A 144,179-nucleotide genomic window follows, 5' to 3' on the forward strand; every position below is an offset into this window, starting at 1 on the left:
TCTACAAAGTCAAGTCTCTCGAACTTGAGAGTTGCAGATTGTTGGGGGCTTTCTAACGATCTCTACCTAAACGATCTGTATCTCTGGGCGAAAGAGATCTCAAAGATTAAATCGTAATAAAAAAATAAAATTTATTTTAAATAGTTAAATTTGAGAGACCAATTGTTAGGGGCTCTCTAACGATTTCTACCAATACGATTGGTTCTTCTCAAATTAACAATTGATAATTGTTGAAGAGGAAAGTCTGTTGTCATGGGCCTTCGAAAGATTTCTACCAACACGACAAACTTTCCAAATCTTCAATTAAATAAATTATTATTTAACAACAACAAATATACCAACAAAAATCTTCAAAGTCACGCCACGGAAAATCAATGGTCAGGGGCTTTCTAACGATCTCTACCAACACTGTTGATTTTCCAAGAGTGGTATCAAAGACAAAATCGTAATTTTTGTTTAATATTCTTATATGCCATGTGCATTGCAATAGGCGATCCACCTGACAATTTGAAAGATTAAACTATAAGAGATGATCCTGACAACCCCAAAAATTAACTAGAATAGGATATAATTAATTAATTAAATTAATTATCTAGTAGGGTTTTCAGAGATAAATCTATTAAAGTTTAATGTATACATCATTGTTTAACAATATTTTGTTAAATTATGATTGGTGATTAAAGTTTAATCTTTTTAATACCAAAAATAGAAAATTTAAAAATAGAATTAGTAAATTTTATTCTATTCAGAACTGAGAGAATTAATGAGGAAAGACTCACAATCGTTTACATAAACAAAGAATAACTATATTGTCAGATAGTTTGTTTATTTATATTACTTAAACAAAAACAATTAATTCTTTTATTTATTATTTTCTTAGCATCAAATTCTTTGAAACGATAAACAGTCAATTGTTTAAACAAGTAAAAGAATTTTGAAAAGTTAATAACAAAAGCTAAAAAACTAAATAATTATTGGAAAGATTCCTCTAATTTAGTTTTAAAAGCGACAAATAACTTAAAAATAAAAGAAAAAGAATATTGATATAGATAAGCATAATATAGAATTTGGAAAAGCAAAAAAAGAAAGAAGGATAAATACTAACGCATTTTCATTCATAAATTTTACTACGTGTTTACATTCTTATCTGGTAATATAGTTAGCACGTGCTTCATTATATTGAATAATAGAAATTAAGAATATAATGTCCCTTTAAATTTTGACAATACCATTGTTCCTTTTATATAAGAGATAATGGAATGTGGGTGATACTTCCCTAAACATTTATGTTTATGACTTATCAACCACATGTTTGAACTCATTTGCTTCTCAGAATCGATGTATTACGCAAATTTAATTAAATAAGAAAAAGAAATAATATAACATATTAATAATCCCCGGACTGAGAGCTTATGAATGCTTCAGGATGAAAGTGCAATGAGTTTATTGTTAAGAGAATTTGAAGCGTATATAAGGGATAAGGATTTGTGTGTGAATGTGGAAAAGACGAAAGTGTTGAGATTTAGGAAAAAAAGGGAAAAAGATGAACGGGTATGGAAAATAAATGGTAAGGAGTTAGAAGAAGTAAGTGAATTTTGTTATTTGGGGTATTGGTTTAAGGATAATGGAAGTCAAAGTGTGAATGTAGCGAGGAGAGTAGAAAAAGCGGCGAAAGTGATGGGACAAGTGTGGGGGATAGGGGAAAGAAGATTTAAGGATGATTGGAAGAAGAGAGTATGGTTGTTTGATGTCTTAGTGTGGTCGGTATTGAGTTATGGTGTGGAAGTGTGGGGATGGAATGAGATTGAAAACAAGTAGGGTGTCCTTTATGTTCATTTCATGAACATTTTGCTTCCTCGTGGAGGAAGCATTAACACTGAAATTAATATACCTAAAAAAATTGTGTTTGTTTAAATTCAAGTTTAAACATAAAATTATTGTATTCCTTGCATTATAATAAATCGATTGGTATGTATGATATATATTTAAATTGAAAGAGTTAATAAAAGTTTAAAAAAGGAATACAATTATTTTTTATTTGAACATGAATTTAAATAAACACAAAATTTCTTTGTTAAAATGTAAATTTTTTATTTTTCAACTTTCATTAATTGTTTTAATTTAACGCAAATATATACTTTATACATACCAGTCGATTCGTTTCAATGCAAGGAATACAATTATTTTATGTTTAAACTTGAATTTAAATAAAAACACAATTTTTTAGCTAAAACGTAAATTTTTTATTTCTTAAATTTCATTAATTTTTTTAATTTTATTCAAATGTATACTTTCTATATACTAATTGATTTGTTTCAATGCAAGGAATAAAATTATTTCATATATAAACTTGAATTTAATTAAACACATCATTTTTTAGCTAAAATGAGAATTTTTGATTTTTTAACTTTCATTAATTCTTTAAATTTCAATCAAATCTATACTTTATGTATATCAATCGATTCATCTTGACATAAAGAAGACGATTATATTATATATTACCTTAAATTTTTCGATTTAAAAATATTTTCAATTAAAAAAAAAATTTTGGAAAAAAGATGATAAATTTATTTTTTGGGGTATTTTTAAAAATCCTCTCGTCATTTTTGAGAGATTAATGTGTTAAATAAGCCTACCAAATTTTACCCAAATCCATTAAAACCTGTTAAAGATATCGTGTTTACAAAAACTATCCACACACACATACACACACATACATACATCTGGACAATTGATCAGGATCTCATATAACATGTTTCTATATAGAGGAAAATTTGTTTTCACCATTTTTAAAAATTTTATTAACGAAAGGATTACATAGCTTCCTCCACGAGGAAGCAAAATGGAAGGAATGTTGGAAATGGATTAAAGAGGGAGAAAAAAGAGCAGCAAATGAGTAGAATATGTAAGTATAGAATGGGTGAAGGAATGAGAGAGTGTTTGTACTGGAAGAATGAGGAAGAGAGAACGTGTAGAGTGTGTGGGTATGAGAATGAAGATTGGGAGCATGTTTAGGACAGATGTATAGGAGGAGGGCAAGAGAGAGGGAAAGGTATTGAGGAACGAGTAAAATGGATTTTAGATGAAAGCGGATGTGGGGAAAGATGGATGAGTGGATTGGAAGATGAGAGGAAGGAAAGTGGAGGGGTAATAATTTAAATAATTTGTATTTAACTGTATGGTGGGAGGAAAAAATTTTCGGGGAGACGAAGCCAAAAAGGGCAATCTGGAACTGAAAGCGGAAACGAAAGCCGGATAGGTAGATTTTAAATATAGGTTAAGATTGCATTTAGTTATAAGGAGTTTTGTAATTTAGTATGTAAGATATTTATGTAATTGGGTCCTCGAACCCTGCGTAAGCGCGTTACTTTCTCATTATATAATGGCTACATAACAATATTGTCACAGAGTGACATAACATTGTGATCTGTTTGTTATGTAGCCATTACATAACGTGTTTGCTGGGTTGATGGCGCATTTCAAATGCATTGTAGGAGATCGCATACGTGAAGGCATAAAGAGAACTTCTTGCTAGCATGAATGCGACTGTAAGCGCATGCGTCGCATCAGCATACTGCTTTTGCATGCACCATAGGAGAATCAGTAAGTGCGATCTTAAATGCGCGCATTATTGTTATCTGGGTTTCCCTAACAAATTAAATTTTAGATATAAACTTAAAAGTGACCTTTAGAATTAGAATTGACAACAAGTAGATTAAATTTAGCTTCTGAAATTCGTTATATTGATAATAGAAAAATCAAGTTATTTATAAAAATGGCATAAGAATTAAAGTAAAACCAAAATTCAAAAAGTAAACGTGTTTAAAGGAAAGTAAATGTGTAAGTAATTTAAAAAAATGAAAATTACACAAATCTATTTCACAAAAATCATAGAAAAAAATTGCTTTCATTATACGTTTGGGAACGTTCACAACATATGTTGCTTCCCGCTTTGTGCAGAAGGGGGAGATTTTTTCAGATGACGGATTTTTAGTGAAAAGTCGAAAAATATGATGAAATCATAGAATAAAATCAATTACCTTATTATATTCTGACACGAAACAGATCTTTTTTACATAATATATCCAATATCACATAAGACTCGCGGAGAAGCACGCGAACTGAATGCCAACAGTCGACGCACATTAAGGTATGGTTAGGTTTTCGATTTCGAGATGAAAATGTCGCAAGTAAATAGGGTAAGTCCGGGGGAGTTGGCCATAGTTTTTTTTAATGGCCTGTAAAAGTAAGAAGAAAGTGATTTATGTATTAACTTTTATTGCTAATTAAACATTGAACATTTAACTTACAAATAATAATAGAAATGATAAATTTGTTAAATGTAAACAATCTTAAAATTAATATTTTTTAAAAAACACGTTTGGCCATCTCTCCCGGAATGTACGAGGGAGATGGCCATATGCGTACGGGAGAGATGGCCAATACTTTAAAATCATTCTTTGGCTTTTCGCTTTATCAGAATTCTTAATTTAAAGTGATTAATCTCTTCTTTTCTTCATGTGACCATATTTCGAACATTTATCATTAAATTCAGTTCAATTTTTATGAAGCCAAAGGTGACAATCATTGCACTGAATCCAGTCTTCAATAAGCGCTCTCTGTTTGTCTGTCTCACCTACACAACAAGTCTACAAGGTGTTTTTTTGAGTTATCAGAGTGGTTTCCAATTTATTTTTGTGTCCTGAACACGATCCCGGGTTACAAAATTGCGTATCACGTCAGGATTTTGAGAAAAGTGGGGGTAAAGTCTTCAAAACCCGTGTTTTTGAGGGTTTTCAGTATTTGTTTCTCCTTAACCTGACGTGATAGACTTCCATATAGGCTTAAGTTAAAGCTTATATCTTACACTTTAAGACTCATATGCGCAAGGGAAAAAAAATTAGGTTCCAGTCACCTAAAAACATTTTTGGGGTATTTACCACCATTTTTTCAATATTTCAAAATTTTTTTTAATCCTGCGTAAATGAGTCTTAAAAGTGTACGATCTAAGCTTTAAATTAAGCGTGTATAGAACTGTCTAGCACGTCTGGTTAAGAAATAAAAAAATAATGAAAACCCTCAAAAACACTGTTTTTGGGGACTTTACCTCCACTTTATTCAAAATCCTGATGTGATACGCAATTTTGGAACCCGGAATCGGGTTCAGCACACAAAAATACATTGGAAACCACTCCGCTATATATATAAAAAAGTCTTATTTTGCAGACCTGTGTTATGATTGTTTATAAACGTTTTTAAGATTTAATTACACAATAGTGATTATTTTATTTGATCATATATAAATTTGAAAATCTTTGTTGGAGTGTCTTGTTGTAATATATGTCATAAAACAGTATGCCCATCTCACCTCGAAAAAACATGGCCCTCTCTTCTAATGTCAGGAGACAAATTGACACAACTAAAATTTAAATAAATGAATAAAATTTTTGAATAAATATAAATTTATTACAAAGCTTGGGTCATGTACTTTACAAAAAAACATGAAATTCAAAATTAATCTATAAAATAACATAACACCAGTGAGAAACGTAAACTCATCACTTTTTTCCGAACTAGTCAAAATAACAAATCAGATTTTTACATACTTTTTCAATATTTTTCGTGAGGTTTTTTCTTTTAATTGTGTTTTGCCATAAAAAAAGCGAACTAATCTTTAATAAGCGATACCTAGCAGCAAATTCTATAAAATATTTGAATTGACCATCTCTCCCGCATGGCCAACTCCCCCGGACTTACCCCAATCGACAATAAGAGCAGTTCACAACGATCGGCCATTTTGTAAAGTTTGCGTGCTGGTTTTAAGGAAGTTAATAAGTGTTAAATGATACTGGTATTTAACAAACATGAATATTAAAGCAATAAAATTGCAAATTTAAATAACTTTCTTGAAAAATTAATTTTAAAAAATCTGATTTATTTAATTTATTTATTATTATTTAATTTTAAATTTCATAAGTTTTAGTTTCATCCAGATGTATATATAATTTGTTGAAAAACAGGATTATACTGGATCAAAAAATGATTTATTTTATTAATAATAAATAGAGTAGATTTTGTTTACACACGTGGTTTGAAACAAAAAATATAATCATGTAAATTTTAATTTAATAAACATGTTCTCTTTATGAGAACATGTTTGTTTTTCCTAAAAAATTTTTTTCCCTCTAATTTTCAATATGGTAAGTAATTTATAAAAATTATTTTAAATTTAAATTGGTCAATAAAAAGTGTTTTCAACATTATGGAGGTTAGAATCCACAAATTCATGACAATTGTATTTTTTTGTTTCAACAGATGTTTTATATACACTGAAGAGGACACCAACGTTTGGTGCCGAAACGTCTGTAAATTTTTTTGTGATTTATTATTAATAAAATAAATCATTTTTTGATCCAGTATAATCCTGTTTTTCAACTAATTTTAAATTATTTTTTAATTTTATAATTAATTTGTTATTGTTGAATAACAAAAATATTAACGTTTTACAATATTAATAAGTTTTTTTTAATTAATAATAATAATAATAATTTTTTTTTCAATTTTCATAATAAAGGCAACTTTATTTACGTGTTTAAAGTGTGCAAAGGTGCCCACTATTTCACTCGTGTCATTATTTCACGCATTTGCATGTAATAATCATTATTTCACCCTTATGCGTGTAAAAATGAAAGTGCATGTGGCGCCATCTCGCATTATTTCATCCTTACCAATGTAATCAGTTGATCTCAAACATTTTGTCGCAACACGTACTCGCGTGCCTACTTGAAAAAGTGTTAGTAATTGTTTATGGTATTATAAATTATAAATATGAGTGAAAACGAAGTATTTTCCGATGGAACCGACGAAATTCCAGCAGAAATCTTAGAAGATGCTGTAAAACTTCGACAAGGCTTGCTTCCGCCAAAATCAAAAGAAAAATACGAAGCTGAATTTAACACTTTTATGGCTTGGATGGAAACTAATAAAGTTAAAAAAGTGAATGAATCGGTTATGTTGTCTTATTTTGGCCAATTGAGTGAAAAATTCAAGCCTTCTACGCTTTGGTCGAAATACTCGATGTTGCGAACCACACTTAACCTAAGTGACAAGTGCATTAAGCTAGAGAGTTATTCCGAATTAGCTGCTTTCTTGAAACGGAAATCTGCAGGATTTAAAAGTAAAAAGGCGAAAGTATTTACTCCTGAGGATGTGAAAATATCTTCAAGAAGCTACAGATCAGGATCATTTAGAAAAAAAGGTAAATTATCAAAATTCAACCTAACCTATATTACTTGAAACATGATCAAATACGTGTTTTAACTCGACTTATAAAAAAATAAAACTAAGAAATACAAATTAATTCATTAACACAATTTTTTAAATTCATTTACATATCTATTTACAAATTTATTTACAAAAAATATACAAAATCGTACAAAAATTTTGCATAATGATTGTGATTGAAACTATTTACATTAAAAATAAATTTTTAGGTCATTTTAATTATTGGAATATCTGGAGCCTGTAGATCTGAGGAGCTTGCATGTTTAACTGTAAATAATATTAGAAATCGTGAAGACGTCATGATAATTACAATTCCTAAAACTAAAACTGGAATAAGTAGGACTTTTACGATCGTGGCTGATTCTGGAGCTGATATTACGCAGATTAAGGGACACGGTGGCTGGAAATCAACGTCAACTGCAGAGGGTTATATAGAAGAGTCGGTAGGGCAGAAAAGAAAAACTAGACAATTGATTTCATCAGCTATAGGTCTCTCCAATTTCGAAAAAATCGAATTGAAAAAATCCAAAACTGACAACCAAGTAGCAGCTGTTCCTTCTTCCTCAAAATCTCCTGCAAAACAGCTTCCTCTTTCCACCGCAGATTTGAACGCGTCTAAATCTCCTTTAAAAGAAATTTCTATTCCAAAAAATAGTACACTTAATTTAAGTTTTACTAACTGTTCGAACATGCATATTAATTTTAAATAATGTTTTGTTTTACTAAGCGTATTATATTTAAGTCAAATTATATTATGAATCAAAAGATGCCAAAGATAATAATATTGATAAATATAATATATGTGAAGAAAGAATTTATCATCGATGTGATCGACATATTCATATTTTACTTCAAATATAATATATAGTTTATATTTTATTCATTTTATAAGAATTCTAAAAGATTATTAAATGAAGTTTTTCTTATTAGCATAAAAATTTTTTTATGGATGAAAAAATTTGTTTACTATTGGAATACCACATTTGGTCAATTGGTAATTGAAAAACTATGCTCATTGATAAAAAACTTGGTTTATTGAAAAAAAACTGTTTTAGAATTCATTGATAAAAAACATCGTTCATTGATAAAAATCCACATTTGTTAAATAAAAAACTGTGTTCCTTGATAAAAATCTACATTTGTCAATTAAAAAACTGTATTCATTAATAAAACACTACGTTTATTGATAAAAATCTACATTTTTTAATTAAAAAACAGTGATCATTGATAAAAATCTACGTTTATTGATACAATATACGTTTATATATTTTAAAACTATGTTGATTGATAAAATAAACTACTTTTATTGATAAAGTAAACGTTTATTAAAATCATATTTGTCATTCACTACAATAAACTCTTTTAATAAATAGAATAAATATTTTTTTCTTTGAGATTCTTTTTTTTGTTACGGGGGGCTTCGCAGAACATCTGTGTCACTTGTGAAACAATGGTCACCTTTTTAAACTTTCAACACTAAACTAAAGCAGCAATTATTACAAAAATTGAAAAAAAATATCGTACGCCACACGTGTGGAAGCCATTATTTGATTCGTGCAGCAACTTTCACACTCATCAAATAATGGCCGCCTTTCCACACTAGTAGCGTAATGTACTATTATTTTTTTTAAACAATTTTTATAACTGTTTGTTTGCTTCATCATATTGATTCCTTTAACATTTAATTAAAAATATTTCTTCAAAATTTTCTGAGTCCTAAATATTGAATTTTTTCAGTTTTTATACTTTAATTATTTAAAGCAAATTTTAAGGTATGTGTGTGTCATATCCCTCGCAGTTGTGAATGTACTACAGGTGACTTCTATATGCATACATCGTGCGGCAAGAACCGTGATGGAAGAATGTACAGCATTTGCAAGGTTGAGCATCGCTCTGATGATGTACGTAAACGATTCATATCAATCGCACCAGTGAGTACATCACAAGTGACTGCTAAATTGCCTGCAAAACGCAATCAATAGTGCGAATCGCAAAAGGTGCGAGAAGCGTGCTACGCACGATTGTTATCTGGGAATGTGCCCCAAGAACATCATGTATAAGTGATTGTTCAAGTAGCTCGTCCAAGTAACAAAAAAGAGCTACAGAAGTTTCTTGGTGTTTGGGGTTGGATCCGAGAATACGTACCTGATTTTTCCATGTTGTCCGCTCCGCTGACAGACCTAGTAGGAAAGAAGGCCGGAAAATGGAAATGGACGGAAGGAGCTGAAAACGCGTTCATTAAAACCAGGGAAGCTTTCCAAAAAGACCTTAGCCTAGGACGCCCAAATCCCAACTTGCCCTTACATCTACAAACCACAGCAAATTCCGAAGGGATGGGGGCAGTACTTTTTCAAACCGATAATAAATCTCGAAATGTGATTAGTTATGCCAGCGCCAAATTTAGCTCTTCTGAGAATCGTTATCCTAAACCTGAACAAGAATGTCACGCGATTGAGTGGTCTTTCAAGCATTTTCGTCCGCAGTTGGAAACAGCTCCTTTTCACCTTCATACATGCGAAAAAGCTTTGAAGTGATTACAAAGTTCTAAGGTAAACACGTCCAAATTAGGTCGTTGGGCACGTTTTTCAAACGAATTTTCTTTTACTATTCATTCTAGAACAGACGCGAGACACGAATTAGCCACTGCTCTTGCGCAGAACCCAGACGATATACGGGGGGAATTCGAGGATGATAACCTCCTTCTTCCTCCTGAAATCACCCCTCAATTCGACGAACCTTTTCTCGCACAAATAACACCACTAAACTGCTTTAAAGAAAGGATCTTCTTTGCTTCCCAGCAAGAGGATGAAGACATCATCAACCAGGTACAACGCTGGAAGAACCTGCAAAATAAAGAAACTTGAAAAAAGGTTGACGAGTTGTTTTTCAAAGAACATATCCTATCGGACGAAGGATTTTTTCGACGCAAAAATCCCCATGATCCAAGGCTTTTCGTGGTAACAAAAGTTTGTCAGCAGAGACTTCTGCACGAGTATCACGACGTTAGCCTAGCTGGTCATCCAGGGGAAGAAGAGACATTGCGCGCGGTCCAAGAGCTCTTCACTTGGACAAAAATGGTTTAACCCTTTCGTGCCCATGGGACATATATGTCCCACCTACAAAAACCTCCAGAACTCTAAACAGATTAAATATTTTTTATTCAAACTTGGTGCATTTTTTCAGGAAGGATAGAGCTTTCAAAAAATGGAACTCACATTTTGTTTAAAAATTTATATTGTTCAGAAAAAAATATAAATAATTATGAAAAATGACGAATTTTTAAAACATTTTAGATTCGCTTAAAACTGGTTACTCGGGGGTTTTTGGGGTCGCTGAATACGAATCCGGTGTTAGTTTTTGAAAATTCAAAATGGCGGATCCAATATGGCGGACGAAAAAATTAAAATTGTTCGGATTTGCTTGAAAATTGTCACTCGGGGGTTTTCGGGGTCGCTGATTACGAATCCGATACTAGTTTCTCAAAATTAAAAATGGCGGATCCAATATGGCGGACGAAAAATCAAAATTGTTCGGATTCGTTTGAAAATGGTCACTGGGGGGTTTTCGGGGTCGCTGATTACGAATTTGGTATTAGTTTTCAAAAATTGAGACTTAAATCCAATGTTGCAGATCAATTTTTAATAATCGTTAACAATCGATTGAAACTAATTTAAATTAAACAAATTAAAATAAGGTAAAAGTATAACAGCAATAGAAGTTTATTTTTTTATGTCTGTAACGGCCTTCCACACCACCCTTGAAGTTCCGCAAGAAGTGCGTTGGATTTTTTTTGTTAATAACTTTTAAAAATACGTCCATCACATTGCATCCGTCATTTTGAAAAACTAATATCGGATTCGTAATCAGCGACCCCGAAAACCCCCGAGTAACCATTTTCATGCGAATCCAAACAATTTTGATTTTTCATCCGCCATAATGGATCCGCCATTTTGAATTTTGAGAAACTAATACCAAATTCGTAATCAGCGACCCCGAAAACCCCCAGTGACCATTTTCAAGCGAATCCGAACAATTTTAATTTTTCGTCCGCCATATTGGATCCGCCATTTTGAATTTTGAAAAACTAGTATCGGATTCGTAATCAGCGACCCCGAAAACCCCCGAGTGACAATATTCAAGCAAATCCGAACAATTTTAATTTTTTCGTCCGCCATATTGGATACGCCATTTTGAATTTTGAAAAACTAATATCGGATTCGTAATCAGCGACCCCGAAAACCCCCGAGTGGCCATTTTTAAGCGAATCCGAACAATTTTGATATTTCGTCCGCCATATTGAATCCGCCATTTTGAATTTTCAAAAACTAACACCAGATTCGTAATCAGCGACCCCAAAAACTATAGGAACCACTTTAGTTTCGTTTTTTTATATGCTCAGTTTTGCCTGGGCACGAAGGGGTTAAAAAATAAAAGACTATTTAAAAAGTTGCACCCTTAGCTCTTGTTGCAAGTCTTTTCGGTCGCAAAGCAACGGCGAGATACTCCCGCGCCAACCAAAGGCCCCGTGGGATACGGTTGCAGTCGACCTATTGGACCATACCCTTGTTCATCAAATGGAAAACAATTTTTGCTCGTTGTCACAGACCTTTATTCTCGGTGGGTGGAAGCATTCCCACTAGGATCCTCAAAAGCTCCACGTATCACCTTCTTGCTCAAAAAAGAAGTGTATAATCGGTTCGGTTATCCTAGAGTCATCATCACCGACAACGGCCCTCAATTTATTGGTCAGGTCTGGGAAAGTGCCTGTGCGAAGTGGAACTGCGAAAGTTGGCACTCCCCTCCTTATCATCCACAGGCAAATCCGACTGAGCGCAGGAACCAGGAGGTGAAAAAGGGTATGCGATTGCGACTCATTGATGTTCCTCATCGAAAATGGGACGTTGATATCACCCATATCTTATTTAACATAAGAAATCGGCGAAACGCGGCAACTGGACGGACGCATAGTCAAGTCCTATTTGGAACAAGTGCAAAAAGACCTGGAGAGTAGATTCTACAAACCGGAAGAAAAGAACCAAGTAAATGAGAAGAACGCCTCCAAGAAGTCGATCAACATCAAATTGCCTATCAAAAGAAATACGCCGTAACACTAAAAACAAACAACAAATTACTTGTTAGTGGACTCGTTTATGTAGGAACACAACGGTTATCAAATAAGGAGAAAGGGTTTCACGCAGGTTTAGCTCCCCGTGGAGAAGGTCCTTATGTAATAAAACGTCATTCTGGAGGAGAAGTCTACGAAATCGATTTGGAAAATCGAGTGGCAAAAATTCACAGCAAGGAGTTGAAACGCACATATCTTCGGGAGAGAGTGGAAGACCATAACACCTTGGAGCAATTAGACCTAGAAGTACAACAGGAGAAAATTCCCAAATCACCGGAAAAATTACCAAAAAATCAAGAAAGACATAGATATAATCTGCGCTCCCGAGACAGAAAAATACCAGAAGCAGAGAACGAAAATTTTCCTCATCTTGATAAAGCGATAAAAAAAGGCACAACGGAGCCTGCAAGTAGCATTACGACATACGTCCAAGCTAGTATGAAAACGAAATACTCTCCCCATCTCCTTACCACAACAACTTGACGCAATGGGCGGAGCTATTGGTCCCCGAAAGGACAAACACGATAAGCCACATTTCCTGCGTTCTACATTACCGCGAGCTAGGCCCTCAACGTATAGAACGCCGAAGCGACCGAAGTTAGGAATGGTAAACCCACCGAAATTAATTCATAATGCAAAACGAATTTTATTCAGTTAGATCCGTACAATGTTTTTATTTTATCTTTACTCTATTTATTTTAATACACTAGCGCCTCCGACGGCCTTTGGCCGTCTCTGTTGCTTCTATTCTTTGTCCATTCAATTTAATTTTCAATTTATGTTTCATAAATTATTACAATTACTTTTCAAATATTTCAAAATATTGTAAACAAAAAGCAAAAAGGCATGTAATTATAGAGAAAGTTTCAAACAGAAAAATAAAAAAAAAAATTTTTTTTTAAACTGAAAACACTTTTTTATTTAAAGTAACATTATTTGCAGAATAATTTAATTTATTACAATTATTTTATTATAATTTAGTAAATTTCATTATTTTAATAAAGCGCGCGTTATTTTGTCTTGCACGCTAAAAAATTTATGAACAGTGACAGTTACTATTTTCATTTTCTTAAGGAAATTGAATATCTCCTATGATAGTTAAAATAAATACTGTTTCAGAGATACTATATTTATATTTTATTCATAATATATATTTAGTATAGTTAAATCTCATAGAAAATTTTATTTTCTCTATTCTAGCGAAAATGGATTATCGCTAAGGCGATATTAACTATACTTATAACTATTCCAGATATTATTTTCGCTCCACGGAGAGAAAAATCTGCCTTTTATAGTATAGAAAGGTTTACATTTAATGCACAGAAATTTTATATGCTATATAGACATAAATTTGAGTAATTGTAGTACAATCGTATGTCTTTTTACCATGAAACTTGTCTATGCTAATAAAGTTTGTCATATAGCCTCTTATTACATACTTATTATACTTTTAATCCAACGGCGCCATGCGAAGATCGCACATAACATCATCCTACTATGTTTGCATAAGTTCTATGCTTTTTCGGGGATAGACTCTTGCAACTGGCGATTAGGCCAGTTCCAATTAAGTAAAGGTGGGCGTGGCCTAATCGCCAGTTGCAAGAGTCTATCCCCGAAAAAGCATAGAACTTATGCAAACATAGTAGGATGATGTTATGTGCGATCTTCGCATGGCGTTGTTGCTATTAAACTTTTCGTACTTTTAGTAAGGAACAAATACTATCCTAAAAATTCTCAAATCTTTGCTCTATTAGTATGAAAAGTTTAAAGAAAAATAGCAGCAATCTATTTCATACTATAAAAGGCAGATTTTTCTCTCTGTGTATAAAGCCTTGATTTTTCTCTCTGTGTAGTTTATACAAAGTTTTTTTTAGCGTGTGGGCCAATCAGGTGATTCTAACAAAATGTAGGTTATGTTCATTTCTGATTCATAACAGCTGCAATCATTGACAACAAATAAATTCTTTGCAAGTGTATATTTATTACAAATAAGTAAGTTATGCAAAATATATATGTGGAACAATAATTTAAGGTGATTTTCATAACATGAATATTGATTGATTTAGATGCTGTAGAAAGCAAAGTTCATTTTATCTCACATTCGATTTTTTCGACCATCGAGATATTTCGATACATTTTGATGTGCTTTGCATGCACTGTCTTTCTTAAGAAAGGATTACTATAAAAATTTCTTTTCCCTTATTTTTCACAGGATTTTTATTTTTTCTTTCGCATTTTCTTCTTCACATGAATACTTTGAACTTACTGTTCATTGTAAATGCTTTTTTTTATTTTTCTACAACATGACTACGAATTATTGTTGTTATTTTCTAATTGCGGTAGAATAGTTTGTTTTGTTTGTCTATAGTAGAAGTTTTGGCTGTCAGCGCATTACACTGTTACTTTACGTTTACATTTTCTTTGTGTATTATGACAATACGCTTTTCTCAATTTAGTTCTTAGTCTTCGACTATTTATATATATTTTTTTCTATTTTTATCCTTGAATGTTATTTACTATTTGTGGAAATTCCCAGGTAGTAAAATTCCAAATCATCGCCTTTTCTCAGGACGGACCCCGTGGAATTGATAACTGTAATTTAACAATAATTTTTATCACTACTTTATTTAAATTATTAGTAAAAAAATGCAATAAAGTTCTCTGTCCTGAGCGAAGGCGAAGATTCCGAATTGGGGGAAAACTACGTCAGGCTGGCCCGCGTGACCGCGTCAACCAATCAAAGCGTCGCTCACTCCCACCACGCGCTTCCCCACTCTGCCGCGCTGCAGACCTCAGAGACCGAGCAGTCTTAGTCACTTGCTTCTAGAGAGCCGCCGAGCGTAGTCGCACTGATCCCGTTCTTCGATTCTTCTTCTTTTTAATTATTACAAATAAGAAATTTTACCTCCTTAATCTTTCTTAAAATATCTTCTATTTTTTTTCTTTTTTCTTCCCATTATCAACTTCTTTCAGTTAACGATTCGTTTTTTTCTGTTCATCTTTTTTCTGATTTTTTGGAAAGTCTTGGTGGGTCCAAAAATCACAAATTTTTCGCTATCAAATTAATCAAGTTTTTTCCTTGTTATTTTTTTTCTTTATAATCGAGTTTTGGAAACTCACGGAGGGTCCAAACTCGCAATTTTTTTTTTGGTTTTATTAATTTATTTTTTGTTTATTATTTATTTTCCCAAATCCTTGGCGCAAAGCGTTTCGAAGGTAATAATCTTCGGAAACTCACGAAGGTTCCGAGATTACTTATATTCCTCTCTCATTTATAGTTTTCAGAAACTTGCCTTCGGCAAGGGTCCAGAACTTTGATTCACACCTTCAACGTCCAAAATTGTTGGTATCAATTATAACACAAAAATTTTAAAAGCTAACAATGTAAATTTTACACATTTCTAAAAATTGTAAAAATAAAATAAAGAACTATTTGTTCATATCATGACCATTTAGCTTTCTCATTATGATAAAAACGTATATGACCGGTCAGAGAAAACGGTGCTATCGACCAAAATCAATTTTTCGAGGAAAACGCATTTAAAGGAGGCCTTTCCTCTTGTATCCAATCATCAACATTTGAGTAGTTCGCTTCATCTGGATAATAACATTTTCGTTTTCCATATTGATTAACGAAAGTCCATGATGTTACTTGTCGATTTTGCATTTTTATTTTGTGTAGGAAATTCCGCAATCATGAATTTTGATTTTGTATCCGGCTGAAACATTTTATTGAATGTAAATTGCAAAATATAATTAATTACTACATTAATTACAGTTTGTTAAAGAAATGAAGTTATTTTCGTTATTTAAAACTATACAAAATCTTTATGAATATTAGTTTTCGCTGCAAAGAAGTTTTAAATCTTTTTTATGTCAGAAAAGGTTAGTTTCTCTAAATTTCACAGTAAAACACGTAGATTTAAAGTGTAATTTATTCTATTCGAAATTATTACCTAGAATAATAACATCGATAACTTGTTAAATGTTGCTTAAATATAATTATCAACTATTTTAAAGTAATATCTTAATGGTTTTTTAATATGCATCGCGAATATAATATTGAATAATATTGAATTTTAGTTACCTCTATATTTATGTTTAACTAAGTTGTTTAAAACAGATTATGATAATACAAGTTGTTTTTGTACAGATAAACGTTATAAATCGTTGAACTTGAGAGGATTAAACGTTAACGATGCGATCGTTTCGATATTGTAAACGTAAAGGTTAGAAACTTTCCAGAGGGGCCATTTCGTTATACACACTTCTTCACGTACGTCTTCTTATGAAAGATTATGAAAGGTGCACAGCACCTAACCTAACTGACTGAGTTAGACGTCAATTTTACTCGTCTGCAAATTTTCGCAATTATTAAGTTTATAAGTATCTTATTACTATGTGTGTTGGTCTGCTTTATGAAATTGCAGTAGTGAGTGACTTAAAAATTGATTTGGCACATTTTTTAACGCAATTTGTGTTATTATTATCTCTTTTCTAATTGTGGGAGTCTAAACACGTGTTTAAACATGCCGGAGTGTTTAGAATGTAACGAACAAGTGTTCAGAAAAACTGATAAATCATGTGAATGTGCAAAGTGTAATGGAATAGTTCACTTAGCTTGTGCTAATGTTAACATCACAAGAGAGGAGTTTAATAGTTTAAAAAAAGGTGTTTATAAATTTATTTGCACAAAATGCAGAGACAACGCCACCTCTCGAAGTAATTTAACACCCGCTAATAATGACTTGCTTCTGTGATTCCATCGATACCTGAAAACATTACTCAGAGTGATTTCTTTGCTGCGCTTGAGGTTGCCATCGAACAGGGGCAGAGAAACGTCCTCCAAGAATATCACAGCAAGATGGTCAATTCGATGAAAGAATTTCAAGATGAACAAAAAAAGTTTAATACAGAGCTAAGCACATCAATTGACAACATGAAATCGGAGATTGCTGAACACTCTAAAAGAATTGACATACTTGAATTCGACTCTGGCGTCTGTACGGAAGACCTTAAAAATGTCTAAGTGGACAACGAGGCTATACATAATCGCATGGTCGAATTAGAGCGATCACTAAATTTTCATTAACAGTCTTCTTTAATGTCATCGATGGACATCCGTGGACTACTTGTCAAACCCGATGAAGACTTAAAAAACACTTTTTGCCGCATTGCTGCAAGTCTAAATGTTGAAATGACGCAGGAAAATATTGTTAATATATACAGCGTTAAAAACTCTGAGAACATTAATCCTCAATCATCACAGTCACTAATCAGAGCAAAACTGTCACGACAAGACATCAGAGACAAAATACTCAACCAACGTAAAACTTTCAAAAATTTCACGACGATTAATCTTGGATGGCCAGAAGCGGAAAGAGCTAATATTTACCTACAAGAGACCCTCACGCCCTTCAATCGCCGTATATATGCTGCTGCTCTTATAGCTCGGAAATCTAACATCATTAAATATCTCTGGATTGCAGGAGGAAAAATTTTCTGTCGGAAAGAAGATGGAAGTCGCAGGATCTTACTCTCGTGTCTACAAGATGTCCATTCACTTAAATAGCAACTACTATTTGCAAGTATTGGTTGTCTTTGCTTTGTAAAACATCATTTTTCAAAAACTATTCAATTAAAATTCAGAATTTATTTTAAAATTTATATGCAGTTCTACCTTTTACAAATTAATAACAAACATGTTATAAAATATTTTATCGTTCTTTTACGCTCAAAAAATTTTATTCAGAATTTACAACTTATCTCATATGGCTTTTGTGTACACTTCAATTTAAAAGACAACTATTTGACTGTAATTATTATCTTTAATCTAATATGGAAACATTAAATATATGCCACGTAAATGCTCAATCTTTGAGATCTCATTTCATTGAATTTCAGGACTTTTTGATATTGGTCATTATCATGTTATTGCTGTCTCGGAAACTTGGTTAAACTCAAATGATACATCCAATTGTGTAAATCTCAAAAACTATAATATTATTCGAAATGATAGAACAACACGCAGAGGTGGGGGAGTATGTTTTTATATCCTTAAGGGTCTTGAGTTTTCTGTGGTGGCTGGGAGCTCTGAGGCGTCACATCCATGTGCGGAATTTTTGTTTCTCAAGTTACATACAGAGACTGAAAACGCACTGTTGGGAGTTGTTTATAAACCACCAAATGCTTAATTTGGCATTGAATTAGAAAATCAAATTTCATCTCTGATACAATTCTTCAACAGTGCTGTCATCATGGGTGATTTTAATTGTAATTTGAATTGTTCATCTTCTATCACTGATTATTTAACATCAATGTTTTTTTCACTAGGCATGTCTGTGGTGCCTCATGGTTCTACTCACCACTTGGCTAATTCGAGTACCAGAATTGATGCCATTTTTGTGAGTGATTTAGATAGAGTCTCTTTTTATGGGCAACACGCAGTGTCATTTTTATCCAGTCACGATTTGATAAATATTGAATTTGAACTGAGAGGAATTCAGACTCAAGTAACCAGACAAACTAATATTACTCGTAACTTAAGTAAAATTTCTGAGACTGAATTCCTCTCGCATCTGGCAAGTTTTGACTGGGCATCAATATTTGTTGAACCTGATATTAATATTAAAGTATATAAGCTAACGTCTTATTTAACTTCTGCGTTCGATCTTTTTGCACCAGTATATTTACCATCTACTAAAAAAAGATTCTCACCTTAGATGACGAACGAAATAAGGGAACTTATTAATGAAAGAAATAAACTCAGAAGAATATTTAAAAGAAATAAAAACCCAATTGCTTTTATAAACTTTAAGAAAGCTCGTAATCTTGTCAAAACCAAAATCAGAGACGCGCATAATAAATATAATTATAACATAATTAAAAATAAAAGTAAATCTGGCGATATATGGCAAATCTTGAGAAAGCTTAACCTTATACCTGACAAGAAAAGATCACCTAATAATAATTTTCAAGCACAAGAATTTGTGGAAATTTTTTCTAATACTCCTTTACCTATTCCTCTATCTGCCTCTGGACTCTTATTACCTAATGTCAATGTTTTTGATGAAAATAAATTTTTCTTTGACGATATATCGCCGGATATTTTACTTAAAAGCATACATCGTATTAAATCGAATGCTACTGGTCCTGATTTCATATCCATAAAGATGATAAAGCTCGCACTTCCAGTTATCTTACCAGTTTTAATTCATATTTATAACTATTCCCTCCAGAAAGGTATTTATCCTGATATATGGAAAATGAGTTTGGTACGTCCCATTCCGAAAACATCTAATCCTAAAAATCCATCAGATTTTAGACCAATTTCTGTTGTGTGTGCATTATCTAAACCTCTCGAACAAATTTCTTGCGGTCAGATGACATCGTTTTTATCAAACAACAATTTATTAGAACCTTTACAGTCCGGCTTCAGAGCTAAACACAGTACTGCTACTGCTGCATTAAAATTCACAACCGATATTAAACTTGCTATGGACAATAAACTTATCATGATTGCAATATTTTTTGATTTTTCAAAGGCTTTTCCATCAGTAAATCATAAATTATTAATAAATAAACTTTCTTCTTTCAATATATCCAAATCGGTCTGTGATTGGTTTGAGTCTTACTTGAGCTATAGGTTTCAAAGAGTAGTTGATGGCAGAGGTGGCGGTTCCGATTGGGGTAGACTTAAGTGTGGTGTTCTCCAGGGTGCTTCACTTTCCTCCATTTTGTTTAATCTATTTATTACAGACCTTGGGGAGCAGCTCACTTATTGTAAATATCATAAGTATGCTGATGATTTTAAAATATACCTTTCCGGACCTTTAGCATCTCTGCCTGATTTATTAAAAAATATGCAGGTTGATATTGACTATGTTGAAAATTGGGCTAGGAATAATGGACTTGCTCTTAACTCTGGTAAGACTCAGTCTATAGTGTTCTCAACAACGAATAACCCATCTAAAGAATTGTTGGCAACTCTTCCCCCTTTAATAGTGGGAGGTGTTCCCATTGAATTTAGTGACACAGTTAAGGATCTTGGTCTGAATCTAGACAGATCCTTGTCTTGGAGGGAACATATTTTTGGAATTTCGAGAAAAACTTATATTGTACTGCAACAATTGAACAGAAATAGAGATGCAATTCCCACCTCAACTCTAGCACTTCTAGTTAAATCATTAATACTGCCCATCTATGATTATTGTTGTACTGTTTATGATGACATAACTAATGAGTTAAATTGTAAGCTTGAAAGGTCTTTAAATGCGTGTATTCGATTCATTTATAATCTACCCAAAGTAGAGCACATCACACCTTATAGGATTGAGACTCGATTACTGAATGTCGCAAGTAGGAGGCAATACTTCCTTGGAAGTATATTGTACCTAATTTTCAATAGTAAAATTCCAATTTATCTCTACGATTTTTTTGATTTTAAAGATCAAAATGAAGGTGCACATAGTAGATTACGAGAAAAAAATAATGTATTAAATATTCCATTTCATCGTACCTGCAAAATGCAAAGATCGTTTATTATCAGAGGTGCCAGATTATGGAATAAATTACCGATTGAGATAAGAGAATCATCAAGCCATTTTGTATTTAAAAAGTTATTTTTTAATTGTCTATTTAATAGCGAAAATCAACTATTTAATATAACATACTGGTAGAACTTTTACTTTTATTTTTGCTTTTTTTATTTTCGATGTTTAATCATTTATTTTTGTCATTGACAACTTGAGCAGACTGCATTTAATAAAATCTATTAACTATTTTTATACATCATAGTATATACACATATTAAGTTTATATTCTTTCGAATAAAAGTTAAGTTTTGCATTTATTTTTATATAAATATATATTTTTATTTTTCTTTTTACTCGTATATACTTTATAAAATTTAATGTAATAGGCTGACATAATGCAATTTATGATAAATAATCGAACGATCTTCTTTTGCAATTTATGCACAAAATATCTGCGATATTTGTAAGAATAAGTTACGCTCAGTATTATGTCTAAGTATTATATATGATATGTTTTTATAGTATTAAGAGTGATATTATTATAACAATTTTAAATGGTACCATGTATATTGTTCCTCAGTGAGCTCATTAGCTCTAGGAACTTTACTAAATAAATAAATAAATAAATAAAAATAAATAACTTCACATGAATTTTTACTATCACGTCATTGGTTGAAATGAGCGCGAATAGGAATAGTAATAAAAGAAAATGGTTTAAATTATAAAATTGATTTCGAATATTTTGAAGGTTAGGTGTGCTCATTTTTTGATTGTTAAATTTTTATTAATATGAGAATTGACTTTTTTCTCCATTTTCAGAATAGAGAAATTTATATCGAAAAGCAGAGCACATTACATGAGAAAATATCGTTATCTAAAACGACAGACAGCTTTAATTAAAAACAATAATGACACAAAAAGATTGAAAACTCCGGAAAACGAAATTATTATAGAAGGTGAAATTCAATTATTTAAAGAAAAAAATTATTTAAGTTCACAAGAAAATTCGGAATCTTGTGAAAATTTTACAACGCCTGATCATGATACGTTCGGACATAATTCTAAAGTCGAAGAGGAGATTGATTTTGATGATAATTTAAGTTTACTGCCGTTAGTGAAAGTGATTCAAGCTTAAAATCATCAAGCAGTGATAGTGACAGTGATAATGATGTTAAAACCGACACAATCATTTACATGAAAATTTGAGAACGAAATTGTATGTTTGGGGGATAACATATCGAAAAAATTTAAGGAGAAACTGCGTTAAAGATTTATTAAAAACATTAAGGAGTGAAGGAATTTCAAATCTACCAAAGTCTGCGGCTACTCTTTTACCTCCAGATAATAAGTTAAATTTTAAAATCAAAGTTATGAAAGGTGATATTAACAAACCAGGATGCTATGCATATTTTGGCATTGAAGAAACTTTGTACCAAATAATTGATTCAGAAATTGATACCGAGGATTGCATTGATTTAATAATAAATCTGGATGGCATACAACCTTTTAATAAATCCAAACAGCAAATTTGGACTATTTTGGGGAAAGTTTCGCACGAAATGTACGAGTGTCCGCCCTTTATTATTGGTGTGGACAGTGCTAAATAAAAACCAGTATCGTGTAATGAATTGCTTGATGATTATGTACAGGAAATGAAAAATATAATCAAACATGGAATTACAATTAAGGAAAAATACTTTACTGTTAGAGTTAAAGGATATTCTTGTGATACTCCTGCTAGGACTTTCATGAAAAGTTCTAAGCCTCATAATTTGTACTTTGCTTGTCACAGTGGGAGTTACAGTTGCGAAAAAAGAGTCTATCCTGAAATGGATTGCGAATTACGAACTAATGAATCTTTTCGCAATAAAAAGCAAAAGCAACATCATGTTAAAGAATGTTGCCTTTTGGAATTGGAAAATTTCGATCCAATTAAACATGTGTTTTTAGAACCTATACATTTATTTTGGTCCTGAGAAACGAAATGGATTCTGCAACAATTAGTCAGTACAGGTTATCGACGATCTAAGCTAAAGCAAACACAAATAAATTATCTGCGTTCATTGCTGAAAAACATTACATCTGGAGTCACTGCAGAATGTTAACGAAAAACCTTGGATATGGACGGTCTCAAAAACTGGAAAGCTACCCAATTTCGCCTTTTTGTACTTTATTGTAGCGCGCTGATTTTCCAGTACGTTTTGAAACCAGATTATTACAAGCATTTTATGTTATTTTTCGTAGCTTGTCGTATCTTGTTGAGAGAATACTTTTCCTTATTGACATATTTTTACGGAAAAGGTTGTCAAACTGTAAATAATCATAACTTGCTCCATGTTACAATCAATGAGTACATTAATGTCTCGATTGTAAAAAGCAAAAACTTCAAAGGATTATTAAAAAGCTCAACGGAAGCAAACAACACATTCTCATTAATAGGGAGACAATTCGCTGGGTTAGTGGAAAAAAAGGACACGTCGGATTTTCGTTGAAAAAGAGGACACGTCGTGTTTGAGTTGAAGAAAAGGACACGTCGAATTTTATATTTTTTTGAGAAAATTTAAGTTGGTAACACTTTTTTTGAGGTTGACATTTAAATATTTATTTATTTATCACTTAACTGAAATAAATTATATTGGTTAGAATGGTTAAAAATTAAATTATAATATTGAAAATTTAACCTTATAATTCTATCTTAATTAATATTTTTGTTTAATACAATTTTCAGTTTTCGCTAAGTTGCAAAAATTAAAATTATAATTATCCTTATTAAAAGATGAAACATGTATATGCAGCAAAAAATTTGTAACTTCAAAATTTTTTCGGGTCGTTTATGTGTAAATTGATAAAAAATATTTTGATTGTAGGAAATAAAACTTAAATATAAAAGACAAATAATTACATCATAAAATCAAATAACAATTTTTATTATTATTTTTTATATTTCTAAGCATCGTCATATATAAAGTAACTAAATTTTTTTAATTTAAAGTTTCTGAACAATAAACGAACAATAAACGCTAGTTGTTAAAAAAGAGCTTAGATTAATTAATATTTAAATGTCAACTTCAAAAAAAGTGTTACCGACTTAAATTTTCTTAAAAAAATATAAAATTCGACGTGTCCTTTTCTTCAACTCAAACGCGACGTGTCCTCTTTTTCAACGAAAATCCGACGTGTCCTTTTTTTCCACTAACCCAGCGAATTATTTTCCGTGGAGAAGATCATAAAAAAAAGAAAGATTTGATTTTCATTGGAAGAAAAATTAATATAGCTGTAAATTTTTTTAACTACCCTTGCGATTCATCAAAACTTGACATCTTCGAATTAGGCCCTTTTTGTGCTGAACAAGAAAATGTATCCGTCAACATGATTAAAAACATATATGTAGTTTTCAATATTGAAAAAAATACACACTTTACTACTGCTTCATGTAAATTAAAAATTTGTGTAATAAAATAACTGGCTGTCAGTTATTATGTTATTATGTTGTCAGCAATAAATGAAATAGACATTACTATTATTAAATTACTTTAATGGCACTTATAAATTAGATTTATATATAATTTTCTTTTTTGATCGATTTTTTTTAAATACAATATTTAAAACTCTCAATATTATTAATAGGGTAACTGCACCAGTGGTGGATCAGTTAAGCCCCAAAGATAATCAAAGATAATTTGTCAATGATCCTATTCTGGATCACTGTTTGCACCAGTCATGGTTATAGATTGCTGCAGTGGTGGATCACATAAAAAATCATACTAAAAAGCATTGCATTTCAAAATTACGAGACTGAGACGTTTTGCAACTTTTATAATGCTTTACGGACAGATTTTCAAATTCACTTTCCTATCCATATCCCCTCCTCTTTCATTTCTATAGGTATAATGTGACTAAATGTTAATTAATCATCTTTTTATTAGAATTTTTGATAATAAATAAATGGCTCATTTCATTTAAATTGTCATATTCAACTTCCAGAAAAGTTGAGTTACATGTTAAATTAACAAAATAAATAGTGGTCACAAAATTAAAGTTATATATTTCTTATGGCAGACGGTTTTTTTTGGCAGAAATCGTCATATCATATAAAAAATTTTTTCTGTCAATGTTTGATAAAATAATAATACTAAATACATATAATTTGATTTGACTGGTGATAAATATACTGAAGTTTTTGGGGTCGCTGAATCCGAATTTGAAGTCAGATTTAAAATATTCAAAATGGCCGATCCAAAATGGCGACCACGAAAATTTAGAAGTTGATTCGATTCGCTTGAAACTCGTTACTTAGGGGTTTTTTGGGTTGCTAATTAAAAATATGACGTCAGATTTTCAAAATTTAAAATAATGGATCCAATATGGCGGATAGTTTTAAGACTGATGCGATTCGGTCGAAATTTGTTTCTCGGGGGTTTTCGGGGTCGCTAAATTCGAATTTGATGACAGATGAACCCAAAAATCTTAAATACGATGAAATCAAATTTTTTTGAAAGCTCTGTTTGGAACCTTATTAGGCCTATAAGTGATTTTTAACTGGACTGCGAGGGGGTTAAAAATTATATAGGCAAAATGCAAAATTTATGTCCTTAAACATTATGAACATAAAACAAATAAACATCTATTCATTTCTCCGAAAGAATTAAAATAAAAATTTTTTTGGGGTGGGTTATAACCCCATTTTATGGACAAAAATTAGGGGGCGGTTGCGTGTACGGGTCATGTAGTACACGATTTATGCTATAATTTAAAACTATTTTGATGTTTTTACCACGTCAGGTTAAAGAGAAAAATCATATTAAACACCCATAAAAACATGTTTCTTGGGGGTTTTATCCCCCCTTTTTTTAAAATCCTGACATGCTAGGCAATTTTAAGATCCGGGATCGTGTTCAGCGCTCAAAAATACATCAGAAACCATTCTGATATCAAGATAAAAGAAAAAAGTTTTATGTAGGCCTCTGTGATTTATTACGTTTACTGAAGCCATATATACAAATTTGCATTACACTTATGACCATTACACTATTGACATTTTGCTCGTTTTTCGCTTATAAAATGAAAACGGTTATACTTATATCGACGGGGTTGGTCTCATTCGAAAGAGAATCCAAAAATACATTAAATTCCATACCGATATAAAATTCAAAATATTTTCTAACCATTTTCAAGGCGTTACACTGTTGACAGAAATTCAATTACGATAGTGTTTCGGCTTTTTCTGCCTCCATGACAAACGAGCAGATTTATACTTATATAGTTTTCTTTTTTTTCCTACACTTCGTTTTTGTGTTCTGCTGCTTATGCGATGGTAAAGAAATTTTTTTGCTCATAAGGTAATTTAAATAGCAGGTAAAGGTAGGAAATTCTGCCGGCAAAACGTAAAAATACAAAAGTGAGGGACACGTCATTTTCATTTTCTGGAAATTGTATAAAATAAAGTTTAATTACCAACACTTGATTTTCCTAAAATATAGAACTAACACTTCACGAAATATTTTTTTAATTTGGTTTAAAGACTATATTTTCGACATTTCATTCATTTGAACATTGAAAATGTCTCCGGGGACGCATTACACTTATGACATTTTGCCTGCTTTTTGTTCTGCCAATATTATGAAAATCACTTTTATGTCCTTGAAAGTAGAAAAATTATTGAAAATTATTGCTTTTTACTATATAAACAAATTAATTTCAAGTAAGGTTATATCAAATAATTTTTATTTGCAAGGGACACGAATATGACAATTTAAATGAAATGAGCCAAATAGAAACTCTTAAAGCTTCAGTTTCAATGATAAATAACATTTATTAATTCTTGGTATTTTAATTCAACAAAAATTTAACAATTTGAAATCAGGTGTTAACAATTAATAAACATTTGAATTAGTGTTAACTAAAATTTAACTCATAAAATTTTCAATAAAACAATGCGTCAACAGGCGAAAAGTAGGACTGATCCACCACTAGATTTTGTTACATTTTTGGTTCCAGTCGTGGATCACCCCAAAACAATGGACACGCGCTATTTACAGACGTAAATATTGTTCTCAGGGCTCTATGGGGATGAAACGAAATGCCTACTATTGTAAAAAGAATTAAAAATTGTCCTAAAATGGCTCCAAAGCTTTCTATTCCAAAATATACTCTTAACTTACATGCTAAGGAAAACTCTTGTTTTCTGTCACCACTTTAGTAATTGTTGTCCTGCTTTCTTAGCGGTGAATTTAAAAATTTTTTTAAATTGTAATATTGATCTGCACAACTTTCTTAACAATTACCGACACTTGCAGTTCATTTATTTACAAACGTGTAAACACAAATGACCATTTTTCTCGCAGTTGATCCACCACTGGTGCATGATCCACCACTGGTGCAGTTACCCTATATTAATATTAATTAATCTGTAAAAAATTTCAATTTCATAAAAAGTCAGATTTTTATTTACATTTATTATATATATACATATAAATATTTTTTTTTACAATGAAATAAAAATTACATTTTAAATAGATTCATTATAACAATAATAAACTATTATTCATTTAAATATTAATCAGTTTATATAAAAGTTAAAACAACTCGAACTCGAAATATTATTAATTTATGCTTAGGAACTAAAAAAATGATTTTAACTAATGTTGAAAAAAATTATTAATTAATTAATTTTTTAAAAAATTAATTTTTGATTTTATATTTATTATTTATTTTGCTTTATTTTCTTTAGTAATAATGAATGAATAAATTTAGTTATTTTTATTTATTTAATAAATATTATTAATTTAATATACTATAAAAATAATTGTTATTATTATTAATAATATTATAACATTAATTAAGTTTTGTTTAATACAATAGAATGCATTCTGAAGTAAATACATTTTGAAGTAAATATTTATACTTACAATTTTTCCTTCACGCAATTTGAATTTCGCGCTCCGTTAACTTTCGAACTATCCGCCAGATGGCACTGTTTTTCTCTCTCTCATAAACAACATGAATCGGTTAAGGTATAAGTATCAGCGATTTGTACAGAGTTTTCACAATATCACTTTTATTCAGCTAATTGTTAATGTTAGCATGACCTTAGAAATTTTTTTTTCTTTTTCTCCATTTATTATGGATGATTTTATGCCATAACTCCTGGGTCAAGATAAAATTTATTCTCTCTGAGTCTCGCTTTTTTCTTGTATTAATATATTATTATATCTTATATTATATAATAATTATATAATATATATATATGTTACGGTAAAAGCTCGAAATTGGTAAATGTGCACATTTACTGGTTAATATGCACAATTACCAATGCAGTTGGTAAAAGTGGGAATTGTCTGTTTTAAATTAAAAATTTCGTACATTTACCAAGTAAATTGGTAATTGTGCACATTCACCAACAGAAATTGGAAAATGTACGAAATGTCTAAATTGAATCAAAGATTTCTCACTCGTATCAACTACCTTGGTAAATGTAGATAGTTACCACAAAAAGGGGTAAATAGAAGTGCCGGACATATTGATGGTTTAAAATTTTGTCTGCTATTCTTTATATTATAACTTTAATCGTTATTATTGACATTTACAAAAAAATAAATTGGAAAAGTTTTATTTATTTATTTATATTGTTATCACGTCATATCGACGCAAACGTCGAAAATCAGCACTCGTTTTCTTTTTTATTTTTAATTTCGCATCACACACTTCTTTCAACACCTTATTATACTCTACTTCCGACAAATAAACAGAATTATTTTTTTCCCTTCTATAATCTTTGTTGCAATTTCATAAAAATTTTTTTTCACTTCGGAAATTACAATTTCTTCACTCATTTTTACAGGCAAAATTTAAAATATACTCGCAATTTCACTGTCGAAAGCGAACTAAACGAAATACTGAGGTTAGCAGAATAAACATTCTATTCTAATTATTCTGTTTCCTTTATAGGCATTTGATTACTATTTAATTGAAATATAAACAAAACAAACTATCTACATTTACCTTGTTGGTACGAGTGAGAAATCTTTGATTCAATTTAGACATTTCGTACATTTTCCAATTTCTGTTGGTGATTGTGCACAATTACCAATTTACTTGGTAAATGTACGAAATTTTTAATTTAAAACAGACATTTCTCACTTTTACCAACTGCATTGGTAATTGTGCACATTAACCAGTAAATGTGCACATTTACCAACTTCGGGCTTTTACCGTAACATATATATATATATATATATATATATAATGTAATATAATATATTTTTTTGAAAATTGGGTTAATATTGGTCCAATATTGAAATTCGAGCCTTGGCATTGGTCTCTACACTCCCAGACTTGGATCAATATTGGCTAAAATGACTGGTCCAATATTTAGCCAATATTCAGTTTTGGCAATTTTCCACTAGGCATTGAGATTAGCGATTTGAAAAATTCTGAAAAAAATTTATTTTATGTTTTTTTTTAAAGGTACATAAAACACAATAATTATTTATTTAAAAAGTTGAAAAATAATTGGATTTTGAACCTCTTTTTTTACAATATTGAGATAAGTAATTTGAAAAATTAGGAAAAAAGCTGAATTTTTATATGTGGTTTTTTTAAATAAGTACATAAATAACAATTTATTGTTTAAAAATTGTTGTATAATAATTTGATTATTAACATTTTTTATAACATGGAGATCAGCAAATTGAAAAATTAGGAAAAACATGCATTTTTATATTTGCTGTGTGAAAGTGTTTAGTATGTATTTCAATTATTTATACTAATTTATAAATAATTTAAAATAAATATTCTTATATTATTATTTATAATAAAATCAATTAAAATATTTGATAAATGGCATAAGAATTTCACAATTCTTATCCTGGTCTTTCCAAAGAAGTGCCTATATGTAGGCAATTCGTGTATTTTTCCTTACTTGTGACAACTAACATTAAACATTGTTTGAAAAACGTTTTAAACGAAAAATTATTAATTTCCCGCACATAACAGACAAAGTCTATGTTATTCTGAACATTTTCCAAAAGTTTTTTTTTAAATATTTAAAATTGTGCTTTTCACACACCTGAGAAGTTTTCGCGTTAAACGCCATGATTTGTGACGTCACGAAGGTTCAAATGCTCTTAAAAACCCCGAAGTAAATATTTTCAACATAATTGAATCAGTTTTTAAAAATTTTTATCTGACATTTTGGATACGTCATTTTGAATTTTATAATATACATATTCGAATTCAGAAGCCTTAAAAACACCGATGACAGTAATTCCAATCAAATTTGATACCTATAATATTTTTTATTTCTGAAATATTGAGGCTAATGCAATATGTTAATTCACTCATATTTACATAAATACGGAATTTTTTTAAAAAGATAATTTTTCGACTCTTGAGGGGTCAAACAAAATCGAAATATTGTGAAAAAATCGCATACCTCCTCTACATAAGAAAGCAAATTTCCAATTATTGCACATAACATTGTTATACTTAATTCAAAATTATACTGGCAATAGGTCAAGTGATTTTTAATCGCATGTACATTCAAATTATTTTATAAAGTTTACTTACCTATCATTCTTATTTTTGGAGTTCGCGTCGACACACAATCTACTTGTTTTTATAATATTATATTATACTTTAATTTATTAATGACATATTTTAAAAAAATTTTAAACAATAATTATTTATACAACCTCTAAACATGGGTCTACTGGAAACTTTTAATTATTATTATTACGATTTGGCTGGTAAGATTTCAATATAACATTATTGTATATTTTAAACTCATTTTTTCCTAAAATTTTTGACTATTTCTAAAGTAAATCCTAAACTGTCTGGAATTTTTGCTCACTTCTGTCAATTTTTGCTCCGACCCGTGTAGAAATATGCATATTTGAATCCTTTTGCTTCCTTTCCTGCCGAGGAAGCTTTGTATCAATATCTAAAATCAGACATAAGAATTTCCAAAAATATCCACATATTTTTTTATGTCACTTTTTCAAAAATTCGAAAAAACGTTTTTAATAAAAAATTTTTTACACTGTAAATTTAATTTTTTTGTCCAAGAAATTGATTTCTCGCATTAAAACGAATTAATTAATTTATATAAAGTCTATATTTTACTTAAAATCTATAAATTAAATCATTTTTTAATTTTTGAAAAACATCGTTTTTCGTATTTTTTGAAATAACTTTTTTATTCATGAAAATTTTTAATAAATTTTATCAGAGTTGTATTCCTGGTATCAAAACAAATCGATTAAGGTATATAAAGTTTACATGTCACCAATATTTATAAAATTGATCTAAATTTAAAAAAAAATTAAAATTTAAAATTTTTTTAAAACTAATAATATATAAGTGTTTATCATGATGAGGAAGGTAAATACTTATGAAATGAACAACTTTTTAACTTGTTTGCTATTTGGTGCTGATAATAATAGCCTGATTTTAGCCTGATTAGGTAATTTTTGGGGTTCTGACAGCGTGCCAGAATGCAGATGTCACTTTTAACAGATCGAAAAATGGAATGCTTATTGTGTTTATTTCTTTATAACACAAATTTGTTGACATATTCTAAATTAATATAAAATTTATTATGTTTTAATTAATAATTAAAAAATTGAAAAGGAAAATAGTAAAAAAAGTACTTTCGTTATTAAATAAGGAAAGATTTTTTCCTTATTAAATTTACATATTTTATATTTTTATTTCATATGTTTATTTAACTTTTGAATGAAAAATATTATTATTTAATTTTTTTATACTTTATATGTTATAATACTGAAATTTCTCGAACTCGATTTTTTATGTATCTTTATCTTTTTCGACCTCAGGAATCGAAAAATCATATTTTTAAAAAATGTCATTCCGTATGTGTTTATATACACACTTCATTTTTATAAATATCTCGAATATTATAAAAGCTAAAGGGATAAATTTATTTTAAATTGTAGTTCTCAGGATAATTCTTGCTAAATTTGAAACTCAACCAAAGATAAATAACAGTTATTTTTTGCTCTTTCCAACTGATCTGATTAATTATTATTAATTATAGTGATAGGGGAGACCGGGTCAGAAAGTGTCGATTCTGAGAAAACTAACGAAAATGGTAATAAAATGACAACTTTTTGTTTTAATTTATAGTCTATCTATTATAAAATTTAATGTAGTTTTTAAATCCATTATTATTTTTTGATAATTTTGAACAGTTTTTTTGTAAAAAATGATTTTGTGCAGCAAGGCAACGCGGCACATCGCACTCCGCGCTAGGGAGAGTTGTGTCGATGCAAGAGTCGGTTGTGTCGCTCAGATTTTTTAGTTGTTTAAGTTAAAGCAAATGATTTTATGCGGAAGAAATAAAATAATTATTGCCAATATATGATTTACTATTATTTATTAATCATTTATTATAAACTTTTAAAGGTTTTTAAGAACGATCTTAATGATAGAACGTCCAACGTCCTTCCTGCAGGATGAAAAAGACTCAGGTGAGTCCCTCCGAAATCGCTTTCTAAAATTAACTTGGATTGAGATAAACACAAAAAAATATATATGGTTGGAAAGGTAAAGATACAAGCTTTCAGCGCATGTAAAAATTAAATTTCTAAATTCAAACCCCAAGGCTAGGCAACTTAAAGAAGTTAAATTTTTGTAAAACTGACCTAATGTTTAGTGCTAGATCGTCGACGCCCGGTCCTGCCGGCAGGACTCTTCTCAGTTTATTGATACGATTACCCAGCCCTGATATTTAAATTTAGAAACTTGATATTTACATGATCTGATAGCTTTTTTAATTACCTTTCGAACCATATATAGGGTAACTGCACCAGTGGTGGATCAATTAAGCCTACTAAATTTATTATTTTGACTTTAAAGGTGTACAGATTTTTTCTGATGAAAAATATAGGGTAATCTTTACAATAGTATGAATTAACAAGTCTTCAAGGACACTATCGTGTAGTTTTCGACCTGCTTGTAACGTTTACACCCCCTCACACCCCCATTCAACAATAAAATGACATTGCTCCAGTCGTGGATCATTTACCCCTTTACACTACACAAAAATAACTTAATGATGTAAATTTTTTTCCAGAAGTATTCTATATGGAAAGAATTGATTACTTTCTACTCTAAAAATTAAAAAAATTTAGACTAAACAATTATTTTTTAAGATTTCATGTGAAAAAGCATAAAATCAATAATTGTTGTATTGCTTTGTTTTCCTAAATATTTTCAAATGATTTTATTTCATAAAACTTATCTATACACCTCCCCTAAACGATTGAAACATTTAGTTCAATTAGAAATAGCTTATTTTAACCTTTTTAACGCTGTTGATCCACCATTGGTGCCTGATCCACCACTGGTGCATTTACCCTATTTTTTTATGTTTATCTGAATCCATATTAATTTTATAATGTTTTTTCGGAAAGACTCTCATCTGAGTCTTTTTCATCCGTCCGCAATTGTGCTGGATACAAATCTTTATACATAGTGTTATAATAATAATACAAACAAAATTCAAGATTAAAAAAAATATATAATGCAGAAAATTTATTTGGTAATTTATGGAAATTTATGAGGTAATTTATGGAAATTTATTTGGCAATTTATGGAAATTTATGAGATAATTTATGAAATTTTGAGGTAATTTATAATTATAATACAAACAAAAATTCAAGATTCAAAAACTATTGCAGAAAATTTACGTGGTAATTTTTGGAAATTTATGCGGTAATTTATGAAATTTTTGAGGTAATTTATAATTGTAATACAAACAAAATTTAAGATTTAAAAATTATTGCAGGAAATTTATGCGGTAATTTATGAAATTTATACGGTAATTTATGAAATTTATGCGGGAATTTATAATATCTAAAAGAAAAATTTGAAAACTAATTTTGGAAATTTATAGGGTAATTTATGGTAATTTATGAAATTTTTAAGGTAATTTATAATATATAAAATTTTATGTGGTAATTTAAGAAAATTTAATGGAAATATATGTTTTAAATAAAGTGCGTCCTGCCGGCAGGATGGCGCAATGTGCGGAGAAGCATCCTGCCGGCAGTACGCAGCGGCTTGTCCAAGCGTCCTGCCGGAAGACCCTTCCAGCAGGATGGGCGCTTGGACGTTCTATCATTAATATCTCTAGATTTTAGTACCAGTTTTAGTAGGTACAAATAAACATTTTCTGACTTATATTCTATAATTTCATAGTTAGTCAGTCACTTAAAATATAGTTTTCGTAATAAGTATTTTTATTATGAACATTCAAAGAATTTTTCCAACAATCGTAACATTTATAGATTTTTGTAAATAAATAAACATTTCTGACTTAAATTCTACAATTACGTAATTAGTAAGTCTTTTAAAATATTTTTTGTAATAATTATTTGTATCGTTAATTAACTGTAAAAAACTATACTTTCTGATTAATAAATCATTTTTAAGACATGAATACTTATTCCGAATGCGATTTATTGAAATCACAATTGACACACATGTAGGGGACGTAGGGTCAAAATGGGAAAGCTAAGGTTTGAAGTTCAATTAAACTAACATTATTATATCAATATTTTATCATTTATTGGAATAATAATCTTTGAATGAGAACCAGTCAATTAATAAAATTTAAAAAAAGTCACATATCTCCATTTTTCCTTCCCTGGGGGCAAAATGGGATACCCTAAAAGCAAGCTGGGGTTTACAAAAAAATTAACTGATTATTGCTTGAAATCTTCAAAAGTGAAGATTGCATTTTCACCTTTTTTCCAAAATGATTTGAGGGACAGAAAATATTTTTGCTGCTAAGTTGGAACCCATTTTTCGCCCACCGCATTTTTCATGCTCTCTTCTGACCAATTTTCTCTACTTGTCTTTATTTTATAATTTTTTTACCCTTCTACAAGAAAAATGAAACATTTATACAAAACTAATTAACTCTTGTACTTACAATAATTAATATGTTTTTAATTATATGATAAAATAAACTCCATATCCCATTTTGCTCCCTCATGCGAAATGACACTAAAAAGTTAACCAATAAAAATATGATTCAACAAACAATTAAAGAAATGTTTACCTGCTAGAGTAGTCACTGACACTTATGAAAAACAAAAAATGTTATGTAAAATGCTGTTATTTACAAAATGAACGTGGTAAAAAAACGTAGTATAATCATTCAATGTTTTTACCACCTGAAAACTGTCGTATTGGTTGCACATTATGTGCAATACGACCATTATTGGTCCATTCCATTTTGCGCCTACGTCCCCTAACTGACCCTTTTTTACCCTTCACACACTTTAAATGTGCCCAGTTTTTACAAACAATGCATTATATCCACTTTTCTCTTGATTTCGGGTTGGAATAACTATTCGAACAAACAAGGCAATAGTAGATTATGTCGACGCTCACTTTTTATCATATATTAAAACAAGATGGGGGTCCCTTTTTATAAAAGAAGTTTATGTTCATTTCATGAACATTTTGCTTCCTCATTGCGCAAAGCAAAAGATTTGCTTCCTCTTGGAGGAAGCAATAAATTAATAATTTATATACATATTATTTTTAAAATATGATAAATGATTTCAAAAAATATATCTTTTTCCACCTTTTCCACTCTTTCAGCCGTTTTATGAAACAATTTTTTTATTAAAATCGATTTTTTGAAAAAAAGTAAAAAAAAATTTTTTTTTAGAGGGTACTTTCTAAAATTGTTGTGTTCATTTTGAGATATTAATGTGACAAATGTACATACCGAATTTTAGCCAAATCCGTTAAAACGTATTAACGATATCGTGTTCACAAAAACTTTTTTAACTAAAATATGAATTTTTGAATTTTGAATTTTTTAATTTATTCTTTAAATTTCAATGAAATATAAACTTTATATATACCAATCGATTCGTCTTAATATGAGGAATACGATTTTACTATGTATTGCCTTTAATTTTGATTTCAATAAATTTTTTCGATTAAAATCGATTTTTTTGAAAAAATGCCAAAAAAATTTTTTTTGTGGGTATTTTCTAAAATCATTGTGTCCATTTTGAGATATTGATGTGACAAATATACGTACCAAATTTTAGCCAAATCCGTTAAAACGTATTAAAGTTATCGTGTTCACAAAAAAAATGGATCAACACACACACACACACACACACACACACATACATCCGGACAATTGATCAGGGACTTATATATGACATTTATAAATAGAAAAAAATTTGTTTGGTACATTTCTAATAATTTCATAATTTGAAGGACTACATAGCTTCCTCCAGAGGAAGCAAAAGTAGATAAATAAAATGTTAAAATCAATACACCATTGAATCCCTCCATAAAGATCATTTAAAAAAAATACGCATCGATATCTTTAAAAATGCAAACATAGACCAAAAAGTATAAACTTGAAAATTTATACGTAAGTGACGTTAAAGCACCAAGTTACTAACAGCTGATTATTCCGTGAAGCAGACAAAATCAAAATAGTTGCCAAAGATGCGCATGAGTAAAACAATACTTCTCTCAATTCCACTTTTCAAATTTTTTTCTGTTTTTGAGATATTCCTATCGGCACAACTTATCTCCGGCACTTTCAGCCCTGATCTCTTCTACATATATTAACTTATCATATTTCATATACATATATGCATTCCCTAATAACACAAGATATCTTAGGATATATTGATAATATCCCGCAGATATCCTAGGGATGTCCTATGGATATCAAAAGGATCTCCTAAGGATATCCAAAAAATCGGCGGTTTGGATATCCTTGGGATATTCAATGGATATCTGAGGATATCCACAGGATATCTTCTGGATATCTCTATAGACTTTCATAAATGTCCTCCAGATATCCCATAGATATCGTCAGGATATCCCACAGATATTTTCAGGATATTCTCAGTATATCTTCTGGATGTCAAGAAGATATTCTCAGGATACTGTTTTTAAAGTCATTATGAGACTACGAGTGAGAATATTCTGTGAATTAAATTTTATATAAATAAAATAAAATGCAACTTGTTTTTCGAGAAAGTTGTTTAATTTAAAAAATTATTAACAAATTTTTTTCTCATTCGTGATTCATTCCTTTATTCATATGCTTAATATTGTCAGAAAATAAATTGGCTTTAAACAATATAAATTCTTCCCCGCAAATAACGAATAACTATTAATATTAATTATACATTAAGAGCATGAGTTTATTTAAAAACTTTGAAAAATGCGTTTCAAATCTTCATTTAAAATAAATTAGAAGCTCATAAGATTTTTGTTTTTATTATATTATTATTCATTATATTAGCTTAACAATTTTAACCTTTAAAAATATATGTTGAGATATTAAATATCCCGTGAATATCCTAAGAATATCCCACGGATATCCTGCGATATAATATCCAATAGATATTTTGTGGATGTCTTAGGGATATCCTGTGGATATCCTATAGATGTCCTGTTGATGTCCCACAGACCGGCGGTTTGGACATCCCAAGATATCCTGGGGACCATTCTAGGATATCGACCATTGATATGGATATCCTATGGATATCCTTTTGTTATGAAGGTTTAAACAAATTTTTAAAGGATGCTTTGTTATCGTTAATGTTACCACTAAAGAACTGTAGATAAAGTAGAAAATTTCTATTTAAGTATGACTTAAATTTTGTTTATGGAATTAAAATTTCACAAAACTTTTAATGCTTTTCAATCTTATTTTAAAAATGAGCACAGTTTTAATTTTATTTTATACCATTTCACATTTTGAGAAAAATTGAATTGAAAGGAATTCAAACTTATAAATTTATATTTTATGCGTGGAATTAAAATAAAGAGAGAATTTTTCGAATTAAATGGAATTAAATTTTTCAATTCTATTCAATTCTAGCCTTTTAACAGGAAGTGTTCATTTCATGAACACAAGTTCATACTTCAGCTTGGCAGAGATTTTTTTTCTTTTAACTATTTTATCTACATTTTGTAATAATTAAATTTAGAAATATAATTAATTTATTTGCATATATATAATTTATTTCATATTTTATTAAACTTCTTACACTTTTTTCTTCGCAAATCTGACACAAAAAATTGATTTGAAATTAATATAACTAAGTAAATGAAGTAAATTAAATTGTATCTACAAAGTCTTATTTACAATCTAAAGAGTTATTAACTAAAATTATATTTTCTCTTTTATTAGAATTAAACCAAAAAACATGTTACCTTTATAAATAATATTTGAATTATAATCGAGGATCCTGTATACGAATTGTTATCGTTTACCTTAATATATAAAATTTACAATATTCCTGATATAAAAAGGATTTCAATACTGCGATAGAAAATTCATTAAAGTGCATGAATTTCTCAATGACGTTAATTACAACTAATATGTTTAAGAATATTGATTTACGACTATTGTCCCTATGTTTAAAATTCATCGTTAGGGCCTAATAAGGTGCGTTTCATTTTATCGTTTCCCAGACTGAAACCCTATTGTGCCTAAACTGTTCCTGATAGCAAATACGTAGAAATAGTAAAAAAAATCCTGTTTCCTTAGTAAAGTTTACTATTCCAGGTGTAATTTTTTTTATTTCCGAAGCAAAAATTGTCAGAGATGCATTGTATTTAGTAAAAGTTTTTTTTAAATTTTTTTCCGTGTAGGTATATATGGGATAAAACTCCTGAACTGTCCAGATCCACAGTTTGAAGTTATTGAAACTTGTAGTCTTTGTAAATTATTGCCCTAAATGAGAATAACAAATCCTTAAAATATTAGGTCATTTAAAAAATTGTAAATCCGCATAAGTAATTCAAAACTTTATGAATTTTAATTTTCAAATAGTGTTTTTTGAAACACAGCATACAGTACAATATAACCCAAACAGCACAGTCTCATGGGAATATTCTATAGTGACATTCAGTACATATTCCTATAACGTTGAGGGAAATATTCCATTGTCACTTTAAGGGAATATTCAGGTGACATTGAGAGAATATTCCAGTGATGGAATTGAATATTGACTGGTGAATTTGATGTCGTCCTTGGTCCTCTAACTTTCTCGCCTTTTATTAGTACAATGGTCTCCAAAATAATTTATACTCCGTCGATAGAATCGTTAGGCGATCAAGAATTTGAGAATTTTCATTCGTCTACATGAATAAAGAGCCCCTCTGGCTACCTGCACAGGCAGCCTCCCACCACGCAGGAAACGTACAAAAGTATGAGTGACAGAAAAATCAAATTTAAATTTACTAACTTTCTGATTGACTCTTACTGGCTGCCTCTTAGTGTTTCTTGTGGTTTCATGTGGGAAAATTTGCACCTTCTATTTATTTATTTTCTTTTATTTTTCTTTTATCAAACAATTAAATATTATTAATAAATAATTCATAACATACAATATACCAATATTTTCTTAAGAAAAATGAAAAATATATTACATTTGTATATGACACTCGTAAGGATGTTGACCGAAAATCTATGCAAAATGTAATGACTGCTGGAAAGTCAGAAAATACAGGTGGACATAGTGACAACGCGGTCAAGACAAGTTCGAGAAATGAAATACTTCAAGAAACGACTCAAAAATGCAGTGCTTTAAGTGGGGTATTATTGGTTGCACGTCTCACATGTGCTACTATTTGCACTCATTCATACAACTTGATCGGAAAGAGAACATTAAAAAACTTAATTTTGCTAGTAATGCGTGCACTGATATACTTGGTCATGGTGTTGTGTCGACTGAAATTATCGCAGACGGGAACCGAAAAATGTTAAAGTTCGGTGACACTTTATATGTTCGAGACCTGCGAACATATTTTGAACAGTAAGTTTATAGATAAAGGGCACAGTGTCGTTTTTAATAAGGCGGACGTAAAAGTTTTGTACATTTACAGCAACATATTAATCTCGACAAAAAAGGAAGGAGAATAATATTATCTTCAAAAATCAACTGATCCGGAGTGCAAGAATATTGTTGAAACCAACCCTTAGATGCGAAAGAAAAATTTCTTTTATGACTAGCATGGTCGTATGGGATATCTAAATGTTCAAACCCTACGCGAGACTATACAGAAAAGAATAGTTCAAAGTATCAATGTCAACGATATTAACGAGAGTATTTAGTGCGTTTTTTCAGGGGAAATTGGCTCGTCTTCAGTTTCCAAAATCCTCAACGAGACTTACGGCCATAGAGGATTTAATCCACTCGAACATATCCCAGGAAAAAAGGAATTTTTGAGCAAGTCGTTGTCTCAATTGTCCAAACGACATCTGGACTGCTTGCTCAATCATCCAATGCATTAGGCCTAATCAACCTACACGTATTTAGAGGCTAAGAAAAGGAAAAATTGACTTAACTTTATATAAATCTTTAAAAAAAATTAATATAAATAGATAATTATTGATAAATAAAGTATGAAATTATCTGTAATAAGCAAATACAAAGAGTTTTATGAAATATTATTTTTTTTGCTTACATTGCAACACTGCGCATGTGATTTTATGGGTATAAGTAAACTTTTGTTATCGACTACTGATATTTACTAATTGAAAATTTATATTTTTGAAGAAAGAAACATATAATTAGTATGAAAAGAACTATAAATACAGTGATTACATTAAAATACAATATATTCAACTGTTTCCTTCTTCGAGAAGAAAAATGTAAATTAATAAATATCGAGTGTCAGTAAAGAAATATACTTTTACCTGCAGAATCACATGCACAGTAACCAAAAAAAAATAGCTAGTGATGATGGTAATTTTGTTTCTGAATTTTAATATTGTAGTTAAGATCGTAAATAAGTGTGTCCTATTAAGTATTTCATAAACCTAATCGTATTTGATAAGGTAGAAATTAAATTGACCAACAGTCAAATTTTTATGTACACAACTCGTACAAATATTTTTTGTACATGGTTTCTGAAAAAAGTGGTCGTTTCTCGCAGCAAGGGTAGGATCCCAGAACATTATTATTGCCGGTAAGATGCTCTACCAGTTGAGCTACTAAGAGACCCGAATCCACTCAATTCAGAAACCATGCACACGACTTTTTTCAAAAACCATATACGAGTTTCGTATATAAAAATTTGTCTGTTGGTCAATTAAATTTCTACCTTATCAGATATGATTAGGTTAATGAAATACTTAATAGGAGACACCTATTTACCATCTTAACTCCAAAAAGAATATTTCATAAAATTCGTCGTTTTTGCCCATTGCAGATTCTTTTACAGTTTATTTTTCAATATTTATCTATTTTTATTAATTTTTTTAAAGTTTTATATAAAACTAAGTTAATTTTTCTTATGCGTAGCCTCTAAATATGTGTTGGTTGATTGGGCCTAATGCATTGGATGATTAAGCAAGTAGTCCAATTGTCCAGATGTCGTTTGGACAATTGAGCAGACGGCTTGCTCAATTGTCCAAACGGCATGCTTAATAATTCCTTTTTTACTGTAATGTGGGCTAATGCGTGTCACGTCTCTTGGAAGATAATTTTATTTCGTCACATTTATCAACGTTTATGAACGAATTCATAAACTTTAGAATTTTCTTCAGAACACAAAAAGGAAAGAAGTATAAGCAGTTACAATCAGATAATGACAAGGAGTATATTAATAACAAGTTTGTCGAATTGATTGAGAAAAGCGGGATTATCCAAAGGCTTATAACTTCTTATAACCCAGAGCAAAATGGAAAATCAGAGAGTAAAAACATGACGCTAATGAATACAGCGAGGTGTTTTTTAATGGATTTCAGACTTTCTTTAACACTTTAGGCAGAACTTTACCTGGATTTTTGAAAAGCAGCAAACAGTCGTCCTATTCACAACAAAGGCCGAATATATGGCCATGGCTGAGGCAGCCAAGGAAATCATACATATCTTCTAAGTTTTCTGTTGGAACTCGGCGTAGCAAGTGCAAATTCCATCAAATTGTGTGTGTCAATTCTTAAACTGAGCTACAAATAAAATCTTAAAACTCATTTTTTATCTCAAATGACACATCTGCTATTTTATTATTTTCTATCATTTAGTGCGAAATATACTAAAAGTAATTTGAAATAGTCAAGAAACTACCCGTGCACGAACCCAGGCAGACTCACAGTACTCAAACCGGGGTCTTAATTCCTTTATGACTCTTTACCTCGACATCTTAGCAGATGAGTCCAATAAAATTAAATGTGTTTTTTTTCTTAAACATACCATCTTCAAAAATTTTTTTCATCTTTCTCAAAAAACGTATAGATTGTTGCCAAATTTTTCTATCCAACCTTTTGAAGCATTTTTCAAGGTTTTTGGAACAGTTATCTGTCTACCTCTGAGAGAGCACGTCGTTAAGTGTAAGCTCTACTCATTAATTGCAATTGAAATATTTTAAATTCAAACATTTAATCTGAACACTTATTAAAAAACTAATTCTGACTTTCCACAATAATTATCAATTAAAAATAAATTAAAGTTTAATTGAACTGTGCCTTTTTTTATTCCTTTCCTTAAACCAACAGATTGAGTTGCTCACGAATTCTAATCGGTAACAATAGCTCTCGAACACTTTCACGTACTAAACAAGTATATTCAGATTTACAACCAGAAGCAGGGTTAACTTCCAATTCATTAAAAAATGAAGGTAGTGACTATCGCGTCAAATAACGATACATTTTCAATATGAGTGCTTAGAAACAGTTGGAAAATCCAGTTCACCATGTACCAACTAAGCACATTGAAATGCGCTACCATTTCATTCGAGAAATTGTTCAAACGGGTTAGATAAATTTTAATCATGTGTCATCTTGTGATATGTTAGCTGACGTGTTTACAAAAATTTAGTAAAGTCAAAGCACATAAAGTGTATCAAAGATATTGGACTGTTAAGTAATGTAAATTAAAAGGGAAAATTTTAGTGTTCGTCTCGAGGGGAAGTAGAAATGCCAACGTCACTTAAAACATGAAAACTTCCACTTTCATTACTTCCTACAAATTTATTTTAAATGTGCTAATATTGGTTAATGTTTTAGGGATTTGTTACTCCCATATAGGGCAGCAGTTTACGACGGTTACAAGTAACTTCAATAACTTTAAACTTTTGACCAGGAGTGTTTAGGCATTTTACCCCATATTCATAACTTCCCTACTAAAAATCCCTGTATAAGATCTTGTACAATTTCCTGTACAGGATCAGCAACTGAAGTTGTACAAGTTCTGACCAGTTCCTGTACAGGAAAATGCATACGAATTTGGAACAAGTTCATGTGTGAGATCTTGTACAAGATCTTGTACAAGAAAGATACTTGTACAAGAAAAAGTACACGATCTTGTACAATTTGAGCATCTTGTAAACTATTGAGCAGCCTTTGAAGTTTTTAATTTTTAGTAAAGAAAACCATGAATAAACATGTGCAAGAACATGGACGTGTTCATGTACAAGTACTTATACATGAAATTGTACAAGATCATGTATATTTTCTTGTACAAGTATCTTTCTTGTACAAGATCTTGCACCAGATCTTGTACAAGATCTCACACATGAACTTGTTCCAAATTCGTATACATTTTCCTGTACAGGAACTGGTCAGAACTTGTACAAGTTCAGTTGCTGATCCTGTACAGGAAATTGTACAAAATCTTGTACAGGGATTTTCAGTAGGGTTGTTATTAAATAAGGCAAATAAAACGAAAACATTCGGACAAAGAATAAAAAATTTTTAATTTACTCCAACGTTTCGAAATCGAAATGATTTCTAAGAGACCGTTACACATTCAAAAAAAGGAACATATTAATAATTCTAACTTAAATGAAAAATATGATAATGCCATTACTAATCATTTAAAAAATTTCAATAGTGAATTTTCTCCACATTTTATGAAATGGGATGATTTCGATATCTTAGATGTTGAACCAAATCTTAACAAACGTTTATTATCAGAAATGTTTTTCATAAAAAAGAGGGAGAAAATAGTTTAAATAAAATGACTGACTTCGACAATTTTGATAAGTCGTATGAAATGAGTTTGAATTTTATTTCCAGTAATTTAACGTAATAAGAACTCATTGTGTTCATTCTCTGTTCCTATTTTATTTTATTTGTTTCTGTTAGTCTCTCTTTAATTTACTTCTATTGTAAGGACTCAATAGAGTTTGGAACTCAGTTTTAAATTTGACTTTGCAGCTTGCAATATATTTTTATTTGACAAATTTTCAAATTATTGTGTTTTTTTTTACTTTTTATTTTAAAACGTTTAATTTTTATCATTTCTATTTTTAATTTGTTGTGTTCTGTTATTTCAATACTGGATGGATTATTTATTTATTTTTTTATGGTATGTTAATTTTTTCTTATTACTGTATTATTTCTGAATGGTTTCATTTTAATATTTTTACATTTTTTTATTTTAATAATTTTTTCATAAATTTAATAACTTTGACTGTTTTATCTTTATTTCTAATAAACTTAATAACTTATTTATTATCTATTGACTGTTAATGTTAATTTGTTTTTCAGTTTTTCTTACTTATTTTATACTATTTTTATTTTATTATTTTTTGGATAATTCTATTTGTTTCAATTAAATTATTTATTAATTGTAATTTTTATTATTATTTCTCAATTTTAATTTTAATTATAAATATCTGACTCCAGACTCTACTCCTTTGTTCAGGGTATAATGTCTTCATGTTTTTGACTTATTGATTTGGTAAGATTTATAATTATAACTTATTTTTATTTATTTATTAACTTATTGTTTTTTATTTTTTATTATTTTGCTTCCTCGTGGAGGAAGCTTTGTAGTCCTTTCGTTTATAAAAATTTTCAAAGTGGTTTTCAAGCGAAAACAAATTTTTTTCTATATAGAAACATGTTATATGAGATCCTGATCAATTGTCTGGATGTATGTATGTGAGTGTATTGGAGTGTGTGTGTGTGGATCCCTTTTTTGTTTAGAAGATAACTTGAACAGGTTTTAATGAATTTAGATAAAATTTGGTAGGCTCATTTATCATATTAATATCTCAAATCTGACTAAAGGATTTTAAAAAATACCCAAAAAAAAATTTTATCGTCTTTTTCCAAAAGTTTTTTTTAATCGAAAAAATTTTAAATAGAAAAATTTAAGGTTATATATAATAAAATCGTATTCCTTATGTCAAGACAAATCGATTGGTATATATAAAGTATAGTTTCAACTTAAATTTAAAGAATTAATGAAAGTTAAAAAATCAAATATTCACATTTTGGCAATAAAATTTTGTGATTTTTAAAATTGAAGTTTATATATGAAATAATTGTATTTCTTGCATGAAAAGGAATCGATTGGTATATATAAAGTATACATTTGAGATAAATTTAATAAATTAATGAAAGTTAAAAAAAAATTCCCATTTTAGCTGAAAAATTTTGTATTTATTTAAATTCAAGTTTAAATATAAAATAATTGTGTTCCTTGCATTGAAACAAACCGATATAATTGTAAATGATTATAAATTATATATTATTTTTCATTAATTTTTAGAAATTTCAGCTAAAATGTGAATTTTTGATTTTTTAACTTCCATTCATTCTTTAAATTTAACTCAAATCTATAGGTACTCAATTTTTTATATTATTATTATATTATTTTTGTATGTTTATTTCAATATTAATGCTTTCTCCACGAGGAAGCAAATTTTTTTGCTGATCGTAAAGAGGAAGCAAAATGTTCATGTAATGAACATCTGAATTTACAACTTTTTTATTTGTATTGTATTTTATTTGATTTTGTATATTTTTTATAGACTCCCTAAAGAGGAAATCATTTCGATTTCGAAAAGTTGGAGTAAATTAAAAATTTTTTATTCTTTCTCCGAATGTTTTCGTTTTATTTGCCTTATTTAATAAAAGATCTCGGACGTTAAAGATTAATTTCTCAATCATAACTTGTTAAATTTTCAGATCAACGAATAAGAGATTGGTTTTTAATGAATAGCATTTGGTATCCAATTATAATTACATTGATTTATATACTTATGGTATTTAAATTGGCACCAGCTTACATGAAAAATCGACCAGCCTATAAATTAAATACATACATTAAATGTTACAATCTATTTCAAGTTTTTTCAAATGCGTATATAGCTATGGAAGCATCACTTTGCTATCCGTTTCTTCGTAGTTTTGAATGTCGTCCCATTGTTTACAAGACAGATCCTTGCAGTATGATGGTAAGATATTTTTCAAATATACGCCATAAAATAAAGGGTAATTTAAAAAAAATTTAAGCATTGGAAATTGGGTATTGTGAGACAACCCACACAGCACAATGTATTTCCTAAATATCCCAGATAATAATTGTGCGTCGCCTGAATGTTTTACGTTGTGAGTGGCACTCATGCTAGCAATATCGCAAGTAATTGACAATCACGTATGTGATTGACACAAATGCACTGAAATTCACGGACGTCTAGAGATGCGTTACAAGCGAGAAACTCTCGTTTTCTGCAGTGATCATACTCAATTAACGAGAATATGTTCACAAAGAAAATGTATATTTGTATTTGTTTATTTTCGTCTTAGCAAAACTGTATTCAAATTTGTTATTGTCTATTGTTGTCTGTTGAATATTTTATTTTGAATGTCAAACTGGCGGTACTTATTCTCACCAGAACTGGTACAAGTTCAGCTGCTGAACATGTACAGTTTCTTGTACAAGATCTTGTACAGTGATTTTCAATATGGTACACATTATTATTAATTAATTTAATAATTATTCTCTAATTTATCAAAAATATTGTATAAATTACCACTTTGGATGTCTATTTGTTACTTACAATCATTGTTTTTTTACAATTTTTTATTGATTTTTTGAGATTTTTAACCTAAAACCTATTGTCAACCGAATTCAGTTAGCATTCGGTTAGTGCGATCCCCACTATGGTGCATTTTCCCAAAAAGCTGGCCAAAATTCAAATTTTATTCAAAATGGCCTGAAACTTGTTATTTGTGGGGTTTTAGGGTCACTAAATATGAATCTGAAGTTAGTTTTAAGAAATTGAAAATTGCGAATTGTTTTTTAAATTCATCGGATTCGATTAAAACTTATTACTCATTGGTTTTTCGGGTCGCTGAATACGAACCATATTTTGTAGGAAGCTAACGGGAAACTAACCAAGTTAAGTTCGGATTTTAACATGGTCAGTTTCCTGTTAGCTTCCCTGTAGCTCCATATGTCCTCCGCTTTTGACTTTTCCATGTTAGTTTCCAGAAAGTTATTGTAGAAAGTTTTCTGAAAAAAGGATAGAAAAGTTTGTGAAACATAAAATTGTAAGTTAAAAGGAAGTTTGCTTACCAAGATTCTTTAAAACTATCTGTGGTAAGTATTCTAAAGAATTACAGATAAAGTTCCCTTTAAATAAAAAAGCAATTTTCTAGTGAATTTCATTAAAAATAATAAGAAAAATTTATTTCTTGCTAATACTTTTGCCTCTGTTGACCTGCGTTTTAGTTAATATTTAAAATTAGCGGAGAAATTTTTTAAAATACATTTGGAGAGACTGGGGATTGAACCCGGGTTCGCTGCGCAGAAAGAAACAACCTAACTTTTTTTTTAATAGTTTGTTTATTTATTAGGAAAACATTGAAAATTATACAGGTATAAACAATATACAAAAAGAACCTTGGTCTCTAACATATAAGATATTGATTCTTGCAAGCACATAAGCTTGACTCGGATCAAGTCTTTAAGTTATTTTTTATTTTATAGTATTAATAGTCTCTAATAATGTTTATACACATTTTATCACTGTGTCACTTTATATTATGACTATTTCGATTGAGAGAAAAAAGAAGTAAGTCACTTATAAAAAAATCTCGTTGATATACTTTGAAATGGAATGGGAATAAATTATAAAAAAAAATTAAAAATTTAACAATAGAAAAACCTCATTTCTTATACACATTAATTGTCGAATAAACACTTTATAAGAAGTCACTTTTTGGGATGATGATTTTGAAAAAAGAAAGCACTATTGAATTGCTGGATGGAATATTTCAATATAGTCGTCCTCGACTAACATTTTTTTCCTTTTTGATCTTCGTCTGATGTCGGCTAAATGGATGTTGTCTTCTGGTAGCCACCAATAATTTTTATTTAGTCTGTCTCGATTGTTAAAGTCACGGAAAGGGATAGTTTTATTATAGACGTGATTGTTAGAATTGTTAAATTCTTCGAGCGTAGATGGTAATTTTTTATTTTTTCTGTGGCGAGACCAGTGGTAGATGATGGGAATGTTGTTGTTATTTTGAATATATCCAAGTTGGTCTAGTTGTATAAAACATTGTAGAGCCATGTATCCTGTTTTCATTTGCTGAGTCCAGTTACGAGGAGTAGCTGAAGATTTATTGATGTAAGCGTTGTCTATTTTGGTTATTTTTTCATAAAATTTTCTGGTGAGTGAAATAACGAAGTTGTCAATTCGAGGGATGTTTACTGTGTTGTACAGTTCAAAATTGCTGTGTTGCGATCGATACATGGATAGACATGCCCGCAGACATGTTCTTTCGAAGAATCTAAGGGCTTCCATTAATAAAGCGCTAGTATTCCATGTGACTTGTGCAGCGAATGTTACTATAGGTCTTATTAAAAGCAAGTAACATATCACTTTTACTCTTTTTGCAATGTGCTTTTGGTAGAAAATGTTACCAAATTTTTTAAAAGTTTCTTTTGCTTTATTTAGTTGAGTAATAATATGGTGGTCTAATCGTATAAGTTGGTCGATGTGCATACCGAGGTATTTAACTGTCGTTCTGTGTGGAATATTTATAATTATTCCAGATTCTGGGTGTTTTGCAGTGATTTGAAAGTTTTGTGATGCTCTCATATTACTTTTTAAACATATTGGGTTCGGACATCTGAAAAGGATTGTATCGCACTTATTTGGATCAATTCGGAGATTCCATACTTTGTAATAATTGTTAATTTTGTCCGTAAGAAATTGTAGTTTTTCTTGGATGTCCTTTACTTTTTTCCGGCGACATATAAGATTTTGTCGTCTGCATATGTGATGGAGTAAGAGTCGTTGTTGGTGTTTAGTCCGAATAAGTTGTGCATATCACTTGTGAGAATGTTGAATAAAATAGGCGAGTTGACTGTGCCTTGTGGCACTCCTTCAAATATGTTGAATATTCGTTGAGAGTTTGATGTTCCATTTGTAGTGGTAAATTTTCTATTGTGTATTATATCGTCAATAAGGTGAATAAGGTATACGAGGCATTTCTTTTTGTATAATTTGTAAATTACTCCGTTCAGCCACACTGTGTCCAACGCCTTTTCTAAGTCGATGAGAATTGCTCCGACTAGTTCTTTGTTATGTAAATGATGGTTGACGTCTGATAGTAATTTATTACAGGCATGTATTGTTGAGTGCTTTTTGCGGAATCCAAATTGATTGTCCGGTATAATGTTGTTGGAGTTGCAGAATTTTGTGATGGAGGTGTTAATTATAATTTCATATGCTTTGCTGGCACTTGTGGTTTAATGCGTTGTTGAAGAGAATTGTGTATTGTTGTACCATTCGGAAAGGGAGATATTTTAGAGCGATTGGTGGGATGTTGTCAATTCCAAATGATGTTTTCCTTGGTAAATATTTAAATATTTTTGCAAGTTTGTCTGTTGTTGTGAAGTAATTGTCCTTTAGATCCTCAGATGTTGGATTGAGTGCTGGATTTTCTTCAGAAAAAGTGACAATTGTTTCTTCGTTGTTTCGTATATTTTCACGTTCAATGTGAATTAGTTCTGCTGTTCTGTCAACTAATTCTTTCAATCTTGTGTTTGTGTTGAGGTATTTTAGTGAATTTATGGTTTCATAGTGTGCACCTATTATATCTAATTTGTTGATAATGTCAGAATTAACCACTTTATTATTTATTGTCGATAGATCTTTTGGGTTAATATTTGCTTTTTGGAGCAGTTGTGATCTTGGATCGATATGCAGGTCATTGATTTTAATGGGGGTACGTTTTCGAAATATTTTGTTTATTATCGGTAAAAAATCTTCAGGATTATGTATGTTGATTTTTTTAATAGGTTTTCCCAGGATTGGTTGGTGGATTTTAAATACTGGTATTTTAATTTAATATTTAGATTTTTGATGTTTTCTTTGAGTTGGATAATTTCTGACGGGTTGGTTATCGCATTATTTCTTAGAAGTTTATGTAGTTTGGTTAATAGAGAAGATTTTTGTTTGTGTAATTGTATTATTTTTTTATTTAAATATCTTGACATATTATCTGTGGGTTTCCTTGTTGGAACCGTGGAGTTAAGGGCATCTAAGATTATATCGTTTAAAGTTGTTATGTGGGTGTCGATTTCGGGTATTGAGAGATTTCTGGTATGTGGAATTAATTCCTTGATGTTTTTTGTGATAGTTTTTTGATATTTGGTACAATCCGTGGCTTTGTAAAGTTTAGGGTTAGTTAATAAAATTAGAGGAAGAGGCTCGTCCAATTTGATTTCTATCAATATGGCACGGTGATCACTATCATAATTTATAATTATAATTATAATACATTCAATTCTATGATCATTTATGCAGATATCCAAGAAAGAGGCACTATTAAACGTGGGAGTTGATGGTGGCATTAGTGTCGCTTTGTATTTTATGCCCGTTGTGTTGAGCCAGTTATCAAGGTATAATCCTCGTTGATTGAAGTTTTTATCCCCCCAATTATTGTGTCTTGCGTTAAGATCTCCAATAAGTAGGTAATAATTTTCTGGTAAGAAAAATTTGAGTTTTTCGCAGAGTGAATTAAGTTTGGCTATGAAGATGTCTCTATTGTCATTTGTGGCATAGGAACTTATAATGTATAAGTTAGATCCATTTTTTAGTTTTATTTTGATAATTGTGAATTTAAGTAGGGTGTTATTGATGGATGAAGGGTTCGAAATTATTTCATAATCGAGGGATCTTCTTGTGAGGATTGCGGTGCCACCTCCTTTGTTTGTTAGTCTGTCTGTTCTTATAAAGTTATAGTTTTTAAATTCAATGTTGTGGAACGGCTTTAATTTTGTTTCGTTAAGGAGCACTATGTCAGGATTATTTCTGTTAATAAATATTAAGAGTTCATTACGTCGTTGAAGGGATACTATTGAGTTTACATTAATAGAAATTATTTTTAGGTTAGTGTGGTTTAACTCCATTCTATTCCCAAATCATTGCTCAATGAGTTTATGTTATTGGTGTTAATTATTATTTGCTCTTTAATACTTTTTAATTCTTTGTTAAATGTGTCTAAAATGTCTCTCTTTAATTCGTTCAAGAAATCTAATATGTTTTCAGGGCCTTGTAATTGTGGGATATTCCGAGTGTTTGGGTTGTATACATATTGTTGGTCAGAAGTATTTTTTTTATATTGTTGTTGGAAAGCAGGAGCGGGTTCCGTGACTTCTCTGACAGCATGAGCAGCCTGTGCATAGGTAAATCCGCCTCTAATATAACTGTCCGGCAACTTTCGCGGGGGCACTGATGGTTTGTGTCTGTTGTTTTGGGCCATGTTTAAAAAATTTTTGTGATATTTTAAATAGGGGCAACCATTATATGATGCGGGGTGATCATCCGATCCACAATTCACACACTTTAGTTTTGTTACACTGTTGGTTTCCAACATTGGTCACTTTTTGGGACCATGATTTTCCGCACATCTAACACAACGATATCCTAGAGAACAATTGCTACTCGCGTGTCCAATTCTTTGACAATTTTTGCACTGAAAAACACTTTTTTTCTTGAGTGAGTCCCATCGAATTCTTTGATGGAGTAAAAGTCTTTCTTTGGTTAATGATGACACTTTACTTTCAGGGGTTAATTGCACTAAGAAGTGATATCTGTCTGTATTATTTTTATATTGTCAGTAAAAATGGTTATAGACGATGCGTCGATTTCCTTTAATCTAAAATTAATATTTTCATTATTTATGTTGTTAGAAATAATCAGAGAACGAATTTGTTTAAAATTTGTGTTAATTGTGTGAATAGGTGGCATTGATACCTTTTTCTTCCTTTGGTTATGTATATTATTTTGTGTTTGATCAGAAGGTTGATCACAGTCCATGTTCTCTTTATCCTGTCCATGGGCATTTCCAGCAAGAACTTGGTGGGAGTTTGACATATGGATTTGCTTATGTGTTGTTGGCTCTACCTTGCGGTGTCGTTTCGAATTATTAGGCTGTATCCATTTACCAAAGGCTTCTGGTGTGTCGGTAATATTTACTGTTGTATCATCGGTAGATACAATGTCATTCATTTCCGTCTCCTTTCTCTTTCTATTATTAAAATTTGGAATATTTTTTCCATTACAGCGAAACCTCTCATAAGACAATTTTAGTGGGGGGTTCTCTTAAAGCAGGTTTTTCGCGAGAGGAGAAATTGATGCGCAGTGACCGTTTGCGCATGGCGGTCTATTTCAAAATAATGTTGGAGTTTATTGGAAATTATGTTAGAAAAAATAAAGAGATGAATATAAAAAATAGTAGAAAAATTACAGAAAGTAATCATAAATTTCTTTCTTGCATTTTGTCCATACCCAAAATTAGCCATATTAATTGAAAAATAGTTATTGTTAAAGGAATTTTTTAAAGTTAATAAAGTTTAAGGTTTCTTGACAAAACGAATTAAGAATAAAAGATTTCTTTTTTTTATGAAATGAAATCTTTTTATTACAAAAGCATTAATTTTTTTAACATTTTCCAGAACGATTTTTTAATCATTTTAAATTAATAATTTCTTATTAATTTAGAATAAAAAACAAAAATTCTCATCATTTCCTGAGTTTACTATTTAAAATTTTTTTATTTTAAAAAATCTTACTTTTCTGAAATTGAAATTTTTTTTAAATCTATTTTATGATTAATTCCTTAAAACTATAAAGAAGCGTATAAAAAATGTCAATGAAAAATAATAGAAATTATGAGAAAAGTAATAATTTTAATTTTTCGAAAATTGCGAGTTTTATACAGAAAAATTATTAATTAATAAATAAAAATTAATAATTTTAATTAATATGAGAAATTTATGAATAATACTAGTAATTAATAATAATAATAAATAATTATAAAAATAATAATCTATTATTAATAATTAAGAAAATAATTAATTAATTAAATCTATTAAACAAGTCTTTTTAAAAGTAAACTAAATTCTTGTATTAATTAGAGAATAAACTTTAAAGGACTATCCTTTTGTCCTAAGAGGAAATCCTTTCAAATAAATATTAATAGAAAAATCAGCCTAAGATAAAATCATTCCTTTAAAGTTAAATAAATTGTTTTTTTAGAGTAACTTTAAATATGAAATTCATTTTTATTGATTTATAATTAAATAAATTTCAAATTATTTTTTGACAAAACATCAGACATTAGTAATTTTGCATTTGTTTTTCATTTATCTTATCGTTATTGACAATATCAAAACTTTGATATTAGGAAAATAAAAAAAAGTATAAATAATAATAATAATTGTAACACAAATGGAGTGTAAAATTTTCTAAAAATGCAAAATAATCTTGACTCAAGACTTGTGACAAAAAAACGATTATCTGTAAACTCCACATTACAATAGAGGATTTATCTTAAAAATTTTTGGGGAAGGACCTCTAAAATTTTAACCTTTTGAAATAAAGGCTGTTTAAGGTTGTCAATTTTTTTCTGTTAATATTGAATATTTAAAACTGTAATATACTAAGGGAAATTGAAAAACAATTATTTCATTAATAATTTTCTAAATAAAATTCGAAATTTTTAAAAACTAAAAATTTAAACTTCTTTTACAATTTTTATTATTTTTTATAGCTGATTTTTTTATACAATTTCTCATGATTCAGAATAAGCAATCGTATGGATTTAAAAAAAATTCCGTTTTTTAAAAAAATAAAAAAAATTGTAAAATTATTGAAAATTAATTTTTTATAGTAAAATATGATTTCCGGTTCTGAATTTTTTTTTTAAATTGTTACTCCTAAACCAAACCACTTATGTTTGGTTTAAATTGTATCAATTATTCCTTAAAAATTCAACTCCTACAATTTTTATTACTTTTTCCGTAATTTTTTTTGTAGAAAAATTTGAAGAGAGTAAAAGCTCAAGTTCGAATTCGGATGCTGAGAATATGTCAGATGAAGAGTAAAGACATCAATAATAATTGGTTTATTTTTTAAATTGAGCGAATGTTTTGATAAGTTAAATATTCATGACATCAATTCGATGTCTTTTAAGTTCTATACTTACTGTTTTTATTTTATACTTTCTTCATTTTGTTCAATTGTACACACAAACTACAATTTTTAATCGTTTTCGATATTTTTAAAAAATAATTGGTCGATATTTTCATAGGACCTTAGCTTTAATTTAAAACTTAATAATTGTTAAAAAAAATTGGAAGAAATTTTTGAAGAAATTTTTTAACTTTTAGAAAAAGTTTTTTTTGTTTTTAAAATCGCGCAATTTGAGCTAAGCTCCTTGAAAGGAAAGCGATTTCATCAGAATTTTTAAAAACTATCAAAACTTAATGTATGTTTACATTCCATTTCGAAGGTAACAATGTTATGTGTCTGATTATGTCATAGCGGATGGGTCCAACGCGATTTGAACGGAATAGCGTTGAAACACCGTTGGGAACACATCGGTCACTAAAAATGTTATTTATACAATAAAATATGATAAAGTAGTTATTGGTATTTATAGAAAAAGTGTTCATAAGTAATTTTAGACCTTATTTCTATCAAGTTAATACGAAATAAGTGAAATAAAAGATAAAATATGGAGAACTGTTATATCAGGGTTTTCTGTCAAATTTTTATGTAATTCAATGAAAACTGTTTTAAATATGATTTTTTAATAATAAAAAACACTAAAAAGTATTAATTTATTATTTTAAAGCATTTGAAAGGGTAATAAATAGTGAAAATTAATGTGTTTATTGTGTACTATTTGTGTGTATTGGACAACGTTTATCGACAGCAAGTTACAGGTTACACAGGTGAATGCTAGATGGCAGCACAGTAAACAATTAATAAGACTTTGACAAGAAAAATATTTAACCCACTGAAGGTCGATGATGCATCTAGACACAAATAAAAAAAATGCTAAAGACTTATTGAATATTTATAAAAATTGTTACTAGAGGGTTTTCGGGGTCGCTAATTACAAATTTGATATCAGATTTCCAAAAATCAAAATAGCGATTAAAAAAAATTGAACATTAATCGAATTCTCTCAAAGCTCGTTCGTCGGAGTGTTTTTTCGGTCACTAATTACAAATCTGATATTAGACATTCAAAATGGCGGAACGAAAAATTGAACATTATTCGAATTCTCTGAAAGTTCGATACTCGGGGTTTTTTTTGGGTCGCTGATTACGAATCTGATATTAGATTTTCAAAATTCAAAATGGCAGATCAAAAAAATAAAACACTAATCGAATTCTCTGAAAGCTTGTTACTCGAGTAGTTTTTTTCGGTCACTGATTACGAATCTGATATTAGATTTTCAAAATTCAAAAAATTTTCGACATATTAGATTCCGCATTTTGAATTTTCAAAATTTGTTATTATATTTGTAGTCAGTGAACCCAAAACCCCCGAGTAACGAACTTTCAGAGAATTCGAATAATGTTCAATTTTTCGTTCCGCCATTTTGAATGTCTAATATCAGATTTGTAATTAGTGACCGAAAAAACACTCCGACGAACGAGCTTTGAGAAAATTCGATTAATGTTCAATTTTTTTGATTCGCTATTTTGATTTTTGGAAATCTGATATCAAATTTGTAATTAGCGACCCCGAAAACCCCCTAGTAACAATTTTTATAAATATTCAATAAGTCTTTAGCATTTTTTTTATTTGTGTCTAGATGCATCATCGACCTTCAGTGGGTTAAATATTTTTCTTGTCAAAGTCTTATTAATTGTTTACTGTGCTGCCATCTAGCATTCACCGGTGTAACCTGTAACTTGCTGTCGATAAACGTTGTCCAATACACACAAATAGTACACAATAAACACATTAATTTTCACTATTTATTACCCTTTCAAATGCTTTAAAATAATAAATTAATACTTTTTAGTGTTTTTTATTATTAAAAAATCATATTTAAAACAGTTTTCATTGAATTACATAAAAATTTGACAGAAAACCCTGATATAACAGTTCTCCATATTTTATCTTTTATTTCACTTATTTCGTATTAACTTGATAGAAATAAGGTCTAAAATTACTCATGAACACTTTTTCTACAAATACCAATAAATACTTTATCATATTTTATTGTATAAATAACATTTTTAGTGACCGATGTGTTCCCAACGGTGTTTCAACGCTATTCCGTTCAAATCGCGTTGAACCCATCCGCTAGGGTGTTAAAGTAAAATACTTTACCAAGTGCAAGTGGTTAAAAGTTTACTTATAGATAAACGAAAATTTAATATATAATATATGGACAAACCCACGAAACTTTTAACTTTTGTGATGCTCGAATCGAACGCTTAAATGTATTTCTAAGAATATGATGAAAAAACAAAAATTTTAAGACCTTTTTCAATGAAGTGCCTCTAATTGTATTCCTGTGGCAAAAATTTAAAGATGATAATAAAAATCGTGATTTCATTTAAATTTATACATTTTTGAAAGGCACAACTGCATTTTTGCTTTCAGCAGGTCAATCTATGGTGTGATCGAAACATTCTCACACATATATTTGAACACAAGAACACCGCTTAATGATTTTGCGTGAAATAAATTTTATTAAGTTAAGAATATGCTGAAAACACTTTTTTGGAGTCTTTACCCCTTCTTTTCTCAAAATCCTGATGTGCTGAGGAAATCTCGTTATTACTCAGTGGGAGTAAATAAGTTCAAAGATCACCCCATCTCCAACCTTGACTTTTAGACCTTTCATAGAATTAAGACAATTCTCAGAACTTAGATGGACACCTGCATCCTGTATGGCATAGCGCAAGTATCGCTAATACATCGTCTACAAGCATCTAACAATAGTACAACGCTAGAAAACTGTGCTTGCGCCTCGCTAAACGCATACATAAGTCATAATTCTATTCGTTGCTAGAGAGTATTGTGCGTAGTAGTGTCAAATGGCATAGTTATGGTTTCTAGGAATTGCCCACCATCAGGATTTTGATATTCAATTCAATGGTTAGCCTATGCTATTTGATACAAGTGAGAAATTAAAAATTGCATAGAATTTTATACTTTATGCAGCTGCAAAAACAATTTCTAAGAATTGGCCAAAGAATTGCGTGGAAATCATATTAGGAAAGTTTTTATATTGAGCATTATTCATACTTTTGCATAATAGCGTTTTGTAAGCTTAAAATATTGAAAATATGAGGTTTGTTATTTTGATAATAATAAGTAATTGAATTTTATATAATATTGCAAAAAGAAATAATTAATTTTGAAGAATTAGGGCGAAAACTAGTATAGATAGTTTTCGCTCTTGTTCAACAACCACACGCGATTCCTCATCATAGCCCTTCTGTAGCGGGAGGTCACCTTCGGTGATGCATCTATGCGCCATATCTATTCTCACATATCCATGCCTGTACACACTATATCTATATACATCGTTCGTTCGCGTCGAGTCATAGCATGCAGGCAGAGATATTCGTATATGGCTCATTTCATTTAAATTGTCATATTCAACTTCCAGAAAAGTTGAGTTGGAAAATTTTGATTTTAAGGTTGAAACTAATTTTTTTATACAGTTTAACATGTTAAATTAACAAAATAAATAGTGGTCACAAAATTAAAGTTATATATTTCTTATGGCAGACGGTTTTTTTTGGCAGAAATCGTCATATCATATAAAAAATTTTTTCTGTCAATGTTTGATAAAATAATAATACTAAATATAATTTGATTTGACTGGTGATAAATATACTGAAGTTTTTGGAGTCGCTGAATCCGAATTTGAAGTCAGATTTAAAATATTCAAAATGGCCGATCCAAAATGGCGACCACGAAAATTTAGAAGTTGATTCGATTCGCTTGAAACTCGTTACTTAGGGGTTTTTTGGGTTGCTAATTAAAAATATGACGTCAGATTTTCAAAATTTAAAATAATGGATCCAATATGGCGGATAGTTTTAAGACTGATGCGATTCGGTCGAAATTTGTTTCTCGGGGGTTTTCGGGGTCGCTAAATTCGAATTTGATGACAGATGAACCCAAAAATCTTAAATACGATGAAATCAAATTTTTTTGAAAGCTCTGTTTGGAACCTTATTAGGCCTATAAGTGATTTTTAACTGGTCTGCGAGGGGGTTAAAAATTATATAGGCAAAATGCAAAATTTATGTCCTTAAACATTATGAACATAAAACAAATAAACATCTATTCATTTCTCCGAAAGAATTAAAATAAAAATTTTTTTGGGGTGGGTTATAACCCCATTTTATGGACAAAAATTAGGGGGCGGTTGCGTGTACGGGTCATGTAGTACACGATTTATGCTATAATTTAAAACTATTTTGATGTTTTTACCACGTCAGGTTAAAGAGAAAAATCATATTAAACACCCATAAAAACATGTTTCTTGGGGGTTTTATCCCCCCTTTTTTCAAAATCCTGACATGCTAGGCAATTTTAAGATCCGGGATCGTGTTCAGCGCTCAAAAATACATCAGAAACCATTCTGATATCAAGATAAAAGAAAAAAGTTTTATGTAGGCCTCTGTGATTTATTACGTTTACTGAAGCCATATATACAAATTTGCATTACACTTATGACCATTACACTATTGACATTTTGCTCGTTTTTCGCTTATAAAATGAAAACGGTTATACTTATATCGACGGGGTTGGTCTCATTCGAAAGAGAATCCAAAAATACATTAAATTCCATACCGATATAAAATTCAAAATATTTTCTAACCATTTTCAAGGCGTTACACTGTTGACAGAAATTCAATTACGATAGTGTTTCGGCTTTTTCTGCCTCCATGACAAACGAGCAGATTTATACTTATATAGTTTTCTTTTTTTTCCTACACTTCGTTTTTGTGTTCTGCTGCTTATGCGATGGTAAAGAAATTTTTTTGCTCATAAGGTAATTTAAATAGCAGGTAAAGGTAGGAAATTCTGCCGGCAAAACGTAAAAATACAAAAGTGAGGGACACGTCATTTTCATTTTCTGGAAATTGTATAAAATAAAGTTTAATTACCAACACTTGATTTTCCTAAAATATAGAACTAATACTTCACGAAATATTTTTTTAATTTGGTTTAAAGACTATATTTTCAACATTTCATTCATTTGAACATTGAAAATGTCTCCGGGGACGCATTACACTTATGACATTTTGCCTGCTTTTTGTTCTGCCAATATTATGAAAATCACTTTTATGTCCTTGAAAGTAGAAAAATTATTGAAAATTATTGCTTTTTACTATATAAACAAATTAATTTCAAGTCAGGTTATATCAAATAATTTTTATTTGCAAGGGACACGAATATGACAATTTAAATGAAATGAGCCATATACAGATAATTGCTATTATTTTTACTACTTATTATATGTCTATATAAATGAAATATATTTTAAATATATTTTTAAAATTTTTGTTACTGTTTAAACTATTATTTTGATTCACTTTTAATAACTGTTTTTTCAATTAAACAGTGAATCTTTAATTATTTCGGTGAAATAATTTTTAAATTTGCCTGTCATTTATGTCAATTAATGAGATCACTTGCAGCTTAAGAAGACCCTAAACTTATTATCTGTAGATAGCTAGTGAGGTCAGTTGGTGGTAGTAGTATGGTTTGACATTGGCATTTATACTAGCTTTGCGGCTTGTTTATCCAGCCATGACCTGGTATTATGAGTGAAGCTTAATATTGTTGACTTTCAACCTGTGAACAAGGTGTAACGTGGAGGCGCAAGCGACCAGACAACAAGAGAGAGAGATTTGAATAATGATGAGAAATGTATGGAAATTGTATAATTAAAATTAAATTTGAATGTTGGTTATTCTAGGGGAGGGATGAGTGAGGAATAGGATGCTGCAGAAAGGTGGAGGACACTTTAAGGCTCTCGAGAGTGCCTTCAAAAGGTCTGGACAAATTGCATCAAATCTTGGGCAAGCCCAAAGGATGTGATCCAAGACTTCTGTTACACCCGGACTACAGGAACAATTACTCGAAGATATATACTATGGAAACAACTGTGTTGTTACCCATAAGCGTAGCTTGGAAGCACTAGTCGTTTCGTCCCGGTCCCCACTGCTGGACTCATCAGTAAGGCTACGTAGTGGGAAATCTGCCTTATACGACCATGGGGAAGTGAGAGTTGGATCGTGTATATATGTGACCTGGACAGTTAAAAGGGACCTCTTGTCCGAAAAAATTAATTTTTTCGGACAAGAGGTCCCTTTTAACTGTCCAGGTCACATATGCTACCCGCCAGGCAACATCTACACTTGTGAGAGAGCACATGGGTACTGACCAATGGCAGAGACATCCATTGGCCAACCTCCACAATACTTTTTCCTAAACAGGTTAGCGGCTAAGTTATGGTGATTCAACGTACGCGACACAATGTTACGACCTTAGAAAAAAATTACACGTGTAGATTTGGCCACATGTTTATACTTTGACATTTTTCAAATTCTTTATAAATTTTTAAACGTGTAATTACACATGTAATCATGACCGCTTCTACTTAAGGATTCAAATATTTGAAGCAGTAGTTCATGGTCAGCCCCCCACCACGTGCCTCTAAGAACTCTTAAAACATTTAAAATTTTTCTACTTATATCACATAAATAATTAAAATGGTAATCGGATGAATCGGATTGATGAAAATTAATACCAACATACATAGCTGAAGGGGAGGGTTTAATTAATACATTATATTATGATATGGTAGGAGTAGGGTTATTTTTTTGTTCCCTGGCGGATTGTGAAAACCGAGTTGTAACCGCATTGGGTTACGATTCGGTTCATTGTGAAATATTATCGTTAATCGACGAAATATGTAGTAAATAACTATTAGGAATGGTTAATATACATTTAGAGTGCTTATTTATGCAATATATTCTCATGAAATGAGAAAGATTGATTTTGACACAAAAAAACTTTTTCTCATTAAAAAAATTTTTGTTCGTTATAAAATTTTTTTTTTATATTTGTACAAATCAAAAAAGTTGTTTTAATAAATTGATCTATTTTTTTAAAACTTATATATTCACTTAAAAATTTGACACTCAAGGGTTTAATTTTAGAAATTTATTCACAAAGTCATCCTTAATGTAATCTAGGGTTTAACGCGCGTATCACAGCTGCAGCTGATGGTAATACATATATATGGTAATTCAACAACTGTATGCACTGTACACTTAAAACACTTATTATTAATTAATTATATCTTAATTTATTATTATTATTGCATAAATAAGCACTCTAAATGTATACTAACCATTCCTAATAGTTATTTACTACATATTTCGTCGATTAACGATAATATTTCACAATGAACCGAAACGTAACCGAATCGTAACCCGATTCAGTTACAACTTGGTTTTCCCAATCCGCCAGGGAACAAAAAAAGTATTTAACCATTATTAAAAAGTATAAGGTCGGCAGTATTTAATTGTTCACAAAGATTGTATCCGTTTGGGCAGGTGTAAGAGCTTCCCCAAAGAGTACTATGACTATTGAAGTCTCCCCTTATAAAAACAGAGCTGAAGCCAGAATTTTTAACGGAATTAAAAAAAGTTTCCAATAGTTAATAGGTGTTTGTTTACCCGGGACTCTATTAGCTGAAATTATTATTAAAAGTTTTCCCAAAGAAGAATCAATGGACACCGCTAGTGTTTCAAACATATCCTCCTGGGAAAAAATTGTATTAATTCTTGTAAAGACTAAATTTTTACGGATGGCTATAACAAGACCACCACCCTTATTAACGGATCTGTCTAAACTAACAATATTAAAGTATTTAAGTGTATTAAGAGTATCGCGTTTATCCGGCTTTAGGTATGTTTCGCACAGGAGGAGGACATCGAATTCGTTGGAGAGTTTATGGATTTTGTGAGTCTCCCGTTGTTCCAATTAATTTCAAAAAAAGATGATGATGTGTTTTTCATGTTTGTGGGTGATTTATGTTTTTTGCATGTAGGAGAAATTAGAGAGCGAATTTTTTGAGAAGATATTGTGGAGAGTGTTAGCGAATATCCTAAATTAGGGAAATCACAGAAGTTGAATTTACTGGATAAATTTTTATTTGGACGAAGAATTCGTTTAGCTTCTTCAAATGACATTTTATGTGTTGTTGCGTAATATCTAATCTCCTTTTGAAATGAATATTCTTGGCACTGCCTGGATGTTGTTTTGTGCGGACCGTACCCGTTTAAAGCATTTCGAAGGTTCTGATGCGCGAGGGCAAGGATTGGATTCATCATGTGCGTTTGTACTGCCACATTGATGACATCTAGTTTTTCACCTACAATTTTTTGCAATGTGACCAAAACGCAGACATTTTAGACAAATGCGAGAGTCGGGTACGTACGTTCGAACAGGACTACTTTATTTAAAGATGGCGATGCGCTCTGGAAGGGTGGTTCCCTGAAATGTAAAAGCACGGTGGTCATATACAAATACATATACAAATAACTTTTTATCTAATTTTTAAAAGCCACGAAACCCTAGATGTAGGCGCTTTGCGTTCGCATTTTTTCTGATTTTTTTATGAAATTTATTGGAAACTTGCATTTTTTATATATAGGAAACTTTTTCTGTAATTCTTTAGAATACTTACCACAGATAGTTTTAAGAATCTTGGTAATAAAGTTCCTTTAAACTAACAATTTAATGTTTCACAAACTTTTGTCTCCCTTTTTTCAGAAAACGTACTCCTATAATTTTCTAGAAGCTAACACGGAATAGTCAAAAGCGGGGGACATATAGAGCTACAGGGAAGCTAACAGAAAACTAACTGTATTAAATTCCGAACTTAACTTGGTTAGTTTCCCGTTAGCTTCCTGCAAAATATGGTGCTATGTGGGTAATATAAAAGAAACAATTGCTTCTTCAAATTTAAGGCAGGTTTCTATTACATTTACACACACACATATATACATATATGTGACGCTCCACGAGAGAAGGGACCTATCTCCGAAATAATATTAGGCTTAGTTTTCATGTACGGTGCACGGAAAACGTAGCCTAATGTTATTTCGGGGATAGGTCCCTTCTCTCGTGGAGTGTCATATAACCAATATCCTATGAAAAAATTTTTTAAGTCCATGGAGAAATTTTAATTTTGGCCACCATTTTAGGAAAATGCCCCAATGTGGATCCGTCAGAGATAATGGATTATAAAATAATGTTAATAATTTTAATATTCTTTTATTATTATTTCAGATATTAAAATGTGGTTATATCGGAATGTTGTTAAAACTCATTGACCTCACTGAAACAGTAGTTTATATATTACGTAAGAAAAATAATCAAGTTACATTTCTACATTTATACCATCATTTAAGTACCTTTTTAATTGCTTCAATCTTTCCAAGATATTTATCTGTAGATGTGGTTATACTGGGTCCAATTTTAAATTGCTTTGTTCATGTGATAATGTACTTTTACTACTTTCTTAGCAATTTTACAGGTCCAATTAAGGAAATGATCATTCCTTTCAAACGCTACATGACCCTCATACAAATGGTAAATAACAATTTCTATAAATTACAGCCTAAAATTTGAAAATGTCGAGAACTCTTTATAAATAATTATTTTTACAACTATAGCGTGAAAAGTGTATTACATTGTTAATTTATTTAAATTGTTAATTCAATGACATAATAATAAAATTTTTATTTCTCTATTTTACATATTTACAATTTAATTAAAATTATTTTTTTTATTTATTGTTTAAAATAAATTGAAATTATGACAATTTCTCAATTATAGTTTAAAAAAATTGTAATACAATTCTATTTTTAACATAATAATTAATAAAATAAATTATCATAAATTAAACATAAGCAATATTTATATTATTCTTTACGATGAGAAACATAATATTTTTAGTTATATGCAAAAATAATTTCACAAAGTTGTTCTCCACATTATCTGAATTTTATTTTAAACAAATATTTAAATTAACGTACACTATTTTTTACAATTTCTACTAAAACTTTTACTCTCTGGTTAAAATTTCAGACTGATTTTAGATAAAATACAGACAGATTAGTCCGGAAATTTTACAAAAACAATCCGAAAATTATATATGTATTAGTCAGCAATCAATCTATATGAAATGATAAAACCGAGATCAGTCTGGAATAGTCCAAAATTGACATGAAATAAATCCGCATTTAGTCCGCAACATTCAATTTTAGTTAGATCAAAAAACAAAAATGTTAATTAGAAAGAAGTTCGAATTAGTAGGCAATCTGTGTGTAAAGAATCCGGATTTCGTCATTTCTAAAAACTTAATTAAAAATCTGATACTAGTCCACAACAAAGATGATTTGATGATAATTTTCAATCCATCTAAATTCCGGATTTTTCCGGACTCACCATGAAAAATTATGAAAACCTATAAGTTGACTAATTTCGGTCAAGTTTCGGTTCGGTTGGGTTTAAAACAATATATTGCAAAAAATTATTAATTAATTATACCTAATGATACCTTCCTTATACCTTCACAGGTCTACAAAATAAGACATTTTTTTAGATGTCGAAGTAGTTTTCAATGTATTTTTGTGTGCTGAACACAATCCCGGGTTCCAAAATTGCGTATCAGGTCAGGATTTTATGTAAAGTTTGGGAAAAGTCTCTAATAACAGTGTTTTTGAGGGTATTCATTATTTTTTTCTCCTTACCCTAATGTGATAGAGACTTCTATATAAACCTAAATTAAAGCTTAAATCGTACACTGTGACTTACAATTAGAAAAAGTTTAGTGTAATTACCTGTTATGATTTATTCTATTTTGTGAATGAAAAAAAAGAAAATGCTGTAACAATATTTTTATTTATATAGAAAATTCAGTTAATGACTTCAAATTGAAATTAATTCGGAATAGAAATATAAATTTAATTCCAAAGAATACCAGGTTAAGCATATACAAATTAATTAAGATATTTTAAAGGTGCGAAATAATACATTAAATAATAATTCAATCAATATATATTTAAAGTCAATGAAGATAATTATAAAATTACTTTGTTTACGTCATCGATAATTCTGTTCAAACTAGAAATTTAGAGACGTCTCTTGTAACTTTTTCATGCACAAAAACACACACACAAAATAAAAGAACAACTGCTAGATGTAAAATATGAAAGGGAATTATGCAATTCCGAAAATATGTCGAACTATTATAGAAGGAAATGGATTTCAATAAAACAAATAGACAGTAACAATAAACAAATTAAAAACTTATCGCTCTCAATGGTATTGGTGAGAAGGATGTCGACATCAGATAACGGCGTCTGTAGCCAAGACCCAGCGAATCGGCAAATGAGGATCGTCAGTGTGCAACGGGAACTTCCCAAATATCAAAAGATTAATTTCCTCGAAATCTGCTTGGAATTGCGGACCAAAGATAATTCCTGGACCAAGTGTCCTTGCGTACTATCGATGGTTCCTGGTCTTCTCTATCTCACGCCTCTTCTCCAATTTAAATATGATCACCCACCATTGCATAAAAAACCGCCACACCTTTTAAATAATAATAAAACACTACAATTCTGAATATAAATTTTAAACACATTACAATTCAATAATCTAAATTTCAAGAATATAAGTTACCAATGTGCTATCGGCGATACACTTGTGCGTGGCGTGATTAGGCCCTTTTCAAGTCCTACGAGCGATATGACAGAGGAGACCAGGAATCCCACTTTTATTATCAAAATTCTCCGAAAATCTCCGCACACCCCGACGACCCCCAATGCCATTCATCACACTCATTCAGCGGCTCAAGCCCCTTTTCAATTCTCGAATTTCCTCGAAGTTTCTCGGAAGACACCGACGAATTCTGAGAATTACTCACAGCCAAAGCACCGCAAATAGACTTCATATTATAATAATCAAAATTTGTGAGTTTATCTTTAATAAATTAATTAAAATTCTAGTAAAATAAACACTAAAGGATTTTATCCTTTCAATGCCAGAAAATTAACTTTTTTCCTATTGAATTAATAGTAATATTATATATTTTCATTATTTATACAATAAAATAGTATTTAATAATTAAATATATACTAATATATAATAAATGTTCGTTGTTACCATAGTATAAGTATATTACACACGTTGATCAATATATGACGTAATATTATATAATATATTATATTAATATTATTTTATTATTATTATTCTTAAATTTTACAAATTAGAAAGCATATTAATATCATTTTTCAATGAAAAATCTGAGTTTTATTCAATAAAAATTGAGTAAAACTGGAACGCCATTTGCTGAAAAGTATTAAAAATTACGAATTTCAACGTCCAAAAAAACATTGATAACCTCAAGAAACCGAATTTTTATTGTCATATTCTTGTTCACTGATGTGTAAAAGATAGAAATATTAATTTGAAAATTAATTAAACGAATTTAAATTAACGTATACTTTTAAAAAATTTAGTCTAAATATGAACGCAGCGTGAAACACCAATTGGAACGTCTTGCCAGTGAAGTGGTTAAGGGGTTAGGGGCCGTGTACAAATTACGTAAGGGCTACACGGGGAAGAAGTGTATAAAATCCTTACGGACATTTATGTGGAGGGAGAGTAGGTGTGTTGATTTTCTTATGTAAGGCTATGTATTTTATTTTAATAAATTCTACACGGAAAAAAAGTTGTGCTAATAACGCACAAGCATTTATCACCCATTAATTGCATCACGTGAAATACAAATGAAGTGCGCGTGGGCGGATGTTTTACTTAGTTGTCTATAGATATATTACTCAATTGTATATATGTAAATCGTATTAAGAAATGCAGAAATCAAAATATTATTATTATATTTATACTATGATAATGACATAACTCACAAAAACAAATAAAAACATACTTATCTGAAATGACAGTTTTTTGAAAGCAATGGTATAATTTTAGGTATTGTTTTTTTTCAAAAAGGAAACAAATTACAAAAATATGAATCGATCAAATTGTTTGTTAATAGCTAAATTAATTTTTAATTGCATAAATTTTTTTTAATCTTATATTGGCTTAAAATAAATGTTAAATTTTTGAAAAATTAGAATAAAAAAAAATTTCAGATGAATAACGTTTTTTTATTTGTCTTTGACCAAATCCATGTCAAATCATGCATGCAGACCGATGATATATTGCGAATTGATTTCAGAATAAAGTATGTTATTCTTTATTTTTTGCGTAATTTTCGAAAATAATGTTGAAAAGTAAAAAAATGAATCAAGGAGCAGTTAGAAACCTTTTAAATATGTTGATTTTTAGAGTTTTTAATCAAAAAAATGAAAATATTTTTTTTCTCCTAAGAAACAAAAAAATACCAAGTGAAATTTTTATGGTATGTAGTACATATGTGTACCAATAAATCCTGAAAATTTGGAGCGAAAAAAAGGTGTTATTTTTGAGAAAAAATTTTTTTTTGTTTTTTCGAAAAATTCCATTTTTATCCTTGTTTTTTAATATTTTTTATTCGGAGCAATTTTTTTTTAAAGAGTAAAAAAAATAAGCCCAGGAGCAACAAAAAAGGTTAAAAATTACGAAAGTTATGCTTTTTTTAGCGAAAAATGCAAAAAAATTAATTTTCTTGAAAAAATCTTTAAAAAGTCGTAAAAACTACACACAAAATCGAATCAAAATATAAAAAACACGTATTTCTTTACTTTTCAAGTAGAATAACATACTTTATTCTGAAATCAATTCGCAATATATCATCGGTCTGCCTGCATGATTTGACATGGATTCGGTCCTTTATGAGTTACGTGTTTCATAATTGCTCTCGCAAATAATGTGTTTTCATTTAAGAGCGATAGATTTTATTAAATTTGATAATAGAGCATTTTAAATTTAAATAGTTTTAATTTGAGCATTGTGTTTTTAAAAAATTTGTTTTATTGATTTCAATTTTTATTAATAATTCATCACATATATTTTCTACATAAGTAACAAAACCAGTGATTTATTAAATTAAAATTAAGAAAATGATACATGTTTGATCAATTTTTTTATTTTTTATATATAATTTTCAATATTTTTTCTTTTTGATAGTTATTTTTTATTGATCTATTGAATCTATAAATATTTGTTTTTGAGACATTTTAGTAAAATTATTAGGATGAATACAAATTAAAAAAATGTTAATTTTATAAAAATTTAAAAACCTCTTCTAAACCTGTAAATGGCGAAAGTGAAAATATCCGCTAATTTTAGGTTTTATAGAGGACAAAAAGATATAAATGAAAAAGAAATTAAAATAGTAGTAAAAGAGAATCTAAATTTAAACTTGTGCAATTTTTTCAATTTTGAGATTTTATTGAATGTTGATAAAAAAAATAGAAAATTAGAGGCGAAATTTATTTTACAGAAATATCAATTTTTAATACAAAAACTACATTATAAATTCTTAAAGATACAAATAGATTAATAATTACTACTCTATAAAATGCAAAAAAACGGGAACACTTCGTGTTTCGCATTTATAAATCAAATCTTGTTGCGATAACCTCCTCACTTTTTTTAAATTTATAAACACGGCGGTAATTTAAGGAGCAGATTGACATTAACAATAGTGTCACAATTACTCTGATTTGATTTAACTTGATATGTATGGTAATAGTGATTAAAATAGAGTGTCAAATTCATTAATTTGAAAGTAAATATTATCATTCAAAATAAAAATCTTCTTAATTACTCCAAACTTGGGGTTTTCCTCCTTGATTTTGGTTACTAGAAACGTCCCATGAAAAAACTGTTTCCTACACGGAGAGAAAAATCAAGGCTTTATAGTATGAAATAGATTACTGCTATTTTTCTTTAAACTTTTCATACTAATAGAGCAAAGATTTGAGAATTTTTAGGATAGTATTTGTCCGTACTAAAAAAGCATAGTATATATGCTTCTATAGTACGAAACATGTAGTTTAATAGCAACAACGCCATGCGCAGATTGCACGTAACATCATCCTACTATGTTTACATAAGTTCTATGCTTTTTCGGGGATAGACTCTTGCAACTGGCGATTAGGCCACGCCCACCTTTACTTAATTGGAAGTAACTGTGTGAATACTCACACAAATGCGCGTGACGTGTGGTTAGTGTTCGTTGCAAGAGTCTATCCCCGAAAAAGCATAGAACTTATGCAAACATAGTAGGATGATGTTATGTGCGATCTCCGCATCGAGCCGTTGGATTAAAAGTATAATAAGTATGTAATAAGAGGCTATATGACAATCTTTATTAGCATAGACAAGTTTCATTGTAAAAAGACATACGATTGTACTATAATTACTCAAATTTCATGTCTACATAGCATATAAAATTTCTGTGCATTAAATGTAAACCTTTCTATGCTATAAAAGGCAGATTTTTCTCTCCGTGTAAAATTTCCACAGATTTTAATGTTGTTACAATTAAGTTTTCTGGTATGTTTGTAAATAGACCTTTTGTTTCAAGCAATTTATTTAGATTTTTTATCGGTCAAAGCGAAAGGTCTGTTACATAATGCAACATAAATAATATTTTATAAATTTTTATAACAAATAATAATAATTTAATTTTTATATTTCAAATTAAAATTATAGTTATAAAAATTTAATTACAATTTTAAGCCTGGATCCAATAGCTTGGGAATTGATTTTGGTTATTTTATCTCTATTGAATTTTCTTATAGAAAATTGAAAAATAAAGGGAATACATAAAATAAGGAGTAAAATTTGTTAGTCACAACTATACAAAGTGACGTTAACAAATTTAGGAATCAAAGGTTGAAATAATTTGGAATCACATAGGTAAAAATAATACAATTTTAAAGAATAACCGCCAACTTTAATACGGCAGTATTCTTTGGAATTGGGAAATTGTGAAAGATTTTTAGAAAGAGAAAGAAGTTTTCAATAAGAAATAAAGTAAAGATAGTAAATATAATTTTTACTTACTTTTTATTTATCAAAGATAATTTTCCCTGAAGATGCAAAATATATTGGATTAATCGTCCTTCCTTGATTTTTTTATGATTCGGTAATAATCGTAGAAAACTTACTAAACTTTTGAGAATTTGAAAATATAAAATTTGAATAACTTTTAGAATTTTGTTTTGAGTTGATGTATACGAATTTGAATATTGAAAATAACTTTTGAATGACTCTTTATGAGTTTGAATGTAGAAAATTTTAGTGTTGGAATAACTCTTTAAATGACTCTTTATGAGTTTGAATATAGAAATTTAAATGTTGAAATGACTGTTTGAATGACTCTTTATGAGTTTGAATGTAGAAATGTAAATCTTGGAATAACTTTTTGAATGACTGTAAAATTTTTGAATGGGATTAAAATTTTGAATGAATGGTGACTTACGCAAACATGCGTTTTTAAGGGTCTATCCCCACTCAAAATTTAGACTTTTTGTGGGTTGTTCCTTAAAGAAACAGATTTCCAAAAAGTAGAGATAAAATCTCAAAGACGGGGAGATCTTTTATATTTTGCATCTTTTTACAATTAGATTAATTTTTTTGTTATAAACAATAAAAATTTTTATTATAATTTGTTATTAAGAATTATTATTTAACATAGTTTACATAACCTTTTTTGAATGTTGGTTCTACGACGATTTTTAAGAATAATTCATTTCTTAAATTTAATTTATTTATAATTTTCTATAATTATTATTAATTTTAACAAATTTGTATAATAATCTAACCTAACATTCAAATTATAGTTGTAATTATTTAAAATTTTAATTATTTATAATTATTTATTGTGAAATATCAATATAATTTAATTATTGTTAAATTGTATTAAATTTTAATTGTTTATTTATTAATTTTTATTATTAATTTTACTTATATTAATAATTTTAAACAACAAATAATTATAAATTGCGACAATTACTAGTTTTTATTAAAATTTAATATAAATGATTGAAAAATAACATTTAAATTATTTATTAATAATAATAATAATGAAATTAATTATTGCAGTTAATTGTTATTAAAAATATATATTATGTCTAAAATATTTTATGCATTCATTCATACTATATATGTGTGTGTGAATTTTAGTATAATATATATTTTCGGAACCTTGACAAATTTTATTACAAACAGAAGGAAATCTTGGCGATAGGGACTCTCGGACCTGTCGTAAGAAAAACGAAAATGAAAGGAAAAGGACCCCAGCGGTCGACATCTGGAGGCTGCACTTGTAGAGTTCCGAAAAGATTTTTATGGTTGTATTTTATAATTTTATTGCTTACGGATGTTTCAGTTTCTTAGATTTTTGGAAAAAGTGCATTCTGTATATGTTGACCACTAAGGTTTCACGCTTTATTATCTGCTTAAAAAAAGAAATAAGAGAAAAAACAGATACATTATGAGTCGGTGAATAAGAAGAAATAGCATGATTTTTTAAATAAACAGATGTTGTTTTTTCTTAAAAAGATAAGAAACGTGGAAAAAAATTAAATATAGAGAAAAAAAATAAAGTCGGAAAAAATGACCAGATGTAACAGGTCACTTTTAAAATTTAGACAACATTGTTTATGGTACTACGTATTATTTCTTTGAAAGATTTATTTTCTCTTTCGAATTTCAAGGTCGAATAATGGATCACTGGACCATCACATGACTGTCACGTAGTGAAGCAGAAAATGCATTTTGGGCTTCAGTGCTCCAAAAAGACTTGTATAAAGTGCATTATGCTTTTGAATAATTTCCCTGACGTTTTTGACTTCACCTCTAGTCAGCCAACCAACTAACTTTCTAAGTATGATATATATATATTTGTATAAGATTTTTTCGATTTTGGAAGACAGGTCAAAAAGTAAAAAACACTTTTCTTATTTTTATAACGACGACGTTTCGATAACTAGGTTTGTTATCATCATCAGTTCACTTTAATAAAACAAATCAATGCACAAATAAATAACAATTCATAAAAAAAATTATATATAAAAAATTATTAAAATAAATAATTTGCCTAATTAACATTAATTACATAAACATTCCGTCCAAAGAAAAAATTATAAAAATAAATAAATATAAAATAAGTCGAAAGTAATAAAAACAAGAACAAATCACAGACATTGTCGCAATGAGTGATTAGTCAAAACTGAAGAAGACGGTGACAATTTTTCGCATTATATATAAACAAGGCAGAGGTTCAACGAACTCAAAGAAAAGCAAAGTGAAAATTGATTATTATTTCAATTTATTCAATAAAGGAAAACAGGTGTTACTAAGAAATTGCAAATCTTCTTTCTTATTAATTGTGAAATCATTGCTTTTTATGTGAATCATTTCAGATATTTGTCTTTTTTTATCAGTAGATTCTCGATCTATAATAATTGCATCTTCAAAATTGAAGGAATGACCATTCTCAAATTGATGTTTATTGACAACGGTTTCGGAATTTTTGCTTTTCTTGTGTTCGTTAATTCTCTCTCTTAAAGTACGCTTTGATTCTCCAATGTATGTGGCCGGACAATTATTACAATTAAATTTATAAACAACACCATTTATATCCCACTTCTTCGTCGAATCTTTCCCAAGTTTAATAACTGAACTCAAAGTTTTATTAACAATTGGAATTGACAATAAATTAAATTTTTTAAAAATATTAGATAATTGAAAATAACAATTATTAAACGGAATACAAACTTTAGGAATACGACCGTAAACAGATGTTGATTTATTCGTTCCTTTGTTTGCAACATTTTTTTGGTTTAATGCAAAATATCTAGTTTAAAAATTTTTTTGAATAAATTCTAAGGGGTAATTATTATGCAGTAAAATATCTATAACTTTTTTGATATTATCCCTGTGGAAAAACTCATGAGACAACAAGATAGCTCTATCATACAAATTATATACAATGTTCTTTTTTTGTTGTGTTGGATGACATGAAAAGTAATTAATCAGTCTATTAGAAGCTATTGTTTTTTGATACCAATTAGTAATGAGTTTATTATTCTTTTTTATTAGCATTAAGTCAAGAAAACTAAGTTCGTTATTGGATTCAAGTTCATGAGTGAATTGTAGATTAACATTATAGGAGTTAAAAATACTAGTAAATAAGTCAACTTGGTCTTTATGAACACATAAAATTTTGTCATCAACATATCTAAAGTAAAACAAAGGTGTACAGTTAAAATTTTTTTTAAGAAGATTAAGACATTCTGTTTCCATGTCATCCATTACAATGTTTGCAAAGAATGGTGAAATTGGAGAACCCATAGGGGTGCCAAATATTTGTTGATAAATTTTTTCATTGAAGGTAAAAAATGTATTATTATTTTCGAATGCTTTTGAATTATGAAATTAGAGACATTCATTTTCATATTAACTTCTTAAATAAAAAATTACAATTAATTAAAAATAAAATTTTTAATTCCTGTATTGAGACATCCATTTTAAACAAATTTTTTACTTTTTCGGAAAAAAAATTTATCTCTATACGTTTAAATTGTAATAAAAAACTAATTAATAAATTCAATTTTTTATATGATAAGAGATATAATTCTCATAACAATAGAGTTAACAACAAGAATGGTAATATTAATAATAACAATTGGTTAATTAATATAAGTAATGTTGACGTTCCCAAAGAAGTTGTTGACGTCGTCTTATTGGGTTCTAACTATAGTACTTTCCAACAAATTTCTAAAGACAATGCAATAACTGTCATCAAAAATCTGGAATGCACTATTTCGAATCTAGAGTGTGGGTCTGACATGAAAAATGATATTAGGAAGAGAGTGAGTAATAACATTATTTGTAATTTTAACAAAAAACATCATATTTCACATGAAGAAAGAGTTTTCACATCAAAATTAAAAACTACAAAAACTTTCCTTAAAAATAATCCTGAAATCTTTTTTACCAATTCGGATAAGGGAAATGTTTCAGTATGTTTAAAAAATCTGATTATGTATCAAAAGCTAATGACTTACTTTCTGACCAGTCTACTTATAAAGAAATCACTACCAAAAATGTATTGTCAAAATTGCAATCTAACACTTCTAAAATACTTAATAATTTAAATGACAATGGATATCTTAAATATAAATATCACAAAAATAATTTAACTAGGACCGATACCTCTTTGGACAAATTTTATGGTTTGCCAAAGATTCATAAAGAAAACGCCCCTCTTCGTCCAATAGTCTCTCTTATCAATAGCCCAACACATTTCTTGGCAAAAACAATTTACGAAGAATTAAAATCTGCAATACCCCTTCCAAAATCTCATGTTAATAATAGTTTTGAACTAAAAGAAAAATTAAAGAATGTTTTCATTCCAGACGATTCTGTATTACTTTCCCTTGACGTCTGTTCTCTGTTTACGAATGTTCCTTGCAGTTTGGTGATTGAGAGTTTAGAGAGAAGATATGATAAAATTAATAATTTTTGTAAAATTCCCTTTAAAGAGATTATTCATTGTACTAAGTTTCTTTTTGAGAATACATTTTTTACCTTCAATGAAAAAATTTATCAACAAATATTTGGCACCCCTATGGGTTCTCCAATTTCACCATTCTTTGCAAACATTGTAATGGATGACATGGAAACAGAATGTCTTAATCTTCTTAAAAAAAATTTTAACTGTACACCTTTGTTTTACTTTAGATATGTTGATGACAAAATTTTATGTGTTCATAAAGACCAAGTTGACTTATTTACTAGTATTTTTAACTCCTATAATGTTAATCTACAATTCACTCATGAACTTGAATCCAATAACGAACTTAGTTTTCTTGACTTAATGCTAATAAAAAAGAATAATAAACTCATTACTAATTGGTATCAAAAAACAATAGCTTCTAATAGACTGATTAATTACTTTTCATGTCATCCAACACAACAAAAAAAGAACATTGTATATAATTTGTATGATAGAGCTATCTTGTTGTCTCATGAGTCTTTCCACAGGGATAATATCAAAAAAGTTATAGATATTTTACTGCATAATGATTACCCCTTAGAATTTATTCAAAAAAATTTTTAAACTAGATATTTTGCATTAAACCAAAAAAATGTTGCAAACAAAGGAACGAATAAATCAACATCTGTTTACGGTCGTATTCCTAAAGTTTGTATTCCGTTTAATAATTGTTATTTTCAATTATCTAATATTTTTAAAAAATTTAATTTATTGTCAATTCCAATTGTTAATAAAACTTTGAGTTCAGTTATTAAACTTGGGAAAGATTCGACGAAGAAGTGGGATATAAATGGTGTTGTTTATAAATTTAATTGTAATAATTGTCCGGCCACATACATTGGAGAATCAAAGCGTACTTTAAGAGAGAGAATTAACGAACACAAGAAAAGCAAAAATTCCGAAACCGTTGTCAATAAACATCAATTTGAGAATGGTCATTCCTTCAATTTTGAAGATGCAATTATTATAGATCGAGAATCTACTGATAAAAAAAGACAAATATCTGAAATGATTCACATAAAAAGCAATGATTTCACAATTAATAAGAAAGAAGATTTGCAATTTCTTAGTAACACCTGTTTTCCTTTATTGAATAAATTGAAATAATAATCAATTTTCACTTTGCTTTTCTTTGAGTTCGTTGAACCTCTGCCTTGTTTATATATAATGCGAAAAATTGTCACCGTCTTCTTCAGTTTTGACTAATCACTCATTGCGACAATGTCTGTGATTTGTTCTTGTTTTTATTACTTTCGACTTATTTTATATTTATTTATTTTTATAATTTTTTCTTTGGACGGAATGTTTATGTAATTAATGTTAATTAGGCAAATTATTTATTTTAATAATTTTTTATATATAATTTTTTTTATGAATTGTTATTTATTTGTGCATTGATTTGTTTTATTAAAGTGAACTGATGATGATAACAAACCTAGTTATCGAAACGTCGTCGTTATAAAAATAAGAAAAGTGTTTTTTACTTTTTGACCTGTCTTCCAAAATTGAAAAATCTTATAGAAATTTAAAAATATGGAAGGAAAAATAATAACCACTGCATATGATATATATAGTTTCCAATGCCTATTATTTGGTGTAATCAAATCCCCGATTATCAAACCCAAATACCTGACAAGATACAGCATCTTTGAAGCTGATTACTTAATTTTCAATTTTAATCGGCCGTTCTTGTCAGGAGAAAATAACAGAGGTCTTGATTTATTTGGTTTTTCTGTATCTAAATAAGGAAACGTTTCTGTTCCATCATGCGCAAAATCAATAGATAAGTTTTCAGTAATGTTAAATTTTTTTACCATGTGGAAATCACACTTTTCGACGATCCCTTTTGTTTTAGAATTGTCTGTTGACAAATCTTTTTCGTATGATTCAACTGTCTTCGTCAATTTTTTATTTTCTACAAGCATCTCATGGCACTGTTTAGCAGAAACTTTGCAAATTCTACAATAATGTTGTGCTACAAAACTTTTCTGAAAACCACATATATAATTTAAACCTAAATTATCTCCAAATATTTGGACGCATTCAAAATAAACTTGTAAATCCTTTCCATTGACAGTGATTTTGATACCTTCTTCAGATACAAGATTCAAATCTTGGATAATTCTCGAGAATATATTTTTATTTCAAAATTCTTGCAGATGCTTTGAATAAAAAATAGTTAAAACAAAGATGTTCTTCAATTTCGCAATTAAATGAGGTGGTAAGCCTAGAATTAATATGTAAACTCCTCCAAATTTTTGTTCAAGGGCGTGACTTCCTAACACATTTCCAGTATGGAATTCATCAAAATAAAGCCCAATAGGGAAAACAATTTGTTTTTCGTTTTGCAAACAATATTTTTTGCACCAGAAATCTCCTTGCACAAAGTTGGATATAATATCCTTTTCTGCCATCAATTTTTTATAATATTCATTCGTTTCTTCAAAGATTCCTGGTATTTTAAAAAAAATTTCCAACGTTTAATAACATGAATAGCTTCTTCCCCAATTTCATTCTGATCTGGTTGAATATAGAAACTCTCTTGTTCATAAAGCTAAATCTCCGGTGTTCAGTAGAGAATTTATTAAAAGTATGCTTATTGTTTTCCAAAAGAAATTGCACTTTCTCAAAAGATTGTTCATGCTGTAAATGTGCTTAGTTGCTTTTTATTTCACTTTGACGAAATGGAATAAACAGTTCTGATATAAAATCATCATATGTTTCAATTATTTCGTCAACTGCATTCCTAAAAAGTAATAGATTATTATACAATTTAAGTGGAAATTTTAACATTTCTGTGTTCAAGATTTTTTTTAAACCAATATTCTCTCTTAATTTATTTTGAAAATCCATTTTGAATTAAAAACAAAATATTTTAGTTAATCAATTGATCTAACTATTAGTTTTTGCACTTTTTTAATTAGAGTTGCTACTGTCACATAGAAGCCATTTACTTCTAACTCACCGAGTTATAACTAACAATTATTTTATTTTTTATTTTTATATATTTAAGAAAATTAACGGGATAAATTATTGTCAAATGTAATCGCTAAGAAACAAATTATTAATGTTTTTTCTTATTTCTAATCTCACTTGTAATTACCGCATAACAGTCAAACGTAATTGTTAACAAGCGAATTATTACATCATCTTTAATCAATGCATTTTCATTTAATATTTTCTTGATCAGTTCATCTGTATATTTTTTCTTCTTTGCTATTTTAATAATTTTACCCCCGATTGAAGGCCAATTTTCTGCAAAAATGTTGCACTATTTATTGAAAAGTTTTTCAAAATCCACTTTAACCTAGAATTTAATATGTTTAATATTAAGTAGTTCTCAACCTTTATTATAAATAAAAATACATGTAAATGCATATGCCTACTAAATAATATCCTACAATATGTTTAAGATTACAAAATGTGTTGAAAATTGTTCGACAATCGTTCTTCTGGTAGAAAGATATTCTTTCTTGTAATGTAGAATTGCACCATAATTGCTTGTAATCTATATCGATAATGCTTCGAAACGGCGCGGTATCAGTTCTACCAAATTTAGTTCTATACGGGGCAACTCGATACGTTAAACTTAGCACATTTCAACTCTACAGTGAGATTAAATTTTTTTAATGTTTATTTCGATACAGTTTAAATGGATATGGCTAAATTGTGCACCGTTCAACTCTACACAAGTGAATTTCAAAAATAATAAAAGGTTCAACTCTATACAGTTTAATTGTACACAGATGCTTTTGATAGATAAAAATTTTTTATATTTGTTTAATTGAATACGGTTCAGTTCTGCGCAAACATTTTTTAAAATGATGAGTGTTTAGTTGTGCACAGTTTAATTAAATACTGCTAATTTGTGCACAGTTCAATTCTACACGAGTTAATTTTAAAAATATTAAAACGTTCAACTCTATACAGTTTAATTTTAAACAGATAATTTCGAAACATAAACAATTTTTATATTTGTTCAATTGAATACGGTTCAGTTCTATACAAGCATTTAAAAAAAATAAAACGTTAAATTCTTCACAGTTCAATTCAACACGAGTTAATTAAAAATAATAATACGTTCAACTCTATACAGTTTATTTTTAAACAGATTATTTCGATACATAAAAAATTTTTATATTTGTTTAATTGAATGCGGTTCAGTTCTACACAAGCATTTAAAAAAAATAAAACTTTTAACTCTGCACAGTTCAATTCAACACGAGTTAATTAAAAATAATAATTAACTCGTGTTGAATTAAACTGTGGAGAGTTAAACGTTTTATTTTTTTTAAATGCTTGTGTAGAATTGAACCGCATTCAATTAAACAAATATAAAAATTTTTTATGTATGGAAATAATCTGTTTAAAAATAAACTGTATAGAGTTGAACGTATTATTATTTTTAAATTTAACTTATGTAGAGTTGAACTTTTAATTTATATTGAAAAAAACTTTTTACATTTATTTAGCGATTTCAGTTATATTCATTCATCATTACTGAGAAAAAACTTTTAGTTGTATTTGAAAGACAATGAATTCGGTGAAAGAACATAAATAATGTTTCAAACATAACCTTAAACTTTAAACCATGCTTGTTATTTAAAAAAACATAATAAGAGCACATCTAACACATAAAATAAAATATGTTATCTACAGAATCAGCAAATATACAATAAATTAAGAAATTATTAAATTAATTAAGAAAGACATTTTTTTTAATTTCACTTTTTGGAAATTATCACAATACACGAGATGCGATTTTACTGATGTTCAGCGTTTACTTGCTGCATTTAATGCGCATGCATCACGGGTCCCAGTCCCATTTGTAAGAATTTTACATATGGTGGTGGAGAGGATTTCTTTCATTAGTTTAAAATGTTTCTAGTACCCGGACAGCACCAAAACTTCCATGAACCTTGACTGAACCTCGCTTGACGAGGTTCGGGAACTTGAGTCGCGAGGTTGGCACAGAGGTTGGCTGAATATTGGATTTGAATTTCTGTTAAATATTAAAATTAAAGATTCTTTGCATATTGTGAGGGGATATTTAAGGAAATTAAAAATTCAAGATTTGTTAAATGTACACTACCGTCCGAAATTGTGCGAACTCTGCTTTTTCAACAACTATAAAACTGTTCAAATCTTCAAAAATATTAAAACTAAAATTTTTTCCTCTTTATTTTATTAAAGTTAATAAAATTCTGAAAGAAATGACACCTTGACAAAGAGAATATGTTAATTTTTCAATTAGATATCTAAGAAAAACCCAATTTTCAATGTTTCTACTATTTTTTTATTTCTCTGGCAAAAATTAATATTTTTAAACGGTCTTAGGCTCATTGAAATCGTATTTTGTTATGCAATTCAAATTATATAAAACAATTCATGTACATATTCTTCCCGAGCGTATGCAAACCGTGAAAGTCGGCTCATAAAATGTCAAAAAATTGTGATTAATATTTATATGACAAAAAATGATCAGTAAAATGTATAAATCTTAAATTTACTTACATAAATCAGAGAAGTTTAGAATGATATATTTACTTGATTTTTAAACATTATATTTTATTGTAGAATTAAATTTAAATTTTTTGACATTTTATGAGCCAATTTTCACGGTTTGTATACGCTAGGGAAGAATGTGTACATCAAAAGTTTTATATTATTTGAATTGCATAACAAAATACGATTTCAATGAGCCTAAGAACGTTTAAAAATATTAATTTTTGCCAGAGAAATAAAAAAAATAGTAAAAACATTGAAAATTGGGGTTTTCTTAGATATCTAATTGAAAAATTAACATATTCTCTTTGTCAAGGTGTCATTTCTTTCAGAATTTTATTAACTTTAATAAAATAAAGAGGAAAAAATTTTAGTTTTAATATTTTTGAAGATTTGAACAGTTTTATAGTTGTTGAAAAAGCAGAGTTCGCACAATTTCAGACGGTAGTGTAATCGTTAAATATTCTGGAAATTTAGAAGGAGCATAAATACGAAAAAATAAAAAGAAAGCAAATGAAATTTAAAAACCCAATGGGAAAAATTAATAATTAAATTACAATAAGAAAATGGTCATCAAAGTATTAGTGAAACCATTTCTTCCAAAAAAGAATTTGTCTCAAATCCAATAAATAGGAGAGACATCGGGCAGAAAAAAAAATTTTCTTTTGTCAAGTTTTCGTTAAAAATAATTAATTAACGAATTATTAAGTATGACATTATGTTATTAATAATTATTTATGACATTAATTATTTGTCATATTTAAAATAAAATAAAATTAAATTTTTCAAATGTTCCCGCGCTGCGCTGATGGCTCAGCTCTGGACTTTAGTTCGTTCAACGTTACAGGGAGGGCGAACATCATAACTGTTTCTCGCAGTTGAGGTGCCATTAGATTGGTATATAAGCAGTGATCGAAAATTTTTTTCTTGTCGAAATTTTTTTTTCTGCCCGATGTCTCTCCTATTTATTGGATTTGAGACAAATTCTTTTTTGGAAGAAATGGTTTCACTAACACTTTGATGACCATTTTTTTATTTTAATTTAATTATTAATTTTTCCCATTGGGTTTTTAAATTCATTTGCTTTCTTTTTATTTTTCCGTATTTATGCTCCTTCTAAATTTCCAGAATATTTAACGATTACATTTAACAAATCTTGAATTTTTAATTTCCTTAAATATGCCCTCACACTATACCAAGAATCTTTAATTTTAATATTTAACAGAAATTCAAATCCAATATTCAGCCAACCTCTGTGACTGACCTTTATTATGCGCGGACATTTAAACATCAACTCAACCTCGTTTGGACGGAATAAGTATATATTATTTTCCTTTACCGCAACAAGTAAATTTATGTAAATAATACTCGTTTTCATGAAAGAATTTCTATAGCATCAAAAACGATTTTTACATCACATAGTGTCTAGAGAAAAGAGCAGTAGTGCTTCATGTAAATTTAGCACAATATTTATAGAGAATTTTATTAAAAAGTTGTATTTTTGAACTATAATTATTAAAAAGTTGTATTTTTAATAATTTTGTTAAAATTTATTTTTGAAATACCGTCCAATTTTCAGGCGTTCAGGGTGGCGTAACCCCTTAAACCTTACTTAAGTAGAGGGGGTCAGGATTAAGAAAATCTTACTTAACCTTACATGGGGAGGGGGGGTTTAAATTATTAAAAATTGGCATTACGTAATTTGTACACCAAATCTTTTTTTCAAAAAAATCGATTTTCTAAAAACTGCAGATTCTTTTAGCAGATATATGAAGAGCTCCAGGGAATAACGATCTATGGCACAATTGAAAAGTTTGGTTATGAGCTTTCAAAAAACGTAAATTTTCATTAAATTGATAACAACTGTAAGCTAATTATTATTATTATTAATAGAATTAGTAACAGTTATTAAGCGTGTAATAAATAACAGTTTACATATACTTAATACCAATTTCATGAAAATTTACGTTTTTTGAAAGCTCATAACCAAACTTTTCAATTGTGCCATAGATCGTTATTCCGTGGAGCTCTTCATATGTAGAAATGCTATAGGAACTATGATTTTGGTTGGAATCTTCGGTATCTATATTATATATAATGTATCCTGACGCGTAAGGGGTTTTTTCTCAAAAAAAGACATTTTTTCGTATATTCGCTTTTTCTCAAAACAAAGTTTTTTGACCTAGCGAACATCCTAAAAAAATCTATTACACTGTTTAAGCTAAAATTTTTATGGCTTATTCTACACATATACCGATATTGTCCTAACTACAATAATAATTAAAATAATAATTAATTAAATTAAAATGGACTGTTCCAGACTAATTCCAAAAACAATCCGGAATTTTTACCAGGGCTGTAATCAAAATAAATTTCTAAAAATATTACAGTAAAAAATTTTTTTTTAAAGTTATAAAGAATTAAAAATTTTAGTTGTCTTAAATAACAAAATTTTTTTGAAATTTAGTATGAAATTTAAAGACAAAAAAAAGGTTTCACTCGTCTTGGAATGTGGTATTTAAAAATAATTCGTTAAGTGATTTTTTATTATTTCTAATATAAAAATATAAAATTATTTATGTACATATATATTTTGTAAACTTATTGAATTATATTGAAGTGTACTTTTCGTTAATTTGAAAGAAAAAATTTGTAAATCTGGATTAATAATCTTATTGTTTCAGGGACAATTTGTCATTGTACTTGTACAAATCTTAGTTATCATGATACCAGGCTGTGATAAGTTGCCAAAATTTTTGATATATACAATGTTTGTGAATATTATTTTTAATTTTTGTTTGTTTTATCGTTTTTACAAAGACACTTACATTAATATAAAAAAGAAAAATTGAGGACTACTGTTAGATCCATATAAGGAAATTATCGCCACAATATGATTTCATCATATTTCAATGTTATTGTTTTACACATTTTTGTAACAACTTACTTTATCTCAACTTTAAAAAATTGTTGTGAAAGTTTATTAAAATCAAATAAAATTTTCGATTAGTCATATTTGTTAACAATAGTAAAATATTAGTTTGAAAATAAGAATTATAATTTTTAAGCAACATCAAGTGATACATATTAGTTACACTAAGTGTTTGTATATGATTTTTTTATTGTAAAATATACATTCTCTTAAATGATTAAAATATATTTCAAAAGTAATAATATATGTATTATTTTATTCTTAATTTTCAAATTAGAGAACAAGGAAAACTGTTAAACTGTCATCTATCGTGTAAAACGCGCCGCAATCGTTTTACCAATATTGAGGTTATTATTTCACAACAAAATGATAATTTAACATTAAATTAATGTTTTATACATTGAGGGGTAACATCCCCCAATCACTTTCAAAAAATCGAATTTTTTTGCTTAAATGGTCCTTTAGGGTGTTAGAAATAATATCCCATTAGTTTTAAATCGAAAAAATGGAACTATTTTTGGAAAATAATTTTTGGCGTAAAGATACATGGCATATTAATACGAAAATTTAATATGATTAAAAAATGAATTCAGAAATATTTATCTTTACTTTGATTTGTAGTCCGTCATGTTGAATATTTATACCATGGAGTAGTATAAGGAGACTGAACGACGTACATTGAAAGTGGACCAAATTTTGGTAATCGCTTAGGGTCATGAAAATACGTAATGGAACGCAAGCGCTTTCGTAAGAAGTATGCAAACAGTGGGAAAAATTAGAAGTACGTTTAACATAACCCAAAAATACATTGCTCCTTATTTTTAAAACTTTTACAATGGCTGATTGTCCAGCTGAGTTTAACACAATCAGTGGCGCTAGTGTTCCATTGCGTATTTTCATGACACTAAGCGGATACCAAAATTTGGTCCACTTTTAATGCAGATTTAACATGGTCGTTCGGTTTCCTTATACTACTCCATCATTTATACTTTACCATCATTTAATACAACTAATATTATTTAGAAATAACAATTCTGTTCAATAATATATTTAGTTTTCTTTGACATAATTAATTTATTGGAATGTTTTAAATTGGTTTAGTAGAATTTTTATTCAATAAAATTATAATTAATTTTTATTATACCGAATTTTCGTTCGAATATCATTATTTGGCCGAGGAAAATTCAGTGTAATAAAATATATAGTTTTCTTTGAATTAGTATTATACCAAATTTTCTTTCAAATTGTTATTATTTGTCCGAGGAAAATTTGGTATAATAATTAGTAAAATATTTATCTAATTATTTTTTTTGCTTAAGATTAAAAATCTATACAAAAGAGTCTTTACAAAATTCTCAACTATTCAAACCATACCTTCATTCTTTTTCATAATCTCTTTAACAAAAGTTACAATTCTTTTTGCGGAGTTCCTGTTTGGGTTATTTAGTAGTTCCAACCACATTTTCTTTAGTTCGTTAACATTTTCGGACGCGCTTAAATAATTTTTCCTCTCTGAATCAAGTATTTTACATTCTATTATTACATGATATGCATAAAACTCATCTTCAATTACTTCGTAACAAAATTTACAATATTTATTAGTTTTTAAGTCACATTTTGAGTTTTTCGAGATAATTCTTGGCTGAAATTTATTCATTAAACGGAGTTGTGCTATTATTTTTAAGTTACCTAATTCTAGTCCATTGATGAAATATTTTTGCGGTCCATCATTGAGTTTTAAACATGAATATATCAACAGGGAAGAGGAGAACTGAGCTCCCTGATAATCTCTCTGCTGTAATGTGTTCTTATATTTTTCTATCGATAATGATTTATTTTTTTGCAGTATTATGAGGTCCAGGGATTCCCATTCCCCCCTATCCCTATTTCCTGAAACATAAATTTAACCTGTGAGGACCAATTTTTAGTATTTTTTCTAAAAAGTTTAAAGTTTTTTAAATATTTGTATAGCAATGTGTTTAGCACCCGTTTCAATTCTCACAACGTAATGTGGTGTATTATTCGGTAATTGGAGGGCTCTTTTATAAAAAGTGGTCTGAATTTTTTAAATTGTCTCTAAATATCTCAGTCCCCAGTTTTGCACGCAGTACATTAATACATTTAACGTTAAGATATCAAAAATCCTACTCATTGATATTATCGAGTCTATCTGTGATTTGTATATTATTGATAATGTTGAGTTTAGTGCTAAGTTACTTTTTTTTAAGATTTCCATCTTGGCACTCGCAAAAAAAGTCGAGTTACTAAATGGAATTCCCAAATAAACATAATTTTTAACCTTTTCTATTTGTTCCCCTCCATATTCGAAAACTACATTCTTTTATTCTTTTTATTTTTTTTTGACCATGTCCGCCTCTCTTAAACTCAATGATTTTTGTTTTTTTAAGATTTACTTCTAGTTTATTAATTTTACAATATTCATATAGGTATTTAAGTATACTTCTCATATGTATCATTGAGTCCGAGAGGATGACAGGGTCATCTGAGTATGCCAGAATTAAAATTTCAGTTTTATGATCTATTGCTAAACCTCTTATTCATTTACTTTTATGGTATTCCTCTAAATCTGCAATAAATAAAGTGAATAGTGTCGGGCTAAGAACATCTCCCTGCAGTACCCCCTTTGTTATTTTTATAATTTTGGTTGTGCCTCGAAAATTCTTTACGCTTTATCATAGAAATCCATCAAAATTCTAATAAGTTTTGAGCCACATCCTTTTGCATACAATTTTCTCCACATTATGGAGTGATTCACGGAGGGGAAGGCGCCTTTGAAGTCAACAAATACTGCAAATGCTTTATTTTTAGGTAAACTCAATCTGTACTGAATTAATGCATTTAATGTAAAAATATGATCTTCACAGCTTCTTCCCCTCCTAAACCCTGCCTGCCATTTCGGGATCAGTTCATTTTCCTCCGCCCAGTCCACTAGTCTTTTAGCAAGAATCTGTGTAAATACCTTTGTGAGACAATTCATCAAGGATATAGGTCTATAGTTAGAAGGATCATCTATTTTTCCCTTTTTATAAATCATTCTCACAAATGTTTGACCCCATGAATTAGGTAACTTTTCTGTTTCTAGGATTTTATTAAATAGAGAATTCAAATATAAAATCAAATTTCCCGGCAGGTTTTTTAAAAATTCGTATCCAATTTGATCTGGACCGGTAGCTTTCCCGTATTTGCACTTTTTTAAACTCATTAAGGTTTCTTCTAATGTTATGCTTGAGTCCAAGTAGTTATTTCCCATTTCATTAAATTTTAGATTTAATTCGTCGGGCGGTTTGATTAAATGAATCGATTTGAAATATTTCTCCCACTCATTTATATCTATTACCTCCTGTTCTGTTCTTTTAAGCCTAAAATTGTTAATCAATTTCCAGAATTGTTTAGAATCTTTTGTTAGTGCTATCCTGTCTGTAATAATTATTTTATAATCTTCTTTTTTTATTAATTAATTTTTGGTATTCATTTATACATTGATTATATTTTTGTAAAATGAGCGGGCTAAATTTTTCCTTTTTACATTCTTTTAAAAGTTTTTTAAGTTTATTTTTACCTAACTTACACTCAGAGTCAATCCACGGTTTTGAAACATGTTTTCTTGTTTTTAAAGTTATTATCATGTCTGAGAGTTTTGCTGCTTCTTTGATAGAGTTAATTAAGTTATTAGATATTTCGTCAACCGTGATTGGACTCCGCGTGTTTGTCGGGTATTTAATTTCATTCCTATATTTTTCTATATTTTCTTCTTTCCATTTCAATTGAGTTTCTATATTAATTTCTCTAGTGATCTTATTTTTACCTGTTAAGAATACACATATGGGAAAATGGTCAGATCGGGTTGGGATTTGTTGAAAATCCTCGATAAATTGCTCACCTGGCCCTCGCACCATACCAAGTCAATAATAGAAGCCCTGCCTTTTTCAGTGTAAGTAAACTGGGCGGGGTTATCACTTCAAGTTCTCCCATTTAGTACAAAGAAGGCCTCATTCTCGAAAAATTCTGTTAATTTAATTCCTCTTCTATTTTCAGTATAGTCCGAAGTCAATCTATTGTTAAATATATTAACATTATCAAAAATAAAATTTCCCTCAAATTGGTTTAAACCCCCTATTTTTCCATTAATGTCTCCGCCTAATATGATAGTGTAATTTGGAAATTGTAAGTGTAGCTCAAATATTTTATCATGTAATTTTTTCAGCAATTAATCAATATCCGAGTTTGAGTTTGAGTAAATCAGGCCAACAATTATTTTAACATCATATTTACTTGATATTTACAAACATTAGCTAATATTATCAGACCTGCCTTTGCCCTTCCCTTATTAAATGCATTTATTGCTTTGTTATGAATTATTTTACCTTTAAAGTTGCCTTAAATCAATTAATTGAAGTAGAGAAATTCATAGCTTCCTCTAAGAGGAAGAAAATTTTTTGCTTCGCACATTGAGGAAGCAAAATGTTTTTGAAATAAACATAAAGGACCCCCTCCTTGTTTATATTGTTGAAAAGAAAATAAAATGAAAAAAATATTTGCAATATTGTCATTAAAACGGTGCAAAGAAAAACGAGTACGACTCGATTTTGAGTTTCATCACTACTGAGTGAGTTCTGCCAGACACTCAGTAGTTCGGATCAATTTAATTGATCGTCAAGTGTTTCTCGCAAGTGAGATGGTCTGCTAAGGCTTTAAATGCTCACCATCGAGTAAGTTTCGACAGAAGCAGCTCGACTACCAACCAGTGAAGTCTCTCAAGCAGCCTAGCAAATCCAAAGGGAAGGTTCCCTAAGAGGTATGTAAAGCGGCTCTCTCGGGTACGCCGCTTAGGCTCTGAGGTAGCTGTAGTTGGAGTTGTCCAGCCTTTTCTCTACCCTTTACCTTATATTCCATGAAACCACCTTCAGTGCACGCTTTTACGGCTGCTGAAGGAAAACCTCCAGAAAAACCTCCATGCTGCAAGCAATCTCGGGTGCCAGTCCATAGATTGAGTCGCGAGTAGAGTCCCCTTTCGGAGTGATCTAGTGAACCGCGATCGATGGTAAAATCCAAGACGTACGCTGTTAAAGCTGTCTAAGATGTACCAAACGTCGAGAAATTACCTACAGTGCACGCTGTCTCAGCTACTGTAGGTATCTATCTACTATCGGTAAATTACCTACTAAACCACAACTTGTGATTTCTAACGAACCTACTGCGGGAGTATAAGTTCTCACGGGGCGCGCTATTTGAATTATTCGTTTCAGTGTTGCACGCTGCTTAGGCTGCCACTCTATAAATGCTCTTTTCGAAACGCGAGCTATCTCGGCCGTTTCTTACATTAAAACTTAATCGTGGTGCGAGCTAACTTTGGCCATCACGATACTCCTTCTCTTATAATATCATTTTTATAACGCGTGCTAGTTTGGCCGTTTTTAATGAGAGCTATTTTGGCCGTTATAACTAACACAAAAAGGAGAAAACTAAATCATTTTTTTTATACTTATCATTCCGAGTTCAATGCATGCCATTGTTGTCGCTGCATCTGAAATTAAAAGAAAAATAAATCGTTTATTTTATACTTACTGTGTCTAGTCTGATGTATGCCGTCGTTGTCGCTGCATCCGAAATAAAAGATTGAATCATTTTTTTATACTTACCATTCTAGTCCGATGTATGCCGTCGTTGTCGCTGCATCCGAAATAAAAGACTAAATCATTTTTCTATACTTACCATTCCCAGTTCGATGTATGCCATTGTTGTCGCTGCATCTGAAATTAAAAGAAAAATAAATCGTTTATTTTATACTTACTGTGTCTAGTCCGATGTATGCCGTCGTTGTCGCAGCATCCAAAATAAAAAAACTAAATCATTTCCTTTTTAGTTCCTACCTTCGTCCCCAACTTTCTTTTGAATTAAGATTATAAAATTGTACATGGTGAACGCTGCTCCAGCTGCCATTTTTTCACTTAAAACAAAACTGTAAAATAATAATAAATAATGACTCTCATTATTGCCAATACTAGAATCTGTTAATTAAGTGCCACGACTGATATTCAATAAACATGAAGTATTGTTAATTCTTTATTTGTGTCGACGCTAAGAAGATTTTACAATAAACTAAATTGTTAATTGCTAAATGAAGAGTATTTTCTTATTAACCTTGGGCCTATCCTTTATTTAAATAAAACTTAAAAAATAAAGACGAACTATCACATTGGCGCCCAACGTGGGGCCCGAGGAATTTGAAGAAAATGCCACGAAGGAAAACCCGGGGTAGACCAAAAAAAAATAATTTAAGCCTCGACTCACACAACTCCTCCCTAAATATGAACAACTCAAACCATGACGTCAGTACGAAGAACCTTCTCTCCGTCAGGAGGCCACCTCACTGGGTGCCATATCCAAATTACCTAGAGGAAGAAGTATAAGAGATGAAATTTTGGATATTGGGGGAGGTCAAGATGAAGCGATTGCCCTTCCTTATGGAGTCCGTGATTCTCGAGCAGAGGCCCTAACACCTCTCAGAAATCTGGTTACCTAGGCCGATAGAAAAAAGACCTCTGAGGAACTCCTACAGGAGTTTGCAATCCTACGAAGTCAATGTCAGGACATAGGACTGGATTTCGGAAATTTACGAACAAAAATGTCTAATTTCAAAAGAGACATTAGAAATCTCCACGAGGATATGGAAGAAAGTGAAGCAAGGATAAGACATGAGGTGGTTGACCAAGTAAGAAGCATCCGAGAATTAAATGAGACCAGACACCGTAGTCTAGAGGAACGTTGGGAGCAAACTGTGAATCGTATGACAGAAACAAATACGAGAACAATATCTATATGTGATAAAATAGCCCAGAGAAATGTCCTGGATATAAATAATCTAGGCGCAAGGCAAACCGAAATGGAGGAATCCTTGGCCAATCTTAGAATACAGCCAGGGGGACAAAACAACAACGCCATCCGACAAAATGCCATGAGGTTAAATCCAAAGCTGCCTAGTTTTAACGATACCCTGGCGGATTTGATTTACCTAAATTCGACCCAGCCGGGGCGTATCTAAGTCGAATTTAGGTAATTATCAAAAAAAAGCTTTAAATTGATGAAAATTTATAAAAATTAGTATTGTGATGTTAAATGAACATTTATAGAGTTAATTTTTGTAAGAATTTTAATTATTAACGTGATAAATAATAAATAATCACTTGATATGTGCAAGTGGTAACTGTAGATTTTAACTCGTTGTCAGTTTTCATAATATTTTCAAGAAATTAGTGTAAAATGTGTGAAAAAATAATTTATATTTAATAGAAATTGCAAATTTTATTAAATTATTTTATTATTTATCGAGCACAGTTTAAAATAATTGCAATTTAATTAAAAAAAAAGTTTTCTTAAAAGTAATAAGAACTCTACTATACCGACAGCAAGAGGATATTTTCAGGTAAGTAAAGTTATTGTAGCGTATAGTTTTGTTGTGACTACAAGATGTCGCTTTATGTTCTATAGATTAGATATAAGATAGAACAAAGATGAATATTCATGAATATTTGATCATGAGATTCAATCCGTGGATTCGATGTTCCTTTCTGATCACTATAGAACATAAAGCGACATCTTTTAGTCACAAAAAAACTACACGCTACAATAACTTTACTTACCTGAAAATATCCGCTTGCTGTCGGTATAGTAGAGTTCTTATTACTTTTAAGAAAACTTTTTTTTTAATTAAATTGCAATTATTTTAAACTGTGCTCGATAAATAATAAAATAATTTAATAAAATTTGCAATTTCTATTAAATATAAATTATTTTTTCACACATTTTACACTAATTTCTTGAAAATATTATGAAAACTGACAACGAGTTAGAATCTACAGTTACCACTTGCACATATCAAGTGATTATTTATTATTTATCACGTTAATAATTAAAATTCTTACAAAAATTAACTCTATAAATGTTCATTTAACATCACAATACTAATTTTTATAAATTTTCATCAATTTAAAGCTTTTTTTGATAATTACCTAAATTCGACTTAGATTCGCCCCAGCTGGGTCGAATTTAGGTAAATCAAATCCGCCAGGGTAACTATTCCCCAATGAAGTTCCTAAATGAGTTAAGGGATTTTTGGACCGCCATGAACCCCTTCTCAGAGGAAACGGCCTTCCTATTAGGTAGTTGCTTAAAAGGTACTCCCAAAGATTGGTGGGACCTAGTAAAACAAGAAAATGATACATTTGAGTCTTTCTGTGAAAAGTTCAGAGAATGATTCTGGGGAGAAAATACTCAACACGAGATAAGAAGAAAGTTGGAATTCTGGCACTATACGGCTAATGTCGATTTCCTCCATGACTAGATGGGAAATTTTTCAAAAAAATGATAAAGGATTTCACATGGGAAATGATATGGAAAATGACATGGGAAAATTTTTCAAAAAAATGATAAAGGTTTTTACTAGGGAAATGACGTGGGGTTTGACATAGAAAAATTTTTTTAAAAAAAGATAAAGGATCTCAATTAGTATTTAACATGATATTTGACGTGGGATTTGACATAGGAAATGACATGGGAAATGAGGAACCTTTTTTTGATATTTTCCTATGCCAATTCCTGTCCCAATTTCCCATGAGGATTTATATGGGATCCCATATGGAATCCCATGTGGTTTCCCATATGGGAATGGGATTTTACATAGGATTCCATGTGGTTTCCCATGTGGGGATTTTCAATAGGGTACCTCCAAACCGATGCCAGCGATTACGCATTAGGTGTCGTAATCTACCAAAAAAACGAGAAGGGAGAACCCGTCATTATTACATGTGCTAGTCGTACCCTCAGAGGACCTGAAATAGCTTATAATACCACAGAGAAAGAGCTTTTGGTACTGGTGTGGACTCTTCTAAAGCACAGAAACTTTCTATCCGGAGCAGAAATAGTTCATCGTACGGACCATATGGCATTAACCTTTCTCAGAAAGCGTAGGTTACTCAGCGGTCGACTAATGAGATGGACTATTGCAATCAAAGATTTCAATGTCTTCATAGAACATTTTCCGGGAAGAGAAAACGTAATGGCCGACGCCATAAGTAGATATACCACGAAAATCTCTACAGAAAGGAATTTTAAAGATAAAAGGATAATTATCTCTCCCCTAGCCAAAACTGCATCAAGGAATCTGATTAAGCAGATAAAAGACCTAGCTGAGAAACAAAAGGTTGACATTAAAATCCAAAAACTCTTGGAAAACGCTCTTCTACCCAACTCCTACTCGATACTAAACGGAATTTTACATAATAAATGTGGAGATTTATGGAAAATATATGTGCCAGAAGAACTGCTCAATCAATTAACAGTGGAATGTCACGAAATTTACGGACATATAGGACCTCGTAAATGTATGTTAATGATTCAAGAAGACTTTTATCACCCAAGTATGCATCGAAAGATAAAAAATCTTCTGAAACCTTGTTTAATATGTCAAAAGAATAAAATTTCCACTAAGGCGTCACACCATCCATCGGAACCAATTCTTGTAGAAAAACCCCTGGAGACCTTGTTTCTAGATTATTACGGTCCCTTGCCTAGCAGCAAATTTGGCTATAAATATGTGTTGGCAATTCTGGATGGTTTCACTAAATATATTAAACTTTATGGTGTCAGAAGACAGACCACCAATGTCTGTATTAAAAAATTATTCCTAGATTTTATCCCCTCGTTTGGTAAACCGACCAGAATTGTTACCGACCATGGTACACAATTCACCACCAACATATGGAAAGATAAATTAAAGGAGGAGAACATCCAACACGTGCTAGCATCCATCAGACACCCTTAATCTAATATTGTTGAGAGAGTAAATCGGGAGGTATCCAAATTCTTACGAATTTTGCTGAATGAAGGTAGCCACAATAGCTGGTTTTCTCATCTACATACCATTGAGACTATCATCAATGAGGTACATCATGACACCACGGAGCTTACTCCCACTGAATTAATGACACAAAAAAAGCCTACTCGATTCTGGAAGAAGTGGATAACTAAGGTCAATAGTTGTCCTGAAGTTACCTATCAACAAAAACTTATGTGGGTCAAAGAAAAAATATTAACCAAAGGTGAACGGAGAGCCAATAAGAAGAATCAGCATCTCCATCCGACATACTATGAAGTAGGAGAATATGTGTTTGTTAAAGCGTGCAACTTTTCTGATAAGTTAGCTAAACGATCTGGTAAACTAATGGCAATATATGAGGGTCATTATAGGATTGAAAGAGTTCTTGGGAAGGGAGCATATGTCCTTGAAAACCGGGGAACGTTTAATACCAAAGACTTAAAGAAAGCATATTTACCTATGAATTAGTCTCGATTTACTCTTACAATGCGTTTATTTATTTTAAAAATTAATCAGGGATAGAGATCCACAAGGTTACAGATGACAAAGCAACCCAGACCATAGCTAGACATTTCCGCAACAGAGCCGATGTTGGTCTACATGCATACCTACCACGTCCAATGTTTTCCAGATTTCGTTCTCCTGAGGACAAAATCATCACCGGCGTTCCTCGTATGCTGTCAACTAAGCGGAAACACCCTAAAAGGAAAAACACGACAGTCTCCTTAGCAACTACTGACTTGATCCCCTTACACACTATAGTTACTTGTTCTGAACAAGGGACGAAGGCTAGGGACACTGCTGGTTTTAAGGAGATCGTGGAAGAACTACGAAAAAAACTTTTTACACAGGCTGAGCCCAAGATGAAACCAATCGAACTCAAGAATGGACACCCCAAATTAGGAAGTAAGCCTACTCTGCGCACAAGTGGAAAGCTAAAAATAAGAGCCATGATTCCTACCAACGTACATGCTCTTATGCAAAGAAAGCTACAAATCAAAAGAAAATGGAAGGATCTTTTCGGTGACGATGAAGAGCCCGAAGCGCTCGAAGTTAGCATTTGTCCTAAAGAGAAAGCCCAAATCGATGCGATGGAGATAAATATCAATCAGGTTTCGACTTAAGATTGTAAACAAGTCGAAAGGGGGGACAGATGAAACGGTGCAAAGAAAAACGAGTTCGACTCGATTTTGAGTTTCATCACTACTGAGTGAGTTCTGCCAGACACTCAGTAGTTCGGATCACTTTAATTGATCGTCAAGTGTTTCTCGCAAGTGAGATGGTCTGCTGAGGCTTTAAATGCTCACCATCGAGTAAATTTCGACAGAAGCAGCTCGACTACCAACCAGTGAAGTCTCTCAAGCAGCCTAGCAAGTCCAAAGGGAAGGTTCCCTAAGAGGTATGTAAAACAGCTCTCTCGGGTACGCCGCTTAGGCACTGAGGCAGCTGTTGTTGGAGTTGTACAACCTTTTCTCTACCCTTTACCTTTTATTCCATGAAACCACCTTCAGTGCACGCTTTTACGGCTGCTGAAGGAAAACCTCCAGAAAAACCTCCATGGTGCACGCCATCTCGGCCGTTTCTTACATTAAGGCTTAATCGTGGTGCAAGCTAACATTGGCCATCACGATACTCCTTCTCTTATAATATCATTTTTATAACGCGTGCTAGTTTGGCCGTTTTTAATGAGAGCTATTTTGGCCGTTATAACTAAGACAATAAGGAGAAAACTAAATCATTTTTTTATACTTATCATTCCGAGTTCAATGCATGCCATTGTTGTCGCTGCATCTGAAATTAAAAGAAAAATAAATCGTTTATTTTATACTTACTGTGTCTAGTCTGATGTATGCCGTCGTTGTCGCTGCATCCGAAATAAAAGATTGAATCATTTTTTTATACTTACCATTCTAGTCCGATGTATGCCGTCGTTGTCGCTGCATCCGAAATAAAAGACTAAATCATTTTTCTATACTTAACATTCCGAGTTCGATGTATGCCATTGTTGTCGCTGCATCTGAAATTAAAAGAAAAATAAATCGTTTATTTCATACTTACTGTGTCTAGTCCGATGTATGCCGTTGTTGTCGCTGCATCCGAAATAAAAGACTAAATCATTTTTTTATACTTATCATTCCGAGTTCAATGCATGCCATTGTTGTCGCTGCATCTGAAATTAAAAGAAAAATAAATCTTTTATTTTATACTTACTGTGTCTAGTCCGTTGTATGCCGTCGTTGTCGCTGCATCCGAAATAAAAAACTAAATCATTTCCTTTTTACTTCCTACCTTCGTCCCCAACTTTCTTTTGAATTAAGATTATAAAATTGTACATGGTAAACGCTGCTCCAGCTGCCATTTTTTCACTTAAAACAAAACTGTAAAATAATAATAAATAATGACTCTCATTATTGCCAATACTAGAGTCTATTAATTAAGTGCCACGACTGATATTCAATAAACATGAAGTATTGTTAATTCTTTATTTGTGTCGACGCCAAGAAGATTTTACAATAAACTAAATTGTGAATTGCTAAATGAAGAGTATTTTCTTATCAACCTTGGGCCTATCCTTTATTTAAATAAAATATTTAAATAAAACTTAAAAAATAAAGACGTTTTGGGCCAGTGCAACAGATTTTATAATCCGTGACTTTTCCAGAACGTAAAGAAGTGGGAGAATTTTCCAAGAGTGGGGCAACCTCTCGTCCATACACTTCCTACTTTTGACCCGCGGGAAACCGCGGAACACCGCGAAATACCGCGAGTAACCGCGGAATACCGCGGAATACCGCGAGTCAAGGGTCAAGTCACGTGTTTTCACGCGAGATCTCTTCAATTCTCGAAACTCATACACATCCTTCTTAACCTACTTTAATTAAAGAATTAATTATTCTAATAATTATTATTAACAATAATATCAATAATCTTATAATTATATATAAAATTAAACATTCACACTTACTATCCTACAGATCCACGAAGAGAGACATACCCCATGGCACACACACTCCTCATACATACATTATATATATGTATATACATGCATAATATACATATATATATAAGCGCGGTTTCGCGTTTAATATAAAAACGGGAGACTATATTAATAATAAGAACTACATTTGACCCGCGAACAACCTTTTAATTCGCGGTTTTCAATGAAAATTAAAGCGCGCAAGGTATCGGGAAAATAGGAGGTTGAAGAAAGTGGCAGGCGAGCACGAGAGAGCGTAGCGCGCTGGAGTGGGGAAAGCGAGGGCCTCATGCAATGGAGAGCGTAGGCGGCGCGTGGGAGAAAGGAAAGGGCCGTACGGAGAAAATAGAGAGAGCGAATAGGAGAGAGACGAGTACGGTAAAAGGTTTGACGCGCAGTGATTGGAGGAGGGAGAGAAAAGCGCAAGACAGTGAGAGTGAAAGGGAGGCGCAAGGAAAGGAAAATGGAGGAAAAGGCACGGGAAAGCGCGTGGCAAATAGCTCGCCCAAAGCCAGGGATACATAAGGGAGCGCAACTGTACGCTTATAGTAAGCGCAAATTTTACTTCCTTATGTATCCCCGTTACTGTCAGTATGACGGTATCAAACTATTGCTAATAGTTCAGCATTAATCATAGACAGCTAGTCATATACTGAATTCTAAAAATTGAATGACTCGTTTTTTATATTTTAATAGAGTTTTTCAATCATTAACAAAAGTTAAGCAATCATTTACAGAAAAAGTGCCCCGTCTCAAAGTGACATACTAGTATATTAATGATTCACATACTTATTTTTTCCGTGTCTGTTTATTTCATAAACATTTAGCTTCCTCATTGTATGAAGCAAAAAATTTGCTTCCTCGTGGAGGAAGCTATGAATTTCTCTAATTTAATTAATTGATTTAAAACATTTCGAATTAAAAACTAATTTAAATTAATTAAATTTTTTGAAAAATTAGGAAAATTTTTATTTATTTTGGGTCTAACATATACTTTATATATACAAATCAATTCGTTTCAATGCAAGGAATTGAATTATTTTATGTATTAACTTTAATTTAAAAAAACACAAAATTTTTTAGCTAAAATATGAATTTTTGATTTTTTAATTTTTATTAATTCTTAAAATTTAAATCAAATTTATACTTTATATATACCAATTAATACGTTTTAATGCAGGGAATAAAATTATTTCATATATAAACTTGCATTTTAATAAACACAACATTTTTTTAGCTAAAATGTGAATTTTTGTTTTTTTAGCTTTCATGAATTCTTTAAATTTCAATCAAATCTACACTTTATATTTACTAATCGATTCGTCGTGACGTAAGGAAAACGATTCGCTGGGTTATTGGAAAAAAAGGACACGTCATAGTTAAATCAAACGGACGTATCCTTTTTTTCCACTAACCCAGCGGATTATATTATATATTACCTTAAATTTTTCTATTTAAAAATGTGTTCAATTAAAAACAAATTTTGGAAAAAAGACGATAAAATTTTTTTTGGGGGTATTTTTAATGTGATAAATAAGCCTACCATTTTTTACCTAAATCCATTAAAACCTGTTAAAGATATCTTGTTCACAAAAACGATCCACACACATATGCATCCGGGCAATTAATCAGGATCTCATATAATATGTTTCTATATAGAAGAAAATTTGTATTTACCATTTTAAAAATTTTTATAAACGATAGGACTACAAAGCTTCCTCCACGAGGAAACAAAAAGCAATTATATTTACATTATTTGGATCAATCAAAAAATACCTGGTTGATTTATCTTTCTACAATATATGACATGTTTCCTGCGTAAAACCTTTTCTCTTCCTGTAAAATTTCTACACAAAGGTGTAGAAATACTGAAACGACATATTTCTGCTATTCTGATCATTTTCTTCTTCCGTTATCAAACAATTTTTTTAATTTGCAGTGAATTTACATGTATTTGCCACAAACTGACCCCGCTGTCGACGGCCATATTGTTTTGTGACGTTATGATTTCAGATCCCTATTGGTTTGTCGACGTTGTGGAGAGGTGATGCTTTGGAGATTCGATGTTTTAGCAAATCGGTGTATCGAAAAGTTGATGCTTTGGCGAGTCGACGTTTTGGAGAATCGGTGTTTTAGAAAATTGATGAATTGGAAAGACGATGTTTAGGTTAGGAGACGTTTTCTAATATCGGTAAAATTAAAAATCGATGTTTTGTTAAGTCAATGTTTTGATAAGCTGATGTATTAAAAAGTCGGTGCTTTGGAGAGTCGATGTAATGAATCTCAATGCTTCGACAATTCGATGTAATGGATTTAATTTCTAAGACCGCTAGTAGAAAAAATGATCTCCCAAAAATTCTTGTAGTAAATTATTTTTTTAAATATTTTCATGAGCAGGAAGTTAGAATAGTAAAGTAAATTTATAAAAAAATAAATATTTGTAAAAAACTTTTGTAAATATAAAAAGTTAAAGTTTTCCAAATACAAAAATTTTGCTCAATTGTGCAATAATTTATTTTTTGAAAAACTTAAAATTCCGGGGGAAAAAATAAAAAACCTTTTTTTATGTGTTTAAGCTTACATTTTCAAAAAAAAACTTGTGCTGAATTTTACTGGACTTGTATTTTTAGTGCAATAATTCGTTTTTTAAAAAACTTAAAATTCCGAAAAAAAAATCAAAAAACTTTTTCATGAGTCTAAGTTTATACTTTTCAAAAAAAATTGTGCTGTTAAACTTTTTATCCAGGAATTTTAAGTTTTTCAAAAAACGAATTTATGCGTAAAAGAGTAGAAGTCAAGCACATTTCATCACAAAAAAATATTTTTTAGAAAAATGTAAACTCAGGCGTATAAAAATTTTTTTGCCCGGAATTTTGAATCAATTCAGTTTGAACTATTTTTGAAAAATAATTTAAAGTTACTTTTAAAAAAAATGTTCAAAGTCTGCTTTATGCAAATTATTTCACCCAGAAAAAAGATTTCTTTGATTATAAAAAATCAATTTTTTTGACAAATTTTTCTTTGAGACAAAGAAAATTTATTTTTCTTTATACGTGCATGCAAAAACCTCGTTTGGCAACCACTTTCAGCTATCCAAAATAGTCGAATCCCTCACTGTACGCGCGGACGATGAGCAAAGTATTTTGCTCACCGTTAAGCGGTGGCCAAAACATTTTGCTCATCGTCCGCGCGCACAATGAGGGAGTCGGCCATTTTGAATAGCTGCAAGTAGCTGTCAAACGAGGTTATGCCTGCACTTATATAGAAAAATATGGTTCGATACAAGGGGCCAAACGAGCGTTTTGCTCATTACAAGTGTAACGACGTGGCTCGAACTCAAAGCTCGGCTTTGCCTCGCATTGAGTTCTTGCCACGCCGTTACACTTGTAATGAGCAAAACGCTCGTTTGGCCCCTTGTATCGAAATATACTATTCTCTGGGTATTAAATTTGGAATTTCGGCAAATGTTTTAAACAACTAAATTTTTTAAAAATTTTATTAAAATATTATTGAAACAGTTAATTCTCGAGTTAATTCAGCGAACAATTTTAAACAAATTTTATAAATGATTGAAATTTTTGAGATTTTTATTTGTTAATGTTTAAAATTGAAATTGACGAAAATTATTAACAAAACTAGAAACTTTGTCGTCCGCAAGCGGCCGACTACGTTGCTAGTGTGCATTAACCATATTTTTTATTCATTTTTTTTTCAAAAAAATTTAATATTAGAAATGTAAAAAAAATTTCTTTATATTGGATCTACCACCCAAGTAGCAAGGAATATTGCTCGAATGTCAAGCTGATATCAAGCGGCAATATTTTTGTGACATTCAGGCGATATCATAATGTCCTCTTCACGGGGACATTCCTCGGTGATGTATCTATATGATCTATGTGACGGCCTTTCACACAAAAAATGTAACGCATTACAAAACTTACATTCTACATTTATTAAACCTAAATAATTCTGTGGAACTTTACTTTCATTGAAATCTTTAAAAGACATTATTGCAACTCCTGCAGTTTTTTTATTCCAATTATCGTTTTTACATGCCAAATTCTTTTCTTGACGCACTTTCTTTTCATCTTCCGTTTCCGTAGAAAATTTTTTCTTCTTACATGACAAATTATTTTCTTGACGCACTTTCTTTTCATCTTGTGTTTCCATTGATATTTTGCTTTTCCTACATGCCAAATTTTTATCCTTGCGTATTTTCTTTTCATCTTCAGTTTTTATAGATAATTTCTTTTTTTTTGCATGTCAAATTTTTTTTGCGCTCTTTCTTTTTTATTTCTGTTTTATTACGATTACGTTTTCTCAATCTCTCATTCTCTTGTCTTATTATTTTCTGCTCATATGTAACTTCGCGCCTTGCCTTCCTTTTTCTTCCCTTCTCTTTAATTGGTCGAATTATCTTTTTATCATTTTCTTTACTCAGAAAATTCTTCATTTTTAAATATTCATGTGGTGAAATTTTGTTCACATTATTATCAGTTGTACGAATTATTTTCTTTTCACTAGTGTCATTTAGAGAATGTTTAATTTTTAAATATTGTGTTAATAGAACTCTGTTAATATTATTACTGTGCAAAGTATTAAAAACAGAACAAGAGTTTAAAATATAATATTTATGTTCCTAAGTTCAATTTATGAAAAGACGGTTCTAATTATTCTCTATTATCGAATTCCTATTGTGAGACGTTCTTACTGCCAGAAAATGATTTAAGCGATTATTTTCAAACATTGACTTAAAATGGTTTCTCATTTTGTTATTATCAGTTTCATAATTTACACGGTTTGGCATTACGTTAAATAATACAGATGTTGCAAATGCTATTGCATATACTCCACACTAAACACTACCAAAAAGTTGTTGATTAACAGCTTCAAAAACTACTGTTGGTTTAAAAGGGAACAATCTAATTAAACATTTTATTTGATGCACATTTAAACACCCCTCATTAAGGCTATCAAAAATATAAAGCCTTACTCTATCGTAATAAACATAAATTCAGTGACCATAATTGTTATTACCGCTAAAAAGTATTTGAATATGTTTATCACCTTCTCTAATTGGGACAATAAAATCAAGCATTTGTACATACAAAGTACTTTGCACATTGAAAAATGAATTGGAATCTTTTCTTAATAATTCTTCAAATTTGTACATATGCATGTAATTTAACAATTTATTTCTATTTTCAATAATTTTTAAATCTTTATCACTTCCCTCACAACACAAGGATATTCAGGATATCCCTGGGACGTCCTGGGGATATCCATTTGCTTTTGGCGATTCGGATATCCCTAAGATATCCTCTGGATATCCATGGACATCTCTAAGATATCCCAGGGATATCCAAACCGCCGAAAACAAATCGATATCCCCAGGACGTCCCAAGGATATCCTGAATATCCTTTTGTTGTGAGGGTTAAAATAACATACTCTTTTATGTTGGCCATAGTATACTTCGTTTAATTTTATTTTTGATTGATGAAAATCTAAATATCTTTAACCCTTTTGCTCACTCTCTCTAATATAACCAATTTTGTCTTTAATTCAATACAACCAATTTTACCTTTTATTAAAAATAAGCAATTTTTCCTTTAATTCAATACAATTAATTTTACCTTTTACTAAATATAACCAATTTTTCCTTTAATCCAATATAACCAATTTTTACTTTAATCCAATATAACCAATTTTGCCTTTTATCCAATAAAACTACCAAATATCCAAAAGAATGAGAGAACTATGAGTAACTATGAATCAGTAACTACTGATCAGCCAATAAGTGCAAAGAGGACACTCTTATATGAGTAATCAGTAGTTCATTACAAATAACATATATACGTATTTATACCTGTATTAAAACCCCGGAACAAATACCACAAAAAAACCAACCATTGGACAATAGAACCTTTGTTAATGGGGATTAACTCTGAGGACCCAGGTAATAATTTCTTTTTTCACATTTATTATATAGAAAAATAAAGATGTACCAACCCTTGGCCAATAGAACCTTTGTTAATGAAGATTAACTCTGAGTACATAATGAAATGTACAGTAGGTTTACATTGACATCGGCACGTCCGACGTCTCGAAATTTTTTCCGTGTATTATCACAAGGAAATATAAAGATAAAAGTCAAAAACTGAAGAGGTAATGTATATCTTTCTTTCTCACATCAAGGAATATAACATATAATTTTCATTTAATATTGCATTTCTCTATCTAGAGGATTCAAAATAACATAAGAATATCTTCGCCTAAAAATCTTACTCTTCTTTCTTTCTGTTTTCAAAATAAAAAAAATATGTATATACCAGTATTAGACTCTCAGAACAATTACCACAAACAATACCAATCCTTGGACAATAGAGCCTTTGTTAATGAAGATTAATTCTGAGGGGCCAGGTAATAATTTTTAAATTTTTTTATTAAAATTTTCTGGGGCTCTAATACAGGTAGGGGAGAGTGATAAACAGTGGGACAGTTTAAACAGTAGGTCACTTTAATTTTCTGAAAAACTACTAAAAAAACTCGACCAAAATTTAAATGTAAACCATGTTTATGACAACACACTATCTATACGCATGCGCATTTATACTTACACAGCGACTAGAAATGTGATTTTTTATGCTAAAAAACATTAAAAAATTCAAAATTTATAATTATTACAATTATTGTTCGGCAACATTTGAAAAATAACACTTGATAAGAGAACGACTATTCAAATTTTCCTCCAAATTGTTTTTATGTTATGACGAAATTATGACGTATGATCAGCAGTACTGTAAACGTAAAAAAAAATAATAACAATTTTTTATATAAAACTTGACATCGTATTATAAAAATGTAAAATATTATTAAAATATAAGTGTTTTGCAACATTTGTTAACGTTATTTAATGCAAAACATATATATTTATAAAGTATGAAGCAGAATATTATTATTGAAACAAATATTCATTATTTAATAATATGTGTCCCACTGTTTAACACAAACCTTGAAAACAAGAAAAATGTATCAAGTTCCAAAAACTTGAAATTTTTCTATTTAATCACAATATAATTTAAATAGAATATATGCATTATGTGGAAAAGAGTTCAAACTTTATGGTAATACCAAAAAGTGGACAAAAATATATAAAATTGAAAAAAAGTGATCTTATGCCATTTTGAATTGTCTAGATAGAGAAACGCAATGTTAAACGAAGAAGTACTTATGTTATATTCCTTGGTGTAAGAAAGAAAGGTATGCGTTACCTATTCAGTTTTAGACTTTCTTTATAGTTTTTTCACGTGATAAAGGGAGAAAGAAATTATTACCTGGGTCCTCAGAGTTATTAATTAATCCTCTTTAAAAGATTGCAGGTCAAGCGAACCCTCATTTGCAAAATAAAGATATATCTTTCTCTCTCCATAACTTGTTCTTTTCTCTGTCACCGAAAACCCAGCAGGGGTCCGGACGGAATGAATGAATGAATGAATGAATACCAAGATTATTATAGTTAATTTTAAATACTAAATAAATTTTAGAGTAATAATTTTTTACTAGCCTAATCTGTAATAAATAATATACATTGTCCTCACACTATTTCGCTAGCGAAAGAAATAATGTACTCTCATTTTTATGCCACTAGCAAGCTAAATAGACTTAGCGTAAATTTTATAATCAAGAATAATACTTTTTTATTCAATACATAATGACGTTGCTGAGGAAGTCATTTTATTAGGTTAATAGCTATCAACATAATTTTTGACGATGAAGATGATCAGGAGGAGGAAGAACTTATGTTGGCAGCTGCAAGACGGTGGAAATCCACAAAACCGAAGATTACTTCGAAAAGATAATTTCACAATTTTCACTTTCAAGTAAGCAAATATACTAAATAATTATTTTATTAAGAAATTAAAGTTTTAACCTAAATTATCTTTGGAGAGTTTTGAATTGAAAAATATTTTAAATAATTGTATTATCGAAAATCTTTATTAAAATTGTTAGATATAATTAATTCAACAAAAAATTTCAGGTATAAAATATACAAATAATTGTATCTTAGAAGAATCCTAGTTAAATTTTTTATAAATAATAATTGAATTTCAAGAGATTATTAATTGAAATCATTTGATTTTTGAAGAATTTGTTTTAAATTATTGAAAATAATTAATTTTGCAAACAATTCAAGTTAATATATTTTTTTAATAATTTAACTTTTTTTTAATTTAATTTTAATTGAAAAATTTGAAATATTTGTGCAATCCGAGGCCTGTGTTAGGGACGGATTTTCCGTCATCAAATAGGTACAGCAGAAGAAGACCAACATAAAACAGCGTTCTCTTCAGGTAGAGGTCACTATCAGTATGAAAGAATGCCCATGGGTATTAAAAACGCAGCTCCCACTTTTCAAAGATTGATGGATAACGTTATAACAGGTTTAAAAGGGCCAGAATTATTCGTTTATTTAGATGACATCATCGTATTCTCGGTTACATTCGAGGAACATGATAAAATTATTATTCGCTTGTTAGAACGATTGAGACATGCTAAACTAGCCCTACAACCTGAAAAATGTGAGTTTTTACGTAGAGAAGTGGCTTACCTAGGTGATTCTATTTTTGTGGCTATATCAAGTGAGGAGATTGAGCGTGCGGCATTTGTCATATTATAATTAATATTAATCTAAATTATCGTTTTTCCGGATTTTTGGGCCATTGGCGATGAAGAATAATTGATAATAATTATCATAGAAAAAGTGTTGTTTAGTTTTATTTATCTAGGTAAATTAAATATAATTTACAAAATCGTTACATTTTGGCGCCCGAACAGGGACATGAGTTTGTTCTTTAATAATTGAAAATTTATTTGTGCTTTATTATATTATTTTCGTGTGAGTGTTTATTTATTTTGTATTCATGACTGCGCGAACTCCTCCAAAGTCAAGCAATCTTCAACGTGATTCTATTGAAGTGTCAAATAAAATTCCTTTGCTTATCAATCTCGAAAATAGTGACAAAAATCATACAATGTCCGTGCACGAAAATATAGGTGATTTGTTAAATAAAGATTTAATGATCGAGCAATTCCGAGATGAGATTTTTAGATTGCATGATTTAAATAAAGTGCAAAACGAACTGTTGATTGATTTGCGCAGGCGAGATCTGGTGACGACTGGGGGAAATGAAGGAGACATTCAGATAGTTCGTACATTGATAGACGGATTGCGATCAATGAATATAGACGTTAAACCCCGAGAATTCGATGATCTTTGGAATCCGATGTCTTTTTTAGAAAAACTTGATAAATTTTTTAAATTAAAACAAATTCACAAAGATAATCGTTTGGACGTTTTGGATGGGATTTTGGAGGGCAGAGCAAAACTTTGGTATGATACACAAAATATAGTTAATTGTAAGGATTTTCAAGAAAAGTTTATGGATGAGTTTTATTCCATTCCGGTCCAAATAAGGGAAGCTCATAATTTTATACCGAAAATTGTAGATTATGAGTTAAACTATACTATTATACATCAATTTCCTATTCGTGTTCGAGAAATTCTTGCCACAATAGATTTCGCCGATTCTAATAAAATCTCTAATGCTTTATTACAATTGGAATTGATGTTCGGTGATAAGCTAATTTCTATAAGGCAGAGTGCCCCACCTCGCCCAGAAGGTTCTCCCACTCGCCAGATTGAGAATCATAATTTCAAACCTAAAGTCAGAGAAGTGAGGGTTAAGGGTATGTGGGAACCTCCCACGTGACCTAGTATGGGAAAATGTGTTTTGGTAGTATACATCTTACTCTAAAACGAGAAAAGATTTTTGTCTAAAATTTTGAGGGATGATAGATTTGGGTACAAGGAATCTCGCTGTTCTCCGAAAAATACATAATTTTGCGTTAAATTATTAAAAAATGAAGTTTAAAAAGTGGCATTTTTAAACGAAAATAAAAAAAAAATATGGCGGCGCATACACAGACGTTGCTTGAGTGTGTCAGTGCTCCAGTAAACAGCGCCAATTCGAGCGAGTGGCCGCTGAATGAACTATGATAAAACTAATATTTTACTATTTATTGCTTTATTTTTATTATTTTTGCGTTAAGTTATATTAAATGAGTAGAATAGCGAGATTCCTTGTACCAAACTAAATCATTTCTTCAAAATTTTAACCCAAACTCATTTTTTATTTCAGAGAAAGATTCAAACCACACAAATAAACGTTCTTTGCCCACATACCCTTAATACAAATTTTAAAGAAAGTTCTTGTGATCGTCGTGGAGGGGGGTCATTTGATAGAGAACACGATGTGGAAGGGGATCAAGCTCCCTACCACAAAGGTGCTACAGTAACGAACTGGAGAGACAGTCCTCGAGTGAATCTGCCTGATTTGTTCATTCCCCCACATTCTTTGGCTATTAATTCTATACAGTCATATTATAATTATGATTATAACTATGATTTTGATGATTTAATTAAAAATGTAGATTGTTCTATAAAGAATGATAATCATGAGACTCCCTTTAAACATTTATTGTGTCCGAGAGTGAACATATAATTTTTTTTGTCCCGACTCAAGCTCTAATAAATACGGGTAGTCAAATTACTGCCATTTGCGAAACATTTTATAATTATTTATTTCTACACGATAAATTTGAGGAATTGCCCGTCTCTAACATCGTTCTTGTATACAGCTATAGGTAAAAAAGCTACTACGATTAAGAAGCAAGTGAGTTGCAATATTCAAATTTTTGATTGTTCCAAATTTATCAAATTCAGTGATCATGGGAAACAATTGGCTCACTGATAATTCGGCAATAATTAATTATGAAAATTTCATTTTTGGGATTCGGGGAAGGCAGGTAGACTCATCATCTATATCTTTTTGTAGAAGGATAAAAGAGAAAATTACTTGCAGGACGGGACATTGACTTATTTTCGGTGAATGACATTTTTATGACACTTAAATAATTTTTTTTCTTATTATAAAGATAGGAAAACAATATATATTTTCGAATGTTTCGTTTGCAACGTCAAATAAAAAATATTCTAATTTTTCGAATAATTTCGAAATTTAGCTGAATGAAAATTCTACAATTAAAAAAGACGTAATAACGCTACCATTTAATAAATTCAATTTTGTGGAAATTAAAAAAATTGATTTATGCGCTCCTAATAAGATAATAGGTAAAATTAAAATTTAAAAACTCCCTTTATTAAGTATTATTAAAATCAATAATTTCAAATATAATTAAAATATTTAATATTCATTAAATTTTTCTAGACACATTTGGATTACTTAAAACATTTGCAGAAATTGAAACGACAAATACTAAATATGGTAAAGAATTAAAAAAAAGAAATGTCACGATAAGTGACGCAGAAGAAAATAGTGTAAGTTAATGTAAAATATAAATTTCCTTACAAATGGGTGACCACCCATATACATCCTCATTATTTACCTTTCAATATATTATTGATGTTGACAATTTTGATTTGTTAATTTTCATCTTGCAATACTCTTCAAAAATAGTTTTAAGATTTTTAATAATTTTTATAGCTGTTTATTATTTACATTATTGAAAACGAACTTCTATTTGAAATATCAATTCAATATTATTAATTATTTTTTAAATTATCAGATTGATTTAGTATTATGGGGAAATAATGCTGGATCTTTCAAAGAAGAAAAAAATTCAATAATAATAATAAAAGGAGAAAAAATAAATAAATATAATAAAATTAAATCTGTGTCAATAATTCAAAATTCAACGATAATAATTAATTATTTCGAAATAGAAGAAATAAAAAAGTAAGTTAACATTATTAACCCTTTAAGAACGAGATGTACAAATTTTTGTTTATTTTACCTAGAAAACCACCGAGTAACAATTTTCAAGCGAATCCAGTCATTCTTCAATTTTCATGTCTGCCATATAAAATCCGACATTTAGAATTTTTGTAACCTACGGCGTTTTAAAATATAATTTTGTTAATGGACCTATCTTACAGCCTAAACATATTTAACGTGTTATATATAACATTTATAAGTATTCTGAAGCAATTAGTTATGAAAAATTTCAAAAAAAAAATTTCAAAAAACGTTTTTTCAAGAAGAAAAAGAAAGCCACTTGCCGTATTCTTTTGTAAAACTTATATAACTTTGCGCTTTCATGGGAGACAAGGATTGTCGAATAAGCATTTTAAAGCTGAAGAACTAAACTTTCAAAACCAATTTGAATTTCGAAAAAAAAATTTTAATACCGAATTTACATATTAAAAAGTAAAAAAGAGACTTTTTTACCTCACTCTACTCTATAAATTAATTTTTTAGAACACGCCATTTGATAAAGCAATTTTTCATACATAAGTGATTTGTAATGACGAAGTTTTCACATGACGTTTAAATGATAATAAATGACCTTAAACTTTACGCAAAAATTTTGTACATTTCGTCCTTAAATGATTAAAACATTAGTAAATAGTAAAGTGACTATATTTTATTTAATACTTTTATTATAATTTAATATTATTTTTAAATAAACATTAATATAAATAATCATTATTAAAAATATTTTTATGTACATAATTGTTTTTAGGTTTCAAGAAAAATTAGATAAAAAAAAGAAGAAGAAAAATAAAATAATAAAAATGGTCATCTTAACCGAATTAATTATCATCTAGGATGGAAAGTCATTTTTATGTATGTTAGTTGTTTATAATTTATGTTATGTTAATTGTTTATAATTTATGTTATGTTAATTGTTTATAATTTAAGTTCATTGTTTGATTTATGTTATTTGTATGAACTGTGTGATTAATTTATTGCGTTTTATTTATTTATTAAAAATGTACGGACAAGTTCCATTTCTACAAAAAATTAGTAAGAACCGCTGCCAAGTTGAAGTATTTTTGTGTTCATTCCATGAACACTTTGCTTCCTCATGAAGATATTTTGCGATCAGTTTACGATTTTTTATTTATATTTATTTATATAATAATAAGTAAAGAATTAAACTAAAAATTAAAATAAAATAATGTGTGTATAACTTTATATTTAAAAATGATTGGTATTTAGCCAATTTCATGCAAACAGGTTTTTATCAATATTATTTATTTCTAAAATGTCAATAACTGTGGATAAAGTAATCGTAAAATGTTCGTTAATAGGTCAAAAGATGCGTCTTGAAAATCTCTACAAAATGAAACTAAAAAAACTGTAGGTGTCATAACATTTTTTTAAAGTTATGAGCAAAAAACGATTTTTTATGATTTTTAAAAAGTCAATAACTTTGGATAAAATGATAGCAGATTGTTCGTCAATAGCTCAAAAAATGCGTCTTAAAAAACTCTACAAAATTAAGTAAAAACATCCCAACTTTCAAAACATGTGTTTCAAGTTATGGGCAAAAAACGATTTTTCAAAAATTTTAAAAGTCAAAAAAAATATAGTTAATATGTATTAATTTGTCCCAAAGTTTTCTCATTTTATGTCCCCAAGTGAGATCTACAATTTAAAAAAAAATTCAGCCCTAAAGCTCTTATAGAATTTGAGATATTTATGAAAATGTAATGTATATACACACACACACACACGGAATGACATTTTCTAAAAATGTCATTTTTGGATTCCTGAGGTCAAAAAACATAAAGATATGTCAAAAAAATGAGTTCGAAAAATTTCGCGAAAACAATAATTCCTCCATGAGGAAGCAATACATTAGTATTGTTATTATTATCGTTGAAAATTAGGGCAGACAATTTTGTAATAAAAGTTTTGAAGCAAATTTTTCTCGTATTTTTGATTATATACCTATAAAATTACTCTTCATTTGAAGAATTACTCCAAAACAATTTTTTTAAAAATTTTTTAATATTTTTTTATCAATTTTTTAAGGATTTTTTTTTATTTTTTATTGTATTGTAAATTTTTGGTTAGAAACATATAAAATTGTATCTAATATTAAACGTTATTCAAATCAACTGTTTTTCATTTTAATATTTTATCATTTTTTAGACTTTTCATAGAATTGAAATTATTCTCAAAACATAGATGGACACCTGCATCCTGTATCACATCTCAGATAGCACGGAAACTTGCAGCAAGCTTGCGGCAAGTTAACCGTGCAAGCTTGTCTGAGCTAGCGAAATGTCCCACCCAGGGCAAGTTTGCCGTGAAAGCTTGCTGTAAGCTTTCCAGGAAAGTTGCTGCAATCTTGCCATGAAAGGTTGCTACAAGATTGCTGCAAGCATACTAAGAATGATTGCGGCAAGGTTGCCGTGAAAGATTGCTGTAAGCTTGCTACGTAAAGTTGCAGGAGAATTTCAACAAGCTTCTGGAAAGGTTGCTGCAAGCTTGCTGCAATTTTTAAAAAATACATTTTAAATTAAAAAAAAATTTTTTTGTTTTTTTTTTAAATTTGAAAATCCTTGTGACGTTTATTATTATTAATTATGTCCTGTTTATTTTCATTTGGAAACTTAACGAGAAAATTTTCGAAACAAATTTGCAGGGACTGGGAATTGAACCCCGATTCGACAGACACTAACCAAAGACCCTAACCGAGAACCTACTCGACCAACTATCAGAGAATAAAAAATGCTTGCTCTTAACCCTCGTTTTTCAACTCATAAAAACAGAATTTTTTTTATAAAACTGTTGGAGAGTATTTAGTTTAATTTTGTAGGTGTAGGTGACGTCTTCCAAAAGGAACCTTTTTTGGTGCACTTAATTCCGGACAACTAGTAATATATGTAAAATGAAACAAGAATCTCTTTATAAAGGTTTACTCTGTATAATAAAAATAAAATCCGATATTTTAAAAGGTTTTTCGATTTATTACGAACATTTTTCTCAAAAATTTGCGAAATCTCCATGTGTTTGTGGGGTAATTTACAGCAATATAATATAATATAATTTAAGATAAAAAAAATATATTACAATATAATATGATATATTATTATATAATATATTATAATATAATATAATTAATATTGTTGTCATATTTATAATAAAAAAAAACATCTAATGTTTAACAATTGTCATTTCATCCTTCAATGATACTGATCAAAATTAAGATAAATTTTATACAATATTAATAAGATATTAATTTAAAACATAAATTATATATATAATATACATAAACTACAATAAGTGAACAACAATAAGTACAATTACTATAACCGAGCGAGCGTTAGAGAGCGAGGAATACATCGCTAGTTGATATTAAATTGAGTACTATATATTTTAATTTTATTATCTGCATCTTGGGGTCAATTTTGTAGGAGATTCCTAGCAGTCGGCGTCTTATCAATATCGTTGGCGCCAAGCGGTCTCACTAAGGTTGGTTGTCTCAAGCAGTAGGCGTTGTTTTGAACGGGTTTCACATCGCCCTATATTTGGCAGGATTTCTCCTTAGATTTTGTGTATTTTAAGGTTTTTTGAAGAGTATTCCATTTTGGGGAAAGATGTGTGATTTTTTTAATTTTTAGAGATTTTTAAAATATTATTTTCAATTAATAATTCCCCATTACACCTTTGACAAAGAATTCATGTAAATTTCGTAAAAGATTTTATCTACGTAGCAAACCAATACGACACGAAGGTGGAAACAATTCTCTAACTTGATGTTTGCCAACTGTTATTTTACAATAAAATAATTTACAAATTATATCTTTCTTCACTTTCTATTATTTTTCTCATGTATATTTCTCGATAGTGTTATCTATGAATGTCCCTATCCCTTTCTATTATTTCTGAAATTCTATTTCTCCAGATTTAAATTTATTTCCTAATATTTCTTTACTTTAATTTTTATTAATAATTTATGATTTTTCTTTAAATAATTCATTATTTTTATAGTAATTTTACAAAATAAAATAATTTATATTATTTTATTTATCAATATTTAAATCAATGATAAAAGATATTCTATTTATATATTATTAATTATTTAATATTTTTTTATAATATTTAAACATTCTTTTTACTTACTTTTTTAGAATTTCTATATTAGTATATAGTTTAGACATTCATATATACACACATATGTGACGTTTCACGAGAAAAGGGACCTTATGATGAAAATTGTATATATTGAGTTTTTGACGTCTATCAATAGATTTTGAGTTGCTCTTTCTAATGAAAGTGTCAAAAATGATTTTTATTTATTACTTTTTATGTAATTAACAATTAAACATGAGCATATTTTGTATTCTCAACGTCAGCTGTGAGAGGCAGTCATGAAAACCAGTCCCTCTACTTTCACACTATTACACTCGTTATGTCCGTATGTTTCGCGCGCATCGTCCAGTCGAGTCTAACTCACGCATGTACGTAAATATCAATGTAGTAGTAAAGTAGGGGGGTTGTATTTCGATGCAGTGTCTCCACCAATAAGAGACGCGCCACTTTAAATGCCTTTCTTGCAAAATTCGCTTTCAGACCATAAGGTCCCTTTTCTCGGGAAACGTCACGCACATATACAGTAAGATTATTTGACTATGAATCACCCCCAATATAGTGTTAAAATTTATGAAGACTTGAGTATATGTTCACTTTATACTAATTTTTAATCAAATTCTTTAGAGTTTATCCATTTTTCAATCAAAAATTTTTTTTTCAATAAATAATTCCGACAAACATTGTTTCAGACACATAATATTTCTCTTCCACATCACACTATGTAGATAAAATTGTCAAACACTTTTTCACTAAATTTTTATTTTAACTTTTTTATCATTATTATAATCTTTTAATGACAATTTATTTTTTATTTCTATTTGTTTTTTATTAATAATGTCAAATACGATGATTATTTGGGGTTATGTTTTGATTTCATATAACCAAAATGGTTTCCAACTTGCCTTTTCTGCTATCACGTGATGACTTAAATCATCGCGCGCATCTAATTTCAAGCGGCAAATTTAAAAATGACTCCTGTTCAATGTTTTTTTCAAACTTCTCTGTAAACCGGGTTGCATATTTCTAAATTAAAATATACTAAAGTCTTCATAAACTTTAACACTATATTGGGGGTGATTCATAGTCAAATAATCTTACTGTATATATACTCGTACTCCTGAGTGCAAGTGTACTCATGAAAACAGTATTTTTCTTCCTTATATTTCCTTTTACCTATATATATATATATATCAAAATGAAACGTTATACTTTTTGAAATTAGATCGGACTCTATATTTTCTTTTATTTCCATTTAAATTCATTTAATCTTTTGATTATTGGAATTGTTGGGGTTTCAGCAAGCTACAAATTCTTAAGACTCATTATACGATCCTGTACTCTTTGTACTTCTCCTTATTATATTCAAATAGTCAGTCTTTGCTCACCATTCGAGCTGTTATACTAAAAGTTGCCGGCAAATAGATTATACAATAAAGTTCTCTTGTTTCTTATATATTTCTCCTTTTATCACTAATATCCTCATCAGGAATAACTCTTCAACGGGACGTGTCGAGCCGAGAGGAAGGAGGACCTGGAGACGACGTGTGAAATAGCCGCGACGCCCCTCAAAGGTTTTTGGCGGGTTTTTTAAACCTGGATGCAAGAGGTACGGTCAACGCGCAGAAGGTGATTGAAGGATCCCTCTGTCATTCCCTTGGATAGCTTCAGGCTAATATTTCTGAAGAGATTGATCCGGGAGTGCTAAAGTGCTGAGTTAAAATTTTGTGATTTATTTTAGTGACTTGTTAGTGAATCAATTGAGCACGAATATATGCTTGAGTATAAAAGAAAAAAAGAAAACCACAAGTAAAAGGTTTATAGTGTGAATGCGTTAGGCTTATAGTTATTTTATTTTCTCGAAGAAGTGATTTACCCTGTTACGCATAAATAAATTTTGATTTGTTCGGATTAATAATACATTTTCGAAAATTTTTTAAATTAAATTAGTAATTCACTAATAAAAATAAATTTATACTTTGTTTAATTTTTGAAATCGCGCGAATATAGTGAAAATTTAAATAATACTTACTCGTAATAAAGCCGGTAGAGGCAGAGGGGGTGTCAATGCAGGAAGGGTTACTAAAACAAAACCTACTAAGAAAACCCCTGCAGCTACTGCCGCAAGGGGATCGCGAATCTCTGGTAACATTAATCGCCAAGTTGTAAATAAAAGGGGCGGTAATAATATATTAAATCCGTAAATTGAAAATCGCGAAATAGACGACAAGATCGAGATGGAAGTGACTCACGAACTCCTCGAAAATTCTCATTTTTCGAACGCAAAACAAACCCCTCGCGAAAATGTTATCCGCAATATGTCAGGTTCTGCTCTTTTGCAACAAATCTCTGAATTTAATCCGCCCAGTAATGCCCTGAGTATTTTGAGCGGCACTATTTCAGGGGCAAGTTTCTCCGGACGACTCGCACCAACCGTCAAAGAACCCGATGACCCAATTCCTTTTAAGGCTGCTCTCGAATTTTTACCGGAAAGCTTTGGTGGGAAAAATATGCCAATAAACAGGTTTATTAGTGATTGCCTTTTCGCGAGAGATTCGATCGCAGCCAAGGATCGATGGTATTTATATTTAACATAGCATAAGCCAACTAAATAAGGCTCTTGCTACAATTGCTCAAATCGATAACGTTGTCCAATATGGTTCTAGAGTAAATAAAATCTTAGCAAATTTAATAGATCTTATCAAGGATAAATATAGCACGACGGATAGCTTGTCTCTCTTAAAAACTGCCCGAGAAACACCGCGCGATAGCTTCATCATAGGTCTTAATAAAGAACTCATATTGCGCGGTAAAATCGGAAAACCTTTTATCCTCCAGGAAGCGATTAACCTCGCGAAAGAAAGCGAATTGGAGGTCGAGTTCGAAAGCGGACTTAATAGCAAAAAAGACGAGATAAAAACCGAATCTCAGGAAAACCGCGAAGTTTCGCCGAGGCGCGAAAGGTCAAAAAAGCTCTCATAATCGCTTCCGCCCTTATAATAACATGAGAGGCCGTGCCAGAAACTTTGATGCAAAATCCTCCGAGAAATCGAACAACGAAAAGGGTAAATCGAATGAAAATGACGGTGAAAAACGTTGCTTTAACTGCAATAAACCAGGACATATTGCCCATCAATGTAGAAAAGGGTAGAAAAACGCGAATGTTACAATTGCCACAGAGTCGGTCACCTCGCAAAAAATTGTCGTGATAAAAAATCAGACTGGGGAAAAAATAAAAAATTTTGCGGTTAGTGTAAATGTCCCGGACACGATTACGAAAATTGTCGAAAACGGTTAAATAAAATTGACGATTCAAAAAAGGAAAAAACGGAGGATTTAAACGAGAAGTAAGTTTGTCAGAATGGTGCGATGACGAGCTTGCGCTGTGCTCTGCACCGATTAAATGCGTTATTATGTCCTTCGGTACATCAGAAAGAGAACCTTCTCCTATTGTCACTATCGACAGTATCGACCTTAAATGTTATAAAGGTAAATTCCTTGATACTGAAGCCGAATTGAATCTCGTCAAACAAACCAGTCTGAATAATAACGCTTCCATAAATTTAGAATTAAAATATGATTTATTTGGCATCGTGGAACAAGGCGTAACGACTCTCGGAGAAGTACGTTTAAAAGTCAATAATGTGCCTTGTCCTTTTCAGATTGTCCTAAGCGATTTTCCCTTAGAGTGTGACGGCATGTTAGAAATGCCTTTTCTATCCGACTCCGTAATCGATCTAAAAACAAAAACAATTAAGCACAAATTAGGGGAATTTCCCTTTATTAATCCTCAGCAGAAAAATTGCTAAAGTACTCGTTAAAGCGAGAACCAAGAGAAACGTATCATTACCTGTCACAAATGCTAACTTACATGAAGGTTATCTACCTTTGGTACCTGCAGGTCCAGGTGTTTTCTTGGGAGAAGCTCTCGTCACTGTCGTTTCCGGAAATATAAATCTTTCTTGCTACAACTGTACCGCTAGAGATATCGAATTTTCCGTTTCTCCTGTCACCTTCCAGGAGTTTGAAATCCATAAACCCACAGTCGATTCTGAAAAAACGGAAGTAATTATCAAAGAAATTAAAGGAAAATCTAAAAAAAATATTAAGAAAATCGCGCCAGACAACCGTTTTGCAAGATTAATAAACGAACTCCATTTAGAAAATTTAAACGAAGAAGAAAAAATTAGTCTAATAAAAGCATTTAAAAAATACCCATTTCAGTTTTGCTTAAAAGGGGATAAATTGGGTTGCACCAATATGATAAAACACATAATTAACACCGTAGACAATAACCCTGTAAACAAAAACAAGTATCGATACCCTACAGTACACAAAAATTGTATACAAGAAGAATTGAGCAAATTACAATACAATGAGGCTATCTTTCTTTCGAAATCTCTGTAGAACTCGCCCCTCTGGATTGTGCCAAAAAAACAGATTCCAAGGGGAATACGCGCTATCGAATGGTAATTTATTATCGCGAACTTAATGAGAAAACCGTAGGCGACGCTAATCCATTACCTAGTATAACTTTCATTTTAGACCAGTTGGAGGGAGCCCGTTATTATACTACTCTCGATCTGGCTTCTGTGTTTCATCAAATCGAAATTGACCCCGCTGACCGGCACAAAACTGTCTTCTCGACGCTCTATGGGCACTTGGAATTGAAGCGAATGCCTTTTGGTCTGAAAACAGCACCCGCCACCTTCCAACGCATGATGGATTTGGTTCTATCAGGTTTGCAGGGTGTTGAAATGTCTGTATATATGGACGATATTGTCATTTAAGCAAAATCCTTACAGAAACATTCCGAAAAACTCGAAAAATTACTCGGTCGATTAAAAACTGCGCGCCTCGTTTTACTGCCGGATAAATGCCATTTCTTGCGGAAAGAAATCGGTTATTTAGGTCATGTAATTTCCGAGGAGGGGGTAAAACCGGATCCAAAAAAGGTGGAATCTATAAAAAATTTCCCTCGTCCCAAGTCTCGAAAAAATATCAAACAGTTTTTAGGCCTCGCGGGGTACTATCGCCATTTTATACCCGACTTTGCATCTCATGCTAAACCTTTGACACAATTGTTAAAAAAAGATTCTCTTTTCATTTGGTGTCAAAAGGCTGAAAAGTCATTCGAAAAATTAAAAACAATTTTGTGCACCGAACCGCTTTTACAATACCCCGATTTCTCGCGTCCCTTCGTAATCACAACCGATGAATCCGATTATGCGATTGGAGCCATTTTGAGTCAGGGTGAAATCGGTAAATATCCACCTATTGCTTATGCTTCTCGAACCTTGGGAAAATTCGAGTTAAATTGCACTACGTCAGAGAAGGAAGTTTTAGAAATTATATTTGCTGTGAAACATTTTCGACCAATTGAACTTTCTCATTATTTTTGGATTATATGGGACGTTTCACGTCAACCGGCCCACAGTGGGCCAGAAGGCATTCAAAAATGACCAAAAGTCAACTTTAGAATAATGAATTTTTATATTTATAGTCCAAATGAATAGTAGTTAGGGTAACTTTTAGTAAAATATTATAGCAATTGCTTATATATTGAGGCCTCAATTTCATTTTTGTTAAAAGAATTATATTTGAAATTCATAAGTCTGGTGTATAATAGAATTTAACTTTTCTATCATAAAAGTAATACATATTTCACTTTTGCCTTCTGTTTCTTCTTAACAAAGTGTAGTGCAGTAAAAAAGAGTAAAAGAGAATTCAAAATTGTCTTTGTTTAAAAAAATTAGGCATATTTTATTGAACCAAACGTTAAACTTTTTGAATTGTGATCGCTGTCGTTCGACATTACTCCTGATTACCATCTCATATTACAAAATTTAAACATGGAATCTCTTCTCTATTACATGCACTTTAAGTTAAATTTTCTCATTTTTGCTCATATATTTTCATATTCTATTTTAATACAGTTAAACTTGAAGCAACCTCTTTCCATTTTTTTCTATAAATATTATCTCCCACAACATGATACTCTGAACTATGCAAGTTGATTCGCTTTTGTTTTATTTGTTCCTTTGCTTTTATTTGTCAAAACGTATGGAGAATTGATGGTTAATTTTTAGTTTTCCAAGTTGCAGAATAATAAAGTCTTAAAGACAAAACCGAGATACATTCTCTTGCTAATTTGTCTCAGATTTTTCGAGTTGTTTTACTTTTTCCTTTTATTTGTGTTTTCATTTCTTTCAATTACATATACAAGTAAATGTGGAAGAGTTCACAAAAAGAGAAATTCTTCAGCAGATTGAAGAATTAAAAGATATTAATTTAGTCATGAATTATATTTTTCAAAAAAACAAGATTGATGTTTCCAATGTAGATGAGATGTCAAAAGCTAGACTGAAACTAGCAATTACTTCTCTAAGAGGTAAGCGGAATGCGAAATTTAACGATGTATGTAGAATAAAATCTAGATTTGAACAAAAACATCTAGAATGGTTAAATTCCAGTTTTAATATTCCTGAAATGAATACTGTAGTTTGTGGAATAGAAGAAAAGAATTATCTCCCTCGCCCTGGTCGTCCAAGTCTTAAATTTGAAGACAAATCTTTGCGATCTAAACGACGCGAAGTTTCAAAAATCAACCCAAATCAAAAACATAACCCACAATCCTTGTTAATGTCATGTCGTCAAGCAGCAAGTAGATCTGGAGACAAGGATTTTTATTCGGTTATTACTTATGTTTGAAAAAATATTGAACAACCAAAAAAAATTCGAAAAGTATTTGAAAATTCAATACAAAAGAAAACCCCTGAAGAAGCATTAGCGTTTTTACAGAACAATTCTCTTACTAAGGCCGTATATACAAATATGCGCTTAGAATCGAAATCAAGTGGTGCAGATATCTGGCCATCATATAATGATGTACGAGAAGAAAAGTCCCAATGCAGACCATCTAAAGAATACATCTCTATTTGCGAAAATAAAATTGAAGTATCACTACAGGAGTTGTTAAACCACACGGCAAACAGAATTGTTGAGCAGCAGAAGGATGTTATATTACATGACATAATGACCAAAGACGCGATGGAAGTTAATGCCGTTTTAATATATTCATGGGGATTTGACGGCAGTTCTGCACATTCAGCTTATAAACAGTCTTATAAGTCTATTCCAAACGAAAATCTTTCGAAGCCAGTTGATAAAAATTTATTTGCCACTACACTCATTCCACAACGATTGTGAAGCGAAGATAATGTCGTTTTCTGGAATAATAGATCACCACAATCAGTGAGATTTTGTCGACCTTTAACACTTGAATATGTTACAGAATCAGCGGAAGTCATCTTAAAACAGAAAAAGCACATAGAGGATCAAATCGACAAGTTAGAAAGCTTTCAAGTTGCCTTAGATGATGTTCAGAAAATATTAATCCATTTTTCTTTGTTCCTGACTCTCATAGATGGCAAAGTGCTGAACATAATTACAGGTACTAAAAGTATGCAAACTTGTCCTATCTGCCATGCCACGCCTAAATTATTTAATGATCTTTCGAATAAGCAAAATGGAGTTTTTTTACCAGATCCAAAATCTCTTATGCATGGAATTAGCCCATTACATGCATGGATTAACGTTTTTGGCTGTTTTTTTAAAATCTCATATAGGCAGGATTTTAAAGTATGGCAAATATGTACTGTTAATCAAAAATCAGTGTTTGCTGAAAGAAGGAAACAAATTCAAGAAATGTTTAGGGCTAAATTAGGACTTCTAGTAGACATGCCAAAAGCAGGAGGTTCTGGAATTACCATTGACGGTAACACTGCTCGTAAAGCATTTGAAAACCTAGAAATCTTGGTTGAAATTCTTGGAATTGACATTGAATTGTTAAAGGAAATAAAGACAATCTTAATTGCAATTTCAATTCATCTTCCAGTGGATCCTATGAAATTTCAAAGTGTTTGTGATTCTGCTGCCAAGAAATATGTAAGTCTTTATCCTTGGTACCCTATGCCGTCAACATTGCATAAATTGTTAGGTATATTTTATATAGAAATACTATATTTATCGCTGATTAAGAATTTTGAAAATTACGAAATTGAAGAATTCGACTTTATCAGCAAAGTGACATCTATTAGATGTCATTAAAACTCCTTGGTTCAGAGTTAGGTGTTTCATGTGATAATTATATCGATATGATTTGTCGACAAATAATTATCAATTTTGAATTAATTTTGATCTGAAAATTGCATAAATTGCTTCTGCATGGTGCTGATATTATTAGTACGAGTATACTACCTGATGGAGTTTTAGCTGAAGTAGCTTCTGAAGCTCGTAATAAAGATTACAAGAATTTCAGACTGAATCACAGTAGGAAGCATAGCAGGGAATCTAACCTTGAAGATGTCTTTTATAGAGCGATGGACACATCTGGTATAAAAATATCAAGTTTAGGTCTCAAAATGCGACTAAAACAAAACAAGTTTTTATCAATTCCTAAAGAAGTGCGAAATTTGCTGAATATACCAGAAGTTGAATTCAACGAAGCTGAATCATTTGACGAAGACAATGAGGAAGAAATCGACGATAGTGGACTCTCTGAAACATTAAGAATGTTGGATGATGTTATATTGTCAGATGATGAGAAAGATTGAAACGTCGCTGTTGTATACAATCTTATATAACGTATTTGTTCTCAACGATCTTCCACACTTCAATTCCAAGTTTTAGCAAAAGTTTCTAAAAATGCTACCATAAGTCATCGCATTTTAAAACTGACATTTAAAATTTAGTTTTTTACCAGAAGCGTTCTATCACATTAGTAAAATAAAATAAATAAAAAAAAAAAAAATTTTTTAAAACTGGTTATAAAGTAAAAAAAATAAAAAGTTCATAATAAAAAAACACCCAGTTTCAAACAAATATAATTACATTTATTACACTTCGGAACCTTCCTTGGTTCCGACATTTTGAATTTTGTAAATCTCATCTCAAATTCGTAATCTATTGGATACCAAGTTTTAATAAAATCCGATAAAAATTAATGAAGAAGGGTCGCCATTTTAAAGTCGCCATTTTGAATTTTGTAAATCTGACCTCAAACTTGTAATCGGCGACTCGAAAAACCTTTAGATACCAAGTTTTAAAAAAATCTGATAAACGAGGGTAGCCATTTTGGATCCGGCATTTTGAATTTTATAAATCTGACCTCAAATTTGTAATTAGCTACTCGAAGAACCTTTGGATACCAAATTTTAATAAAATCCGATAAAAATTAGTGTATAAGGTTTGCCATTTTGGATCCGCCATTTTGGATCCGCCATTTTGAATTTTGTAAATCTGACCTCAAATTTGTAATCAGCGACTCGAAAAACCTTTGTATACCAAGTTTTAATCATATCTGATAAAAATTAATGAAGGAGGGTCGCCATTTTGGATCCGCCATTTTGAATTTTATAAATCTGACCTCAAATTCGTAATCAGCGACTCGAAAAACCTTTGTATACCAAGTTTTAATCATATCTGATAAAAATTAATGAAGGAGGGTCGCCATTTTGGATCCGCCATTTTGAATTTTATAAATCTGACCTCAAATTCGTAATCAGCGACTCGAAAAACCTTTGTATACCAAGTTTTAATCATATCTGATAAAAATTAATGAAGGAGGGTCGCCATTTTGGATCCGCCATTTTGAATTTTGTAAATCTGACCTCAAATTCGTAATCAGCGACTCGAAATACTTGTGGATACCAGATTTCGACTAAATCCAATGAAATTTCTAATTTTGGCCGCTTTTACATGCTTCGTGGCCCATAGGCTAAGAAAATGTGAATGAATGAATGAATGACGGAAGGAATGAATACAAAGATTATTATAATATAGTAATAATAATAATAATTTTGAATATTTATTTTGCTTTCTCGTGGAGGAAGCTTTGTAGTCCTTTCGTTTATAAAATTTATAAAAATGGTGAAAACAAATTTTCCTCTACATAAAAATATGTTATATGAGATCCTGATCAATTGTCCGAATATATGTATGTTCAGATATTTTTTGTGAATACTATATCATTAGTAGGTTTTAATGGATCTGGGTAAAATTTGGAGGGCTTATTTATCGAATTAATCTCTCAAAAATGACGAGAGAATTTTTAAAAATACCCATAAAAAACTTTTTATCGTCTTTTGCAAAAATTTTTTTTTAATTGAAAAAATTTTTAAATAGAAAAATTTTAGGTGATATATAATAAAATCGTATTTCTTACATCAAGACGAATCGATTGGTATATAGGGGAGGGTTTGAAAATGTCCACGATTTAATGTATTTTGGTATACCCAATGAGGGATAGGGGTAAAAAATCAGTAAACAATTGTCCACGTAGTATATAAACGGCCCCATATTAAGCATAGATTTGATTCAAATTTAAAGAGTTAATGAAAGTTGAAAAATCAGAAATTCACATTTTAGCTAAAAAAATTGTGTTTATTTAAATTCAAGTTTATATATGAAATAATTTTATTCCTTGCATTGAAACGAATCGATTGGTATGTATAAAGTATAGATTTGATTTTTTAAGAATTAATGAAAATTAAAAATCAAAAATTCATTTTAGCTAAAAAATTTTGTGTTTATTTAAATTTAAGTTAATACATAAATTAATTGTATTCCTTGCATTGAAAATAATTGATTCCTATATATAAACTATATATTACACCCAAAATTAATTAAAAATTTTCTTTATTTTTCAAAAAATTTAATTAATTTAAAACATTCTTCAACTCGAAATGTTTTAAATCAATCAATTGAATTGGAGAAATTCATTGCTTTCTCCACGAGGAAGCAAATTTTTTGCTTTACACAATGAGGAAGCTAAATGGTTATGAAAGAAATATAAAGGACCCCTTTCTTCTTTAGCGCGTAGATATCGTTGTTTCGAGATATTGAAAAGTTATTCGAGAGAGAATATAGTTGCTCGTTACAATTACTCGATCATTACGCCCTCGTCTTTATTGCGGCTTATACGGAAAACGTTTGATCACGCTATCTGTCGTTCGTCCTACGTATGGAAGTTTCGGGACCTGTATATAAGACTTTGGTAGTAACTATTTTGCAAGAAATCAGAGAACTGTAGGTAATGAACTTAAGACTAGATTGCATGATAACTCATTAGTTACCATACCGCATTACCTTGATATCTTATCCCCACGTTTGTTGTCCAAATTACCGTCCTAGTTGCATTTTAACGAGATAGATGGCCTTACACTTTCAAATTTGATTCACAATATCATTCAAGCAGATTTCATATAATAAAGCTGATTTTTGTAAGTTTCTTGTGTGTTGAAATAAACATTTGTATGTTTGCAAAAACAGGGGAAAAATTGATTTTTACATTTTCTCTCAAACTTGATATTTTCCTATTTTTATAGGTATTTATAAAGTTTTTTTTGTAAAAAATCTTAGCTTTCAAATAAAAATAGAAAAGAGCATAAGATCTTAAAAATGAAAAATAATGGTTAAATTTGAAGAAATAGGGTTAAAAAAATTATTTTTGGAAAAAAATTTGTTTGTTATTTTAAGTTATTGTAAGTTATACGGATTTGGGGTGTTTTTTCAGAGAATGTCTCATATACATCTTAACTACACGAAAATAAATTTTTCACATATATTATTAGAAATGATCGTAATTATAATATATACATATACAATACTTAAATTTAAGAAACTAGAATATTAAAGTGGAATTAATATACAAAGTATCTTAAATTTCATTACCTATCAGAATCAGAATTAAAAAATTACATTTTTCTCAATTTATGCATGTTCTTGTTGATACAATAAGATTTTAATTAATAAAGCAAAATAATTTCTTTTATTTAAAAAAAAGTTTGACATAATTTATGTTCTAAAAAGGCACGTAATTGGACATTTAGAGTAGGGGAGAGTTGTGCGAAATCAGTAATGCGTGTCAAACCGGGTACTCCCACTTTTCCATGATAGGTTCTTCCATTTGTATTACACTTTACCTATATTTTGTATTTTGCACCCAAAATTATAAAAAATATGAAAATACTATTAAAGAAAAAAAAATTTTTCTAATAGTGCGTATTTATATATAAAGGGTTATATTCACCACATATTATTTCTCAATTACAACTAAGAATTATTGTTCAATATGTAAATATTTATTTTTTATAAAATATTTCGCTATGAATATTGATTGTATCAGATTTATTTTATCATAAGCAAAGTACATCACACTTATTAGAGTTTGACATTTTAACATAAAAGATTAGGATCAGTTAGTCTTCCAAGAGCTTTGAAGTGCATTTAGGCGGATGGTATCAAAATAATGAACCCATCTCTTCTGAGAGAGTGTTAATTGTGGTCGGTTGCATCTGAAACGAGTAAGCATCAGTGCTCCATATAGACTTATGTTTACATAAAACACGCATGACTAGATGCATTAGGTTTAGCTGAATGTAAAAGTGTTGTGCTTCCTGCCACACATCTGCCTCATTGATCCGACCTTTTCTATTGGATCCTTGCACTCTAGTGACCGAGGGTACGTAAACCACCGTTAATTAAAGAAAACCACTTTGCACACAGAGAGGTTCATATTGTTATTATTTCAAAAGTTTTAACATGTGTTCCTTGGTGATGAAAATTACAAAAAAATTTCGTATATACATATTTCAAATATGGATTCTGCTCTGCGGATTACTTCACGTGGAATCTCTCTTATATGAAATAACGGTACCTAGTACTTTTCTGTAATCAAACGAATTTCTAAAAGAAGTTTTCATTTTTAATTAGAAACACATATAAAAAGCGGTTTACACCGAAACGACAGACAACACCAATAAATATTTACCAAATAAAAAATTTAAAAAAATTAAAAAACAGATACATAATCCTAATTAAATGCACTTTCATGAAGGTAATTTAATTGGTTATTATTTATGTAGGGGACAATAGTCAGGGTTGGACTGTGGTCAGGGTTGAGCCATCGCATTTATTTTGTTTTATCACATTAGCGCCATTTGTCTTTGTATGTAAATACTTGTTGTCAATGTCAGGGAACTTTTCACATGTGTTGCAGTGAAGTATACAGACAATAAAGACTTATTATGCGAGTCAGTGCTATACGCTCAACAAAAAACTTTTTTGTTGTTTCAAAAGAAGACAATTAAGTGCAAAAAAAATATGTCAAAGACAAAGTAAGTTGAATAAAATTGTTCATTAAGATGTTATATGAAAATGTGGAACGTAATTTGGTGTTTGGATCACGCGTTTATTTTGTGTGTGATATGACGCTAAACGAGGCGTGAGTCATGATTGAGCCACCCAAAAATTTTGCAATTATGAAGGGTTTTTGCAATGGAAATTCATTTATCTATATTTTAGACAGATGAAATTTTTTAGCGGAGAATTTAAATTTTTTAAAAATATTTTTAAAAAATATAAAGAATAAATTAATTTTAAATTTATTATATTTAAAATTCAACAGGCATCGGAAAAATAATAGTATCGTTCGAATGCCTGTTTATTTAGCTACAATTTTGTAATACATTATTTTGCTGTGGATTGCAATGCTTTCAAGATATTAGCGGAAAATTAAAAAAAAATTCAACTATCCTTGCCCCACTATTGGGGCAAGAATAGTTATCAAAATTCTTTTTACGAAAAATAATCAAAAAAAGACATTAAATTTGGGGTTTTTTTAATTTCATTGGATAAAAGCACCTCAAAACACTTCAAAGCACTACCACTAACTATCCTTGCCCTATCCTCCCCTAATAATTATAGTTTATTTACCATTTATTCTTCTTACCTTTACATGTTTTAGAAATATTTAAAATCAAATTTTAAATTCTCTGCCAAAAAATCACTCACAAGTTTTCGACATACATAAAAAACGCTCACAAGTTTTCGGTATATCGAAAACTTGTGAGGTGTGCAAACGCCAGAAATTTCGAAATTCGGCCTACAGGGGAAGTTACAGAGAAAAGTCAAAACTATGTCCAACCCTGATTACACTCCCCTCTTATTGTTATTTATATGGTATAATTACTTAAAATTAAGAATTCAACCATACCTTTTATTCCCCAGTAGCACGGAATATTGCTTGAATATCACAGTGATATTGAGCAAAATATTCTTGTAACATTGAGAGAATATTCCTGTGATATTGATGAGGTAATTTATAAAATTCTAAAAAAATGTTTTGTATTATTTTTTTAATTAATTTTTTATTTACATATTCAAAATAATAAAAAAAAATTATAGAATTTTATAAATTTAATCGTTTTTATTTTAATTTTCGTTTGATTTCTCCTTATTTGAATCTAAAATGCCTCGTAGAAAAAGAAATTCTGTCGGTAATAGCTTGTCTACAGACACCCCGATAACATACCATTTTCTATAAGAATAAATTTGCCTGAGAATTGACGGTAGCCACCGATGGCGCTGGCTGTGTAGTAGAAACATTTCAATGAAAATGCATGAGATAACACACAAAAATTTACTTTTCTCTTATTAAAGTTTATTTAATCGTGTTTATTTGTATATACACTACCGTCCGAAATTGTGCGAACTCTGCTTTTTCAACAACTATAAAACTGTTCAAATTTTCAAAAATATTAAAACTAAAATTTTTTCCTCTTTATTTTATTAAAGTTAATAAAATTCTGAAAGAAATCACACCTTGACAAAGAGAATATGTTAATTTTACAATTAGATATCTAAGAAAAACCCAATTTTCAATGTTTTTACTATTTTTTTTCTTTCTCTGGCAAAAATTAATATTTTTAAACGTTCTTAGGCTCATTGAAATCGTATTTTGTTATGCAATTCAAATTATATAAAACAATTCATGTACACATTCTTCCCTAGCGTATGCAAACCGTGAAAGTTGGCTCATAAAGTGTCAAAAAATTTAAATTTAATTCTACAATCAAATATAATGTTTAAAAATCAAGTAAATATATCATTCTAAAGTTCTCTGATTTATGTAAGTAAATTTAAGATTTATACATTTTACTGATCATTTTTGTAATATAAATATTAATCACAATTTTTTGACATTTTATGAGCCAACTTTCAGGGTTCGCATACGCTAGGGAAGAATGTGTACATGAATTGTTTTATATAATTTGAATTGCATAACAAAATACGATTTCAATGAGCCTAAGAGCGTTTAAAAATATTAATTTTTGCCAGAGAAATAAAAAAAATAGTAAAAACATTGAAAATTGGGTTTTTCTTAGATATCTAATTGTAAAATTAACATATTCTCTTTGTCAAGGTGTGATTTCTTTCAGAATTTTATTAACTTTAATAAAATAAAGAGGAAAAAATTTTAGTTTTAATATTTTTGAAAATTTGAACAGTTTTATAGTTGTTGAAAAAGCAGAGTTCGCACAATTTCGGACGGTAGTGTATAATATATCATCAAATATCACAAATAAAAATATTCAACAATTTATTATAAATATTGTAAAATATTATTAAATAAATATCAGCAATTAATAAAATAATAATTTATAATAATAAAAATTTATTTTATTTGAATTTCCCGCCAGGAATTGGTACATATTTTTCGTTATAAATAAAAAACTTCACTCTTTTCTAAAGTGAATTATACCTATTATAAACATGTTTAAAAGTTTCTAAATCAATTATATGCACAAATAAACACGATTAAATAAACTTTAATAAGTGAAAAGTAAATTTTTATGTGTTATCCCATGCATTTTCAATGATATGTTCCCACTACACAGCCAGGGCCACTATTTTCAACGGTCAAATTTTGTGTTAGTTTCAACTCAAGAGTATCAGGGGGGTGTCTACAGATAAGGAAGTTTTTGAATATGATGACAGAATTGATGTAGCAGTAATTCCTAATCCAAATACTTCAGATATCCATGACAATTCTGAACATTACCATTTTTTAAAAATTCGTCCGCCATATTGGATCCGAAAGTTTGAATTTATAAAAACCAAGGTTATATTTAAAATCAGCGACCCGAAAAAACTCCGAGTAACTATTTTCAAGCAAATTTAACTACTTTTGAAACTGTCGTTCACTTGGTGATAATATTGTTTTAAAAAAGCGACTTTAGCTGCCATTTTTGGCAGAAATTTTAAAATTTAACTGTCTTAACAGTCCTATCTTATAACCCAAACATTTTTGACGCGATATTTATAACATTTAGAGGTATTCTTAAGCGATTAGCTATGAAAAATTTTTACAAACTGAAAAAAAATCTTAAAAAATCATGTTTTTTATAAAAAATGTTATATAATTTGTTTATTTATAAGTTTTTAGTTTTTTAAAGCACGCCATTCGATAGAGCGGTTCTTGATACATAAGGGATGTGTATTGCGTATTGCCGAATGTTTCACATGACGTTTGAATATTGATAAATGTCCTTAAACTTTTTGTAAAAATCTCATCCAGGGTTAAATTATTTATCGCCACATCTCTCGCAGATTTGAAAATTTCGGAAGTACGCGTTTTCTTTACCTGACATTATTTGACAATACGAAATGCACCACTAGTTTTTCAATATAGTTTTTAAAATACACGACATGCACAAATACGTTTTAGTAAGCCACAGTAGTAGTAAACTAACGAACATAACCTTTTGTACGTGTGAATACTATAGATTTTCAAGTTCATTGTGCTTCTAATAACTTGTTACCGGAAATCCGTCAGTTAGTGGAAGGGGAATTCTGTGTCCCTCTTCCCCAAATTTTAAAATAATATATGAAGTTATACTGATAAAAGAAATAACAAAACTAAATGTACATATTAACTTCTTAGAGAACTTTTAAAAAAATCAATTCACTTATATTTTAAATTTTCTTGATTTTAATTTAGAGAATACTGAAAAAAGTTCATGTAAAAAAATAGTTTGTACAATTTCTTGTTCTATTGACAGAGTCGTCAATCCTACATACCCCCCCAGCAGCCAATCTTTACTAAAAATTTCGTAAAGATTTCCTTGAAATCTTGGGGATATTTAATTGCAAAGTTTAATGAAAATTGCATAAAGATTTAAATGTCCCACCAAAATAAATATTTGGCGTAAAAGTTGACTAAAAATTTAAATGAAATTTTCAGGAAATGTTCGTCGTGAAAATTGAGTAAAAATTTCAATGCAATTTTTAGGAAATGTTTGTCGCAAAAATTAAGTAAAAATTTAAATGAAATTTTCAGGAAATGTTCGTCGGGAAAATTGACTGAACATTTAAATTAAATATTCATTAAAAATATATAGCGAAAGTTGAGTGACAATGTAATTTAAATATTCAGTCAATTTTTGTGACGAACATTTCCTGAAAATTTAAATTAAATTTTCAGGAAATGTTGGACGGAAATATCTGTAAAAAATACAAAAATAATATTTAAGAAGTATTAATATTATTATTATTGTTATTAATATTAATATTAATAATATTAATAATAATAATAATAATAATAATAATAGATAGATAGATAGATAGATCTTTATTATTATTATCAATAAAAAAAATTTACTATCTGGGAATAAAAATAAAATAAATAATATACAAACATTGTTGCTCTGCTTTGATGCTTTGTTTCACATTGAATCAAGCACTGCATGCTTGTTACGCAAGAACTTTTGAAAACAAATTGTGGGGTGCTGGGGATTGAACCTACGTTCGCCGCGCGCTAGCTAAAGACCCTAACCATTACACTACAGATATCTGGCTGAGAAAAAAAAATCTTCCACAGGCTCTACAACTTGCTGATAGAAAAGTAATCATACTTATCGACCTAAAAGGGCGGGCTCATTCAAATAGGTTTTCACGGAGATATTTGAATATTCTGAATATTCACATTGCAGGTGAATATAAAAATTAAAAGTGAATCGAAATAATACTGTGAAATCATGACTGAAGGTCATGTGAAAAGGTTATTATAAAATTAATTATTTTTTTAAATCCCGTGTGGAAAAGTGATGTGGGCCCCCAGCGGGGGCCCTTATGGATCGCCCTCATGCCATGAGGGCCGCATATGGATGATCCATAGGGGCCCCTCATGGAAACGACATGCTCATCGATGAGGGCGCCCGCATGGGCGATCCATGAGGGTGCCCCTACGGGCGCCCTTATGGGCCCTCACGTTTGCCCTCATCTTGCCCTCAAGTTTGCCATAATATTTTTCAATCAATAATATTAATAATAAAAGTTAATTAATAATAAATAAGCTTAACTTATGAATAAATAACATATTTATTTAATAATTATTCAATTTTAAATTAAATTCTTACTCAAATTGAATTTATTAATTAACGTTCTAATTAATTAACTGTCGGATATAATTAAAAGTAATAATAAATTAATTAATTAAAAATTAAAAAATATTTAATTTATGCATACTATTAACGGATATTTTCATTTTTCAATTAATTCATACATAGAATTAATGATTAAACGCAAACCTGAGAAATAAATAAATTTAACGCATTAGGGGAATCGAACCTACGACCTACGGACTATGAGTCTAACGCTTTGCCAACTACGCTACGCACGCTACTTCAAAACGAATGCTAACTTCTTGATGCTATTTAAACTTCAAAAATACCTAACAAAGAAAAGTGCTTAACATCATTTAGTTAAAGTTAAGATATTAAATTATATTTTCCAATCAAATGCAATTTATAAAATATAATTAATTATATGCTTTATGATTATTATCATGAATCATCTCAGGTGAATTTTCAAAAAAGTGTAAATATATTTTTATTAAAAACGCGTTTTTCGTTGTTTTGAATCATTGGAAACATTCATTTTTTGTTGATAAAAAAATATTTGATTTTTGGACTTAGAAAATTTTGCTAATCGATCATGAGGGCGATCCATGCTGGCCCCTACGGTGGCTCTCATCTATTTTGCCATAAGTGTGAGTGTTATTTTCAAAAAAGTGTAAATATATTTTTATTAAAAACGCGTTTTTCGTTGTTCTGAATCATTGGAAATATTAATTTTGTGTTGATGAAAAAATATTTGATTTTTGGACTTAGAAAATTTTGCTAATCGATCATGAGGGCGATCCATGCGGGGCCCCTACGGTGCCCCTCATGGATTCGCCATATGGATCAGCCCTCATGGGCCCCCGCCGGGGGCCCCGAACTCTTGAGGGCAAGATCGTGGCTTTTTCCACACGGGATATTATCTATTAATTAAAAATTCACAAATTTGCGAAATTTAATTTAAAAATTTTTTATTTATTAATAAACAATTATATCAATAACAATAGAGACAAGCTTACTTTTTAATAATCTGGTCGAATTTTATTTTTCTGATGTCCTGAACATGAGATATCATGTCCACCAGTTTCAAGTAGGGATAATTTTCGTCGGCCATTATTCCATCGAAAAAAAGAAAATGGAATGGTTTTTAATAGTTTAAAACCTCTTCTTTTATATGTGAAACGTTTTAAATTAATAAAAAGAATAAATTCTGTTGTAAAAATTTTTTTTTAAAAAGAGCGTAGATATGGTAGTGCCCCTCATTTCTTTTGTCAGTTAACATTTATTTCTGTCAAACAGAATTATATTATATGTTTTTGTGTTTACTTAAATTTTGTAATAAATGTGATTATATTAATTGTTTAATTTACTTATCCTATTGTAATATAATTTTTGTGTATGTTTTTAAAATTTTTTTATTTAAAGTAAGTAATAAAAAAAATTGAGTTTAAAAAATATTTTAATTCAATTTTTTTCAAAAATAATTAATAATTAATAATTAATTTTAGTAAAATTTAAAAAAAACGAATTTTTAAAGAATTGTAATTCAACATTTTGAAAATAATTAAATTTTACAAATTGTCACAAATAAATATATTACAAGCATTTTTTTCTGTCTATTTAGTCAATTTTATTTCGAATCGAAATATTAATTTAAAAAAAATTTTATTTCAACAATAAAAACCATTTTGTAAAGGACACAATCTTTTACAAAAAATAAAATATTTAAAAATTAATTTTTCATTAATTAATACATTTTTAATTATAATAAATAATTTTCGAATAATAATTTTGATTTAAATGTTTAAAAAATAGAATTTTTGTGTTCACTTTCAATTCTTATTTTAATATATTGAAATTATTTTCTTAATTATTTTTAAGACGCTTTTTCTTGTCTTTAACAATACTAATATAATTGTTTATTAATAAATAAAAAATTTTAAAATTAATTTTCGCAAATTTGTGAATTTTTAATTAATAGATAATATTTAAAAAAATAATTAATTTTATAATAACCTTTTCACATGACGTTCAGTCATGATTTTACAGTATTATTTCCATTCACTTTTAATTTTTATATTCACCTGCAATGTGAATATTCAGAATATTCAAATATCTCCGTGAAAACCTATTTGAATGAGCCCGCCCTTTTAGGTAAATAGTAGGATTACTTGTCTATCAGCAAGTTGTAGAGCCTATGGAAGATTTGTTTTTTTCTGCCTGGTACCTGTAGTGTAGTGGTTAGAGTCTTTAGCTAGCGCGCGGCGAACGTAGGTTCAATCCCCAGCACCCCAAAATTTGTTTTCAAAAGTTCTTGCTCAATCAAGCATGTAGTGCTTGATGCAATGTGAAACAAAGCATCAAAGCAGAGCAACAATGTTTGTATTTTATTTATTTTATTTTTATTCCCAGATAGTAAATTTTTTTTATTGATAATAATAATAAAGATCTATCTATCTATCTATTTATTATTATTATTATTATTATTAATAACAATAATAATAATATTAATACTTCTTAAATATTATTTTTGTATTTTTTACAGATATTTCCGTCCAACATTTCCTGAAAATTTAATTTAAATTTTTAGGAAATGTTCGTCAAAAAAATTGACTGAATATTTAAATTACATTTTCAATCAACTTTCGCTATAAATTTTTAATGAATATTTAATTTAAATGTTCAGTCAATTTTCGCGACGAACATTTCCTAAAAATTTCATTTAAATTTTTAGTCAACTTTTACGCCAAATATTTATTTTGGTGGGACATTTAAATCTTTATGCAATTTTCATTAAACTTTGCAATTAAATATCCCCAAGATTTCAAGGAAATCTTTACGAAATTTTTAGTAAAGATTAGCTGCTGTGGGGGTAGCCTTTCTTGTGTCATGGTAGAAGGAAGATAGATGTTTCTTAGTTTTAATTTCGAGAAACTTGGGTTGCGCAGATACTCATAACTTAGAGTTTTTAAGGTAATATACGTAATAACGTATATTAAGTATTAAAAACTAAACCAACATGTTTGCTTAGAATATAAACACATAAGACTGAATATTTTGTTTATTATTAAACATAGATAAAAGTAGGAGAGAGTGGGGAGTTGTGCTTCAATTTTTGTTTTTCGATCAAAACTGTTACATTTTCTTTTTTACTATTCTATTATATAAAACTTTTAGTACACGTGCAAACACAACTTTTGGCTTAATTTAATAATTAAAATTCAAGACGGAAATAGAAATTTTGATTGTTTTTTAAAAACACCAGTTTTATGACTTTTCAAAAACATCGAGGAGTTGTGTTCCACTGTTGAAAAATTGAAGGAAAAGACATATTTTTTAGAATGTTCTTTATTTAAATTATGAAATGTGAAAAAGATAACTTAGATAAAATAATGTAATAGATAATATAAAAGATTAATTTTAGATTAGTAGATAAAATTATATTATTTTAAAAATAATTGAATGAAACTAGGTAATTAATTTCATTTACAGTGAATACAGTTGTAAAAAGTCTTATTTTACTAAAAAACAATATTTAAATTGCATTAAACATTCTAATTATTCATAAATAATGCAAAATAAGAATAGAGAGTGCGTATTAGAATTAAAAACTGTTAAATATGATGTGAGACACAACTCCCCACTAACGCAGAAGCATAACTCCCCATTTTCTACCTTTTTTTAAATAGTCATAGAATAAGTAATACATCGAATGTATATGCGAATTTTTCTTTGTACGTCGAAAGTTATTAATGACAGCTAATTTTTATGCATTAAACATTGTGATCACTTTGAAGATATTAGTGGAAATTACCTAAACATAAAGAGAAGAAAAACTTTTAGAACAAAATTTTAACTCACTATCTGTAAATATACGAAAAATGCCTCCAAAGATGATGGGTACCACTTAAAAAATTAGTTCTTAACGAGAAAAGAATATACCAATAGATGAAATTTGTCATATTAATTGCCATAATAAAAAAGTTAAGGTTAAACACGACTCCTTACGAGGCACAACTCCCCACTCACCCCTATATTTAATATTTTTTTACAATTTTAACAAATTAAGTTAAGACAATAATTTCATATAATCGCAAAACATTAATAAAACTTGTTTCAATAGCAACACAGAGTATTTATTAATTAAACATGCAAATAGGCAAACTGCTGATAAATAATTGAACTAAAAAATAGTTTAAATAAGTGCTATAGAAACTGAAACAATTTTTGATACTATTAAATCAAATAAAATTATTCCAATCGCTGGTAGCGATTGGTTTAAAATATTTTACATTATTATTTTTATTAGGGGAGAGTGGGGAGTCGTGCTTCACCTTAATTTTTTTATTATGTCAATTAATATGACTTTCAACTATTGGTATATTCTTTTCTCGTTAAGAACTAACTTTTTAAGTGATACCCGTCATCTTTGGAAGCATTTTTCGTGTCTTTACAGATAGTGAGTTAAAATTTTGTTCTAAAAGTTTTTTTATCTTTATGTTTAGTATCGCTGTTTAAGAAATATATAAATTAGTATTACACAGAACTTAGAAAGACAAATGCAATCAGAATTTATATACATAAAGAAAATTTGAGAAATAAATATTACTTTAAACATACCCACGTGAAAAAATTATCGGGAGGCTCCCGGGAAGAAATTCCGGGAACATCCCGGGAGTTTCCCGGGAAATTTAAAAAAACTGAAATTTGTAATTTTTTTATTAAAAATTAATTTTAACCTTAAATGGTTATTATTTAACCATAAAACTTTAAAAATTCACAAGGTTTGCCGGATATTTAAATCAAAATTTTGTGAATGACGTCCTTAAATAAAAAGTTAACTTTTAAAATTACGATTACTTTTCTCTGCCATTTTGAGTTGTAAAGAAGAACTTTTCAAAAATTTGAAAATATTTTTTATAAAAATGAAGATTTTTTTGAATTCAGGTGCACCCCGAGTAGATTTCTTGCTGTCTTCTCTTTCCCATCAAGCATTTTTCAGTGTGGAATTTTTTAGAAAAATTTATATATTTTCGTCCTTAGAAACGGATCGGTTAAACTTTTCGCATATACATACTAACGTTGCTATGTAAAATAGTTTTTAAACATAAGACATTTTTTAAGACAAATTAAACTAATTTTAGCTTAAAAAAAGTTACTTATCAAACAAATATGTATTTAAAAAAAATGAGATTGACACATTTTAAACAAGAAAAAGAAGTTGGCGTCTTTAACCCAGGGTTTTAACAGAGAAATTAATGCTTGCATTTCTAAAAAAAAATTTGCAAATTTAGATTGCCCTAGTTTATTTATAGAAAAGATGTTAGTGTCTTTAACCAGGGTTTCACTAGGGAAAACAAATTCTGCAATTTTTGAAAAAAATTAAAATCCAAATTGCCACGGTTTAGCAAAGGAAAATGAGCCACTCTTCAACCAGAGTTTTAGAATCAACTTAAATATTAATTTCCATAAATATTATAAGTTTCACCGATGCTGTTTAACCCGGCAATTGCCGGACCCTGGGATATGTTCATTAGCAATGGTATTACCAGAAAACTTCTTCAGCATGTCTAAAAAAAGGTGTTTATGACCGAAAAAGAATATGTTTGTTATCGCTTTCTTACAATATTAAGTCTGAAAAATACAATACAATCATTTTTAAGAAAAAAATTTTTTTGATTGTAAGCACTGGTTTTCTCAGACGCGGTCACAAATATTCCAATATTCACCTATAATTTTGTGTATTTTGTTTTACTTGTAATTTGATCCAATACTCTTTTGGTACTTCTTTCATTACCTCTATTTCAATAATTAAATTTATTTTTTTAAATATGGAAAACTTTTAAATTACAAGGAAATATAATTTAAAAAATATTATTATTTTAGTTTTTTTTCGACAGTTCGCTAGCAAAAAAAGGCAACTGGAAGGTGTCACCTGATACTGTTGTTACGGAGTAACAATAATTAAATTATTTTTTGTAAAATATTTAATATTTTTGTAATTTTATTTTTCTCATACGAAAACTTTTAACTAAAAACTAAATTTGAGAAACTTTTACTTAATATTGGACTACCTGAACATCGGTATGTACCTCTTTTTGACCCTTTGCATATCTGGTACTGAGATCTTCATGTTAACGACAATTGAGCGCTACGTCATTTATTGCACTTACCAACCGTTTTTACCTAAGTTTCACAAACTTTTATAATGCGACGTTGTCATATTTTTAAAACTTTAGAAATCCCAAAATTCCGATGTTGCCAAATTTGTAAATTACTGCGTTTGTCTGTCGAATGCCTGCCTAAAGGGATCAGAATCCAAGTGACCATGATTCAAGCAATACATAATTGTGAGTCACTGCGCGCAAAACATTAGAATTTAAGTATTTACCTTTCATATCAATTAAAGTTTCATATTTATGTACAGTAATTGGCTTCAATAAAATATGTAAAAATTTAATTCACTAAAATATTTGATTTTCTTTCAAAGCCCAAACAAAATATGGTCCTTCGAGCCGGATACTATTAAAAACTTAGTGAGCAGTGATCCTATAAACTTTGAAAAGAAATGAAAATTTATTTTTAGTGATTAAATGTTCGCGTCCTAGTGAGATAATAAACATTTTAATAACTTTTGCGTTTTCGAGACACTGATTCATCGAACTATTAAATTCAAATAATTATCATCGGCAGTGAACATTACACTAATACTGCTGTGAAATTTAACAGTGTTTCGTTTTGTATGTATAACTCTACATATGCAAATGCAAATCAACGAGTGAAATCTACTAGGACTCTACACGAAAGGTTCAAAGTCGCGCTTTAAAAAGGTTTTTGTGTTTTTCAAAACCTTTTAATTGGATTGAATTAATCATTGTTCAATCTAATCAATTTATTCGAGTTTGGAGGTCAATCACTTGTCTCAACTCTTTCACGATCGAGAAACAATCTTCAAGGCGTGATCCAGAAGTTCCATCTTTAAACCTACCAAGAAAACATCTTTAAGGCCTGATCCAGAGGTTGCATCTTTAAAAAACATCAATTACTACTACTTCCAATTCCTTCCTTTTGTTTTAAATCTATATTATTTTTATGCTTCAATCTTTACAACAATTTCATTACCTTTTCTTAAATCAAAAATCGACAAAAGAAAATGGCAACTGAAGAAGAAATCAAACCCTTGCGTAAAGATAGAGGTAACATCAAACGAGCTTTAACATCTTCGGAAACTATTCTCTCGGAAATTAATTCAGATACCGATCTTCAAACTTTAAATTTACATGTTCGTTTGCAAAATCATTTAACATTGTGGGATCGATTTGAAATCACACAAACTAAAATTGATAATTTGACCGACGAGGTAGAAATGGAATCACAGTTCAGCGAAAGAACAGATTTTGAACATATATTCCATCGAATAAGCGCGTTGTATCAAAAACATATTCAAAAGTTAAACGTTTCAGAAATTAGTCCGACACAATCAATTCACTCAGACACTAGTTTCACAAATAATGGTAGCAATCCATCCAATCAAATAGTGGTTGACAAAACTACTCATTTAGGACTGTCTCGAGAAACCGAAACTCAAAATTTAGCACATTCGCGTATGAATCAAAGCCAATTTCAAGCACATGCACGCTTCGAACTTCCCAAGATTAAAACTCCTACCTTTGAAGGTTGTTTTGACACCTGGTTAACCTTCCACGATTCCTTCAAATCCATGTGTCACAACAATCAATCTATCTCTCCTATCCAAAAATTTCACTATCTGAAAGCATGTTTGACCGGGGAAGCTGCCGAAGTAATTTCTTCGCTCGAAACCACTGAGAGTAATTACGATGTAGCGTGGAATCTTTTAAAAGAAAGATTCGACAATCGGAAATTTATTGCTGAAAGTCATGTGCATGCTTTATTTGAACTTTCAACAGTATCGAAAGAAGTTTCGGTTAGATCCTTATTGGATAATTTTCAAAAACGCTATCGGGCACTTCGGGCTCTCGATCAACCTGTCGAACAATGGGACACTCTCCTCATTTATATCTTACGCATGAAACTTAACAACTACAATCGCGAAAAATGGGAAGAATCAGTTGGTAGCACTCAACTTCCCTCACTTAAAAAAATGACTGATTTTTTAGAACAGCGTGCTTTAATTGAAGGGACTCAAACAATGTCCAAATTACATGTTTCTAAAAATCAGGTCAAAAATTCAGTAAAGGGTTCAACCTGTCTCACCACCACGGTTCAGAATGAAAAACCAAAATTCAAATTTTCATGCCCAATTTGTCAGAAACCTCATATGCTTTACACTTGTCAGCAATTTCAAAATCTATCTCTCAAGGAAAGATATGACGTAGTGAAGAAGGCTTCAATTTGTTTTAATTGTTTTTTCTCGAACCACAAGACTAATGATTGTCGAAAGGAAGGTTGCCATAAGTGGTATCAAAAACATCACACTATGTTGCAATTTGAAAAGGAAAAGGTTGAGGAAAGTAAAGACATTCCATCAACTACAACGTCTCTTGTCAAATTTGAAGACAAAGGCCCTTCCCAGGTACTTTTAGGAACAGTTGTTATAGATATTCTAGATGGTAAAGGTAAATATCAGCCTTGTCGTGCTCTTCTAGATTCTTGCTCACAGTGTAATGCTATCACAGCTAAATTTGCTGAAAGGTTATGTCTTTCTCAAAACTCGATTGATATCAAATTGCGAGGAGTAGAAAATCTTCAATCAAAAATTTCTCGCTCGGTGTCTAGCCAAATCAAGTCTCGCTATCATAATTCCAATCTATATATGAAGTTTCTAATCTTCCAGGAAATTTCTGAAGCAATGCCTTGTGTTCCTCTTGATAGAAGGTCAATAAACGTTCCTGAAGGTATCTTTTTAGCAGATCCTTCTTTCCACGATTCAAGAGAAATAGATATTTTGATTGGTGCAGAGTATTTTTATCAATTATTGCACACTGGACAAATTAGGGTGAACAATCAAACAGCCGTGTTTCAAGAAACCGACCTGGGGTGGATTTTGTCAGGACGAGTCACGCATTCTCAAAAACAATTTAATGCAAAGTCTAAACCTCAAAACAAAATAATTTGTAATGTTATTAATCTCGAAGAACTCCCAATTTTATGGGAAATCGGGGAAGATAAAAAACAAAAAATTCTATCAGAGGAAAAAGTATCTGCAGAGAACCACTATTCAGAAACAATAAAACGCTTAGAATCAGGTAGTTATAAAACAGAACTTCCTTTTAATGAAAAAAAGAATCTTTTTGGGAAATCGAGCGAGTTAGCATTTCAAAGATTTTATTCACTTGAGAAAAAGTTTCTTAAAAATCCTGTCTTAAAAGAGCAATATTCTGATTGCATTCAAGGTTATCTGGATGAGGGACACATGTCTCTTCTAAAAACTGAAGATACACAAAAACCAGGTTATTTTCTTCCGCATCATGCTGTCTTTAAAGAGGATAGTATCACAACGAAAACTCGCGTTGTGTTTAATGGCTCAGCCAAATCGTCTACGGGAATTTCCCTTAATGACACATTTTTTATAGGGCCAACAATTCAAAATAATTTGTTTTCAATCGTTCTTCGATTTCGATCCTTTCCATATGCTCTTACTGCTGATATTCAACAGATGTATAGGCAGATAGAAATTGCGGAAAAGGATAGAGTTTTTCAAAAAATTTTGTGGCGATTTTCCCCAGAAGAACCTATTCAAATTTATACTCTTAATACAGTTACATTCGGTACTTCTTGCGCTCCTTTTCTGGCAATTCGAACGCTTCATCAACTTGCCGACGATGAAGAGAATAATTTTCCACTCGCATCGATGATTTTAAAAAGAGATTTCAATGTTGACGATGTATTAACTGGATCTCAAACCTTCCAAGGTGCGTTACAGCTTAGAAATGATTTAATTGAATTGTTAAGAAGGGGAGGTTTTGTTCTTCGAAAATGGGCTTCAAATCATGCCGCATTATGCACTGATTTTTTAAACAATCAATCTGACAATTACATGTCTTTGGATCTTTTCGATACAATTAAAACATTGGGATTGTATTGGGATCCAAAATCGGATACAATTATGTACACCGCCAATCAAGACGAATCAACTGAAATTTTGACAAAAAGAGTAATCTTATCTCAATGCTCGAAATTATTCGATCCGCTGGGTTTGGTAGGGCCAGTCGTCATTGTTGGAAAAATATTAATTTAACAATTGTGGAAATTGCAATTAAATTGGGATAATGAAGTCCCGCCCGATATTCAACAATTTTGGAAGGAGTATTTAAAGCAATTGCCCCTTCTCGACAAAATAAAATTTCCGCGATTCGTGGGAATCGAAAATTCAATTGAATTGCAACTCCATGGTTTCTGTGACGCAAGTGAAAAAAAGTATGGCGCTTGCATATACCTTCGCTGAGCTGATTCACAGGGTAATTATTTTTGTAACCTTTTGTGTGCGGAATCAAGAGTTGCACCTTTAAAAGTTATTTCTTTACCCAGGCTCGAGCTATGCGCTGCAGTATTGCTGGTTAAATTATTTGTTTTAACTGAAAATTCCTTGCAGTTGTCAATTCAAAATAGATATTTTTGGTCCTATTCAAGTATTGTTTTAAATTGGGTGAACACTCCTCCTCACAAATTAAAAACTTTTGTAGCTAATCGGGTTTCAGAAATCCAAGCATTAACCCATTTTAGTGAATGGAAACACGTTCCCACTAAAGAAAATCTCGCGGACTTTATTTCACGCGGACAAAATTCGGAAAACTTTCTAGAAAATCTCATGTGGATATCAGGTTCTCAATGGCTATGTCAAAAAGAGAATACATGGCCACAATTAGAGATTCAAACACTAGAGGTTCCCGATGTACGAACTGCTCAACCTATGTTCTCAGGGATGATTACACAATTTTCTATTGATTTGTTAAGAAAATATAGTAATTTACCTAAATTACAGCGCGTAATAGCTTATTGCCAGCGATTTATTTCTTCCTGTAAAATAAAAAATGCAGGAAATCGAGAAACGGGCAGTCTCACTACCTGTGAACTCGAAAAGGCCACAATCACTATTATTAAATTGGTGCAATCAGAATCATTTTCGGAAGAAAGGAAAGCCTTAATGAAAAATCAAGAAGTTCCAAAAAGAGTCCCCTCTTGCCTCTTCATCCATTTTTAAAAGATGATATCATTAAAGTAGGGGAAGATTGAGTAATACTGATATTCCAGAAACTCAAAAACACCCGATTGTGTTACCAAAGGGTCATCCCATAACAAAACTTGTTATTCAGGATGAACATGTTAAGCGAATGCATGCGGGAGTCAACGCTACATTGTACGGCGTTCGAGAGTCGTATTGGCCGATAGACGGTAGAAATACAACTCGTCTTGTTGTAAGAAAATGTATACAGTGTTTCCGGCGAAGCCGCGGGAATCAAATTACATAATGGGAAATTTGCCCACAAATCGAGTTTCGTTTTCTCGTCCATTCCTTCACATTGGCGTCGATTTTTGTGGCCCGTTCTATACTAAAGAATTTCGCCTCAGAAATCGAACCAAGGTGAAAACATACGTGTCAGTTTTCGTTTGTTTTGCAACAAAAGCTGTACACCTCGAGTTGGTTAATGATTTGTCAACCGAAGCTTTCATTTCTTGCCTCAAGCGTTTTTGTTCTCGTCGCGGTATACCAAAAACCATTAAATCAAATAATGGCACAAATTTCGTAGGAGCAGATAATGAATTGAAAACATTGTTTCAAAAAATCGATCTCACAATCAAAAATGAAAAGGTAAAAGATTACCTTTCTGATAAAGGTACCACGTGGACCTTTAATCCACCTAGGGCTCCACACTTTGGTGGTCTCTGGGAGGCAGCGGTAAATTCATTCAAAAAACATTTTACTAGAATAGCCGGTACATCACTTCTTTCGTATGAACAATTACACACATATGTTGCAGAGATTGAAGGAATATTGAATTCTCGTCCATTGACCGCGTTATCTTCTGATCCAAATGATTTTAATCCTTTGTCTCCTGCTCATTTCCTGATTGGTAGTTTAATGACAAGTATTCCACAAGAGGATCTTCGTAGTTTGCCTCTTAATCGTCTCAGCGCATGGCGAACTATTCAACAAATGCGCCATCATTTCTGGAATCGATGGCATCATGAGTATTTGAATGAAATGATTTCCAGAAGTAAATGGCAATCATCTACAAATCAAGAAAACATCGACATTGGCACTTTGGTCGTCATAAAAGATGACAATCTACCACCAATGAGGTGGTCTCTCGGAAGAATTGTTGCTACACATCCAGGGTCCGATGGAATTGTACGAGTCGTTACAATTCGCAGTCCAACAGGGACTTACAAAAGAGCACTCAAAAAATTGTATCCACTTCCAATCGACGATTAAAATTTACGAATTTTCTTTTATAGTAAATAATTGTCAAAAACTTTTCTTCTTGAAATTAAATAATTTTCAACAAATTTTCTTTGTATATGAACAAAAACTCTACAGTTAAATCTTCATTTTTTAGCAATGTAATGAAACATATAACTAATTAATTGATATTAAGGAGATCACAATTTTTAGAAAATTTAATAATAAATCAATTGCTTCAAAAAATAGTAATGTACAAGAAAATGATTTTTCTAATTTTGTCATATAATAAACTTTGTATGCAGTGTGAATGTAATCTTATTGTTGAACTAATACCGTTCAAAGGGGCCGGCATGTTACGGAGTAACAATAATTAAATTATTTTTTGTAAAATATTTAATATTTTTGTAATTTTATTTTTCTCATACGAAAACTTTTAACTAAAAACTAAATTTGAGAAACTTTTACTTAATATTGGACTACCTGAACATCGGTATGTACCTCTTTTTGAACCTTTGCATATCTGGTACTGAGATCTTCATGTTAACGACAATTGAGCGCTACGTCATTTATTGCACTTACCAACCGTTTTTACCTAAGTTTCACAAACTTTTATAATGCGACGTTGTCATATTTTTAAAACTTTAGAAATCCCAAAATTCCGATGTTGCCAAATTTGTAAATTACTGCGTTTGTCTGTCGAATGCCTGCCTAAAGGGATCAGAATCCAAGTGACCATGATTCAAGCAATACATAATTGTGAGTCACTGCGCGCAAAACATTAGAATTTAAATATTCACCTTTCATATCAATTAAAGTTTCATATTTATATACAGTAATTGGCTTCAATAAAATATGTAAAAATTTAATTCACTAAAATATTTGATTTTCTTTCAAAGCCCAAACAACTGTAGTAAAGGATAGTCTTCGATCCAAGCTTAATGAATTTAAGAGGAAATCAGCATTAAGTGAAAACCATTAATTTTTAGAAATATGAAATTCATCTTTTTATTCCGTTTCCATTGAATCATGGATTATATATGGTTCTGATAAATTTGTTTTCTTGAAACGTATGTAATCTAAATTGTAACATTGTTATCGAATAATAAAAAGAACATAACTGTGAAAATGTATTTTACATTATTATTTTGTTGGCAATTCTTATTGTAATCATTCTTGTTATTACTACTACATTTTAATTATACTGGGATTATTATTCCATTTGTTTTCATTTAATTTTTTCTTTAAATAAATACCTCATAAAAATATTCATTACACATTATGAAACGTCAGATTTTTGCTTACCAAAATGCGTAGAATAATTCCACCATTATAAATTTGTGTTAGCATTCTTAACCAGTTTAATGATTTTATTTCATACTTATAAAGTGACTTCTTGGGATTTCATTTATGTTGTATAAAGATACCAATAGTGACAAGAATTGACAGTGACATAATAAAATGATCAATTTTGGGACTTAAATAATTTTAAAAAAGATGACAAAAATTACAATAGCGTAATTTTAAAAAAGTTAACTTTTTATTTAATGACGTCATTCACAAAATTTCGATTTGAATATCCGGCAAACCTTGTGAATTTTTAAAGTTTTATGGTTAAATAATGACCAATTAAGGATAAAATTAATTTTTAATAAAAAAATTACAAATTTCAGTTTTT

The 144,179-nt window shown here is 30.0% G+C and overlaps 3 protein-coding genes across 4 annotated transcripts; all 3 read left to right on the top strand.

Annotated features, from left to right (window-relative positions):
• The first annotated feature begins 30,552 nt into the window (after positions 1-30,552).
• Positions 30,553-83,025, top strand: LOC127285427 (elongation of very long chain fatty acids protein 4-like). Of its 2 annotated transcripts, XM_051311430.1 has the most exons (5): positions 30,553-30,689; positions 45,893-46,161; positions 63,367-63,439; positions 63,614-63,669; positions 82,792-83,025. In XM_051311430.1, the coding sequence occupies exons 1-5, from the start codon at positions 30,644-30,646 to the stop codon at positions 82,957-82,959; spliced, it is 612 nt and encodes a 203-aa protein (XP_051167387.1). In that variant the 5' UTR covers positions 30,553-30,643; the 3' UTR covers positions 82,960-83,025. The 2 variants fall into 2 exon arrangements, with proteins under 2 accessions (XP_051167387.1, XP_051167386.1); XM_051311429.1 differs by having other exon boundaries at positions 63,367-63,669.
• A 54,247-nt stretch (positions 83,026-137,272) lies between these two features.
• Positions 137,273-141,301, top strand: LOC127285374 (uncharacterized). Its single transcript, XM_051311356.1, has 3 exons — positions 137,273-140,254; positions 140,693-140,992; positions 141,083-141,301. The coding sequence occupies exons 1-3, from the start codon at positions 137,273-137,275 to the stop codon at positions 141,299-141,301; spliced, it is 3,501 nt and encodes a 1,166-aa protein (XP_051167313.1).
• A 222-nt stretch (positions 141,302-141,523) lies between these two features.
• Positions 141,524-142,534, top strand: LOC127285375 (uncharacterized). Its single transcript, XM_051311357.1, has one exon. The coding sequence runs from the start codon at positions 141,524-141,526 to the stop codon at positions 142,532-142,534; it is 1,011 nt and encodes a 336-aa protein (XP_051167314.1).
• Positions 142,535-144,179: the final 1,645 nt, after the last annotated feature.

This window comes from Leptopilina boulardi, unplaced genomic scaffold (assembly GCF_019393585.1).
Source record: "Leptopilina boulardi isolate dan_hultmark-lab unplaced genomic scaffold, ZJU_Lbou_2.1 LbouV2_332, whole genome shotgun sequence".
NCBI classification, from domain to species: domain Eukaryota; kingdom Metazoa; phylum Arthropoda; class Insecta; order Hymenoptera; family Figitidae; genus Leptopilina; species Leptopilina boulardi.

Bases quoted from the DNA above. Each gene is read 5' to 3' on its own strand.
- LOC127285374 (XM_051311356.1), top strand. From the start codon at position 137,273: ATGGCAACTGAAGAAGAAATCAAACCCTTGCGTAAAGATAGAGGTAAC. The intron at 140,255-140,692 runs GTAATCTTATCT...AATTCCTTGCAG, and splicing joins CTGAAATTTTGACAAAAAGA to TTGTCAATTCAAAATAGATA. The intron at 140,993-141,082 runs GTACGAACTGCT...CCTAAATTACAG, and splicing joins AAACACTAGAGGTTCCCGAT to CGCGTAATAGCTTATTGCCA.
- LOC127285375 (XM_051311357.1), top strand. From the start codon at position 141,524: ATGTATACAGTGTTTCCGGCGAAGCCGCGGGAATCAAATTACATAATG.
- LOC127285427 (XM_051311429.1), top strand. From the start codon at position 30,644: ATGGGTCTACTGGAAACTTTTAATTATTATTATTACGATTTGGCTG. The intron at 46,162-63,366 runs GTAAGATATTTT...TTATTATTTCAG, and splicing joins CAGATCCTTGCAGTATGATG to ATATTAAAATGTGGTTATAT. The intron at 63,670-82,791 runs GTAAATAACAAT...TTATTGTTTCAG, and splicing joins ACATGACCCTCATACAAATG to GGACAATTTGTCATTGTACT.